This window comes from Acomys minous (assembly GCF_964271855.1).
Source record: "Acomys minous genome assembly, chromosome: 3".
Classification (NCBI taxonomy): domain Eukaryota; kingdom Metazoa; phylum Chordata; class Mammalia; order Rodentia; family Muridae; genus Acomys; species Acomys minous.
The window spans coordinates 16,942,227-17,077,152 of NC_140485.1; the positions used below are offsets into that span (position 1 = coordinate 16,942,227).

Sequence of the window (134,926 nt, forward strand, 5' to 3'; positions counted from 1 at the left end):
CCTTGTGCTCTGTTCCCTTCATAGCTCACCTTAACTGTTTGCTCACTTAGCAGCTCAAGTGCTTGTACACAGGAGGACTGACTGTGTGGTGGGCTCTGTTTGAAGAATGGACACGCAGAAGTGCAGAAGTCAAGACATCTGCCCTGGGGGGGACAGACAGGTTCTGTGAGGGAGACATAGAAAACCTTGCAGCGGTCAGTATGATTTCGTTCTAAATGCTAAGTGTAGAGAGCTCACCTCTGTTTACCTGGGGACTTGGAAAGTTTCCAAGAGAGGCTAAGGTGAGATGTAATAAAACAGAATGCTCCAGAGAAGTGAGGGCCATCAAGATGACTTAGGGCAAAAGTGTTCTCTTATAAAAGCATCTTTTGTTTGCCTGAAGTAGTTGTCCTCAAGGAGGCTTACTGCCTCTGCTAACCTAGGCCTAGTACTGGAAGATTCTAGCTTTCTGTACAATCCTATCTAGGCCTAGGATGTTTTCAGCCGCTGAGACTTATTGCTGAATAAGCTCACCCTTTCTAGTTCTTTTAGAACTCTGACTGGGTGGTTCAGCCCAGCTGCTCTGACTCAAATTCTGGCCTAGAGCTCATCTCTGTGCTCCACCTGCCTCGGCCTCCTAAATTTCGAGATTTTTCTTCTGTTTTGTTTTTAAGATTTATTATTTATTAAGTAAACAGGGTTTTTGTTTTTTTGTTTTTTTGGTTTTTGCCTGAATGTAAACCTGCATGCCAGAAGAGGGGGCCAGATCTCATTATAGATGGTTGTGAGCCACCATGTGGTTCCTGGGAATTGAACTCAGGACCTTTGGAAGAGCAGGCAATGCTCTTAACTTCTGAGCCATCTCTCCAGCCCTTTTGTTTTGTTTTTGGTTGTTTGGTTTTTTTGAGACAGGGTTTCTCTGTGTAGCCTTGACTATCCTGGACTCACTTTGTAGACCAGGCTGGCTTCGAACTCACAGTGATCCACCTGCCTCTGCCTCCCGAGTGCTGAGATTAAAGGCATGTGCCACCACCACCCGACTGCATTACAAGATTAAAGGAGTGTATCACTGTGCTTGGTTAAAAAGAGTTTTGAGGGCTGGAGAGATGGCTCAGAGGTTAAGAACACTGTCTCCTCTTCCAAGGGTCCTGAGTTCAATTCCCAGCAACCACATAGTGGCTCACAACCATCTGTGATGAGATCTGGTGCCCTCTTCTGGTGGGCAGGTATATGTGCAGGCAGAACACTGTATAAATAATAAATAAATAAATCTTTAAAAAAAAAAGAGTTTTGAGCTGAGCATGGTGACACATGCCTTTAATCCCAGCACTCGGGAGGCAGAGGCAGGTGGATTTCTGTGAGTTCGAGGCCAGCCTGGTCTACAAAGCAAGTCCAGTAGAGGCAGGGCTCTGTGTAACAGAGAAACCCTGTCTTCAGAAACAAACAAAACAAAAGGATTTTGACGATGGGACCTAGATGCACTTTCTTTGCTCCCAACACCTCTCTCTAAGCTGACTGATTCCATCTGGATTCTCTCGGTTTCTCACTGAATTGCTCTGCTTTACCTCAAACTAACTCCAGCAATCCCTTCTAATCCTCTGGCTCCTCATTCTCTGGCTCCTTCTGACTTCACCTGTGCCTACCTTGTTCTCTCTCTCTCTCTCTCTCTCTCTCTCTCTCTCTCTCTCTCTCTCTCTCTGCAACCTCTTTCTGTAAAACTCTCCTGATAAAACTGCCTCTGAATTCCACGAACTGAGTCGCCGTGAGCTCAACTCCACTGCACTGCTTCTCTATTTCCTGACTCAACTGAGCTGCCTGAACAGAACTGACTAGAACTCAGAGATCCTCATGCCCTATGTTTCCCGAGTGCTGGGATTAAAGGCATGTACTTGCCCTATACCAGGGTAGCCTTGAGCTCAGAGATCTGCTTGCCTCTGTCTCCTGGGATTAAAGGCATGTCTGTATTCCAGACAAATCACACAGACCTAGAAGCTGTTTGGATGTGATCTCTTGCCAGAGCAGCCATGCTCTGATTTAAAATTCTACGTCCTTTGACCTGTATGAGTAAACCCATCATGTGTGCCTCCCCACACAATAATTTTTAAAAACTAAAAAAAAAAGGGAGTTCCAGTGGGCCAGACATCAAAAACACACAAACAAACAGCAAATTTTTATTTACTTTTGTGTGTGAATGTGTGAGAAAAGGTCTCTCTATGTTCTAGAACTCACTCGGTGGCCCAGGTTGGCCTCAAGCTTATAGACATTCACTTGCTTCAGTCTCCTGAGTGCTGGGATTAAAGGACTGTGCCACCATGCTTAGCTAAAAGGGGTTTTTGAAGACCGGACCCAGATGCACTTTCTTCGCTCCCAACACTGGTGTTAGACAGGGCCAGAGAAATATAAGACTGGGAAAGAAATCCATAGAAACATGGTGAAGTAGGCGAAGCAGCAAGAAACGCAGCTGCAAAGCCAAATGAGGACGAGCTTCCTGACGGGACGCAGCGCCCGCTGTGCCAAATGCCTCCAGAAAGTTCCAGTAAAGATCCCTAGATTGTGTAATTTGGGGAACGTGGCTAATTTGTTTGGGCAGCTTCAGAGGAGAACCAGGGACAGGAGCCAGCTTGCCAGTGGGTAATGAAGGGAGGGAAGTGCACAGGGCAGCACTTTCTAGAAGCTGGGCCGAGTAAGGAATTTACCACAGGAACTTGGGGTATAATACTTGGGCTAGGAGCTGGGCGGGGTGGCTCACGCCTTTAATCCCAGCACTTGGGAGGCAGAGGCAGGCTGATCTCTGTGAGTTCGAGGCCAGCCTGGTCTGCAAAGTTGAGTCCAGGACAGCCAAGGCTACATAGATAAATCCTGTGAAACTCTGTCTCAAAAAAACTTAAAAAAAAAAGAAAAAAGAAAGAAAGAAAGAAACAAAGTGGTCTGTGCTGACATGTAGAGGGTCTCAGAAGGATGTTGGTCTCTGAGAGCCTTCCCTGGCAGGTTAGTTAAAGGGACATTCAGGGGAAAGTGGCTTTGTAGGTAAGAGCTTGTGTATTCATTCAAATAACTGCGCACATCTCTTTATTAGAAAACAAGAGATGCTTAGGTTGGGGACTGGGAGTCATTTGCAGATAAAAGGGTCTTTTGTGAAGAACAAATAAAGGAACCAGGACTGTGAGATTGGGGTAATCGGCGAGCCACGTGTCTTGTGCTATCACTCAGATCTTTGTGGCTGACTCTGAGCCCTTGTGGACACCACCAGGAAGGAGAGGAGATGTGGAAGAAACTAAAGGGCGCTGGGCTAGGCTTTACGTTCTCTGACACATCAATCCTGTGCCCATTCGTGAGTGCTAGCACGCGGAAAGATTCTCAGAAGTAAACCGGGCATGGTGGCGCACGCCTTTAGTCCCAGCACTCGGGAGGCAGAGGCAGGTGGACCACTGTGAGTTCGAGGCCAGCCTGGTCTACAAAGTGAGTCCAGCACAGGCAAGGCTACACAGAGAGACCCTGTCTCAAAAAAACAAAAACAAAAAAAAAAAATAAATAACTCAGAAGTGAAGTTCTCAGACTTTGCTAGACAGACATTGCCAAATCAGTCTTTTTTGTTGTTGTTTAGTTTTATTTGTTTTTTGTTTTTTGAGACAGGAGTTCTCTTGTAGTCCTGGTTGTCCTGGACTTGCTTTGTAGACCAGGCTGGCTTTGAACTTACAGCAATCCACTTGCCTCTGCCTCCCGAGTGCTGGGACTAAAGGAGAGCGCCACCATGTCTGGCTGCCAAATCATATTCTAATAAGTGAGTCCATTTCCCTTTTCCTCCACCAGTAATGGTGCAATTAATCTCTGTCCATCTGGTAGGTGGAAATATTAATGACTAAATTTTTGTTCCTTGTTGGGGGGGAGAACCACCAGTCCTCAAGGGTCAACCGCTGCCTCTCCAGGTCTGCTTTTCTCTGATTGTCCTCAGGGCGGATCCTTATCTGCTCAGGCAACTTCCTACCTCTTTGGCTCTTCCCTCTGATCTACTTCCTTATCTTCTTCCTGTGTGGATAATTGGCTCTTCCATGCAGATTTCTCATTCACAATCCTAGTTGCTATGGGTACCCTGAGGACACTGCCTTTTGACTTCTGGCACACAAAACTGTGACCTCCTGATGGGTAGGCAGTGGTGAGATGTCATTATTTCATGGTCCACAATGATACAAATGTAGTCTTTTTTTTTTTTTTTTTGCCTTAAAACAGAATGAAGGAGCTGGATGTGGTGGCGCATGTCATTAATCCCAGCACTTGAGAGGCAGACGTAGGCAGATTGCTGTGAGTTCGAGGCCAGCCTGGCCTGCAAAGTGAGTCGAGGACTGCCAAGGCTGCACAGAGAAACCCTGTCTCAAACAAAACAAAACCAACAAACAAAAACAAACAGCAAAACAATAAAAAGAGAGTGTAGAGCATGTGGTTATCAGAGGCTAAGTGATGAGGGGATTAAGACTACAGACTTGAAAATGCTCTTAATAGCCAGCAGGGCGGTGATGGTTCATGCCTTTAATCTCGGCACTCGGGAGGCAGAGGCAGGCGGATCGCTGTGAGTTCGAGGCCAGCCTGGTCTACAAAGTGAGTCCAGGACAGCCAAGGCTACATAGAGAAACCCTGTCTTGAAAAACCAAAAAAAAAAAAAATAAAATAAAAAATAAAAAAAAAAAAGAAAAGAAAAGAAAGAAAATGCCCTAAAATGAAGTAGTAGCAACAGTCTTATCACTGAACTGTAGTTATAGACAGAGGATTTCATGGCATATGAATTATACATCAACTTAAGAAAGCCTGGGGATAGGCAGGGAGAGGGATCCACAGGATGCTTCTGGGGCCACAGTTCCACTGGCTACTCCTCAACCCAGAGACACGGGTACCCTAGGCTCAGGCCCCTAAGTTTTACAATTACAGGCTTGTTTTTCAACTGTTTACTTTTGTTTGTTTGTTAATTGAAATACTGCTGCAATGAGTAACACTTAACGTGGAAAGAAAATAAAACAAAAAAGAAAGGAAGGAAGAAAGAAAAGGGGAAAGGCACTAGGTGTGGTGGTCCTCTTCATTGAGAAAGCAGAGGCAGTTAGCTAGGATTTTGTGATTTGGAGGCCAGCCTGGTCTGCATAGCTCCTATTAAACCAGTCACAGTAATGAAGTGAGACCTCATCTGGGAAAAAGAAAAGACAAAAATAAGGAAGCAGGCTGGGTGGTAGAGGCATACACCTTTAATCCCAGCACTAGGGAGGCAGACACAAGTGCATCTCTGAGTTCAAAGCTAGCCTGGTCTACAAACTAAGTCTAGGACAGCCAGAGCTGAAATAGAGAAACCCTGTCTCAAAAAAAAAAAAAACAAAAACCAAAAAACCAAAAGACCAGAAGCAGTCACTTTAGGCAGCTCTCACAGGGCTGCCCCAGGCTGCAGAGTGGAGCTCTACGGACAGGAAACCGAGGTGAGTGGTGAGTTCTTGGTCTTTTGCAAGCACTTGTCCTGCATTAGGTGAAGGGACCTTGGGTCCTTTTTCCTATCACTCGCTCTGATCTCTTCAAAATTAACAACATCTTCCCTGAGTTGTCCTGCAGAGACAACTCAAAGTCAGAGTTATGGCCCAGATGGGGGCTTAGCAAATGGGGGATCAACTTTTTGCTTTCGTATAAGCTAAGAATTTTTTTAATGGGTGAACCCAAAACTAAGTAAAATCTTACCAAAATTCTCTCCTCTGGAGTTCAGGCTGTATTTCAGCAGTAGAGCACTTGGCTAACACAGTGAACCTAGGTTCCACACCCTGCCTCCCCAAATGAAAAGAACATACAGATTATACTTAATTATTTTTATTTTATTTTATTTTATTTTGAGTTTCATTAAAACAAAACAAAACAAAACAAAGCAAAACAAAACAAACCCCAGCTGGGTGGTGGTGGCACATGCCGTTAGTCCCAGTACTCTGGAAGCAGAGGCAGGCAGATCTCTGTGAGTTTGAGGACAGTCTGGTCTACAAAGCGAGTGTAGGACAGTCAAGGTTAGACAGAGAAACCCTGTCTCTACAAACCAACCAACCAACCAAACAAACAAAAAAAGAAAAAAGAAAGAAAGAAAGAAAACCCCAAAGCAAACCAAAAACTATGGGTATTTGTTTTTGGCCCTTGATGTACAAAATACAAAGCATTTTACTCTTTTCCAGAAACAGTTTGTTTTATCTAAACACCAGAGAAATGTTAGAAATAATATTGAAAAATATGTATGAAGAAGATAGACTACCTACAAGCTACAGTTGCTTCTTAAAAAAACAATATAGCTTGTGTATGGGGGAAATTTCAATCAAATTAACCAGGTCATAAAACACTCTTGATAGCCGGGCGTGGTGGCTACACAGAGAAACCCTGTCTCGAAAAAGAACAAAACAATACAAATACTCTTGATAGAAACTGTAGATTTGAGTTAGGGGAGTTAATGAAGTTGGAGGACACTGTTTTTCTTATAACTTGTGTGTGTGTGTGTGTGTGTGTGTGTGTGTGTGTGTGTGTGTGTGTGTGTTTTGAGACAGTGTTTTTCTGTGACTCCCTGGCTGTCCTGGACTCACTTTGCAAACCAGGCTGGCCTCAAAGTCACAGAGATCCACCTGCCTCCGCCTCCCTGAGTGGTGGGATTAAACGGATGCGGCCACCACTGCCTGCCTACTTGTTTGTAACTCTTCTAATGAGAAGGGAAAATAAAAGGGAAGGGATGCGAATAGGAAAAATGCTCACGTCACTTTTGAATTAATGGTGATAAAAATGCTTACATGTAACAATGACGTTGAACACCTGCGTGTTGCTACACTGAATAAATATTTCCTATGCATTACAACGTTTAGTTCTCATTAGAGCCAGGAATGGCTGAAGTCAGGGTGGCCCTAGATTTCAGCTCCAGTCTCCTAGCGGTAAAATGTAGTACTTTGTCCAGAAGGGGGGAAAAAAAAGTAGATTAGAAAGTCAAGGGTCTTGAATGTTATGCTTTGGAAGAGACTGGCTTCTGTTTATTTGTGCTGGGTCATTATTTAGACTAAGGGGCCCTGATGGATTCTCAGAAGGGATGTCAAATGGTCAGCTGTGTTTTGAGATGATAACAAAGATGGTTTTGGGAGGCAACTCTTAAGAGGTTGAAGAGCAAGTGAGAGTCTGTATCCGCTGTTGCAAAACACTTCCCCTGTTCAAGTTGCCTGCAGGTAACTGACTGGACACAGAGTCAAAGGCAACTTCAGATTTTTTTTTTCCATGACAAAATGAGAACCCAGATAGAAAAATGCATTTGTGAAAGAATCACACGTCTAGTAACAGGGATGGCTCATGATCATCCGGCTCCAAGACATCTCTTCCCAGAATACTAAAAGTCTCAGATGCTCAAGTCTCCACAGCCTATGTCACGCTGTCTGTCTGCCTGTAGCCTACCGAAACCTCTGTAGTCTATTGTAACTCCTAACGCAATGCAAATGCCATGTAAATAATTGTGTACCGTGCAGAAGGGAACGACAAAAGGAAAAGTCTGTATATGTTCAGTACAGTTGTGCCCTAAAATCATCACTTTATTGTTCTGGCCCTATCATCTCAGTTATCACTCCGATGCTTGGGAAGTTTTGATCCACGGTTGTTGGACTCTGTACATGTAGACCCTGTGGGGTACAAACAGTTTACAGTTTCTGGAGAACGGTCAGGAAGTTGTCTGGTGATAGCTCAGAAATGTGTGTCTAAAAGTCGAGAAATGACTGGCCTGGAAAGAGAGGTTATAGAAGAAGAGGACTGGGGTGGGAGGTAGGGGGTGGGGAAAGCAGGGGATGTGTGTGAAGGCTAGGGAGAAAAAGGGAATCAAGGGAACCAACCCCTCTAGAGCCCCAAGCCTGAGCAATCCTTCCAGCACTAGTTTGGGTGGAGGGGAAGTGTGGGACAGTTAGAAAGGCTGCGTGGAAAAAAAAAAAAAAGGCTGCGTGGCTTTATCACATAAAAAACGTTTCCAGGAGGGGTCAGTCAATGGAATGTTACTAAGCCAGAAAAAAAAAAAAAAAGGACTGTAAACAGGCAAAAGGATTTGGCACTTAGAAGGTCACAGATGACGTCTGAGAAAGCGGGAGACTGATGGCCCTTAAAGTGCTTGCTGAGTGCTGAGGGTGGGGGAGGAAGAGAGGCAGGAAGACGGGCAGCAGGGAGAAACCCGGAGTGAGGTGGTGGTTTAGGACAGAGGAAAAAACTGTAAATGGAGAGTTAGGAAGAGGAAGACAATAGGAAAGTGGGGAAAAAAATGAAATAAAAATCAGAAAAGTGACGGGCTTGGTGGCGCACACCTTTAATCCCAGCACTCAGGAGGCAGAGGCAGGTGGATCGCTGTGAGTTCCAGGCCAGCCTGGTCTACAAAGTGAGTCCAGGACAGCCAAGGCTGTACAGAGAAACCCTATCTCCAAAAACCTACACCCCCCCCCCCAAAAAAATCGGAAAAGGGATAGATCGAAAAGATCAGGGGTTCTTGATCTTGGAACAGCCTTTCTATTCCAGACGGTTCCACAGTTTGCTAATCAGAACACAACTATTATGTTTTAAGGGTGGCTGGAGACTCTGGCATAGAAAGAGGTTTAAGACAGTACCTGTGTGTTTCTCTGGTGCTGGTCATGGAATCACATCATATTTTCTCCATCTTCAGTGAAGACGGAACACCTACTTGGTCTTCCAGGGTATATAAGGTTTTACATTCGATTTAGTGCTTTTCAGTTTTTTTGAGACAGGGGTTTAAGTAGCGCAGGCTAACTTCAAGTTCACGTTCTTCCTACCTCTGTCTACAAAATGCTGGGGTTACAGGTATGCACCACCAAGCCTCGATGGTTTTATTTTAGTGTGAGAAGATTTAGAGAATTACACATTAATTCTCAAAGACCCAGCTATGTGCATTAGCCTACTTTATTAAATGTCTGTCCTTGCTGGTTAAGGTGTGCCCCTATTGATTAGTGTGATGCCCAACCTTCAGACTGCCAAACATAAACAATTTAGGAATCACATCTGCTTTTTTTTTCTTTTTTTTCAGGTGAGGTCAGATGTGGTCCACCATTCCTCATGATTCATAGGAGTTGCTTGGGGACATGAGGGATTACACCAGGACAGTGGTTTCAAGATGGACGATAGAAGAGCTAATTATTAGGGTTTATTTGTTTGTTTGTTTTGGTGGAGGTAAAGACATAGTTTCTGCAGTACAAGTTAGTATCTTAGACCACCGCCCAACCATCAACGGGAAACTTAGTGGAAACGCAAATTCTGAAGCCACACTTCAAACCCCCCAGTTTCAGCACCTCTGGGGGTGGTACCCAGTCAGTGAGTCTTTACGGCCCTCTGGGCAAGACTGCCCGGCCCAAGCGTTCTAGGTTTATTGACATATGGCCTTTCGACTCTACAGCCTAAGCGCCCATCCAGCAGGCATCCCCTGGGGGCACTTGAGAAATGCAGAACCGCAGGCAGCCCCAAGACCTGTTCTGTCAGAACGTACGCCCCAGAGAAATCAAGCCTAGTTGGTGTCTTCTCCCTCGTCAGCATAAGCAAGGAGAATCTCTTCCCCCCCGCCCCCCCACAGTGAGTTCGGAAGCCTGACAGCCCAATTGGATAAGCCGCGAAATTGCTTTAAAGCACGTAACCCACTGGGCCGGGTGCACTGTACCCCGCTCGCTGTCACCCCGCAGCTACTGCAGGGCTCGGGGTCCCGCAGGGTAAGAAAAGAGGCTCTGGAGGGGGCAGACCCGGCGAGCATCGAGCCTACCAGGCGGGACCCCCCCACCCCCCACCAGCAGGTGTGTGGGGAAGGGGCTGCGGCTCGGTGCTCCGGGGCGCGCGGGCGGAGCCGGGGGTCGGGCGGGGAGGGGCCGGCGCGCGGGGCGGGCGGCTGCGCGGCTCCCGCCCCCGGCCCGCCCCTCCGCGGCGCCATTTTGCAGGCGGCTGCCGCGGGGACCTGAGGCGGCAGCAGGCACTGCGGCGCGAGCGGTGCGATCGGCGGCAGGACGCGAGCCCAGCGAGCTGCAGGCAGGTGAGAGCCGGGCCGCCGCGCCCCACGCCTCACGCCCCACGCCGGGCCAGCGGCCGCACCTGCCGGCGGCCCCCGGCTGCCCTCCGCGCCCACGAGGCCGACCCGCGCGGCCCCCGCGCGCTGTCACCCACCCGCGGCGCGGCCTGCGCCCCCCACGCCGGCTCGCTCGGCCCGGTGCCCCGGCTGCCGCGTCAGGCCCTGCGTCCACGGCGCTCGCTTGTCGTCTCGCCCGGTGCCCCCCGGGACGGCTGCCGTGGGCTCGGGGGTGCTGCGTGGCTTGCTGTGCGCCCCTCTTCAGGTGGCGCGCCCCGCATCCCCGCGCCTGGGGATTCAGGGTCAGTCGGAGGGGCGGAGGGGGATGGTGGTGCGGTTTCCAGTCTGGCTTCCTTTCCTCTTTGCGGAGGCGACACCGAGTAATTTTAGATGCCGCTGCTCCAACCTCGCGACCTTCCCCGCTGGCCTGCCCCCCAGGGGTCCCGGGTCGCCCTGTTGCCTTCGCTCTTGACCGAGAAATTGACATTGGAGTGTGATAACTTGAAGGTGAAGAATTGTCGCCATCGTTTGGCCCGGAGATGTCCCCATTAGATGGGTAGCCTGTAGGAACTCGGCCTGCGTTCAGGATAAGGGGCTTTAAGCGGGTCTGATGGGAAACTCCTGATTGTCAGCGCAAAGGGTAAGTGAGGGCAAGTGCAGTGGGGAAGAAAGTTGCCTTTTTGAGGATTTCCTGGGGCTGGGGCATTTGCAATGGTTCTTAGTCTGATTTTTTTTTTTTCAATCCCTGGGAGACGAGACGGGGAAGATGCTGTTCCTTCTGACGTTTGGGTCCTCTAGAAGAAGGCAGCCAGGGATGTGTGAGGCTCTGAGTCCTGAGACAGCCAGGCTTGAGCTGTCATTAGCTGGCCATGTGACTTCCCTCGGGCAGTTTCCTCCTTTCTAAAAGGCTAGGTGGCTGGAACCTTTCAGCTTTGTATTTGAGTCCTGTTGGGCTCAGGCCTCACCTGTCCCATTTCCCTGCATCTGCCTTTCATCTTAGTATGTGACTTTGCTGGCCTGCCCCTTTAAGGCGGTTGACTCAGGTGAGGTTTATGAGAGAGAGAGAGGTCTTTACCTTTACCTACCTTAACTTAGAAGCTCACGATTCTGTATTGGGTTATAGTTGACCTTAGCTGGGTCTCTATGTTTACTTAGCTCATCCAAAAGTTCAGAGCATTGGGGACGCTGTGCACAGGGCTAGCTTTCATGACATATCTGGTAGTTAAAAGGAGACCCTGAGGTGTAAGGTTTCTGCTTTCTAGCCAGGGTCCTTTGCTTAACTGCTTGCTAACTGGTTCTTTTTATACTAGGGCATTTCCAACCCTCTTTTTCTTATTTTGGGAAATAATTTTTGTAAGCAAGTAGGTGTTTGCCTGGCAGTGGTGGCACATGCCTTTGATCCCAGCACTCTGGAGACAGAGGCATGTGGATCTCTTGAGTTCAAGGCCAGCCTGGTCTACAGAGTGAGTTCCTGGACAGCCAGGGCTACAGAGAGGAGCCTTGTCTTGAAAAACCATAAGGGGAGGGGAAAAAAAAGGAAGGAAAGAAAAAGAAAGAGAAAACAGAAAGAAAGAAAGTGGGTGTTTGAGGAAGTTTTTGTAGCGGCAATTTTTTCTTTTTTCTTTTTTCTTTTGGTCCTGGCTGACCTGATACTTGCTTCAGGCTGGCCTCAAACTCAATGGGAACTTTTAAGTCCCAGATTAAAGTTGTGACCCCTCCCTCTTGTCCCATACAGTTTTCTGGTTCTTAGTTTTCTCAGTGTGGCACATTATGCTGAGATTAAACCTCTACGGAAAAAACCGATTAAGCTGCTGTGTGGTGTAAATGTAATCTTAACAACTCAGCCCAGCTGGGGAGATGGGACGCTGACAAATTCAAGTCAGCTTGGGAGGAAGGGTAAGACCTGGCCCTGTGAAGCAACGCAGTGCATTTATTTATTTATTGTCAAGATCTTGCTATGTAGCCTTGGCTGGCATGGAACTCTTAGAGATTGCCACGACCCAGTGCAGAGACTAAAGGTGTGTTCCACTATGTCCAGTGAAAAAGTTAAAGCAAACAAACAAACAAAAAACCTCACGGAAGTGCTTAACCTAGAGGGCTGGAAAGATGGCTCAGCAGGTAAGATCACTGGCTGCTTTTTTTTTTCCCCTCCTATACAGAATCTGGGTTTAATCCCCAGCATATCCACATGGTGTTTCGAAATCATCTTTAATTCCAGCGCCAGGGGATCTAGTGCCCTCTTCTGGTCTCTCTGGTGTGAACTCTGCACACACGTGCACAGACACACACACTCAAGGATACCACCCACATAGATTCAAAAAAGTGCTGGAACCAATATGACGGTCAGTGTGAGCTGAACAAGGAGGGCACCAGTGGACGTGCGAGAGCAGATGGGGAAAAGCCCACAAGGCCTCAGCCCTACACAGTGCACTGTAGGTGACTGAGGACAGCTGGGAGTGATGGGGAAAAGCCCACAAGGCCTCAGCCCTACACAGTGCACTGTAGGTGACTGAGGACAGCTGGGAGTGATGGGGAAAAGCCCACAAGGCCTCAGCCCTACACAGTGCACTGTAGGTGACTGAGGACAGCTGGGAGTGATGGGGAAAAGCCCACAAGGCCTCAGCCCTACACAGTGCACTGTAGGTGACTGAGGACAGCTGGGAGTGATGGGGAAAAGCCCACAAGGCCTCAGCCCTACACAGTGCACTGTAGGTGACCGAGGACAGCTGGGAGTGGGAGAGGTGGTCCTCCCCAGAGAAGAATATACCAATTGGTTGTCAAGTGCCAAATGGTCAGTCCTGCAAACACACACAAGTAACTAGACAGGTTATATGTAGGAATATATATGTCTATACATGTATGCAATAACAAGTAGTGAGAAGAAAGGTCATGATTTGAAGGAGATCAAGGAGGGGGAATGGGAGGGTTTGGAGGGGAAGAAAGAGAAAAGAGCATTATATGCTCAAAAAGCTAAATAAATAAATTAATTAAATTAAATACTTGATTAGAGTGTTTTTATGCTATACTGCTTGCCTGCCTCTTTTTTTTTTTTTCCTTCTTCTCAAGACAGGGTTTCTCTGTGTAGCCCTGGCTTTCCTGGACTCACTCTGTAGCCCAGGCTGGCCTTGAACTCACAGAGATCTGCCTGCCTCTCCAGTGCTGGGATTAAAGGCATGTGCCACCACGCTCGGCCTGCCTGCCTCATTTGTATAGCAGTCTAGTAGACCTGACATTTTAGGAATAAGTGGAGGCGGTGGTGCATGCCTTTTATCCCAGCACTCTGGAGGCAGAAGCAGGCAGATCTCGGAGTTGGAAGCCATCCTGGTTTACATGGTAAGTTCTAGGACAGCCAAGGCTACACCGAGAAAATCTGCCTTAAAAGAACCAAGGGGAAAATTTTTTAGATATAAGCTTTTTGTCCCAAGGGTAAGTGTGTAGCCTGTCCCCAGTCCGTTCACCCTTACTTCCATTAATTAGGTGCCAGCTGTTACTGAACAAACCATTCTTGAATTAAACCAAGGCATTTGCACTTGAGGTCTAAGTTTTAGTTTGTTGGTTATGGGAAGTACTGAGCTGTTCCTTTTCATTTTGGTTAAGAAAATTGTCACCACTAGTAATTTGTCTTTATATTGCACGATGAGCCTAAAAGTACAAGCTTTGAAAACCTTATTTTGCCAGAGTAAATAAAATCAGGTTTTCTTTCTTTTCTTTTTTTGGTTTTTCAGAACAGGGCTTCTCTGTGTAATGGCCCTGGCTTCTTGGACTCTGTCTGTAGACCAGGCTGGCCTCTCCTTCTGCCTCTGCCTCCCGAGTGCTGGGGTTAAAGGCGTGAGTCACCACGCCCTGCCTTACCCCAGAGTTCTTTTTTCCCTCATTCATTCCCCCCCCTCATTTTTTGTTTTTGTTTTTGTTTGTTTGAGGCAGGATTTCTCTTTGTAGCCCTGGTTGTCCTGGACCTACTTTAAGACCAGGCTAGCCTCGAACTCACAGAGATCCACTTGCCTCTGCCACTGCCTCCAAAATGCTGGGATTAAAGGCGTGCGTCACCACGCCCGGCTCCCTCATTCATTCTTTTATACTTTTCTGCGTGTGTGTGTGTGTGTGTGTGTGGTGGAGGCTGGCTTTCATTTAGTTCTGTCATTCTTGCTGCGTTGCTGCCTCCAGGTGTAAAGGAGCCCATTGTGCAGTCTTTGGTATCTTGTCATTCTCTTCCTGGCGTTGCTATTTCTATCTTGTCCCAGGTTCTAGGTTGCTGGCTACTTCATAATTAAGATCTCCTGGGCTTTTTCACTGTTATCTTGACGCCGAATCTCGCTGTGTTGTCCTGGCTGGCCTCAAAGTCCTGGGCTGCACGAACTCTCCGGTTAAAGGTTCCCTTTACCTGATCCTCCGGCCCTGGAGTTCGGGGCATTTACATTTAATACGTTGTTTGAGTGCCTACTTTTCCCGGGGGCAATAAATAATCTTAGCGGTCAAATGCTGCAGGAAGGTTTTTCTGTCCACATGGAGAGCTCAGCGGTTTCGTGGTACTTTGGTTCTGAGGGTGGCGCTCTCCTGTGGGGGAGGCAGAAGATAGGATTTCAAAGACTCCTACAAAGCCTGGGGAATCGGGCAGCGTGGGGATGGGAGCAGAGAGGACAAGGCCAGTTGAGTGAGTCTGCTCACTCTGCTGTAACAGAATGCCTCCGTTTGGAAGGGTTGAGCTTCTCACAGTTCTGGAGACCAGGAAGTCCAAGGTCAGGGCTTTGGCTAACTGAGAGCTTTCTGTCTGGCTCATAGGCAGCCGCTTTCTCACTGAGTGCTTAATCACATGACCTTTTCTCAATGTCTTCTCTCTCTTCCTCCCACTGCAGCGGGAAGAATTGAACCCAAGGCCTGCCTACTGTACCGCTATGTTTCGTGCCAGCCTTTTCTTATGATCTTACTAGATCTCCCTTATGATAAGACCTCATTTAACCTTAATTAATCAACTAAAGGTTTTCTTTCTGAGTTTAAGCACACTGCAAGGATTAGGGCCTTGCTTGGTATGTGCATTTAAATGGGAGAGTGAAGCAGGTTTGCTCCACAGCACAGAGTATGGATGAGTTTACCTTTTAAATTTCCTTTTTTTGTTTTTGTTTTTAATGACAAGATATAGTCTTGCCTGGACTCCCTTTGTAGACCAGACTGGCCTCAAACTCAGAGCAATCTGCTTGCCTCTGCCCTCCAACCTCGCCCCAAGGCCACCAGCCTGGCTTTTTAAAAAAAAATTTATTTATTATTTATACAGTATTTTACTGGCATGTACACCTGCTTGCCACAAGAAGGCACTAGATCTCATTACACATGGCCATGAGCCACCATGTGGTTGCTGGGAACTGAACTTGGGACCTTTGGAAGAGCAGATGGTGCTCTTAACCTCTCTCCAGCCCTTATCTTTAACTTTCATGCTAGGGACTGTTTTCAATTAGCAATAATTGCACCTTGGATAAACCTCATTGGCTACAATCCTGCCACTGCGCAAAGCTCATGCTAGGGACTGAACCTGTGGCTTTGGCGTGTAGCAGGTGTTCTGTTACAGAGCTACATTCCTAGCCCTGATTCCACTCGTAACAAGGGCGCTTAGCCTTGCCATTGCTGTTTGAGAGTGGGTGTGGGTAGGGTAGCTCTGAGGTGGCAGGTAGGCCAAAGCATGGTGAATTACTGTGGGGAGACAGTGGGAAGTGATTGGATTCAAAGTAGGGCCAGAGAGACAGGAGGAAGAAAGGAGGAAGGAGAGGAGAGGTGGACGAGTGTCTGTCATGGAGGAAGACAGAAAGACAGGCTTCTGGGCTGACAGCTGGAACAAGAGTGGCCATCGGCTGGGGGGGCAAGTGCAGGGTGTGTGAGGCTGTGTACCAACCCATCACACCCAAGTCGAGTATAAGGCCTGTGGGATTTCCTCCTGTCTGCAAATGTAAACCTTTTTGGTATCTTCTCAGTGCTCTTAACTAATTCTTTCTCTTAGTTGAGGCAGTGTCTAGCCTTCCTGGGAAGTTCACTCCTCGAAGGAGAGTAGCAACTTTTTCTAGCGCCTATTCTGGAAAGCTCCCTGAATCCCTAGGTTCCTCTCAGACCGTCTTGTGTCTAGACCTCTGTCTAGTTCTCCAGGGCATCTCACTAAATACCTGGTGAGGGTCATGCTTCACCGGGCCATTTCCTCTGTGTGCATGCATGCGCACACCTGTCAGTGTCTGTGTGTACACAGGTGTGAGCCGGAGGACAACCTTGAGTAGTATTCCTCAGGTACTGTACACATTTATTTATTTTTCTTTTTTAAAAAATATTTATTTATTATTATGCATAGAGTGCTGAACGGGCATCAGATCACATTGTAGATGGTTGTGAGCCACCGTGCAGTTGCTGGGAATCGAACTCATGACCTCTGGAAGAGTAATCAGTGCTCTTAACCGCTGAGCCATCTTTCCAGCCCTTATTTTTCTTTTCTTCTTTTAAATTTTGAGACAGAATTTCTCTGTGTAGTTCTTGCTGTCCTGGACTCGCTTTGTAGACCAGGCTGGCCTTGAACTCACGGAGATCTGACTGCCTCTGCCTCCTTGAGTGCTGGAATTAAAGACATGCCTCACCAAGCCTGGCTTATTTATTATTTATTTATTTATTTTGTTTGGTTTTTTGTTTTGGCATATATCTGTGCATGCAGTGTTCTCTGAGGCCAGAAGAGGGCATCTGGTTCCCCGAGACTGGACTTGCTGCTGACTGAGAGCTGCCCTGTACCCAGGGCATTGAACCTGGGACCTCTGAAAGGGCAGCCAGTCAGTCCTCTTAACCACTGAGCCATCTTTCCACCACTTAGAAAGTGTGCTTTGATGCCTGAAGGTGGAACAGCGGTGTAAGCTGGTGTGTTTATTCCCCAGGGTTGGGGGTGTAGGCACTGTTTTCACCTAAGGTGCTGCTGACCACTTCTGTTCTTAGAGGCATCCCTGCCGTTGGGGCTAGTGGGTAGGGACCATGTGAGGGCTGAGAATTGAACCTTAGTTTTCTGGATGAGCAGCCCATGCCCTTAACTACTTGGCCATCTCTTCAGCCTCTACTTATTTTTTACTGAGACAAGGTCTCACTGGCCTGGTTCGCTAGGTTGACTGGCCATCCAGTCAGGAATCCACCTGTTTGCACTTTACCAACTGCTCTCTCCTTAGCCTAGCCATTTAAAAAAAAAATACGTGTGTGAATCTTACATAATTGAGTCCTCCCATCTTTGCAGTTGAAAGTGAACGCAGCTAAATAAGATTAACTTCTCTATAGATACCTGTGTAAATGATAAAGGGGACCCTAGAAGGGTGAGAGAGCTAGTCCATGAAGTGGGGGCCAATGGGATGGTGCTTGTGCTAATAGGTGCGGATGATATTCTGGGCATTTGAGGTCAGTATTGCTGGTGTGAAAATCCAGGGTGAATCTGGTCTGTGTTTAGTTCGTATCTCTAAGGTAACTACTAGGTTAGAATTCTCAGATGGCCTCTGGAACTCTGGGCACTTAATGATAGAACTCCATTTCCAGCTCTTGTTCTTGGTGGTTTGAAGAGGGCAGAGACGCAGGTAGCTAGTTGTGTGCTGGGTGCTCTGCTGGGCACTAGTTTGTTCCATTTTACAGCGGGGAATGCCTAGGATTGGAGGTTTCAGCCCCTTGTTCATAGACATAGTGCCGCTGAGTATCAGAGTCAGGACTTGACTCCAGGCCAGTCACTTGCCACTTAAGACTGTGATCCGGCTGGGATGCTTGTCAGGGACTTGAGATTGGAGGTGGGGTTTGACTTGGGGTGGTGGTGATGGGGGGGTCAGCACTGATGGAGGGATCATGGTGAGCAAAGGGGGGAAGGCGAAGAGGACTGAAGCACACAGTCAGTACAACTGAGAGCAGCTAAGGGTGTGATAGAGGAAGTCAAAGGCCTTTGATACCCTCCTGGTGGAAGGCCACCAGAGGAGGCCTGGAATGGTGTCTGCTATCTTGTTTAGATGTACATTCTAGAAAACTCCAGGGTGAGTGGCCTGGGAAGAGGCTGGGGTAGGATCTTCTCTGGCTTCTTTAGTTCTGGGGTTCTGCTGCTGCCTGTTGTGCACCCCAGCTTGGACTCCTTTTAGCATAGGAGTTATCTGTGGCACTTCACTGTCACCATGTCACTCCTGCTTTCTCTTTTAAACTGGCTTCTCTTTGCTCAAATAAATAATACATGATTTATTGACTTAATTAAAATTGACTTACGTATTTTTTTCCTTTCTTGTTTTGTTTTACTTAAAAAAATTATTTTTACATATGAGTGCTCTCTGCATTCACACCTGCAGGCCAGAAGAGGGCATCAGATCTCCTTACAGATGGTTTTGAGCCACCATGTTTTTTCCAGGAATTGAACTCATGGCCTCTGGAAAGGCAGACAGTGTTCTTAACCGCTGAGCTATCCCTCTATAGCTTGTTTTATTTTTTGAGGTAGAGTTTCTCTGTGTAGCCTTGGCTGTCCTGAAATTCACTCTGTAAACCGTGCTGGCCTCGAACTCACAGGGATCCATCTGCCTCTGCCTCCCGAGTGCTGGGGTTAAAGGTGTGCACTACCATTGCCACGGCTTGTTTATTGTCTTTTATTTAAAACTTTATTTTTCACATTTAATTTTATCTGTATGGGGATTTTCCCTATATGCATGTATACTGCATGCGTGGTGTCCCTGTGGAGACCAGGAGAGGGTGGCAGATCCCCTGCAGCTGGAGTTGTCGTTGAGAACTGCCATGTGGGTGCTGGGGATTGAACCTGGAGCCTTTTGAAGAGAAGCTAGAGCTCTTAACTATGACACATCTCTCTAGCCCCATATTTAAAAAATATTTTTGCTGGAAAGGATGGCCCACGTCTGTAATCCCAGTACTTGGGAGGCTTGGATCATCTTAGGTCATCTAGGATATATGGGTTCAAAGCCAGCTTGAATTACACAGTTCTTTTTTTTTTTTTTTTTTTTTTTTTTTTGGTTTTTTGAGACAAGGTCTCTCTATGTTAGCCTTGGCTGTCCTGGACTCACTTTGTAGACCCTGCTGGCCTCGAACTCACAGCGATCCGCCTGCCTCTGCCTCCCCAGTGCTGGGATTACAGGCGTGCGCCACCACGCCCGGCGAATTACACAGTTCTTACCTTAAAAAAACCAAAAAACAAAAAAACTCAACAAAAACAAACAAGCAAAAAACCCAGCAGAACAGGTGCCTCCACTGCTTCGCTCTGGAGCTGTGACCCCACCCCTGCCAACCCCAGGCAGGGTAGAAGCTTTAAAAATGTTTTTTTTCTTTTTCTTTTCTTTTTTCTTGTTTTAAACAATAAGAGGTTGTGTGTCAGTTCTCTACTACTGTATGGGTCTTCAGGTCAGTGAGATGGGCTGCAAGTGACTTAGCCACTGAGCCCCCTTCTAAAAAAAAAATCATTTATATATTCTTTTATACAGTATTCTGCCTGCATGTGTGCCTGTAGGCCAGAAGAGAGCACCAGATCTCATTATAGATGTTTGGGAGCCACCATGTGGTTAGGAATTGAACTCAGGACCTGTGGAAGAACAGCCAGGGCTTGGCTTTTAACCTCTGAGCCATCTCTCCTGCCCCATTCCTCAGTGTTTCTTGGAAACCTGGCATGCCCGGTCCTGGGTCCTGTCACTGTGTCAGTTCTCTTCCCTGCCCATTTGAGGACGACCTTGCCTTTCTTGCCAGGAGGAATTGGATGAGTTACATTTTTTTCTTTCAGGTCCATCCTAGGATTTCCTAGTTTTTAGTCTATGCCATCACATTGGATACCTTTTGTGTCAGTCTTTGAAACTGTTCACTTCCTCAGAAGTTTTATGGGTTTTATTCCCCCCCCATTTAAAAAAAAGAGAAAAGAATGTTATCTCCACGTGAAGATGGACTGAATCCACCACCTGCTGCTGACTTAAGCTCTCTGTTGTCTCTGAAGCCTCCTGCGTTTCTGGGATGCCCACCCTGTGGCCTGCTTTCCAGTCACTGGCCAGCATGTGACTTCCCCACTGCCTCCACCTCGGGTCCACGGTGTGCTCTTGCAGGGCTGCGAGCTGGTTGAGTAGAAAGCTCTTCTAAGCCCTTTGCTTTCTGCCTAGGAGGTGAACAGGGAATCTGTTACTATATTACTCATGACAAGACTCACTTAGGTTGATGTACCAAATGTCTTCAACTCCTTTTTAAAATGTCACATATGAAATCCTACATGTTTATTGCTTTCGGTGTCCATCAACTCCTAAAATACATTTTCCAGATTTCGTTTTGACTGGCCCACTTTCCAACAAGATGTCTGTATCACCCTGTGTCTTATACGAAAGTCTTACATGAGCTCTGCTTGCTGGAGTTGTGTTAAGATTTATTTCTGGGGTCTGTATTATGTTCTGTTTATCATATATATATATATATATCTCCTTATGCCAACATTGGGGGTGTCCTTATACCACCCTGTCTGAATTACCATAACGTTCTGTTCAGTTTTGAAACTGGAAAAAAGCCACCCCTGGTTTTGTTCTCTTGCTATTCTTGGACCTGTTAATTTTTATGGGAGTTTCAGGATCAGTCAGTCAGCTTTTGCCAAAAGGCAGATGGGATTTTGATAGTGATCGAATGGAGCTGGTAGATCAGATTTGGTAGTAGTATCAAGAATTACTTTAAGGGGCTAGAGAGATGGCTCAGAGGTTAAGAGCACTGCACCTCTTTCAGAGGTCCTGAGTTCAATTCCCAGCAACCACGTGGTGGCTCACAACCATCTGATATGATGCCTTCTTCTGGCCTGCAGGTGTATATGCAGATAGAATATTCATACATAAAAATAAATAAAATATTTTAAATGCTAAAAAAGAAAAATTTAAATATGCTAAACAAACAAAAATAAATAGAAAACTAAAAAAATGCTGACTTTAGGTCATCGATTTATTCTTGCTCCCTCAATCACCCTTATGGGTCATTCATTATTTATATTTTTAAAAAAGATGGTTGAACCCAGTAGTTTCACCTTGAAAGCAAACTGAAATCACCTGGGAGACCTTGAGAAACCATGCCTGATCTCACCCCAGAAGCTGGGATATAGTTTCAGCGCTCAGTAGAGTGCTGGACTCTTAAAGGTTTTTTCCCAGGCAGTTTTATTGTGCAGCCAGTGTTGAGAAGCAGTACTCAGACACTTATCACTTTCAAAGCCCTGACAGTTCGGATTGGAGGGAAGCAGGTCACTAACTGCAGAGCCTCTGTCTCTTTGCATGGCTCTGATGGCTGCTTTGTTTGCCATTTCTTTGTTTTTCTTTTTTCTTTTTTTCTTTTTCTTTTTTTGCCATTTCTTAATGTGGTATGGCCCCAACATTGAGTGGTTTTGCAAATTGACTTCTTCTGGGTATGTTGTCCTTGTTGGTCTGTGTAGAGAGCAGAGATAGAGTAGTCCCTAGAGGTTGTCATTTCTCAGAAGTCGGACTTTCTTTCCTCCCCCACCCCCCCACAGGGTTTCTCTGTGTAGCCTTGGCTGTCCTGGACGCTTCTTTGTAGACCAGGCTGACCTTGAACTCACAGAGATCTGCCTGCCTCTGCCTCCCAAGTGCTGAGATTAAAGGCGTGCACCACCATCTAAAATCTGACTTTCTTAAAAGGCGGCCCCCCAATTTTGTAATCAGAAATGGATTGAAGAAAACATGCTGGCAATTCACAGCCGTATTTAGGAATGCCCTATAGAGAACACTGCCGCTGTTGGTAAGAGAAGTGAGACTGCATCCTGCTCTGCAAGAATTCAGTGCGAGGCTTTTGGTGAGTAGCTAGCTCACTGCTTTTACTCACTGAATACCCATGGTTGCATGTTACACGTGAAAGTAAAATTTCTGTGCATGTGTATAAATGCACACATTATGTACCGCTCTCAATCAGATGGGCTTTGAAAACTTCTGTAGACCAGTGAGATGAGACAGCACAATGAGTAAAGATGCTTGCCACCAAGCTGATGTCCTGGGCTCCTTCTCCATGGCTCACAGGGTAGAGGGAGAAATGGTTCCCTTACCTCCACAGGTATGCCGAGCTGTGGGGGCTTTAGAGATGTGACTGAAACACTAAATACGCCTTTAAAACTTGATCTTTAACAACTTAGTTGTTTGGAATGCATCACATTTTACATGACAATTCCTTCTGTTGAGTCTTAAGCTCCCCACCCCCCAACCCACACTTTTGTCTTCCTGTGGTGAGTAGATACAATGGAGATTAGCTTTTTATGTAAATCTAGGTACATTTTTCTGGTTATTTAAATTTTTGAGCCCAGCATGGTGGCTCAGGCCTTTAATCCCAGAATCTGGGAGGCAGAGGCAGGCGGATAACTGTGAGTTGGAGGCCACCCTGGTCTACAAAGTGAGTCCAGGACAGCCAAAGCGACACAGAGAAACCCTGTCTCAGAAAACAACAACAAAACAAAACAAAACAAAACAAAAAAAAAGCTTTAAACTTTTGAAAGGGGCATCATTTTTATTATTATTTGTACATGTATTTATATGTGTAGTGTGTGTATAAATGTTGCCATGTGTGTGAGTGTCTGTGGTTGGATGTGTTCTCAGTTGATCTCTCCTTCATTTACTGAGGCAGGGTCTCTTGCCAGAACTTGTAGGATTAGGAAGTCTTAATACCAGCTTGCCATGGGGATGTACCCTGTGCTGGGTTACACTGCATCACATGCCTGCTATGCTGGGAACCGAGCCCAGGTCCTGTGTAATAGTAAGAAGTGCTCCAGAACAGAGCCAGTGTTTCCCCAGGCCCTAATGCACTTGTTTTCTTTCTTTTTTTTTAAAAAAAGATTTATTTATTGCATATGAGTGCTTTATCTGCAGAAGAGGGCATCAGATAACATTATAGATGGTTGTGAGCCAACATGTGGTTGCTAGGAATTGAACTCAGGACCTCTGAAAGAGCAGGTGGTGCCCTTAACCACTGAGCCATTTCTCCAGCCCCACACTTGTTTTTTTTTGAGACAGTGTTTCCCTGTGTAGCCTTGGCTGTCCTGGACTTGCTTTGTAGACCAGGCTGGCCTCGAACCCACAGAGATCGGCCTGGTTCCACATCCTGAGTGCTGGGATTAAAGGTGTGCAACCCCACCGCCTGGCTTTGACGCACTTTTAATGATTTTGTTTAGGGTTTATATTTTGTTTGGCTTACATTTCCAAGTTTCCTTAGTCTGTTTTTCCTGGTGGTTTATAATAGTTCTTTTATATTACTATTTTAATAAAAATCTAGTTTCTATATCTTTTTGTAATCCTATGAAGCATTGAGAAGTAATTTTTCCCTCGAGGCAGGGTGTTAAAAGTGGGCGGCGGAGGTTAGAGGTGAACGGCAGAGCTGTGCAGAGGGATGGAATCACGCCGCGCAACAGATCCAGTTAAGAGGTTTAATAAGGGGATACAGAAACTGTCTTCAGAGACACGTGGAGAGGGGAGAGGGGAGAGAGAGAGAGAGAGAGAGAGAGAGAGAGAGAGAGAGAGAGAGAGAGAGAGAGAGAGGTAGAGGTAGAAAAGTAGAGAGAGGCAGAGAGGTAAAGAAGTAGTGAGAGAGAGAGCCACGTGGAGTGTGTCTTTTATATGGCGCAGGGCAGGGCCACACCCCTGTGGCAGGTAAGCAGTGACATCACAGGTAGGCAGACTGAAGCAGAATCCTAACACAGGGTTTCTCCTGGTGGTCCTAGAATTCTTTGTAGACCAGGTTGGCCTTGAACTCTCAGAGCTCTGTCTACCTCTGCCTCCCAAGTGCTGGGATTAAAGGCGTGTGCCACCACTCCAGCAAGAAATAAATTTTTATTGAAGAACATTTTTCTTGGGTTTAGTTTCCAAATTAGAAATACTGTCTTGGGCTGGGGAGATGGCTTTGAAGAGCACTGACTGCTCTTCCAGAAGTTATGAGTTCAATTCCCAGCAACCACATGGTGGCTCACAACCATCCATATAATGAGATCTGGTGCCCTCATCTGGCCTGCTGGTACATATGCAAGAAGAATACTGTATAAATAATAAACAAATGCAGAGGTAGACGGAGCTCTGAGTTCAAGGCCAACCTGGTCTACAAAGCAAGTCCAGGACAGCCAAGGCTAACAGAGAGACCCTTTCTCGAGAGAGAGAGAGAGAGAGAGAGAGAGAGAGAGAGAGAGAGAGAGAGAGAGAGAGAGAGAGAGAGAGATATTACCGTGCTCTTAACTACCGATCCACGATTCCAGCCTCTTGTCCCCCAATTTTTTTCAGTGTTATTTTCAGTGAAAGAAAGGTGGACTAGAGGCTGTGTTGTCGCCCCCACAGAGCAGGAGAACATGCTATGTGTGATTTCCTGATTTGCGTTCATGTTGTCAGTTTGGGTACTTGGATGTTGGGTCCCTCAGGCCTTAAGGCTTAAGGTCATATACGTGTGTCTGGGGTTGACATTAGAGTGCTTTTTCTGCCCCTGGTTGGCCCAGGAGAATGACAAAATAAGCTTTAAGGCTGTGCTCACTGTGCTTAGATAAAGGCCCCAGAAGACTCTGCAGTCTTTCGGCTGAGTTTGAGCTGAGCCTCCTTTCGCATTCCTGTTCTGGACTCATGTCTTTAATAGGATTAGGGCTCCTTGGTCTTTCTGACTCTGAGGTCCTGTTTGTGGCTTTCAGGTATTCCGCAGGACACAGTGTCCTGTTGAGGGCCTGCCTGTTAGTGCACCTTGGCACTTCTCACAACTGAGAAAGGAGACAGACAGGTCTGCTTCTGTTTCCTGAGCAGCTGGTGAGCTGGTGCCAGGAGGCTGTGAGTCCAGCCCCTCAGTGTCCTCCTCTGCCCCGTTGTGTGGGTGGGGCTGCAGCGTTTCCAAGTGCTCCTCCATTGGTTGCCCTTTCACTTGCCCTGGTGTGGCAGAACCGTTTTCAGGTCGTTGGTTTTGGGCAGTGACCTGAGTCACTGTAATGTGCTTATCACTTAATTGTGATCACTCCAAGACATTTTGGGAACGGCTTTACGAAGTTTTGGTTGGGGCAGGTACAATGGCCTTTTCAGTGTGATTGAGGGTTGACTGATCACATGGAAGGGAAATCAGAGTCACTGTGCTACCAAGTTTGACTTTGGTAATTGCCATTTGAACTTTGCCATTTTGCTAAGGATATAAATTGTATTTTTAGTACTTTAATCTTTATAACTAGGATGGTGAGTCCTCAATTTTCTCTATCTTCATTTTTTTATAGATAAGAATATATATATTTAAAATATTTATTTTATTTATTGCCTATGAGTGCTTTATCTGCAGAAGAGGGTATCAGATTACATTATAAGTGGTTGTGAGCCACCATGTGGTTGCTGGGAATTGAACTCAGGACCTCTGGAAGAGCAGGCGGCGCTCTTAACTACTGAGCCATCTTTCCAGCCCTAGATGAGAATATATTATCCTGTGTGTAATATGAGATTAAACATGTTGTCCTGGTTTCTAGATTTATGTTAACTTGACATATGTTAGCCTGATCTACAAAGCAAGTCCAGGACAGCCAAGGCTACACAGAGAAACCCATCTCAAAAACCCAAAAAATGAAAAATAAGATGCAGCTGTAAGGCATTTGTCTTAGTTGGGGCTTTATTGCTTTGAAGAGACACCATGACCAAGGCTATTATTTTTCTTTCTTTCTTTCTTTCTTTCTTTCTTTCTTTCTTTCTTTCTTTCTTTCTTTCTTTCTATCTTTCTAAGAGGGAGATGGGTGGCACTAGCCATGACCACCTCTTTTTAAAAATATTTTAAAATTAATATATTTATTTATTTATTTATTTATTTATTTTTTTGGAGACAGGGTTTCTCTGTGTTATCTTGGCTATCCAGAACTCGCCTTGTAGACCAGGCTGGCCTCGAACTGACAATAATCCACCCACCTCTGCCTCTCAAGTGCTGCAATTAAAGGCGTGCACCACTATGCCAGACAATTTATTTTTAATGTATATGAGTGTTTTATCTGCATGTACACCTGAATGCCAGAAGAGGGCATCAGATCACATAGATGGTTGTGAGCCACCATGTGGTTGCTGGGAATTGAACTCAGAACCTCTGGAAGAGCAGCCAGTGCTCTTAATCACTGAACCATTTCTCCAGCCTGACCAAGGCAACTTTTTTTTTTTTTTTTTTTTTTTTTTTGGTTTTTCGAGACAGGGTCTCTCTGTGTAGCCTTGGCTGTCCTGGACTCGCTTTGTAGACCAGGCTGGCCTCGCACTCACAGCGATCCGCCTGCCTCTGCCTCCCGAGTGCTGGGATTAAAGGCATGTGCCACCACGCCCGGCTTTTTTTGGATTTTTGAGACAGGGTTTCTTTGTGTAGCCTTGGCTGTCCTGGACTCACTCTGTAGACCAGACTGGCCTTGAACTCACAACGATCCGCCTGCCTCTGCCTCCCGAGTGCTGGGATTAAAGGTGTGCGCCACCACGCCCGGCCAAGGCAACTCTTATAAAAAAGAAATCATTTAATTGGGGATGGCTTACCGATTCTGATTTTCAGTCCATTATCATCATGTCAGGAGGCCTGGCAGCCTGCGGGCAGACATGGTGCTGGAGGAGCAGAGAGCTCTACATCTTGATCAAAGGCAGCCAGGAGGAGGAGGAGGCTCTGATTCTACACTCATCATAAGGAGGAGCCCTCACAGCTTACTCCCACGAAGCCACACCTCCTCCAAATAGTGTCACTCCCTGTGGCCAAGCATTCAAAACACATGAATCTACGGGGGCCGAACCTATTCAGACCACCACAGCATTTTCTTAATTAGTGACCGATGATGCCCAGCCCATGATAGGTGGTGCTGTTCCTGTTGCGGCGAACCTGGGTTCTATAAGAACTGGGAGCACCGTCAGCTCCCTGGGCTACACCTGAGTTTACTGTATGTACATTAGATCAGAGAGGAGTTGAACCAAAGAGCAACCAGTGCTCTTAACCACTAAGCCATGACCGCAGCCCCTAGAGTCAAACTTGCATTTGAATTGCCACATTAACTCTGATCAATAAAGTCTCGTTTTCTTTGGAAAAAAAAAAAGAAAGAAAAAAAGGAAAAGAAAGAAAGAAGGTGGAGCAAAGCCATGGAAGCAAGCTAGGTAGCAGTACTCTTCCATGGCCTCTGCATCAGCTCCTGCCTTTAGGTCCCAGCCCTGCTTGAGTTCCTGTCCTGACTTCTTTCAGTGATGGACTGTGATGTGGAAGTGTAAGATAATATAAACCCTCTCCTCCCTGACTTGCTTTTGGTCATGGTATTCCATCATAGCAATAGTAACTAAGTACAGACATACGTGCAGGCAAACACTCATACACATTAAACAAAAATTTCAAGATTTCTCTTAAAAAAAAAAATCTTAGCCAGGTATAGTGGTGCACGCCTGTAATCCCAGCACTCTGGGAGATAGATGCAGGTGGATCTCTGTGGGTTCAAGCCCATCCTGGTCTATAAAGTCCCATCCAGGACAGCCAAGGCTATACATGAGAAATCCTGCCCTGCGTGGGCCCCCCCCCCCAATCAAACTGGTAAATTTCAGCCTGGGCTTTTGGGTGGGGCTCTTAAGGCTCTGCTCCTAGTTGAAGAACTCTAGAAAATTGATAGCTGCTAAAAGAAAGACCATTTAGGGATAAGTTGGGAGGGAGAGGGTTGGTGTGTATGGATAACACCAAAATACATTGTATAAAGCATACACATATTTATTTATTTATTTAGGTTTTCCGAGACAGAGTTTCTCTGGGTAGCCTTGGCTCTCCTGAACTCACTTGATTTGTAGACCAGTCTGTCCTGGAACTCACAGAGATTCACCTGCCTCTGCCTCCTGGGATTAAAGGCTTGGGACACCACACTTAAAACTAATGATTCTTAACACCTGCAGTCTAACACCTTGAGAGTCTCTTAGTTTGTTAGGACAGTAGCCTACTCTACAGGGCTTGCCTTGTGCATGCGTGCTCATGCGCATGTGTGCCAGTCTGTATGTGTGTGTGTGTTTTAAGATTAATATTTTACTTAACGTGTAAGAACAAGTTGGATCCCCTGGAACTGGAGTTACATACGCTTGTAAACTGCTGTGAGCTGAACCAGGACTCCTGCAGGAGTAGCCAGTGCTTTTAACCGTGGAGCCAACTCTCTCACCCATAACTAGTCTTTTCATTACTTAATTAAAAAAATTCAGGGGGCAGGGCCTTGTGTAGTTTAAGGTGAGTTTTAAACATATGACTCTTCTGCCTCAGTGTTTTGTGTGTTGGAGTATATTTGGTGTTTGTCTCTACACTCAACTCCGAATGCACAGGTGTGAACATGGGTATACTCTGCTGTGAATTCCCTGTTACTAACAGATAGATGGACTCACCCCCACGTAAGCAGATGGATACCATATTGGCTGTGTGGTATTTATGGTAAAAAAAAAATTGTCATAACTTATTTAGACAACTCTTAAATTTTGGTCATTGTTCTATGATTAAAGTGAATAAAATTATACCCATTTAGTTACTTTTCTAAAATAATTTTGTGGGTATATATTTTTAAAAAGTTTTTACTTAATCATATGTGTGTGTACCTGCATGCATGTATGCATATGTGTGTGAATATGTGCCCACGAGTGAAGATGCTTGTGCAAGTTAGAAGCACTGGATCCCCCTGGAGCTGGAGGTACAGGCAGTTTTGAGTCACCTGACATGAGTTTTTTGTTTGCTGTTTTTACAGATAGAGCTATCAGGGCTGGAGAGGCGGCTCAGAGGTTAAGATGACTCTTCCAAAGGTCCTGAGTTCAATCCTAGCAACCACATGACGGCTCACACCCATCTAGAAGTGAGATCTGTTGCCCTCTTCTGGCATGCATGTGTATGTGCAGGCGGAGCACTGAATACATAATAAATAAATGAAAATCTTAAAAAATAGAAGCTGAAGCTCAGAGCTTCATTATAAAAAATAAAAATAAAAAAGATACAGCTATCAAACACTTAAAATTTATTTGAATTGAGAATGTTGACCAGTCTTCTGATGTTCAGAGTAGAGGTCTTCCTAAGCATGAAGGTGATGGAAAGATTGAAAAAAGACTGACTTCAGAAATACTTTGTTTGTTTGTTTATGTTTTTCGAGACAGGGTTTCTCTGTGTAGTCTTGGCTGTCCTGGATTAACTTTTGTAGACCAGGCTGGCCTCGAACTCACAGAGATCCACCTGCCTCTGCCTCCCAAGTGCTGGCATTAAGGGCGTGGCAGTGCACGCCTGGCTCAGAAATACTTTAAATGGGAACGGGAAGATACAAGTGAGGGGGTAACAATTTGGGATGTAATCTGAACAAATAATTTAAATTAAAAGAAGAAATACATTAAATGACCTTTACATCAAGTGTTAAAAAAAGAGCAACACGACAAAGGCTTATTGTCCGTGAATTATGAGGCGCTCTCATGAGCGAGTGAGAGGAGCTCCAGTACTCACTGAGCAGTCGAGGAAAAGGGGAAACGCACCCATGAGCCTTTAAAGAATGTGGGCCAACAGAGTCAATACTGGAGCCAGATATTCTCAGCTTCTCTTTAGACAAAGAAATGGTAGCTGAGTTAGCTAACTCGGTTTTCCTCTCTGGGCTCAGTTTCGTAGTTTCCCATTTCTTAGTGGGAAGGTTGGGAAGCGGCAGCCAGTCACTTTGTTTAGCAGGTACCTGCTTTGGGGCGGTTATTTATTTTCTTTTGTCATTTTCTTCATTCACTTAGTTACTTGTTCAGGTTTTTAAAGCAAACAACTACAGCAGAAAGACCTTTCCTGTTGTGAGGTGTGTATCTTCTAGCCCTTGGAAGCACGGAGAGTTAATAATGCGTTGCTGCATTTGCACAGCTCTCAGAGGCAGTTTTAATCCGCATTAAGTACGTTTTGATTCTTCTTCTTTAGATCGTGACGCGGTGCTTTCTCAGCTGATTACTCTTTCACAGTTGAACTGACTCCTCTGTCTGGCAGCTGAGGTGCTGCTGACGTGGACGTGGTGTTCCTGACCTCTACTCTTCCTGCTTCTGACCAATACATGTCTCTTCTTAGGGAAATGATAGTGAGAGTTAGAAATTGATGTTAAGCCTGGTAAAATACCAAGATGATAGTGCTGTATGATTTCTCCCCCACATTTTTTGGTGACTTTTTAAACATGTATTTTCTGTGTGAAATCAAAGATTGGTAACTGCAGGTAACAGGCTGAATATCCTTATCTAGAATGGTTTGGACCACAAAGTTTTTTTTTGTTTTTTTATTTTTAAAATTTTTTTTGGTTGTTTTTGTTTTGTTTTTCGAGACAGGGTTTCTCTGTGTAGCCCTGGTTGTCTTGGACTCACTTGTAGACCTCGAACTCAGAGTGATCCACCTGCCTCTGCCTCCCAAGTGCTGGGATTAAAGGCATGCGCCACCACGCCCAGCTGACCACAAGTTTTTAAAACTGAATTTGTATAATGAAAGATTTTAGGAATAAGACCCAACTCTAAATATGAAATTATGTTTTCTATACTCCTTGTACATACAGTCTGAAGGTAACTTTATACAATACTTTAAAATGGTTTTATGAATTAAACAAAGTTTCATGATGTGGAGTTGTACACTTTTGCTATCAGATTTAGGATTTTTGGTTAGAGATGCTTATTCTTTCGGCTCCTTTATAACCCTGCTGTGAAGGAGCAGGGATGCACAGGCCTCTCGGGGAGCATGAGCTGGGCGACCCCGTGCGCATCGACGTCCTCTGCTCTGCTCCAGGCTCCACTTAGGTCTGCGGCCTGTGGCCTTGTGATGGAGGGGGTTTTCTTGTTCAGAGTAGCAATGGGAGAGGGCGGTGAGCTGAAGGGTGCTCACTCATTGTCCCGGCCTTGTCTGCTTGTGGTGCAGAAGCGCTTACCACCTCTTCCTCCTCCTCCTCCTCCTCCTCCTCCTCCTCCCTCTCCTCCTCCCTCTCTTCCTCCCCTTCCTCCTTTCTCTTCCTCCCCCTCCTTCTCCTCCTCTTCTTTTTCTTCTGCTTTTTGAGACATGGTTTCTCAAGACAGGGTTTCTCTGTGTAGCCTTAGCTGTCCTGGACTCCTTTGTAGACCAGACTGGCCTTGAACTTACAGAGAGCTGCCTGCCTCTGCCTCCCAAGTGCTGTGATTAAAGGTGTGAGCCACCATTGCCCCACCCTTATTTTATTTTTTTAAACTAATACTTTTACCTTTCTTTCTTTCTTTCTTTCTTTTGTTTGTTTGGAGGGGGCGCGGGGAGACAGAATTTCAAGTAGTCCTGGCTGACCTTGAACTCCTAATTTCCAGCTTCCACTTCTCAAGTATGGGGAATATAACCCTACATCAGGAGAAGCATGCACATGTTAAAATCATTCAGATTTTTCAGAATTGCATAAATTAGGAAGGTCCCACAGTCTTATGTTCCTCCTCCCACTTCAAAGCAGCCCGAGGTATATCCCCATCAGTGCATACAAATACATGTATGTAATTAATATTTCTCAATAAAAGTAAGACCATAGTATAGATATTGTACAACCTGAATTTTTCAAAGAACAAACATTTATTTTTTCCCTTTATTTTGTTTTATTTTATTTTTTTGTGTTTTTCAGACAGGGTTTCTCTGTATAACAGCTCTGGCTGTCCTGGAACTCTCTCTGTAGTCCAGGCTGGCCTCGAACTCATGGGGATCCGCCTGCCCCTGCCTCCCAAGTTCTGGTATTAAAGGTGTGCGCCACCACTGCTTGGCAATACATTTATTTTTAAGCGTAAGTAAGCCATTTTAAAGGACTTTCTTTTTTCTTTCTTTTCTTTTTTTTAAAGATTTATTTATTATTTATGTATACAGTGCTCTGTCTGCATGCACACCTGCCTGCCAGAAGAGGGCACCTGATCCCATTACAGATGGTTGTGAGCCACCATGTGGTTGCTGGGAATTGAACTCAGGACATTTGGAAGAGCAGTCAGTGGTCTTAACCTCTGAGCCATCTCTCCAGCCCAGGACTAGATTTTTTCATATTCTATCCATTATACTTTTTAATTTTACTTTTAAAAGTCTGTGTGAGTTATGCTTGTGGAGGTCAGAAGAGGGCGCCAGTTACAAGCCATTGGCAGCTGCTTCACAAGGGCTCCTGGCAGCAAGCACTTAATCAAGGAGGCACCATGCCCTGTCCCCTGTTTCCCCCCATTACACCTCTTGACTCATCTTCAGTGCTGGTTGCTACATTGTGTCTCTTACATTTTTTTTGGCCTTGCATTGCTTTAGAAAAGGAAACAGATTTCTTCATTCATATTCTAATAATTAAAAATTTTTTCTTTTTATTCACCCAAAGACTAGTGTTTCTGAAATTGGTGGGAGGGGTGAAGCAGGATCATTATTGAAGGTCAGACTGGTGTTCTCTGCTTATTTACCTCTAGTCCACTGGTGAATGCTGATGCTAACCTAAGTCACCCCAGAGCAGCTGGTGAGAGTGGAGACTTTGAGCGTGAGAGTTTGCCAATTGGCCTGCCCAAACTATTGGCCAAACTGTTGGCTGTCTCAAGCATCTTTCTTCACTCTGGTGGGCCAGGCGTATGGCTAGGTCTGTGCTGGCTGTGCCTGAGGCGGCCACTGAGTCTGCCTCTGGGTTTTTGTTGTAAATGTGTGTATAGGTGGTTATTACTTTTCTGTTGCTGTGATAAAATACCACGACCAAAAGCAACCTATAGAAGGCTTAGAGTTCCAGAGCGAGAGTCCGAAGTTATGGCAGAGGCATGGCAGTGGGTGGTGAGAGCAAGAAGCTGAGAGATCACATCTCCACTCACACAGGAAGCAGAGAGCAGATTGGAGGTGGGCTGGGGCTATAAACTCAAAGCCTGTCCCCAGTCATGTGCCCTAAAAATTCCATAACCTTCCAGGACAGTGCCACCAGCTGAGGACATGAACCTGTGAGTGACAGTCCTCCTTCAAACCATGTATCCCCTTAATGATTATAAAGGAGTCTGGATAGCAGCCCATCCTTTAGCTTTAGAAGCAGGTGTGATCGTTTTGAGAAGCCCCTGGCCCCAGTGTGTTACTAAAACTTGAGTGTGGTTGTATTTGGGCAACGTGGAACAGTGGTAAATACAGGGCCTTTGCTGTCTTGATGGGCTCTCACTTTTACTTTTATTGTGCTGCTCTAAGACCTGGCAGGAAAGAAACCCCCTTTACTTGAGCTATGTTCTACACCACCCCCCAGCCCCCCCAGATAGGGTTTCTCTGTGTAGCCTTGGCTGTCCTGGACTCACTTTGTAGATCAGGCTGGCCTCGAACTCACAGCAATCCACCTGCCTCTGCCTCCAGAGTGCTGGGATTAAAGGTGTGTGCCACCACGCCCGGCTGAGCTGTGTTCTTATATGCAGATACTTAGGATGAAGTTTAGCATATAAACCAGCACAGTAAGTAACCACCATAACTAAAAACGAAGTACAGCAATATAATGTACCCTGTAAGCTTGCTAGCAGTACTTTAGAAAATATTTAGCATGCTTGTGTTTCCAATCAAAGCCTGGTGTTAAGGGCATGAAGTTTAAACCCATGAAGAAAGTCCATCTTAGAACAAATTGACTTTATAGGTAGTCTTCTTAAGTACTAGCTTTGAAAATAATATGTGTGCTGGGCAGTGGAGGCAGAGGCATGCAGAACTCTGAGTTAGGGGCCAGCATTACTTACACAGTGAGTTCCATGGTAGCTAGAAACATAGACCCTGTCTTAAAAAAAAGGAAAAAGAAAAAAAGAAACAAAAGAGAAAATATTTTGTGCAAGAAAAAGAGAGTTCTGTTTTGTTGGTACTGGGGTTTGAACATGTTAGGTAAATATTCTTAACAATTGAACAACATCCCTGGCTCTTTTTTATTTGTTTGTTTATTCATTTATTTAGACACGGGAGTAAGTTAAGCTGCCAAGACTAACCAACTAGCCTTGAGCTTACTATGTATCCCAGACTGGCCTGAAACTCACTCTGTAATCTAGGCAGGCCTTGAACTTGTGAGCCTCCTGCCTCAGTCTTCCAAGTAGTTGTGGTTCCAGGCTTGGACCACCACAGGTTGCTTTAAGGTGCAGAGTGTGACTGAGCTTGGTTTGTACTGGAGCCTTGAAGGTGTTCCCTAACAGAGAAGCCACGGGATAATGACTTTTAGAATTGGGCATGGGTGGCTGAGAAACTGACTCCATTCCTGCAGAATCTCCTGCTAGGTTAAAGATGGCCTTTGAATTTAGTTCACCACTTTCTTTTCTTCAGCTAGGATTTGATTCTCCTACCTAGGTCTTACCAGGCAGCTTTGATCTTGGAGCTCAGCTGCCAGTAACAGTAACAGCTAACAGTCAGGTCTGCACAGTGGCATGGATGTTTCTTCATAGAGCTCTGCTGAGAGCCCCATTGTCCCTAGAGCCCGTCTGTGCTTGAGCTTAAGTTAGGGAGAGCCTGAGAGTGATGAGTTGTTGGGTGAGGCTAACGCTTTAGGGGAGAAATTGGGGTTTTTAGCAGTCAATAAACTGGTGGCCTATATGCAAATGGCATTTTAAAAAGGGTAAAGGGAAACCCCATGTTTAGATGAGTTGGTTTGTTGTGATTGGCCTGTTAATTAGGGAAGCCAAAGGGGACTTTTGATTGCTGGATTCAAGTACCTTGGTAGCTGGACCTTGGTGGTCAGCCTCAGGAGGAGGAAGTGGCCAAATAAGGGAATAGACCTTAAGCCAGGCTGGTGATGCATGCCTGTGATCCCAGCACTCTGGGAGTCAGAGGCAGCCAGAGTTCGAGGCCAGCCTGGTCCATAAAGCAAGTCCAAGACAGCCAGGGCTACACAGAGAAACCCTGTCTCTTGAAAAACAAAACAAAACAAAAGAAAAGTGACAGACCTTGGTGGCTGGCTTTGGAAATGTAATCTAACAGTTTAGTAAGGAAGAGGGAGTGGGGGAAGGGACAGGACCTGCCAGCGCCATGTTTACCATGCTGGGGCCTGCTAGAGCCCATCAGTAAGTAGATTAGAAAATAAACGTGTACAGTCTTGACCCTTACAGTAATTACAAGGTAGGAGGTAAATATTTGTTTTGGTTTTTTGCTTTTGGTTCTCCTTATCATTAGCAAAGCTTTGCTGAGTGTGCTGCTATTGGCTGTCCTAGGGTCACCATGGCAGCAGAGTGTTCTCACCCCTTTCCAGCACTCTGCAGTTTCATTACTGGATTAAGGCACTTACATATCACTAAGAAACATTATTCCTTCCTCCTTTTCTACTTCACTTATCCCAAAGCTTGATGGGCAATATAATAATGGTTTTGGTCTTTGTTTGTTTCAGTACAGGGAATTGGACCCATGGCCTTCTACATGCTTTACCACCAAACTATGCCCACAGCATGAGCCCCCTCCCTTTTAACCAAAAAAAAAAAAAAAAAAAAAAGAGACAAGGTCTCTCTTACCAAGCTAGTTAGGCTGGCCTTAATTTCTGTAGCCCAGGCAGCCCAGTCCTGTCTCATTTTACCAAGTGTCTGGGCTTACAGACCTGCACCATAGTCCGAGCCCTAGTCTGGCTTTTACTTGGCTTTTGCGAATGACACTGCAACAGCATTTCTTTCTTTCTTTCTTTTGTTTGTTTTTCTTGTTTTGTTTTTCGAGACAGGGTTTCTGTGTATAGTCTTGGCTGTCCTGGACTAGCTTTTTCAGCCAGCCTGGAGCAACAGCATTTCTTATGGGAGAGAATAACCTAGTGGTAAGATTGTTGGACATAGTACACAAAACTTTTAAGTTTTAAAAGTTTGTTATATATCGGCAAAATTGTCCTATAGAAAAGTTATAAGACAGAAATTCCTATTGATACTTTCTCTTGTCTTATCAAAATGATATGTATTGTGTATTGCATGAAATACTGTGTCATGTTTATTTTTATTTAGGCTTAATTTATATATGGTAAAATCCTTTAAATGTGAGTTATAAGACCTGTCATAATGCACAGAGGACACATATGTAACCGATGGGCAGTTTGATCTTTCTGTGGGTCCCCTAGTAAGTTGAGTGGGTGTTGTCTATGGCATGGACTCTGCTGCAGTGGATGAAGAGGTACTCAGTTTTGAGGTGACTGGATGTGCTGGGCTAGGCGGGCTCTTCTTTTCTGAGAACAAGGGGAGGGAGTGTAGGGGGGAAAGGGCGGGAGGGAGGTACTGGAAGGAGAGGAGGGAGGGGGCTATGATAGGGATGTAAAATTAATATATAAATTAAAAATAGATTAAAAAAATAAATGCATAGAGGTGTGGCAAATACCTTCAATCTCAGGCACAGGCAGGTAGATTACTATGAGTTTGAGGCTAATTTAGAGTAACTTCCAGGCTAGCCTTTAATCCCAACACTCGGGAGGCAGAGGCAGGTCGATCGCTGTGAGTTTGAGGCCAGCCTGGTCTACAAAGTGAGTCCAGGACAGCCAAGGCTACACAGAGAAACCCTGTCTAAAAAAAAACAAAACCAAACCAAAACAGAAAAACCCAATCAATCAATAAATATAGAGTAACTGCTTTATGTTTATTTACTCTGTATATGCAGGAGTCATCTCTGTTTCACCATGTGGGTCCCAAGGATCCAACCCATGTAGTCAGGCTCAGTGGCAAGCACCTCTTCCCACTAAGCCATCCCGCCAGCCCAGACATTTACTTTAAAAAAAAAAAAAGCTTTATTTTTATTTATAGTAAAAGACATCCATGCTTACTATTATAGTAAACCCAAGGCTGGAGAGATGGTTCAGCAGTTAAGAGCATTAGCTGCTCTTCCAGCGGACCTGTGTTTGATTCCCAACACCCATGTGGCAGCTCACAACTGAGTGTAACTCCAGTACCAGGGATCCGACATCCTCCTCTGCCCTCTGCAGGCACGTGGTGCACAAATACAGATAAAACAATCATATTTATATAATATTTATATAAACTAAAAAGAACCCCCCTCCCAAATTAGGGAGGCATATCCTTGACCATCGCTATGAGCATTTTTTTTGTGTGTTTCTCTCTATCCCTTTTGCTTTCTCCGTGCACTGAGGTTCTCCACGGAGGCCATTGTCATTGAAGTGCATGTTCCTAAAAATAGCATGCATTGATGCTGGAGGCAAAGGGAAGGGGCCATCTGAGGACAGTTTGAAAAGAAATGTTCCCCAGCTCTAGGGTCTGAGTCACCATGTACCCCCATGCTGCCTTTTAGGGATCCTCTCTATTCTCTGTGTAGCCCTGGCTGGCTTGGACTGGCTTTGTAGACCAGGCTGGCCTCAAACTCACAGTAATCCACCTGCCTCTGCCTCCTGAGCGCTGGGATTAAAGGCGTCCACCACTACGCCCGGCGGATCCTCTTTATTGTTTCATTGATCTTTTCTAATATTTGGTTGTTTCTAATGGGCATTTATCAAATGTATCACCAGGAGCAGCTTGTCTATATCATCCCTAGGATTTTCTTTGTCTAATACATTTCCTTATTTTTTTTTCTAGACAAGGTTTCTCTGTGTCACCGTGGCTGTCCTAGACTTGCTTTGCAGACCACACTGGCCTCGAACTCACAGCGATCTGCCTGCCTCTGCCTCGTGATTGCTGAGATTGCAGGCATACACTACTATGTTTGGCTTTCTTTTCCTTTTAAAGATTTATTTATTTTATGTATATGAGTGTTTTGCCTCTGTGTATGTCAGTGTCCCATGTAAGTATCTTGGTGCCAGTGTAGGTCAGAGGAGGACCTGGAGTCACAGCTTATTGTGTCCTGCCATGTGGAAGCTCGGAACCAAATTTGTGTATCTAGAAGAGCAACAAGTGCGCTTAACCACTGAGCCGTTTCTTTGGTACATCTTCCTTCCTTCCTTTCTTCCTTCCATTTTGCTTTCTTGACGTTTTTATTATTATTATTAAAGATTTATTTATTTATTATTTATATAGTATTCTGTCTGCATGTGAGCCAGCAGCCTAGAAGAAGGCATCATGCCACATTTTAGATGGTTGTGAGCCACCATGTGGTTGCTGGGAATTGCACTTGGGTTTGGAAGGTTTTCCAGAAGCAGTTCACATCTGATACCAAGGGATAGCCAGCCATACTTTGTATGTTGTTTTTTTGTTTGCTTGTTTGGTCTTACCACATCAGTCTGAAACTCACTATGTAGACCAGGCTGGCTATGAACTCAGAGATCTGCCTGCCTCTCTCTCAAGCTCTAGGATTAAGGGCCTGAGCTACCATACCATGGCCTTGTAGCCCTTTGATCTTCCTTCTTGAGATGATTGTGCAGTGAACTCGGAAACTCAGGATTTCCGAAACTGGGTCCACTCACTTACAGATGGCTCTCAAGGCTTCTGACCCTGTGAAGGATTATTTTCCCCCACGTTGCTCTGTATGCTGTGGCTAGACAGGGGGTTTCCCTGCCAACCCACTGCACTTCCATGAGAGCTTCCATAAGACTGGCTCCACCGCTGCAGACTGTTCAGTTATATGGGAAACTGCTTCTCACCTCAGTGCATAGATGACGGCCACAGTTTGAAAGCTGAAGGACTCATCTCATTCCATTTGCTGTAAGACTGTCAATACCAAACCTGAGGTGCCAAGCTCTTCTTAAACTGACTTCATTTTGTGACCGAGAGCAAGCAGGTGACAACACGGTACCTGGCTTCATGATTAAGGAGCATTGTAGAAGGAGCTAGGACTACAGAGATGCAGAGGATGTGGGTATCTGGTCCATCAGCAGTTTTCAGCAGTGAGGAGGAGCTCTTGTTCTGTTGGTGTCTGTTCCCAAGACCTTTCTATGTTTGGAATTTTGTTTTGGGTTTGCAGTCTGTGTGCTGCTGACGTCGCTCTTTTACTTTGTGACTATCAAGCATGTTATGTAAAAATGTTACACTGTTTATAGCTTGATTCTTAGCAACAAGACAATTAAATATTTACCAACGAAATTGGGTAGTTTCAGGAGCCTGTGTAAATACTGATGGTGACTTGCATAAGGAGAAAAAAAAGGTGGCTGGTTGTGTAATGGTATCATGAAGGAGACCACAGGCAGGTTAGGACTCCTGTCTTTTGTCTGTCTCTCTTTTCTTTTCTTTCGTGTTTGTGTGTGTGTGTGTGTATGTATCTGTGTAGCCCTGGCTGTCCTGGAACTCTCTTTGTAAACGAGGCTGGCCTCAAACTCACAGCGATCCACCTGCCTCTGCCTCCCGAGATATGGGATTAAAAGTGTGTGCCACCACGCCTGGCTGCGATAAATGTTTTAAAATCAGCAAGTTGATGCTGGATCAGATATCCTGCATATCATATATTTACATTATAAGTCATAACAGTAGCAAAATTACAGTTATGAAATAGCAATGAAATAATATGGGGTCACCATAACTGAGGAACTGTAGTAAAGGGTCACAGCAAGGCTCAGCTGCTATTCTTCTTGGGAAATGCTGTGGCCCTGGATAATTCTTGGTCACACTATGGATCTTTTATTTATTGCACATGTGCATGGGTTGCGTGCACATGTGACTGTGCGTACATATGCATGTACTCGCATATACCTCACGAGCCTAGGTTCTCAGGCATGCTGGGGAGGCCCTTTACCACCAACTTATGCCCAACTCTTTCTCTTTTTCCTTTTGTTTTGTTTTACTTCTCTGTGTAGCCTTGGCTGTCCCAGAACTCACTCTGCAGACCAGGCTGGCCTTGAACTCACAAAGATCTGCCTGCTTCTGCCTCTGAGTGCCGGGGTTAAAGGCATGTGCCACCACCACCTGGCTTGCATGCTTTTTCTTGTTTGGTGTCTGGTTCTTTTATTTTCCTGTGGGCTGCAAGGTGGGCACATATCTGTCTTATGATCAGAAATGTATTTTGTTTACTCATAAGCTTCATCAGCGGGCCAGTCCTCTTGTTCATTTATTCACTAACATGCCCATGTGTGTGGCTTGTGTGCAGGTGCCCACGGAGGCCAGATGAGGATGTTCAGATCCTCATGGAGCTGGAGTTACAAGCAGCAGTGAGCCACGTGATGTGGGTGCTGGGAAGCACGCTCAGCCCTCTGCTCTGAACGACCAGCAGTCTCTCCAGCCCCAATTTACTTTTGTTGTTGTTGTTTGTTTGTTTTGGTTTGGTTTTGCATTTTTTTGGCTGTTGAATTCAACAGGAGATACACTAGGTAATAAGGTCACATTCTCTCTCTTTTTTTTTTTTTGAGAGTCCTACATTTTAATCTGCAGGCAGCAGGAGAGTGTATAAGGTCACATTCTCAATCACACATTTAGAAGTTCTGAATTTAATTAGATCTCAATTTTTATTTTTTTTTTAAATATGGTTTTCCTTCCTCCACAGCTTGTAAAACATTCCATTAGAGTCTGGCACCTGACTTTCAACCCTGACCTCCACTTTCTAGTTCCATTAAGTCATCAGGACTCCCCCGACTTCTTGCCCTCCCACCTAAGGTAGCACCTGTGTACATCACCGCACACTATTCCTGTGTGTGTGTGGAGTAGTTTGGGTTTTAATATGTCCAAATAACGAAACAGAAACTTCCTTTTCACAGTCTGCCCCCACACCCTTAAAAACAAAAACAAACAAAAACAAACAAACAAACCCAAACCACACACACACTCGTTAGCACTACATGGTCCCTGCAGTCAGCAGGAAGAGAGCCAAGAGAAGGGGAGCTCCTCTCCCCCAGCCCATGCGCATGGCCGGAACTGGCTGTGTCTCACTTCATGACGTGCCGCAAAGTGTTGCCTGGGCTTCTAAGCCCAGAAACTATTTGAGTTATTAATGAAATGAGAGACAAGGGGTCACCAGTTAATAAAACAGAAGTTGCGCCGTGAGTCAGCATCAGAAGTAAGTTTATATAAAATAATTTATTTTAATTCTGTTGTTCTATATGTTGAAAATTTCCAAAACAGATTTTCTTTTCAGTGCTGGAGGGTAGGGCGGGGGTCAGTCCTAGGCCCTGCACACTCTACTACTGAACTGTGTGGCTCCAGATCTGGAAAATTTTGTTTCTGTTTTTTGTTTTTAAAAACCTTGACCAGCACCAGTTAATTATTATAGCACTAGAGGGTGCTGTCAGGCCATGTGTTCGCTTTGCTTCTGATTCTTACAGCGTCTCCCCTCATTTATTAAGTGGTCAGCTATGTTCTTTCTGCTCATCTGCTAACCCTAAATCTCTGGCGCTCTCCGGTTAACAAGGGCAGAGCAGGGAAATGTCAAGATGTAACAAACCAAGCTGACCTTTTTTTTTTTTTAATTTACATTTTTAATTGACATACGAAATAACATTTTGCTCATATTTGTTTTTGGTTAGATCCTTGCACCCTAAGAGCTCCTCTGTGTCATCTCCCTGTTTGTACCCTCTGCCCCAATAGTCCCCCTTCGATTTTCACATCACAAGCAGACTTTTACCTTTCCATCCTCTTCCTTAAAACGTCTGTTTCCCTCTCATGGGCCTCCTATTAGTTTCTTGGCCTGTACACACACTTAAAAAGTTACTTATGTTTAAATTTAGAAGCAATGTACTAAGGAGAGATGGCCTTATTTGTCTTACCTCACTTGATATGTTCTCTAGTTTAATTCTTAAAGAAAAAACAAAAAAGACATTACATTAATAAAATTAATAAAATCAGATTTTTTTCAAGTATGCAGTTATTTCTTTTTTTTTAAATGCATGTGTGTATGTGTGTGTATGTATGTATGTATGTATGTATATACATACATGTGGAGGCGAGAGGACAGCATTGGGTGCCATCCCCGGAATGCTATTTCCTTTGAGACAGGGTCTCTCACTGGCCTGTAGCTCACCAGGTGGGCTAAGCCAGCCAACCAAATCCTCAGGATCTTCCTCTCTCTGCCTTCCCAGGGCTGGCGTCATAACTGAACCACCATGCCCGGTCCATTACCTTTGAAATGGGTTCTGAGGACCCATCTTGGGTTTCATGGTCAGAGTTAGCCCTCTACTAACAAAGCCATTTCCCCCCCTAGCCTGGGTCGTTACTGCCCCCACTCCAACAGGGTCTCTCAGTGTAGCCCTGGTTGTCCTGGAACTAGCTCTGTAAGTAGATCCACCTGCCCTTTCCAGACTGCCAGATTTAAAAGGTATATGCCATCATGCCTGGCTAAGTGCTAGTGATTTCTGATGAATTAAGTTCTTTATTGTATTTGCCCAAGTTTAGTTTTTAAAATTTTTTTTGTGTTGAATTTAACCCATACATAGTTACTAAGAACGGAGCTGCTCACTTGCCTCTTCCTACACCAAGACGTGAGTAGAGGGTTTTTTGTTTTGTTTTTTTTTGTTTGTTTGTTTTTCAAGACAAGAGTTTCTCTATGTAGCATTGGCTGTCCTGGACTTGCTTTGTAGACCTGGCTGGCCTTGAACTCACAGAGAATCACCTGCCTCTGCCTCCCAGAGTGCTGGGATTACAGGCGTGCGCCACCACACCCGGCTATGAGTAGAGTCTTAAATGAGTAGAGATTAACAAGTGCACTTCTGGATGCATAGCTTTTCCCTCTGCTAAGCTACAGTGTGGGTGCAGCATGTGGGAAATCTTTCGATGGAAGTTCTGTGAATTTATGCTAGTTAGTCTCCGGATGAATTTTGGTTCCTTTGATATCTTTTAGCTTTCCTCCAATATCATTCTAGTGTTGCTGTTTTTTAAATTTATGTTTTAAAACAGTTAAAAAAATAATTATGTGTGTTGGGGGATTATGCATTTAATTTAAATTCAGGTGCCCATAAAGATCAAAAGAGGGTGTCAGATACCCTGAAACTAGACTTGGAGGTGGCTGGGAAGCAAGCCTACCTGGGTGCTGGGAACTGAAACAGGTGCCCTGCAAGAACGCTGTATGCTTTTAATCACTGAGCTATCTTTCCAGCCTGTTTATTTGTTAAATATATATTTATTTTTATTTTTATGTAGGTGTCTGTGTGAGTATATGGTGGGTTCCTGTGGAGGCTAGAAGAGGGTGTCAGATCCCTTGGAGATAGAGTTACAAGTGGTGGTGAGCCTTCGCATGGGTGCTGGGAGCCAGATCCCGGTCCTTTGTAAGCAACAAGCATTTTTTGTTTGTTTTTCTAAGACATGGTTTTTCTCTGTAGCCTTGGCTGTCCTGTATGCACTCTGTAGACCAGGCTGGCCTCAAACTCCAAAATGTACCTGTTTGTGCTTCCCAGTGCTGGGGTTAAAGGCGCACCCCTTCATTGTCCAGCTGCAACAATTCTTAGTTCCTGAGGCTTCATATTGTTAAATTGTTAGCCAGTTTCTCTATAGTTATCGTCTCTTTTGAACTTGTCTTAGTCTTTCTATTGCTATGATAAAACACAGTGACAAAGCCGCTTGGGGAGGAAGGAGCTTCACTGAGTGAAGCCAGGTTAGGAACTCAGACTGGGAAGGAGCCTGGAGGCAGGAGCTGATGCGGAAGGATGCTGCTTACCGACTTATCCATGGTGAATTGCTCAGCTTGCCTTCTTACAGCATCCGGGACCACCTGGCCAGCGATGGCCCCACCCACAGTAGGTGGAGCTTTCCCATATCAATCATTAATCAAGAAACTGTGAATTCTCTTCAGATTTGCGTACAGTCTTACAGAGGAATTTTCTCAATTAAGATTTCCTCTTCCGGGCTGGGGAGATGGCTCAGAGGTTAAGATCACTGACTGCTCTTTTGGGTGTCCTGAGTTCAATTCCCAGCAACCACGTGGTGGCTCACAACCATCTATAATGTGGTCTAATGCCTTCTTCTGTCATGCAGGCCTACATGCAGGCAGAGCACTATATACATAATAAATAAATAGATCTTTAAAAAAAAATTTCCTCTTCCTAGATATGTTTAGGTTTGTTGACTAGATGAACTACTTATAAGTAGGTAATGAGATACGTAGAAGCTACTTTTGGGGGCATCACATATGTTTACTGTAACATGACACACAGTCATTTTCCACAAATGCTCCCTGATCTCTGGTGATGAAGCTCTATTTTTTATTGTGCACCGTTCCCCCTGTTATATTAACTGCATTTCCTACATTGGGTAGACTCTTCTGCGTGCTGCAAGGCAAGGGAACTCCCTCATATATTGTCTTCCCACCTCTTACAGGTGGATACATAAAGTTAAGCATAGACCATTTGGCCTGCGTTTAATAATGTTATGACTTTTACTTCATTGAAAGAATGTCTTAAATATAAAGACTAAGATCTTACGAGTTTGATATTTTGGCAATGTAAAGTAATTCTCGCGTTTAACACTTGTTCTGTTTTGATACAGAGTCTCTAGTATGTAGCCCTGGCTGTACTGGGACTCACTATGTAGAGCAGGCTGATCTTGAACTCACAAACATCTGCCTGCCTCTGTGTGCGCTACCATGGCCACTTTTTTTTTCACTTCTCAGTACTTGCTGTGAATTGAACCTGGGTTCCTTATGCACTAAGCAAATGTTAAGACCTATGCAACACTTTGATTTATGTTTTTTTTATGTTTGTGGCGGTCAGAGGACAGATTATAGGAGTTGCATCTTGCCCTCTACAGGTGGGTTTTGGGGATAGAACTAGGGTTGTGGGGTTTGTGGCAAGAGTCTTTACCCACTGAGGCATCTCACTGGACCTATCATTTTTTTTTTCTTTTAAAATTTGTCTGTGTGAATGTTTTGCCTGCGTGTATGTATATGCACCATGTATATACTTGGTACCCTTGGAGCTCAGAAGGCATGGGTTCCCCTGAAACTGGAGTTAGGGACGATTGTGAGCTACCAGATGGGTTCTGGAAACCAAATCTAGGTCTTCTGTAAGAGAAACAAGCACTGCTGAGCTGTCTCCGTAGCCCCCCTCATCATTTATTTTATTTTTATTTATTTTATGTGTGTGGGTGTTTTGCCTGCATGTATGTATATGCACCACATGCATGTCTGGTACCCGTGGAGGTCAGCAGTGGGTATTGGATCCTCTGGAACTTATATTGCAGATGGTTGTGAGCCGCCATGTTGGTGCTGAGAACTAAACACTGGTTTTCTGCAAAAGCAGCAAGAGCTCTTGACCCCTGAACCATATCCCCAGCCCTATCATGTTGTATTTAAAAAAATACTCTGCCTGCAAGAGGGATTTTGGCATCTTCTTCGTCCCTGGGTTTATCTGTTTTACATCGTAAAAAATAAAATATCTGGAGTTAAGAGTAAAGAAGAGTGGTTGTAGCTTACGGTTCTGGAGGTCCAAGAGTGTGGCGCCAATGGACAGAGGCACAAATGGAGCTCATTCCCAAGCACATAGGTTGGCTTTGCTTTTAACACTTTACTTCTTTTTTTGTAATAGCTTATTCTCTAGAGGGAGTAGCTCACTGCCTGGGACCAGCGTTAATCTGAAGGTAGTGTCCTCATGACCTAACTATTGCCCAGCAAGCTCATCTCTTGAAGGTTCTATTGCCTCAGCACTGCCACTTTGAGACTTCTTGTATTTGAGCCCTTTAAGACAGATAGTATCCAAACCCGAGAACTCCCTGTCTTCAGTTTTCATTGGTGTAACTAGAAGGCGGTGGTTTAAGTAAGAATGGTCCTCATAGGCTTATATATTTGAGTATATTGTCATCAGGGAGTGGCACTACTCGACGTGGATTAGGAGGTATGGCCTCATTGGAGTACGTGTGTCACTGGGGCGGGCTTTGGAGTTTCAAGTGCTCACGCCAGGCCCACGGCCTCTCTCTGATGCCTGCGGATTTGGAAGTAGAACTCTGAACTACTTCTCCAGCACATGTCTGCCTGTGTACTGCCATGCTGCCCACCATGACGATGATGGACTAAAGCTCTGAACTGTAAGCCAGCCCCAGTTAAATGCTGTCCTTCATAGGAGCTGCTGTGGTCATGATGTCTCTCCAGAGCAATAGAACACTAAGACAGAAGTTGTTTTGTTCTGTTTATTTATTTTTTTACAACATGATGCATTTATTTAGAGAATAATTTGACATTCATTGTTTCATAACTGGGCTTATGAAGTCTGGGACTTAGGTCTGTCTGCCCCAGTTTGGTTTGGTTATGTTGTTAGTGAGCCTGTGCATAGTGGCCCCTCTGCCCTCTCCCTCTCATGGGGTTGGAATACAGCCTCACGCTTCCTTACTCTAGCCTTCTGTTTTGCCTTTTGTACACAGAGGTCACCTTACCTGGTCAGACAGTTCTAACCTTTTCTGAAGCTCGTCTTCACGCTTTGTTGTTTTGTGGCATTTCATGTTGTCATGAAATCTTGGGGCTATGTCGTGTGTCAAGGCCAGTTAACATAGTTACACTGCACTTAATAAAGGAGGCTGCTTCTGAGATGCATTCCTAGGTAACTTGGTTGCATGTCTATCATAAAATGCACAGCCCTAGGTTACCACTTACTAGATACCCTGGCTGTCTGGCAGAACTACCATTGTGTATGAGGTCTTTCTCTGACCAAATGTATGTGGGGATAAAACTCAACTCGGAAGCAGACATTTTGTCCCTGGATTGTCTGACTTTCAGCATTCTGGTTGTCATGAGCCTGTTGTGCACATGCAGTGCCTCACTTGGCCTTTTCTCATTCTCAGAACAGCTTAGGCAGTACCTTTTAAACATTATGTCTAAAGTTTGTTCCACTTGTCCCATTTTCGTTTCTTCTAGATTTATCTAGTTTTATGCTTAGAAGTGTTTTTCCTGCATGTGTGTGCTCATCACATACGTGCAATAATCACAAAGGCCAAAGGAGGCCATTGGATCCCTCAGAACTAGCGTTACAGATGGTTGTGAGCCACTGTGGGTGCTGGGAACTGAACGCTGGTCCACTGCTCTTGACCATGGAGCCGCCTCTCGAGCCCTTTCCCTTTTTTGTTTTTGGAAATTTCTCTCGGTCCCTGCAGCACTTCTGGCATCTCCAGAGCATTTTGACTAGGGCTCGGCTCCCTGAGTATACTGAGCCTCAGGTGGGTGACCATGTGGGGATCTGTTCTGGGCCTTTGGGACAGTGTTCTTCCATCTTGAGCCTTGACAGTTCTCCAGCCTTCTCCTGTTGCCAAATGTCTTCTCCTCTGGTCTCATGGCCTCTTTTCCCTCTTCACACTGCTGGTTTCTTCAAGGTTGTGTGAAAAAATGGCACTCTCAGCTGCTTTCTCCTGGTTCTTCTGTCTTTACCTGAGGGCCGGCTCTTCTCAGGTGCAGTGCTGATGGCAGGACCTTCCCTGCTCTCCAGAGCCTCGTGCTTGCTGTCCTCTGGGGATGTGCAGTCTGCTGTAAGAGATGGAGACAGATGCTTGGATATCCCAGAAGTGGACCTGCCCCACTTCTGTGCCGGCCCTGGGATGGAGACAGGACTAGAAAGGGCAGTGGCTGCCTTTGTGGCCTTTTCTTCCTCTTCAGGGACTGTATGTAGTTGGACCCCGTCTGCCAGACCCCAGGGACTCGGGCTGTGCTGTTTGTCATCAGTACTCGATTTTGTTGACTTTGCTAACTGTTTAATGATGGGGTCCTGCTTTGACATCACTGCAGTTCTTTGGGTTTTGCAATCTGATGTCTTTGGGCTCCTGACTGGGGAAAAGGAAAACTGCCAGCGAGTAAAATTAATCCCCCTTTTCACTGAGCTGGCAGCAACATGGGCAGACTTGCTCATCTGAACTGTTTGAAAAGATAGGTTTTAATTTCCCTTCTTTGTTTGGGTTTGAGAAATACAATCCCAGCAGCTGCTGGGTTTCTATAAAAGAATATCCAGATTGCTCTGAAGAAGCCTGCTGCAAGACTGGGGCTTGCAGTAACCGTTCGTAGCCAGGCGGTGGCTGTTGTGTAATGCAAAAATCGTTTCTGATGAGGTGCGGTTAGTTATACAATTTTGGCCAGCTCGTGTGGGTTATAAGAGCTGAAATTACTTCAGCACCTGAAAGCAGCTCCTGCTGCACCCCAGGCCAGTCACAGGACCGCACAGGCGTGGTGGGTCGTGCACGGATTGTGGACTGTGAGGCTTCATTGAAGATGTGACTATTGCTTGGTACAAGAGCTCTGCTTGGGGGTGAGTTCTGAGGCTTACTGGACCATGTATCTGAACTGTCTCAGTGTGCGTTTGTGACCATGTGTGCCTATGTGTGACTGTATCTGTGGCCATATTCTCTTCTCTTTTCTTTTCCTCTCTCTTAAACACACACACACACACACACACACACGCACGCACGCACTCACGCATGTGCACTGTGTGTGTGTGTGTTGGGGGGGAGAGGGGGGGGAGAGAGAGAGGGGGAGAGAGAGAGAGAGAGAGAGAGAGAGAGAGAGAGAGAGAGAGAGAGAGAGTATTGTTAGGCATTACTTAAATATTGGCGCCTGAACATTAGCATTTCTGCAGTGTGCCCCTTGCCACACACACCTGGCTGTCTGCAGCAGTGAAGTGTCAATGACTTCCAGAAGCATTTACTTCCTTCCCCATCGTAAGTTTAGGGTTCTTGTCTGTCTTCCTTTTTACAGCACAGCCTTTTGCTTTGGAGAAAAACAAGTAAGTATATAAACAGAAAGGAATATAAATAACAAATTTCATAAGGAGCTGGGCCTCTTTATAAATGGAACATATTGATTTTTAAAAATTCTTTTGGCTTTTTATATTTTAAGAATATTTGGTTTATTATTAATGTAGGATTTTGTAATGTTGCTATGGCTGGCCTTGAATTTAAGTCCTCTTGCCCTCGGGTTCCCAAAGCTTGGGCTTAGAATTGTGTGCCATTGGGGAAAAAGAGACAGGGTTTCTCTGTGTAGCCCTGGCTGTCCTGGATTATTTTTTTGTAGACCAGGCTAGCCTTGAACTGACATTGATCCTCGTACATCTGCCTCCCTGAGTACTGAGAATAAAGGTGTGTGTTATCATGCCCAGAAGGAAAAATATTTTAAAAGGAATTTCTTAGGAGGAACATTATCCCTTGCAAGGGGGAAAAAGGGCAACATGGTCACAGGCTCCCATTTACAGAAAACTAGAGAAAGCCTTGCTTTTTCTGTAACATCGGAGTTGGTTTTAACCTGGAGAAGGGCTGTAGTCCCTGCTTAGGTAATTGCAGTACAGTTCAGGCAAACCCATGCATGACGTTGATCCCTGAGGTAAATACCTTACTTACCCTGTCTAGGGAGACTCTGCTGGTAAGAGGGAGACTTGGTGAAATGCAGTCTGGGCGGGTGCGCAGAAAAAAATGATGTGGCAAAGATTTGCAGATGGAGGGGGAAGCAGTTGATCAAGAGAACTTAACAGGCAAAAGTCCAGCAAAAGCAGGCAGGCATGTGAATAACTAGGGTATAAATAAGTGAAGGGGGCTCACCCGGAGAATGAGAAGGAGATTTGGCTTTGGTGTCTGAGGCACAAGGAAAAGATGGGAGCATTCCAAAGGGGGTTGGTGTGGTGGGGGCAGTAGTTCAGAGAGAGCTGGGGAGGAGAGGGACAGTGCCGGAAATGCTCCTCTCAGCAGGGGGGCAGGAGTGGAAGGTGACCCAGAGTTAGTTCACTCATGGCCTCCTCCTTAGAGAGGGCAATGGTGCTGCAAAGAGGGTGGAGCAGGGAACCCAGCACAAGAGGGCAGGGTAGCAGGAACAGCATCTCCAGGAACTTATTGTAACTTCCAAGGCCTCTTTCATATTAGAAAAAGGGGCGGCATCAAGCCACACAGGGCACTGGAGACCTGGAAAAAGAGAACGCTATCTACATTTTTTTTCCTTTTTCTTTTTTTCCTTTTTTCTTTTTGGATTCTCCAGACAAGGTTTCTCTGTGTAGCCTTGGCTGTCCTGGAACTCTCTTTGTAGCCCCGCCTGCCTGCCTCTGCCTCCCGAGTGTTGGGATTAAAGGCGTGTGCTGCTAAGCCCGGCGTAGTTATCTGTATTCTTGACAGTAAGTCAGGAACTTGGGGGTTTTGTTGGTTTGGTCCAAAATGGCCACCAATCTTCAGAGCTTTGTTCTTTTTCATTTTAAAAATGATTTTATTTTTATCTTAAAATTGTGTGTACATGAAAGTAATTCCTGTGGAGACCAAATGAGGGACCTTTGCCCTGAGTTACAGGTAGTTATGAGTTTCTCCACATGGATGCTGGGAAACCAACTCCGCCTTTGCTGGCTAATTTTATGTCAACCTGACACAAGCCTCAACTGAGAAAATACCTCCGTAAGACTGGACTGCAGGCAAGCTTGTAGGACACTTTTTAAGTCGCTGATTGATCAGGGAGGCCCTAGCCCATTGTGCCTGAGCCCACCCTTGGGCAGGTAGTCCTGGCTTTTATAAAAAAGTAGGCTGAAAAAAGAAGAAAGAAAGAAAGAGAGAGAGAGAAAGGAAGAAACAAGCAAAAAGGAGGCTGAGCAAGCAAGCCATGGAGAGCAAGACAGTAAGCAGCACCCCTGCATGGCCTCTGCATCAGCCCTCTCCTCCAACTTCCTACCCTGTTTGAGTTCTGGTCTTGACTTCATTTGGTGATGAGCATCAACATGGAAGCCAAATAAACCCTTTTCTCCCCAGCTTGCTTTTGGGCATGGTGTCTCATCACAGCAATAGTGATCCTAACTAGGACGAGCCCTCTAGAGGAGAAGACCATGCAGAGCTTGTTCTGTAGGGAGCCTGCACGGGAGCACCGTGCCTGCTGTGTTCGCAGGGTCCTTGGCTAGCCCACTTGTGCTCTTGGTAAGAACACACCAACCTCTGCCTCAGGTGCTCAACTTTGGAATAAAGATTTTATTTTTTATTTTTATTTTTTATATTTTATTTAATTTTAATTTTATGTCTGTTGGTGTGGGAGTGTCAAATCTTGGGGTTACAGACAGTTGTGAGCTGCCATGTGGGTGTTGGGAATGGAACCCGGGTACTTTGGAAGAGCAGGCAGTGCTCTTAACCACCGAGCCATTTCTCCAGCCCACCTACCAGAGTTGTTTTTTTTGTTTTTGTTTTTGTTTTTTTGTTTTTTTGAGACAGGGTTTCTCTGTGATAGCCTTGGCTGTCCTGGACTCACTTTGTAGACCAGGCTGGCCTCGAACTCACAGCAATCCGCCTGCCTCTGCCTCCCGAGTGCTGGGATTAAAGACGTGCGCCACCACGCCCGGCTTCCTACCAGGGTTTTTAAGACAGTTAAAGAAAGTCATATTTGCACCTGGAATGTCTATTATACATTCATTTTAATCTTATTGTTAAAATTTTGCATAATACTTGCTTTTCAGTGGATTGAGTGCTCACCACACAAACATGAGGACCCGAGTCTGATGCCCATGTGGAAAGCCGACCACAGTGGTGCATGCTTACAATACTACTGCTGGTGGGGTGGGGGCAGGTGGTCCTGAGGCTTTTTGCTCAGGACTCAGGAGCCTCCAGGCCAGTTAGAGACCTTGTTTCAAAAAACAAGGAAGGCATTTCCTGAGTAACAACACCGGGATTGTCCTCTGGCCTCCACACGCACTTGTGTGCACACGCTCTGTGCACAGCCACACAGTTAGCTTTCCATGGTCTTCTCTGATGATTGGTGGTTAGCCTGTTGTGTTTTGCTGGTTTGTTTGCAGGTGCTAGAGAAGAAGTTCAGGGCTTGTACATGCAAAGAGCCTGTTCCTCCACTGCTGAGCTACACCCGGGCCCTCCCTCTTTTCTCCTCTCATGCTCCAGCCACAGATTTCCCTGAATAAACCAGGAGAACAGCACCTATGTGCTGTTTCGCTCCACGTGACGAGAATGCCCTTTTAAAAAAAAAAGTTGTTTCTCTAAAAACTGTGAGTGCCTTTTATGCACTTGTCACCGCGTCCCTAGCCTGCCTGCTGGGAAAGCTGGACTGATGCCAAGGGCCATGGAACTGTGGAAAAGGAAGAGGCAACTCAGGAGTGCATCTGAGGAGGCAGCCCCTTCAGTTCACACCTGGCAACTAGAGATGCCCGAGGGGATGTAGGTGGCAACCGGAGCTGGGGAGGAGGATCTGGGATTAGGAGGCAAAAGCTGGTTTATCAGTCAGAGTTCTTACCGCTTAGTGTTTGAGGAAGCAGTTAGAGAGGGAGAGGGAGAGGGAGAGGGATGGGGGGGGGGCGAGATTACTGGTAGACTTTGCATTTACAAGCAAACAAAACAAAACACTGTGCTGCCATTTTGCTGTACAGACTACCTCTTCCTCCAGCTGAGCATAAGTGAATGCCTTGACTTCCCCTAGAGTGACCATCGCCTCTGTGGCACCCCGCCTTGGGGGGGCGGGGTGTGTGGCTTCCTGAGTGACTGTTCCTGCTGAGGTGCTGCAGACAGAACCTAGTTTCAGAAGTGGAACTTGCCAGGAAATCTGGATCCCCCGTGAGAATCCAGGCTTCATCTGCTTCTCTTGAAATGCTCTTTTCATAGCACAGCACAGCAGCTAAGTGTGCTAGCTGTTCTTCCAGAGGGCTGCAGTTTAATCAGCTATAACCAATGCTAACTCCAGTTCCTGAGGGTCTAATGTCCTCTCTGGCCTCCGTGGGCACCAGACACATTAAAAAAAAAAAAAAAAGTAAAATGAGCCTTGTTTGTTTGTTTGTTTTTTGTTTTTTGAGACTGGGTTTCTCTGTGTATCCCCGGCCATCTTGAACTGGCTTTGTAGACTAGGCTGGCCTCAAACTCACAGAGATCTACCTGCCTCTGTCCCCTGAGTGCTGGGTTTAAAGGCTTTGCCACCACACCTGGATTAACAGTTCTTCCTCCTCTGCCAAGCTGCTGGTGGTTGTCATCCTATTTATTTTTGAGCTTGCCTGCGGTAGACAGAGGTTTTCACAGGACAGTTGCTCTTGTGTAATGAGCTTCTTTCACTTAGATAAGGCTGTACATTACTGTTCTCTTATTTTCTTTTTTCTGTGAACAATTTTCCATGTGAATCAAGGTTTCTATGCAGTTTAATTTTTTTTTCTTAGCTGGATGCCATAGTGCATGCCTGTAATCCCGGCACTCAGGAGGCAGAGACAGGTAGATCACTGTGAGTTCGAGGCCAGCCTGGTCTACAAAGTGAGTCAAGGACAGCCAAGGCTACACAGAGAAACCCTGTCTCAAAAAACAAAAACAGAAACATTTTTCTTTAATTTACTTTATGTATGAGTGTTTTGCCTGAATTTATGTCTGTGTACCATGCATATTGCTGGTGCCTGAGGAAGCCGGAAGAGAGTATCAGATCCCTTGAAACTGGAGTTAAGGAAAGTTGTAATCTGCCATATGACTGCTAGGAGTGGATCCCATTTTTTCTGTAAGAGCTGCAAGTCCTCTTAACTGCTGAGCCTTCTATCCAGCTTTGACACAGTCTTTTGGTTTTTTGAGATGGGATTTCTCAGTGTAGCCTTGACTATCCTGGACTTGCTTTGTAAACCAGGCTGGCTGGCCTTGAAGTCACAGTGATCCACCTGCCTCTGCCTCCCGAGTGCTGGGATTAAAGTCGTGCGTCACCACCACCCGGCCCGACACAGTCTTTAAATAGTGCTATGGTTTGTTTTTTATGAGTGGGGCATAATGTAACTACTAAGTTTTGTCTTAGACTACACTGCTGAAGGTAGCATATCCCCAAGACATGTTAAATGGCATGTGCAAAGCCCTACGACCTATCGAGCGTGAGCATGGATGGTTATAACTTTTCTTACTATCCACAACCCAACTCACCTTCTCACCAACTCCTTTCTCACTGGGAATGCGTGAGTATCTGTTTTTCACCATGCTGCCATCGAGTGTTACAGTGGACAACATAGGCAAAGGAGGCTCTGCTTTTCATTTGGCTTTGAGCAGGGCTCAGGCACTTACTGTGCTGCTTGTGTTTGGGGGCTGAGAGCTGGAAGCATCTCCTGCCCATTTGTACATGGAGGGTTATGGTTTCTTTTCACTTGTACGATTGATTTAGAAATGTCTATTGCACTTTGCCCCTTAATTTTATTTTTTTTCCTATACAGAAATCTAAAGAACTTTAGATTATAACATCTACAAGTCTTTTTTAAAAATTAATCTTTAATGATAAGCCAAGAAAAAAAAATCCCCTAGTCCTAATATGTAATCACGTAATAGACTTTTTAAAATCTTAGGTCTTTCCTTGGTTTTGTGAGTAGTCAATCAGCTGTTGTGGCCTGGATTACATCCACACCTACCCTGCACCTTGATGTGCACCATAGCACATGTTCATAGTCTGTTTATACCTTTGTCTGTTTGTCTGGTTTTTTTTGAGACAAGGTTTCTCTGTGTAGCCCTGGCTGTCTTTGAACTCACTCTGTAGACCAGGTTGGCCTCAGAATTCACAGAGACCCATCCGCCACTGCCCTCTGAGTGCTGGGATTAAAGGCATGTACCACCACTGCCCAGCCATACCTTTTTAAAAACTGTTCTTCCCCTCCTTCCCTGCCTCTGGAGTTATTTATTTATTTATTTATTTATTTATTTATTTATTTATTTATTTATTATGTATGCAGTGTTCTGGCTGCATGTAATGCCTGTAAGCCATAAGAGGGCACCGGATCTCACTATAGATGGTTGTGAGCCACCATGTGGGTGCTGGGAATTGAACTCAGGACCTCTGGAAGAGCAGACAGTGCCCTTAACCCCTGAGCCATCTATCCAGCTCCATACATTCCTTTTTTAAATGCATCCCTGTTTAGAGTTTCAGCTAAGACAATACCTTCTTTTTTTTTTTGAGACAGAATTTTCCTGTGTAGCTCAGGCTGGCCTCAAACTGAAGCTTCCCCTGCCTCCACCTCCTGTGTGCTGGGGTTAGAGGCTTGTGCCACCATGTCCAAGGCTGTTTATAGCTGTTCTTACTCATTCTTTCAGGATTTTTTAGGGGCATTAACATTAAATTTTTATCAGCTTTGCTTATTGGAAAATGAATATCCTTGCAGTAGCTCCAGGAACATTCTGTTTCAGTGGTTACTAAAATTCCTTTCATGGAAAATCAAATAAAATTACGATCACAGATCAGAAATAATTGCTACTTATATAATGAGAGATACACGATGTGTCTGGTGCATGTGGCCACTTGACAAATAGAAGATGGCTATCATCGCTCTCATTGTCGTCATTGTCCCTCAGCTACTCCTTCCCCTCTGTCCAGTGGTCATGGGCCAGACAGCGAGTAGCCTGGCTCGTTCTCTGTCCTTTTGCAAGGAGCAGGAAGAAGAGCTCTGGTGTTATTAATTAGTAAACTTCCCCTTGTGCTAGAGTTTCTGGGAGACTTTCTTTTTTACATTAACATAACACACACACACACTTTAAGATTGTTATTACTTGTGTGTACACAAGTGAGCCTGTAAGAGTGTATATGTACCACTTGTGTGTAAACACCCTCAGAGGGTGGAAGAGGGCGTTAGAGTTCCTAGAATTAGAGTTACAGACCGTTCTGAGCCAACATGTGAGTGCGGGGACTGAACCCACGTCCTTGGCAAGAGCAGCTTGTAACTGCTAAGCTATCTCTCTAGCACCTGCAACTTTTAAGATATAGTTTTCCAATATATATTATAATTATTATTTATAATATTATTATATTATTTATATGTATTAACAATGATAATTATCTATGTAGCCCTGGCTGTCTCAGAATTTAGACCAGGCTGGCCACCAACTCACAGAGAACTGCATAACTCCGTCTCTATGTACACTGCCAAACCCAGCCTTTATTTTTTATTTTTAATTATGTGTATGTGTGCATGAATGTGGGTTTGTGTGCTTGAGTGCAATGCTTGCAAAGGTCAGAAGAGGGCGTTGGAGTCTCTTTAACTGGACTCACGAGAATAGTAGGTACTCTTAACCTAACAGCTCAGCCATCTCTCTGGTCGTGTGTTATCACAAATTTGAACAAGTCCCTAAACTTCCTTTCGTCCTTGTCTCTTCCCTTTCACCTCTTGCGTTTTGCCCCCAGACCTTGGCATTTCCCAGGCGAAGGCACTTCCTGTGTGGGTGAAGGCACTTCCTGTGTGGGTGAAGGCACTGATCTCCTGTTGGTCCACAGTTTCTGACCTTGCAGGCCATCTTCGAGAGCCTTGCAGACACAGTCTTTTGGGACTTCATTGTCTGCCCTTGTTCTCCAAAGCCTTCCTCAGGGTGTAGCTGTGTACTAGACGGTGTTGGTTAGTCCTACAGCCTCCTCCTAACCAGCTCTCTCCCACTTGTGACTAAATGCAAATATTGTCCTTGGAGTGTAGCATCAGCCCTGTTGAGAACTGCTGTTTTAAGGAGATGGGCTTAGATAAGGATGTTAAATGAGTAGCAACTTCAGGAAGGTTCGATGGGCATCTTGGATTCTCTATGTTCAGGAATGCACTTTGGGGCCTGGGAGGTAGCTCAGTGGTTAAAAGCACTGGCTCCTCTCCCAGCACCTACACGGAGGCTAGCAAACATTTGTAACTCTGGTCCCAGGGGATCTGATACCTTCTTCTGGCACCATGCGTGTATAGTGCACAGACATACATGAAGGCAGAACACCCAATTGTGTGTTTTTTTGTTTTGTTTTGTTTTGTTTTGAGACAGGGTCTGTCTCTCTGTATTAGCCTTGGCTGTCCTGGACTCACTTTGTAGACCAGGCTGGCCTCAAACTCACAGGGATCTGCCTGCCTCTGCCTCCCACCTCTGCCTCCCGACTGCTGGGATTAAAGGCGTGTGCCATCACAGCCAGTCACCCATACGCTATTAAAAGTAATTAAAATGTAAGAATGTAGTGTAGAGTGTTGGCTGCTGTGTGCCTTGTTCTTCCTTTCTGCTTTCCCGTCTGCTGTATTTTCTCATCCACCCCCACCCAACCCAACTGTAATAGAGAAACTTTTGAAAAGAAAGTTTTGTACCTGCTTTTTACACACCCTCTAGTTTGGTTACAGGTCCTTCTTGGAGGGAAGAGCTGACATCACTGTGATAATCAGAACACTGTGCATGCTCTGCCCTTCCACTCCTGCCTGCGTGCTTTACTCTTTATAAAAAGCCAGGCATAGCTGGGCATGTTTTATTGTACATGTGCCAGTCCTTGTATCCTTTGTGCTTTCTCCTCTTTGAAGACAAGTTTTCCAAATGTTAGTTAATCCAGGCTGGATTAGCTGTTTTGTCCAGGTTATGTTCCGTGGTTTGAAATGGTTTTACTTTTTTTTTTTCCTCTTTTGAAACTTGTTTGCATAATTGTTGCAGGATCTTCCTGCTTTTGAATTTTTCTCGGCTTTATTTTAGTTTGGAATATTTGGGTGTTTCTTTATTGAATACTGCTATCTCTTAGATTCCTTAGGCTTGTCATATCCACCTTGGATTGAGTAGCTGTGATCTCTCTCTTCCCACTTCTTATGTTACCTCCACTCTGGGGGAGGTAGAGGGAGGGGGAGGTTTTGGGTTTCCTTTTTAAACTATATTATCTGTTCCAGCTTGCATGTTTTTGACTCCTTTTTCTGGTATTCTAATCAGTGCTGTTGTTTCCTTGCTTGAATTCTGCACAGCCAATATCCAAGGGTATTTTTATCTTTCATTGGATGTTCAATGCTTTCTGCCTTCCATAGGACATAGGTAGGGAGTCCAATTTTGATAAACTGGCTATATCTGCGTTGTCTTAAGTGTTAATTAGAATTCACTTCTGTATTGGCAAAAGCCACTTGTTAAGTGCCAGTTGACAAGTGATACCAGCTGGACAGACCAGGTGGAGAACATTTTCATCACTGCAGAATGTTCTATAAGGTAGTCCAGGATTCATGCACATCGGAGGAATACCTTAAGCTGGTTTTTATCTTCCTAGTATTCTAATGGGGGTGGGGGTCGGGGTGGTTCGAGACAGGGTTTCTCTGTGTATGTAGCCTTGACTGTCCTGGGCTTTATAGACCAGGTTGTCCTCGAACACACAGCAATCCACTTGCCTCTGCCTCCCAAGTGCTGGGATTAAAGGCGTGTGCCACCTCCACCCAGCCTTATTCTAATATATTGCCATACTATTTCTGTGCTTCTCTTTTCGGCGCCCAGTGGTGGTTGACTGTAGCTGAAGAGGGTGGGGTCTTGAAAAGCATTGGTGGGGTCTTTTCAGCTGTTTGGGTGCATGTGGCCATGGACTGTTTCTGTGCAGGGAGTCTGATGACTCTGGGTCCCATGTCTGTTTTCTCTGACTCTCCTGCACCATCTTTTGTAGGTGATAAGAGATGACAGAAGTCTCCTTCTGAGAATCCAGTGTTCCAGGTGCTGAAGAGCTGCCTCTGGTGTTGCGCCGCCGGCTTGGACAAGCCTTCTCTGTAACCACTCCGAGCCAACAGCTGTGTAGGTTGCTCAACCTTCCTTAATGATGGGTATCGGCAAGAACACCACATCCAAATCAGTGGAGGCTGGGGGGTCCACGGAAGGCAAATATGAAGAGGAAGCGAAGCACCCCAATTTCTTTACTCTCCCGGTAAGAGGATCTCCTACTTTTTAGTTCCTTTCTCGAGTAGTTGTAGGACAGATTTTAACAACGTGTGTTTTCAGCGAACATCGTGGCGTTGAATATCAACTGTCTCCAGTGATGTCTGTGAGCCAACCCGGTATGGGCTGTACTCTCAGCCAGCCTCAGGGACCTGCTCGGGTTAACCAAGGAAGGAAGCACACACTATTGTGAATGTTTTAAAACCATTTCAATGCTTACTGCATTTTGGAGAGAGTCTTCATTTTTTACCTCCGTACTGCTAGGAAGTAACATGTAGTCCAGCTTCTCAAATTGTAGGTGGGAGGGAGGGATGGCATACATTCCAGGAGATGTAGTTCAGACCTCACACACCATCAGCTGCCCTGAAGCTGGCTGATACAGCAAAACCTCTGTTTTTTTGTTCCATACAGTGTAATTTGAACATATTCACCCTTCTGCCTCCCATCCCTTCCTACCCAACTCTGAGACTCCTTCTGTGGTCTGTTTGCCCACTGAGTCCAGTTTGTGTAGGCCAGCTTGTCTTGGGAGTCGAGACTATCCTGCTGTGTGGTCGACTCCCCGGGCTCACGTCTCTGCAGCTGTCAAATGAGAACAGCTCCTCAGCCAGCACTGGGCTTTCTTGCTCATCTTGCCCATTCTATGCTGGGGTTTTCGTCTTAATCCTCTGTTCTTACAGTCTGTACAGCCCTCGGCCTCATTCTGGTGGCCACGTTGAAACAAACCCCTCTGGAGTAGCTGATACCACGGCATAAGTTCACAGGCCTTGGGGATCATGGCTTCCGCACCTCTCAGCTCTGCAGATCCTGGCTTCTGCACCTCTCAGCCCTGGGAATCATGGCTTCTGCACCTCTCAGCCCTGGGAATCATGGCTTCTGCACCTCTCAGCCCTGGGGATCATGGCTTCCGCACCTCTCAGCCCTGGAGAGCATGGCTTCCGCACCTCTCAGCCCTGGTCTCCTCTGGGTGCCCCTGCAGCTGCACTGGGCTCTATCCCACCTGGTCTTTTAAGGGAACTTATGACATGGCTGCCCCTGGCCCATAGTGAAACTGTATAGATTGTGTCCCAGCCCTCACATAGAGCGGTGGGCGGCAGTTAGGATGCCCTTGGGTTAGGCATTTTCACCTCTCTCCAAAGTGAGGCTTACAAGCACTGGCATAGAGCAGCCTACTGTGGTTCCGTGGTCTGTTTCCTCCAAATCTCTCATTTTGGAATTTAATCCCTGTTAGGAAATATGAAGAGATGTTACCAGGTGGGACTTTTAAGAAGAGGCTAAAGCTCTGCCCTTTTAAGTGGATAATCTGTGTGTGAATGCAATTAATAGATTAATGAGTGGGTTGGCTGCAAAAGCAAGCTTAGCTAGGTCTCTGGTGCATTCCCTATCTCTCATGAGCTGTTCTCCACAGCTCCCAGACTCTATAGGCAAAACAGTTGTCACTAGACACAGCCCCTTGAAACTGGGGTCAGAACCACAACCAGCTATTTTTTTTTCTTGTTTTTCTAAATCTGACTTTATGTGTATGTATGGTTTGCCCGAGTGTATCTCTGTGTACCACATGCATGCAGAGCCTGGATTCCCTGCGACAGGAGTTATAGTGGGTTTTGAGCTACCATATGGATGCTGGGAATTGAACTTACATTTTGTGTTTCTTATCTCAGTGATGTGGGACCAATATGCCCAAATGCCCAACCCTATCCCTGCAGGTCACTCCTGATCTAGCTGCACTTACTGCCCATGTCTAGCTCAGTGTCAGCTCTGCACAAAGCTGCTTTACCCTATGAGCCACGTTAATAGTGCAGATCAAAACCCAAACCCTACAGTTTAAAAAGCATTCCAAGACCATGCAGAAGGTCACAAAGTGAAAATGTTACACCACCAGCGCCTTTTATCTTTGTTCCCTGGACATACCCCCCCTCAGTACTTCTGAAGAATTGACTTTAGCATATGATTTTTTTTTTTCTCTCCCTTTTTGAGTCCTCTGCCCTAGCACTGGCCTGTGACTGGGGTGCGGCCCGTTGTACTAACCTCAAAGCCCCCATTTACTGCAGTGCATCTGTCTGTGCCCTCATGCTGTTAATCCTACATCTGCCCACCTCAGCTCCTGATGCTGCCTTTGACTTTAGCCTACCTCCCCACCTTCTGCTATAGCCCAAGTAGCTGGGCTTGGCCTCCCCTCCTGCTCCCCCAAAGCCTCCTAAGTTAAGCTAGAATTCCCTAGCCTGCCACCCAGTACCCACTCTAGATGGGCCTCCTGTAGAGTATCAGGATTGAGTCTTGTTTTCCTGGGACGTATCTGCACTTTTGTTTAGTCCAAGGAGTGCTTGTTGTGTGTATATGAACCGAGAGAATTAGGAGAGCGGTTAGAATTGTGAACGCTTGCCAAAATCTGTTGTTTTCGGTACCATGTAAAAACTTTCAGATGTATGGAGGCTGGCTCTACTGATGCTACTCTCCTGTAATCCCAGCACTCAGGATGCCAAGGCTAGAGACGGTCAGCAGTGTGAGGCTAGCCTGGGCTACATTTTGAGAGCCTGTCTCAAAAAATTTTTCTGAGATACAGTTCATATAACATAATATTTGAAATAAAGATGTCATAGACGTATCATACAGTCAGTGTGTTGTATAACTGTGTCCTCCACCCAGTTCCAAAACACCCTTGTTCCCCAAGAAGCAGGGTGCTTTGTGTTGTGGTAGGAAGGCCCGCTTGCCTGTGTCTTCTCCCTGGCGTCTCAGTGGGCTGAGTGTTGCTGTGGTGCAGTATGGAATGCTGGAGCTTCAAGTGCAGACTTGCATTTGGCTGGGAACATGGATCTTGCTGCAGGCAGTACAGGCAAACCGTGTCACAAACCCAGTTGTTTATGTAAGAAGCTGTAGGGTGATTTAGAATTTTGTCTGTCTGTTTTGTGCTTGTTTTGTTTTTTGGTATAGTAGGGTCTTGCTCTGGTCCAGGTTGGCCCCAGACCCACAATCCTCCTGCCTCAGCCTTCTGAGAGCTAGGATTAGAGATGTACCTGGATAAAAATAGGTTTTAGAAGCAGACCTTTGCTCAAGGTAATGTAAGAAAATTCTGCCCCGTTAGAGTGTGCTCATTGAGATCTCTGGCAGACTTTAAACTTAGATGTGGCTCTACATGCTTTCAAATAAGAAATTTAATTTTTTGATGGTTCAGTTTTCCCAGCTACAGAAGTAAGTGGCTTGGAAATCTCTCTGGAATTCCTCAGTCCAAGGAACTTTATGCTCATATGTTGCGTCGCTCTTTATTCTTTTTAATGACTCCCTCTTGGAGAAAGAACTTGTATTCATTATAAAACTACCAAAGTACATGAAAGGAAAAGGAAAGTAAAATGCCCCCTTGATTAGCACCAACCACTGGTAATATATGGGGATGTGTTGTTAATTGTCTTCTGTTTTAAAAAACCAGTGTGCAGATGGGACACGGGCACATACTGACTATACCAGATCAGCATAGCCAGGTAGTGTGAGGAGCAAAAATTAAAGGTTGCTGTCCTTGGCCCAAGCATAGGGCCACTGGGGAGGCCATTACCATTATTATAGTTTTTTTTTTTTAAATAATATTGCTTGGACTTTTTGTCAGTATGTGAATTTCCCAGTTTCCTGTCTTCCCTCCTTCTCCCTTCCCCTCATCCTCCCTGTCTTTAGACAGCCTCCTGCTATGTAGCCCAGACTAGTTTTAAACTCAGCAATATGCTTATTTTTATTTACATATTCTTTGAGAATTTTATGCAAGTATACAATGTACTATGTTTGTATTCAACGTCCTGACCATGTCTTAACTTCTCCCAGAACCTTCCTATACTTCCAACTTTACCCCATCCTCCTCTTCATATTGCAGAGTCCAGTTAGTGCTGTCAGGTATATGTGCACGAGTGTAGAGCAGTGGCTCTCAACCTTCCTAATGCAGAAATCCTTTCATTAAGTTCCGCAGGCTGTGGGAACCCCCAACTATACAGTTATTCTGTTGCTACTTCATAACTGTAACTTTGCTACTGTGAGAAATCATAATATAAATATCCAATCTGAAAGATATCTGTTATGCAACCCATGTCAACTTCCCAAGGGTTCTCATCCACAGGTTGAGAACCTCTGGTATAGAGCATTCACCTGGGCAGCCTGCAAGAGACTGTACCCCTAAAGAAAGTTGACTCTTCCTGTCTCATCAGCCATCAACTTCCAGTTTTTCTCACCTAGGAGTAGGACCTTGTGAACCCCTGTTTCATTTGTCTTGTACAGGCCTCTCTCTCCCCTTCCTCTGTTGATTTGGGGTGCTTTTTTATGAGTTGTCAGTCTCTCTCTCTGTATTACACTGTACAGTTGTTCTCTTTGGCCATCATCACTGTTTTCTTTTTTTGTGTGTATTTATTTCAGAGTGTTGGAATTTAAACTGCGTATTTGTCTTTTGCTAATTTATGCTTTGTTTTTGTGGTTGTGGTTTGTGAGATAGGGTCTCATCCTTAGATCCCATGGAACTGGAATTATTTATATAGGGTGGTTGTAAGCGCCCATGTGGATGCTGGGAATTGAACCTTGGTCCTCTGCAAGAGCAGCCAGTGCTTTTAACCACGGACCCATCCCTCTAATTCCTATATATGGAATTTTTATTACAATTATATACTTCTAAGCAATATAATTTGTGTTCCCCCCTCCCTAAACAAGATCTCACTATGTATTTCTGATTGGCCTGGTACTTACTATTAGACCTGTCAAAATCAGAGATCCCCCTGCCTCTGTCTCCTGGTTTGTTTTGTTTATTTTGTTTTTATTTTTTAATTTTTATTATTATTATTATTATTATTTTCGAGACAAGGTTTCTCTGTGTAGCCCTGGCTGTCCTGGACTTGTTTTGTAGACCAGGCTGGCCTCGAACTCACAGCGATCCACCTGCCTCTGCCTCCCAGTGCTGGGGTTAAAGGCGTGCGCCATCATACTTTTTTGTTTGTTTGTTTTAAATAAAGTATTTGGAGATCCCCCTGCCTCTGTCTCCTGTTTTTTATAAACATTCTGAAGCCAGCTGCAATGGCACCATCCCATGGTGCCAGCACTTGGGGCCTGAAGCAGGAGTGTCATGGGCTTCAGGACGGTGTAGGTATAGAGCACAGCCTTGTCCCCCCAAACAGACAAGTAGTGTTGCTGTTACCGCTTAGTTAAGTTGTGTGTGATTTTCCTTGATGTTACAGATTCCATGTAAGAATCACTCTCCTTGTACTAGAAAGATTGGGTTAGCAGTTAAGAGCATTCCAGGGCTGGAGGGATGACTCAGAGGTTAAGAGCACTGGCTGCTCTTCCAGAGGTCCTGAGTTCAATTCCCGGCAACCACGTGGTGGCTCACAACCATCTATAATGAGATCTGATGCCCTCTTCTGGCATGACCTCGTCCATACAGATAGAGCACTCATACATAAAATAAATACATAAAAAAGATAAAAAGAGTTCTTGCTTCTTAGAGGCCTGGGTTCAGTTCCCAGGACTCAAGCTGGCTTAGGTAGCTCATAACTGCCTGCAACTTGAGCTTCAGGGGATCTAATGCCTTCTTTTGCCCTTCCCAGGCACCCACAAACTTATATACACACGAGGTCCATTTTCTTTGTAGTGTATGGATATAACTAGGTTATGATTAGTTATTGTTATACTTACACAGTGCTTACTGTCTTGGGGTTAAAGCCTCTTCCACCCCACCCAAGTATTAGAAGAGACCCCAGGAATGGAACCATTTAGTTAAGGAATCAAAGTGTATTGTTTCTTGTTTCTAACCAAGTAAATAATGTTGATCCTCACCAAAGAACACATAGCATCGGCTAGACCTCCTTTGACTACATCCAAAATGGGCCCGTCCTCCCGCTGCCTCGTGACTTAGGTAGCTACACACAGCAGGCTGTCTAGTTACAGTCCTCTGACTGAACACTTCCTTTCTAGAGCAGACAGGCAGTTGCCTTGGTGGTTCCTGAGGAAGTGATCTCAACCAAAGCAGCTTAGACAACACCACCACTCAGGAGCAACACTGGCTTACCAGTCACCTTCTTGCCCTGAATGGAGTTGGGATCCTATGGCTAGGGATTGATTTCTTTGGAATGTTCCATTTCTATCTTCCCTGGTAGGCTCGGGCTCACGCAGCTCTACCTTATGAGGCATCTTCTGGGAAGCTCCACACTAACCCCATTTAAAATAGCCTGTACCCATCAGAGTTTCATTTAAGAAAACAAACTTTGCTCCTGTGATATCTAAAATGCAGTTCAGGGCTCTCAGAATAATTATGGGAGGCCTTTTCGAAAAACCACGTTTCTCTGTGGCAGAGTGGCAAGTGCTGAAACAGTCTCTCAGTGTAGCCTTTCTCCTCAGGTGGTGATCAATGGTGGGGCCACGTCCAGTGGAGAGCAAGACAATGAAGACACTGAGCTCATGGCAATCTACACCACAGAGAATGGCATCGCAGAGAAGGTAGCCACGGGCCCCTTCCTACTCTGACGCTGTGTTTCTGGAGGGCCAAGGGGGTCTTTGCTTTGGGCCTGGGGGTGGGGGTTGTCTGTATGTTTGTTTTGTAATGGAAGAGTCATAATTACTAGGTTTTTAATTGCCTTAGTAGCAATTAAGGTTCAAAGCTCTTAAGAGTCATTATATGGGTATTTGTAAAAAGCCTTAGCTAGATACCTGAGAACAGTGGCCAAGAGCTTGAAGACCGAAAGTCAAGTCTGATTACAGAGGTGACTCAGACTCTAAGGAAATTATCATGACTCTCTGGTATCTAAATAAAAATTAAAGTACAAGGTAAGTGTACCTAAGGTGGATATCTGAACTACCAATATGGTATTCAAAAGCATGTATATATATATATATATATATATATATATATATATATATATATATATATGTGTGTGTGTGTGTGTGTGTGTGTGTGTGTGTGTGTGTGTGTGTGTGTGTGTATGTAAGTATGCATGTGTGTATATATGTGATTATAGGCATGCATTTGTATATACATATACACATGTATATGATATATATATATACACACACATGTATATGTAAAGTTATTGCTATTATGCTTTGTCATTATTTGTTTTTTAAACAAAATTTGAGTGACCATGTTTGTATACTTTTCTATTTTGCATCACTATAATGAAATGAAGAAAAGAGAGTTCTATTCTGGCTTCAAAGGTCTGGAAGTAGAAGATGGGCAGCCTCAGTGGGCATTACCTGATTGATAGCTCCTCATGGCACATAAGAGCAAGTGCTCACATCCTGATCCAGAAAGCAAAAAGGGACAGGGCCAAGTAGCTTTCACAGAGCACTGCAAGAACACAGACCTTTGTGTCTGATTTTTTTTTTTAAGGCATTTGCTTGTAGTCCTCTGCTCCAGCTTCCAGAGCGATACATGTCCATGAGTTAGCTCCATTGCTCATGCACACCCCCATCCCTCATCTCTCTCCCCTCTCCCCTCTTCCCCCTCTCTCTCTGTCTCTCTCTCTCTCTCTCTGTCTCTCTCTCTCTCTCTCTCTCTCCCCTTCTCTTTCTCCTCTCTGTCTCTGTCTCCCACCGCCCCCCCCCCCCTTCTCTCTCTGTATGATTGTGGAGCCAGAAGAGGCAAAGATGAGGTCTATCTCATTTTTGGTTTATTTTGGGTTTTGGATTTTCAAGGCAGGGTTCCTCTGTGCAGCTCTGGCCATCCTGGTACTCAGTCTGTAGACTGGCCTCGGAACTGAGGTCTATCTCTTAAAGGACCATGCTGTCTTTGGATGTTGCTACCCTTGAAGAAGCCTTTAACACATTGATCTTCAGAGGGTCATTAGGTAAACTATAGCATATACTAAAGAAGAGGTTTCTTTTTCTATTAGGTTTTACTACTTTGTGCAAGGTATGTGACAGTGCTGAATTTACCTTGTGTGGTGAGCCCGGTTTGTTCTTAGTCCTGTCACTAGACAAGTGTTTCAGGAGTTGCCTTTGGGTCCCATCATTTCTTTTTTTTTTTTTTTTTTTTTTTTTTTTGTTTTTTTTTTTTTTTTTTGGTTTTTTGAGACAGGGTCTCTCTGTGTGGCCTTGGATGTCCTGGACTTGCTTTTTAGACCAGGCTGGCCTCGAACTCACAGCGATCCGCCTGCCTCTGCCTCCCGAGTGCTGGGATTAAAGGCGTGCGCCACCACGCCCGGCTTTTTTGGTTTTTTTTTTTTTTTTTTTTTTTTTTTGGGGGGTCCCATCATTTCTTAATGATTTATCGACTCCATTCAATTCTCATCCTTCATTATAGAGAGAAGCTGCAGATTAAAGTCCTGGTTGGAAAAAGACAAATAGCAGACTTAGAGAGACACTACGCACAGACTTGCAGCCACCTTTCTCCCAGTGCAGGCAGGTGGTGTTGTAATTCTCCTGCAGCAATGTCTGATGATAGCTCCCATGAAACGCTGCCAGCTAGGGAGGCTCACTTGAGCTTTGGCATGGAAAGTTTTATCAGGAACCAGCCTCTTAGGAATGGCTGGCCATGGTAGCTTCTCAGAGAACACGCTGATAACAGGTAACCTAAGGACCCTGCAGTAAATCACATTGTTGTGTAAACTGTTACCTTACCCAAGGCTTTAGAGGGGAAAAAATATTATTCTTAAATCCCAAGAACAAAAGCAAAGCACCTAGGAGATGGTGTCAGGTAAGGCCAGACCTTCTTTTGAAAGCGTGACGCTTGAGTGGCCTGGGCCCCCTGAGCCTTTCCTCGTGTCTTACATGCACATTACACTTTGTCACTGCTACTCTTTCAGCTTTCTAAAGACACATTGCCATTGTAGTATCTTCAACAGTGTCAGCCTGCCAACATCTGCTGCTGCTGGGACCGAGGCAAGTGTTGGTAACATTTGTGCCTAGTGTCAGCTTCATTAGATTGTACCTTTAAACTGTAGACAGTGAGGCAGAGTGCTAGCACATCTGTGGAAAGGGATTCAACCCCAAGACAATGGTCCCCCTTTCAAGTAAAACTAGGTTAGGAGCGCATGGAGTCAGCAGCTCAAACGAGGGCCTGATCCATCAGACATGGGCTCCAGGGTCACAATATTATCTCTATCCTTTTTTTTTTTTTTTTGGTGAAACACTTTTATTTTGTTTTCTATTATTTTGATTGCTAGGTACAAAGTAATTTTAAAAAATATATTGTGTATTACTATGATAAAATACCGTGACCAAGGTTTATTTGAAGCTTATGGTTCCATGACCATCATGGCAGGGAGCATGGCAGTAGGCAGGCAGCTGAGCGCTCAACTCTAGAACCACACAGAGAAAGGAGAGATGCCTGTTCCTAGTGACATACTTCCTCCAGCAAAGCCTTGCCTCTTAATCCTCCACAAACAGCCACTACCTGGGGACCAGGTGTTCAAGTGTCCCAGATTATGGGGGCATCCCATTCCAACCACCTCAGACTTGCAACTCAGATTCTAAGAAATGCGGTTGTTTGCAGAGTCTTAGAAACCAGAGCAGTTTTAAGACTCCATGTAAAGAAAGGCAGGGCTTTATGAGCTGATGTCAAGGCTGACTAAATGGCTGGGCTGATTTAGTTGTCTTGTTGATCTTGGCCTTCAGAAGCAGGCAGTACTTAACATTTTAAAAATCTTTTTTGTCGGGGCTGGAGAGATGGCTCAGTGGTTAAGAGCGCCATCTTCTCTTCCAAAGGTCCTGAGTTCAATTCCCAGCAACCACATGGTGGCTCATAATAATCTGTAATGTGATATGGTGCCCTCTTCTGGCTTGTAGGAGTATATGCAAGCAGAGCACTGTATGCACGATAATAAATAAATAAATCTTTAAATAAAAATAAAAACATTTTAAAAAAATGTTTGTCACATAAAGTATTAGAAATGTAGAAATATTTTATTGTCTTTTTCTTTTTAAATAAATAAAGCCAAAATCAAAATTTGAGTCATTAGGCTTGGGTAGAAGTTTTGGTCAGGATTGGTGCTCTTGGGACGAGCTGATGTCATAGAAGATGGAGCCCTTATTCTGAGCGTTATCTCAGCTGACAGAATGGCTACACCAGCAGAAGGTGGTTCTGGGCAGTAGAGGAGGCTGGGCTAAGTTGAACAGCGCCAGCGTCATTCTGGGCAGTGACTGAGCCTCTCTTTTCTCCTCTCGACTCCAGAGCTCTCTTGCAGAGACGCTGGACAGCACTGGGAGCCTGGACCCCCAGAGATCGGATATGATCTACACTATAGAAGATGTCCCTCCCTGGTACTTGTGCATATTCCTGGGCTTGCAGGTATGGTGGCTCTTCTCGGTGTGTGGCAACTGGGCTAATGCTTGTACTATCTACCAGCTAGGTTTTCAAGATAGTCTATTTTTATTTTTAAATGTTATTTTATTACTTTTAATTCTGTGTATTATGTGTGGTTTGCACGTGACTGCCGGAGGCTATGACGGCCATAGGTGCTGGATTCCATTGCCTGATGAGGGTTTGGGGAATCAAACTCCAGTTTTCTGTGAGAATAATATATGTTCTTAAACTGCTAAGCCATCTCTCTATTCTCCAAGTTTCAAAAGAAGAAAAGATCTGGGAAGTAAATATTCAGGGGACAAAGAAGTGAGGCAATATGAAGGAGAAAAGGTTACCATCTTTTCCTTGCTATAGGGAAGGCAGAGTAGAAGAAGGAAGGAACAGAAAACAGTAATTAGCTTTGACCTCCACCCCCTGACCTTTGCAATCCACAGTCATGGCAAGTGTCTGTTGGCCAGGACATAAGGGAAGGGAAATTTGCTGCCTCCTAGTCTTAGTCTGCTGTGGCTTCCAGCAGGATGGGGAGGCTGGCAATAGACAGGTCTACTGTAGATTTGGTGCTGATGCTTGGTACCCATGTCCAGCTTACAGGATTAAAGTGGCTTTTTGAGAAAAGGGGCAGGCGGGGGACTCACTTCTCAGTACCTGGCTTCTGACTGCTATGTTGAGTTTGAATCCTGTTTTGAAGTCTGAACTTCCACACTTCCTTGCTCAAGTTTGTGTGATCAATTCCCCTAAGGTTTTTTCGAGTGCTGGGAAAGTCAGTCTTGCTTGCTTGCTTCCTTGGAGCTGTCCTGTGCCTGGCCCCCACTGGTGCCTGGTTGAGTTTTCCTCCCCACGCAGCAACAGGAGGGCTGAGTGGGCTTGGTGAATAACAGCTCGGGTCAGGTGCCCTGGACCTAGGACCTAAGGGGCACACCTTTCAGATCTTTCTATTATAGATGTTTCTGGAATAGTCAGATGGGAGTAGCAACTCTTTTCGCCTCCTACTCTTAACAATACACAGTCCATTGTGCACTCTATGAGAAGTTGTCAACAGAACACACCTGTGCATTTGAGCTGCAGTCAGTGTGCTTCTCTGCCTTGGGCTGAAAGGGAAGCTGTGGGGGAACAAAATGAGGAAGTTTACAGAACAGGAAGAAAGAACTAGGAAGTTGGGGGGAAGGGGGAATGAGTTGTGTATGCTGGGCTGTCTATCTTCAAGAGCTACGGCAGTGAGGAAGGGTAGCATGGAGTTCCTGCCTAGGGATTCCTGCAGCCACTGCGCCCTTGAACTCTGCCATAACTGCAACAGGTTAATATTTGTCCGCTGGTGCCAGATCACATAACAAGGTAGAAAATGCCTTCTGCTATGAAATCACCGTGACCTGAGCTGGCTAAAGACAAATGAAAAGGCCACACAGACTAGTATCCTAGGAATGCAGGTGTAAAACATGAGTGTGTCAGCCGGGTTCGGTGCATTCCGTTCTCTGTATAACAGGAGCTATCTGGAGCAGGAGGATTATGAGTCTGCGATCAGCTTGGGCCCTATAGCTAGTTTTGGTACACCCCGGATTCCAGAGTGAGCCTGACACTATAGATCGTGAGCAAAACAAGGTCTTACCAAATCCAGCCCTAGGGATGCCTGACTAGGGTCTCTGTCAAGACTGCAAGAACGGATCAGCACAATGCAGTTAGCAGGTTAGAGAAGCGTTAGTGAGAACAAGTAGCTATCTCTGGTCAGAAATACCTGAACTTCTATTGAACTTCTTGTGTACTGATGTGAATTCATGCCAGTGATGTCTTGCAAATGGGCAGTAGGGAAAGGAAAGTGACAAACTATGGCTGGACACATGATTAGAATGTATAAGTTTGCTTAACCAGAGATTCTTTATATGGTCTGCATGTCTTAAACACACCCGGGCAACAACTGTAGGGGCAAATCGAGCAAAAGCAAGGGCAGGTTTACCTTTCTCCTTGTCTCTCCTTGAGCAGCACTACCTGACGTGTTTCAGTGGCACAATCGCAGTGCCGTTTTTGCTGGCTGATGCCATGTGCGTGGGGGATGACCAGTGGGCCACCAGCCAGCTCATCGGGACCATTTTCTTCTGCGTGGGAATCACTACACTGCTGCAGACAACATTTGGATGCAGGTGAGATGGGAGTACTGTGGGATGCTCACACCCCAGCAAGGCTCTGAGCTGGGCCCTTTGCTTAGGGCTACTGGACAGATCAGTTGGTGTTACAGCGTATCCTAGTGGCCACTGGTCTCCAGTCCATCTTTACAAGGTGTTCCCTGGCCCCATGTTTCTTCTCTTCATGAAGGGAGCTGCCCCATTGTATAAGCTAGAGAAATAGCCTTTTTGTTCCTGTTGCTGGCTGGCAAGGCACTGCTGGTCTTTAGCATGCCTTCCAGTCCTCTTCTATAATTCAGACCCGGTCTCTTTGACTAAGTTTGCATTTGGCCTCTTGCACTGTGACTCTGCTCTCTGTGCACTCTCCAGCCCCTGCCATCTTTCTACCATTCCCCTCCTTGGGCTGTCCGGGCTGCATTGTTCCTAGTGTACTTACATTGTCCCCTGCATTTCCCAGGTTTCCAGCTGAGCCCCTGAGACCTGCCCTCCTGCCTGTCCCAGTGGCCCACCCACACAGCACACCTGCACATCCTCCATCCTCCCCGCCCCTGCCCCTGAGAGTCCTGAAATCCTCTGTTCTCCCCTGAATTTCTCCACATGTCTTATGTTCTTTGAATTCATTCTTCCTGATGTGGCTTGCTGTTCTGTCTTTGCCCCGCTTTCTCATGCTGCCTTTTTAGGTGCTAGCATTCTGCCTTGGTTACCTTTGCATCCATAGTGCCAGTAACTGGTTGTGGAGCTGAGCCTGGACATACAGGAAGCAAACGGTCCTAGCTCTTCCTATAGGCTGGCCTTTTCCTCTTTTCCATATTCAGCCCTGTTCACAGCACAGCCTCCTACGTGCCTGGGCTCTGCTGATTATCCTCAGAGTAAAGTCTGTGGATCTCTCTCTATCCATTGGAGATGGAGCAACTGGAGCTTGCTTTTCCATGCTAGGAAGTAGAGCAAGAGAGACAGTGAAGGACCAGCAGGCTGCTGTGACTTGTATCCTGATGTGCCAGAACACTCGGGGCTCTCAAAGGCTAACCTCAGCGGGGCACAGTGAACGGCGCGGGCGTCTGGTTGCAGTGTAGCTGGAGTGGGAAGGCAAATGGCAGTTCCCTTGTGGGTCCGCTAGTGAAGAGAAGCTGTTGCACTGGAGGCCGCGGGGCTGGCATGCTGTTGGCTCTTAGAGCCTGTTAGATGGTCTGCAGCCACGGTACTGAGCAGGGGAGTTAGGGCTGTTCTTATCAGGGGCCCAGAGGAGAGGAGCAGGGCTGTCATTGCTGTGCTGGGGAAGGAGATGAACCCAGGCCGTTCTCAAAGCGTTCAAGCCGGGCAGTTGAGTGTGGCAGCAGTGACATGGGTGGAGCAGCTTGTTTTGGCTTTAGTTGTATACAGGGCGTGGTACTCTGGGCAATGGGTTTCCTAAACAGCTGACTTAACCCATAGTTGTTAGAGTTGCTTGACATGGAGAGATGATAGCTCTTCCTTATGGCTTTATCTGCCTTTGTATGTTGCATCCCCATGTCCTGCAAAGGCCCAGCCAGGTGACTGCTGAACCTGGTGGGCAGACTTGCATAAGAGACATAGCAAGTGGACATCAAAGACTTCAGGCAAGGACTTTTGGTCTTGAGGGCACACTTTTTAAAAGCCCTTTGTTCAGGCATCAGTCCGTGGAGAACGGTGTTGGTCAGTGCAGTTCACCTCTCCTGTCCTCTGAAAGAACAGTCAGTCAAGAAAGAATTACGATACTGCCACTGCCTACTTAGCGTGGGCATGCGGTGTCTGTGCAGTGTGCTCCTGAGACATTACGTGCCCGGTAGGTCATGAGTAACAAGTCCATTTTTTGCTCTGTGTGGCCACATGCTTGGTTATCAGGAGGCCAGTATCCCATCCAAGAACCAGGCAATGAGTGCACGCTGTCTTAGAGAGTGGGTGCTAGTATCCGCTGGGCCCGGGATGTGGGATTCTGTGGCTGTTGAGGCTTGGATGGTATCCACACTTGACTTTTGAAAAGAGGAAAAGTACTGCCAGCCCCACAGATATCTAGTGACTTATAGGTGTAGAAGATGCAAGTGATTCCAGGTTGCAAGCACATGTTGTGCATGTATGATGATATTCATACCCCAGAACATTGTACAGGGCCATGAGGAAGGCAGGGACATCATGCCTAGGACTTGTGTGTGTGGGTGTAGTAGTGGTAGAGATAGGTCCCAGAGACTCGTGGTGTTTTGGCCCAGGAGGATGAGGGAGTATCTTTCACCTTGGCAGAGGTAGAAGCAAATGATGTACTTACAACCCTGCACTGATGACTTGTTCCTTGAACACCTTAGCTTACAGCATGTGACCAAAGAAAAGTAGTGGCCACACCTCAGCCTCAGGCAGCTGTCTCCTTGGGAGGGTGAGGAGACACTGACCTCACTGTCCTTAGATGATAGTTTTTGTCTTGGTCTTAGTCACCTAGTGTGCTTTAGCAGATTTGGGGTGGTTGCAGAGTGTAACTAAGATGGGCATTCGTTTGGTCCTGTTAGATAGTAATGTGGACCATTACCAGGTGCTGAGAATCATTATCTCAATAGGCATAAAATGTCCTGGTTAAAACAGGATCAACTAAAGCAGTCACACAAAGAAGATGCAAGAGTGGACAGTCAGGAGGAAGATGGGGATGGAGCCCAGAGCTGGGTTGATCCCTCACCATGTCTAGAGGATTGTGGGCAGTCTGTGCTTTGGTTTACAAGTCATTTTTTAGGCTTCCCCTCTCCGAAGTGGTTTTTATTTTTTTTTATTTTTTTATGTTAAGCTTTTGTGGTTTCTTGACAGATTCTCAGAATTTCCCAACTCTGTGGTGGTTATCTGTATTGTGTCATAAGTTCTGGGTTATGTGTGTTTTCCTACTGTTTGTTCCACCTCTGCTTACATCACTCGGCAGCTAAGGCATACGGCCCCGCCTCTGACAGGTGGGCCTTTTATTCTGAGGAAGCTAGAGGGCAGGGTAGGAGGGATGGTCTGTGCTTAGGCCCCTTTCCCTTCCTTATTATTGAAAAATGGAATTCTGGACACCTGTAATCCCAGCTCTTGGGAGGCAGAGGCAGGTGGATCACTTTGAGTGTGAAACCAGCCTGGTTTAGATAGAGATTCTAAGGCAGCCATTGCTGCATAGTGAGGCCCCAAAGAAAGAAATCCAAAATTAATTTTTGAGAAACAGAGATGATGAAACACATGGTTCCCTTCACAGACATGAGGCTGAGCCACCTTCCTTGGGGTGTGTGCTGTCCCTGGTGACGCCCCTTCTGGTGCCGGCTGTAGGTCCTCCTTCCCTGCTTTGCTGCTTGAGAGTGTCTTTCTTGTCTTTGGGGGCCACCGTCTTTTCCAGGGGGGCTTCACTTGATGGACTTCAGTGGCTGTTTTGTTCCCTAGAACATCTGTCTGTTGGGTGAGGTGATTTTTCAGAGTGCCTCTCCCTCCCTCTCCCTCTCTGTACTGGCTTTTCCCTTGTTCTTGCTGTCATCATCTTCATTGCTTGGCTCCTTTGATGGAGACTGAACAGTTCTCGATCTGGTTATTTGTTTGCCAGTTTTAGTTATCCCTGAGCTTGTTCTGAAAGCTGGTACCAAACCTTTTAAAATCTCCCTCCCATCGAGTTAGTGTTATTCAGCGTCTTTCTAACCCAGAGCCAGCCAGCCTGCAGTAGTTGGAGGCCCTCACTTCTGCACAGACACCCTTAGTCAGTGTGGAGGAAGGTTGTCGGAAACCCTGTGCCTCTCTGCCTCACCGATTTTTCTCACAGATGTGGCAAGAGAACCCCACTGCTTTTAGAGGGCCCCTCAAGCCTACTCCAAGAACCTCACTCACTGTTATCCTTAATAATACAAGAGTGCAAGTACGGGTTACCAAAGGGGCTCCTTGAGGTCAGGCACAACCTGCCTGGGCACATAGCAGATTCTGTTGCTGAGAGCCACTGACACTGGTTTAAGTGTCTGGTTTCTGATTGGCCACTACCCATAGGAGAATATCTCCTGCCTTCTGCTTTATTGGCTTCTGTGGCCATGGGTGTGTCTGGGGTGTGTGTGTACACATGTGTTTAGGGTGGGGGACTTGCTCACTCACTAAAGACAGTACACTTCCCAGGTCTTACATCTGGAGGCTTTGAACCCGTATTATTGGAGCGCATAGTGGTTAGTCTAGGGATGTTGAAAAATGCCCCACTTTTCTCCCTTCCTGATGAGTTCTTGTGTTTGTTTTTGGTTTTTTTTGTGACCCAGTTGAAAATAAAGTTGCAGATAGCATGATGCTCTACCTTAAACTGTCCTAAGGGTAGTGGTCTCTGAGTAACCACAGTGCCACTTAGCAACTCGAGAAAATAATCACCCTATCATATCCTGTAATATGCAGCCCACATTTAATTTCCCCAGTTGTCCCTAAAATATGTGTTATAGCTGTTCCCCAAGCCTTTCCAAGCTGTGGTCCAATTAAGCTCATTATGGTGCTTTTGCTTGCGATGTCTCTTATCTTCCTATATCATCTTCTCTGTAGAATCTAGGCCAGGCGTCTCACTGACTCATGATCCCAGTTTGTCCTGTTGTGTCCTCATGGTGCTGTTTACTTTGCTACACTGTCTCTTATTTATTGTGAACTGGAAGATGGGGCCAGAGACATGGATGATTCTGGGTGAATGTTTCACCAAAATTACCAAGTTGGTGATATCAGGCCCTTTGTATTCTGCCATGCCAAGCAGCACATAATGGCTGGTTGTAGAGTTTTCCTACGAATAGAAAGTTTACTGCCCACTTCACCAAGAAAGCATTTTAAATACTACAGTGAAATGAGATGCCAGTGCAAACCTGGAGAGAGAAATGACCTTGAAAGACCTCATTTCTAGTCAGACCCATTGGGGCTGCAGACTTAGTGGCCTGGATCCCTTTGTGCCCCTTACCAGCCATGAGGCTTAGGGCAGGCTGCCTAGCTTCTCAAAGACCATTCCCTCAGCTGTAAAATAAGAGTAAGCCTCATGTTAGTGAGGCTCATGTGCAGTAGTGCCTGCCCCTGCCAGTGCTGTGAGCTGCCATCATTACCTGGACTCTGCATGGGGGGATGGAATGTTCCTGATGGGTCAGGAGTGTGTGTGTGCACCCTGGCCACACACACAGAACCTTGACTTGGAGGGGACAGAAGACATCAGAAAATAGCTGCAGTCATTTGACCCAGATCCCCCTGAGGCCTGAGGCACTCCTATCTCAGTAGCATGTTCACTGTGGCAGGGATGTTGGCCATGATGCTACCTGAGATTACTCTTTATCAAGGTGTCAGGGATTAAGAGACTGCCTGACTCTTTGCTATATGTGGGTTTAATAAATTTTGTTGTTTTATTTTTCAAGGCAGGGTTTCTCTGTGTAGCACTGGCTGTCCTGGAATTAGCTCTGTAGACCACCTGGCCTCGAACTCACAGAGATCACTTGTCTCTGCTTCCAGTGCTGGGATTAAAGGCCTTGTGCCACAACACTGCCTGGCTCTCCGCTCCTTTTTTCCCCTTTTCTTGACTGTTAGATCCTGTTAGCCTGGCATACTTATTCTCCATGCCACAGATTGTCCATTCTCTTCCTCATCCTCCATACACCTCACCTCTGTGCTGGTGACTGACAAGAGTACAAGGAAGAAGGTTCTCACCAAATGTTGCAAAGGAAGGAAGCCCCAAAGAATTGATCAGAATGCTTTTTAAAAAGTCCTTTTGCCAGGTGTCATGGTACATACCTTTAAGGCAGATAGATCTCTATGAGGTTGAATTCAGTGTGATCTACATGGTGAGTTGCAGGCCAGACAAGGCTACACAGTGAGATCCTCTCTCAATAAATAGCCATTAACTAATAAGTAATAATTAACATCTAATTGTATTAACATACAGTAAAATTCACCTTTGTAAGATGTGCAGCCAGGTGAGTTTTCCCATGTGTCCAGTCAACCAGCCACCATGGCAGTCAATAGATAGGGAGCCATGCCGCACCGTCCTGCGGCTCCATGTTATGCTAACAAACTCTTAACCAGGGATGGTTGATACTTTTGTGTTTGAAAAGGAGATTATCCAAAGGAAAAGGAGTGACCTGGTATGGTAAAAATGTCCCAGAGACACTGGTTGGACTGGGGTACTGTCCTCCCCGATTCTCTCCCACCTATGGACTCTCACTTTTGGTTGCTGTACGTAGGGCCTGGAAACAGTGACACCTCAGCAACAGCGAGCCCACTTAGTGTCCAGATCGTGGCTGCTCACTACCATTCTTTATATAATGGACTAGTGTTCTGCGAGCAAGTGGCTGACTTAGAGTGGGGACTCGAAGGACAGGTTGAGCCTGGAACGTCTCACACCTGAAAGTTAATATGTGTTCAAAGAACGATAGAACACCGGGGGGGGGGGGGGGGGGGCCTTCAAAGGGAACGGAACCAACCTAAGCAGTCATCTGGGCAGGTGTGGGCAGTGTAATTATTAAAAACGTGCATAGTAGTAAGTTATAAAACTTTGAATAAAAAAGACTTCACGTGCCCGCAGAGATGTTCAGGAAAGAGAAAGGGAAGATGGAAACACAGCAGACAAACAGGGAAACTCTTCTTTACAAAGGATGCCAGTTATAAACATAGATGGAAAGCCAGGAGGCTAGCCTGGACTACAAAGCATGATTGTGATTCAAAATGTTAATTAAATTATTGATTGATTGGTTACCAGAGAATCATAATATCTAACCCTCATGCTAGAATTTAAAGTTAGTGGTAATATCACACAATCTTAAGAGTTACTGTAGAGGAATTCAGTGCAGCAACACATCTGCTCTGGCAAGGGATCACATCCAAAGACCTCCTAGCTCTTTGTGACTGATCTGGCTGGAATACAGGCACACCCTTAGGATACTTCTTTAATCCCAAACAATGAAGGTAAGGTTAGTTTATAGAAAGAAGCAGCCATGTTTGAAAGTGATTTCTAATTGAGGGGCAATGTGTTGAATGAGAGAAAGATTTGACAGAATGAGTCAGAGATAGGATACACCCAACTCCCTCCAGAGAACAGAACAGGAGAGAGGAAAGAGAAGCTACTTAAGAGCAGTACGCTCTTTTACCACCACCCCAACCCCCCACCCCCACCCCGAATTAGTTTGAAGTCAATTCTGAACAATTCAGCCAGAAGCCAAGAGTTTGAATCAGTCAGCTTGGAGAGGAGTTTTCACCAGAACAGCTGAGTTGAACCAGCCAGTGAGAGTTCAGAAAGAGCTAGAAAGGCTTGGGAATGACTCATCTCATCCCTTCATCTGAGGAAATAAAAACAACATTTACTAGTCACCTCAAAGATGATCTGTCATTCCTGGGAGACCTTCCCTATGTTGAGAGGAGACTCACCCACTTAAATAAGCACCTTCCCCTAGTGGGACAGTGTGACTGATGGGTTCCAGTGTGAGTCAGTGCAAGTAGTTACTGAGTGGCCTACTTGCTAGGATGCTTAGCATGTGGTGTGCTTGGATTGTAACTACTTCTGCCTGAGTGCTAGATTACATTATTGTTTTATTATTTTTCTTGTGAGATACAGATGGTTCTAACTGCTAACTGTTGCCTGCTCAAGTGTTTGGGTAAAGTATTTTCTATGTCATCTGTTTCCCACCAGCTGATTGATTGATAAGCAAATAACAACAAGGTGTTGTTAATTTATAAAAAGTTTTCTTTGGCACATTGTTTTGCTTTTCTTCTAAGGCATCTACCAAGGTGATTGGTTGATTCAGTGATGGAACCCGAGTCTTTTAGGATTATTCTTTTTTAAGTGTCCTGAAAGGTTCTGCATCAGTTTGGTTGTTGCATGTGCTGAGGAAGCGTGTACTACACTGCTGTGATGTACTCGGTCAAAGCAAACACATGTGTGCCTTCGTGGTGCTTCTGCAGGACACAGGGCCTTGACTGTCAAAAACCATCTCTGATGGTGTTATGGGGGAGTGGACTTCATTCTCCTTCCATAGTGATTGCAGACTTCCTGAGATGTGTGCACATTTCCTCTCTGCTCTATTCTCAACCTAAATGGTGTCCTTCTCGGTTTCTCATTGTAAACCAATATGTTAGGAAGAAAGCGTGACTCCTTAATTCTAATCTACCAAATGCCTTTCGGAGCATGTTTATAAACAGCTCCTTAAACTTTTACTATTGATCCTGGGACTAAGATTGTGTCTTCCTGTCAGGGAGTTGGCCCTTCAGGACAAGATGAGCAGACCAGTGTAGAACAGAGCTACCCTTAGAGGCTAAATGGCTAAATGGCTAGCAGGCCCTGGCCCTAGCCAGCTAGTCACCTGAGTCAACACGAGAGGGCCACACCTAGAGCTGTGCCACAGCCTCTTCAAGTCCAGGAATAGCTCCCAGGTGACAGTCACCTGTCCCATTTCCCTCGAGGTTACCCTTTCAGAGTCAATCCCCTGAGCCTTTCACTTTCTGCCTGCAGGTGCCACTGGGCCCCTTTCATCTTCACCCCATCCCTCTGTGGGCCTCCGTTGAGGTTAAGTGTGTTCTTGGAGGCGGCGGAGCCTGTGCTCGTCTGATCCACCACATCTGTTGTATCCTGTGGTCCCCATTTTGCACCTCTTTGCTCTTTGCCTGGGTTCCTCATAGTCCCTCAGCATGGGGCTCAGTGCGTCTCAGTTTCTACGACAAGCTTACATGACAAGTGACAGAGCTCCACAGCGCCTCACGCTATGCACATGGGTAGTCTTCCTAGGCAGCTGTGGTTATTGTCCCCTTCACACAGCAGAAGCGCCTCCAGACCCAGGAAGCGTTTCACTGTGTCTGCTTTTAGTTGTGCTTGTGTCAGGTTGGCACTGAAGCCTTTTGTCATCAGGTGACCAAATCATCAATCTCTTCACCCAGTGCTTCTCAACCTTTTTAATACTGTGGCTCTTTAACACAGTTCCTCAAGCTCTGGTGACCCCAACCATAAAAGTATTTAATTGCTACTTCATAACTATAATTATGCTACTATTATCAATCATAATGTAAAAATATATTTCCCTTGGTCTTAGGTGACCCCTGTAAAAGGGCTATTCAGCTTACACACAAAGGGGTTGGGACCCACAGGTTGAGAACTGCTGATCTAGCAGGGGTTTGGGGGCTTAAGGGGGTATGACAGGCTCAGCAGTACCTTGAAGTCACACCCCAAATGGAGATTTGGGGCTGGCAAGATGGCTCAGCAGAACAGAGCTCTATATACCGGCCTTGAGGACCCAGGTTCAGTTCCTGTCCCCATGTTTGGTGGCTCACAATCACCTGTAACTCCAGCTCCGGGGGATCTCGTGCTCTGTTCTGGCATACATATACACAGACACATAATAAAATTAAAGTACTTTTTAAAAGATGCTGAATTGGTCCCACGACACCAGAATTGGAAGCCATGCTCTGGACACAGACAGAACGCTGACTGACCTCGTGATGTTCTTGTGTCAGGTTCAGTCTTTTCCCTGAGATACTCTACCGACCAAACTAAGGATGCTCATGTGCTTTTGTGGCATTTCCTGAGAGCCTCGTTGTGTTTCTGGTTTGAAATGGTGAGGCCGTGAGGCCAGCGTGATCAGCTCTTACAGCCATCCTTGGAGACTTTATTCTAGTGTCACCTGCTCAGGCCCCTGGAGTCCCAGTCACTGGGCAAGGCTCTCTGTAGCATCACTCTTAGGGCCTTTTATCTTAAATAAAATCTCACCTTGTGTGCCAAGATAGGCTCATAATGAGGTTTGATGCAAGAGTGGAACTCAGAGTTAGCCTGGACTTCTGTCACTTCCCAGGAATAGCAGATGGGTATGATGAGCAGCTGGGTCTGGCACACACCTTGAACCCCAGCACTCAGGAGAGAGGCAGCCCGATCTCAGAGTTTAAGGCCATCCTGCTTTCCATAGTGCATTTCCGACCAGCCAGGACTGTATCAGAAGGACAGCCTCCCCCCCCCCAAGAATATGAATATAGATATGTATACACATATATTCAATTTAATATTCATATTATGCAACCCTAGGATGCCTTGCTTGAAGTCTGAAACTGTGGTAAAATAGGTGTTATTTGGACTGTTCAAGAAGACATCCACTCTTAATGTATATTGACATCCTTTTATTCTTATAATATATTCTTAAAGTTTTGTATGATGGATTTCCATAAGTCAGTGGCTGTTTTCCCTTTGATGTACATTTCCGTTAAAGGGGACCATCACATTTAGTGGCACTGTGCTCCAGGCCCCATTAGCCTGGCAATTATAAACCACATGGTCAGTGGGGGGTCTGCTCTGTGAGTGGTTGGTAGCAAGGTTGTACTGTGAGGCCCGTCTCCGTCTTTCAGTCCATGGCCTACCTGCTCGTACTAAGGTCACCGTGGTTAAAACGGCTAGGAGAGCACTTTTGACAACAGCATGTGTCAAAAAAGGGCATACAGGGTTCTGGGCTTGCCCAGCAGCCAGCTGTTCTTTGACCAAGGTTACTTCTATTTCTTTGTGGTCTTCATCTCTGGCACAGAACTTATCAGGAGGTTTTTGGGTCCCTACCTTCTGAGCCAGGGCACTGCCAAGGCTGGCTGGGGCATCTAAGGATGTGTGTCTGGCCTCACAGTCCTGTAGGCAGCAGGAGAAGGATTTATATTTTACTCTCAAATACCATGAAAAATAGCGATTAAGTTCTTATGCTAACCCTCTATATTTCTAGTCAAAATAACAAAATCTTTGTGATTTGATTAGTTGTATTCAATTTGAGAATGTGAGCAGGAGATGTAATGGGGAGTTTACCAGGTTTCTGAGCCCTTTAGCCGGGCTTGGTGGCGCACACCTTTAATCCCGGCACCCGGGAGGCAAAGGCAGGTAGATATCTGTGAGTTCGAGGCCAGCCTGGTCTGCAGAGTGAGTCCAGGACAGCCAAGGCTACACAGAGAAACCCTGCCTCGAAAACCTAAACAAACAAACAAATAAATAAATAAATAAATAAATAAATGTGTTGGAATACTTTAAATATTTTACCTATTAATCAGAACATTTATTATATATACTCTCATATTGTAACTTACAACTTTCTTTCTGGATACATATAGATCATTAATAATTTTAATATGCTCATGATTTGGGCAGATTTTAGCTCACAGAATGATGCAATGTAATGATGCATAAGACTTTGAAGTGGAGAAGGTGGGCTGTACACTGATGTCTGTTTGGGAGCCTATGAGCTCATCAGGAAAGAGGGAAGCTCAGATTCCCCAGTAATCAACCCACAGCGGGGAGAGGGCGAAGCAGTAGGAGCTGGTGTTGGGGTGTCAGCACTGACCACAGGGGTTCCCTGGAACTGCCTGAGACCAGAGCAGCAGGAGGAGGGGGGATTGGAGAAACTAGTGGCCCCAGCTATGAGCCGCAGGAGATTTTTACATAGATTCTTTTCAGGTGTGCCTGTGTTTACTCATGTGCTGCGGGTCTATGGAAAGACTGTTAAGCTGTCAAATAGTGGACTACCTCGGTAGTTCCCGATGCTGTGATCATGGTTTTGGTCTCGTTTCTTTTAGGTTACCCCTGTTTCAGGCCAGTGCTTTTGCATTTTTGGCCCCTGCTCGAGCCATCCTGTCTTTAGATAAATGGAAATGTAACACCACAGGTAATTGCAGTTATTTCCACATATGTCATTGGGGTCCTTTACGCAGGTGGAAAGGGGGCCTGCACACCCTGCCAATAACAGTGTTACTTCCTGTATTGAGCATAGACTGTACTGGCCCGTAAGCAGCTTAGACCACTCCAGTCTGGACCGTGCCTGTTTCTCTCTTTACATCTCCTCTTCATCCCTAGTCCTAGGGCAAGCAAGGGCCAGAAATGACCTAGTTTCTGTTTGCCAATGAAACTGATAAACAAGGGGATGGGATGGAAAAATATTTGTGCTATTTTCCTGCCTCTCTCTTCCAGTGGATTTTATGGCCTACCATAATCACTCTCTCGCTGCCTTAGCATCCCTTCTCTGCAACATCTTTGCTTTTTAAGGATCTGGCTACTGTGGTTGTCTGCAAGTGACTCTCATTCCCCTTCCTTAGTGATTACAAAGATCCTCACGGAACCTCATACACTCAAGGAGATGAGGAAATCAGACCCGTTGTACTCAGAATAGTTAACAGTCTGAGATTCTAGGAGCCAAGCTTTCCTGATTTCCTCGCCTTCCCTGCTCCTAGGCGTTACTTTGTGACCATTGATTTTGACTTAGGAACTGGAAAAGGCCCTGCCGTATCTAGGTTTTAAAAACCTCAGCCAAGCAGCCTCGTTGTTGGGCATTCCAGGTAGCTGCTTGCAAAGAGTGGTTTCTGTGAGGCTGGCCCTGGCTGGTAGGCACCACCTCAGTCAGCCTTCCACACTGAGAAGCTCTGTCAACGAGTACGTTTGCTTACTTAGTATTGGGCGTCTGTCTCCAAGCATAAGCCCTACTGTCACAGGCTGAGTTTTAGGAATTGACACTTAAAACAATAAGAAATTATTAATGGTTATAATAATTTTGTGCTAATAAACATTAGTTTCACTCCAAGAAAAACTCTTTCCCTTTTGTTTTCAAGAGATCACAGTTGCCAATGGAACGGCAGAGCAGTTGGAGCACATCTGGCACCCCCGGATCCAAGAGGTAAAGGTTGAGCAGTGGCCACCCGTGACTTCTTGTGCATCTCTGCTGTCGATTTGTGTCCACGAAACTGCAGCTCCTTTTCCTGAGTCCCTTTTATTTTTAACTACTGGAGTTGCTTATTTCTCTTGTGTGTCAAGCTTCATGCTTGCTCGTCTCCCCCAGGGTGACAGCTGAGGCTTGTGCCCGTGTCCCCCAGTGTGATGTCTGAGGCTTGTGCCCATGTCCCCCAGTGTGATGTCTGAGGCTTGTGCCCGTGTCCCCCAGTGTGACAGCTGAGGCTTGTGCCTGTGTCCCCCAGTGTGACAGCTGAGGCTTTTGCCCGTGTCCCTCCAATATGATGTCTGAGGCTTGTGCCCGTGTCCCCCAGTGTGACAGCTGAGGCTTGTGCCCGTGTCCCCCAGTATGACAGCTGAGTCTTGTGCCCGTGTCCTCCAGTGTGACAGCTGAGACTTGTGCTCATGTCCTCCAGTGTGACATCTGAGGCTTGTGCCCATGTCCCTCAGTGTGACATCTGAAACTTGTACCCGTGTCCCTCAGTGTGATGGATGAGGCTTGTGCCCATGTCCTCCAATATGATGGCTGAGTCTTGTGCCCATGTCCTCCAGTGTGACAGCTGAGGCTTGTGCCCGTGTCCCCCAGTATGACAGCTGAGACTTGTGCCTGTGTCCCTCCAATATGATGTCTGAGGCTTGTGTCTGTGTCCCCCAGTGTGACATCTGAGGGTTGTTCGCTGTCAGCTGGCTGTCAGCAGTTGAGGTTGGCTGCTTTGAGTCTGCATGTTGTCATCTGTCTTGTTGCTGTGCTGGAATGCTGAAAACAGCTTGAATGGAGAAAGCTCAGTATGGAAGGCTTTTCTGTCTGACTTGGTTGGGAGGTCATGGAGCAGTTGTTCAGCTCATGGCAGCCAGGAAGAGGGCACGGGGTACAAGATGGGACCAGGCAGGATAGTTTCCAAGGACACATCTCAGAGTCCACTTCCTCCATTTTGGTCCCCTCTCTTAATAATGTCCTCATATTATGGGCCATCCATTGAGTATTTGATTTTCCTGGCAGTGCCATGATAGATACACCCAGAGGTGAGCTTTAGTAACAGGGGCATCTCAGTACAACCAAGTTAAGAGTTACACATACCTGCTTGTTGAAAGAACTAAATATAATTTTTTGGGCGAAAGTACATTTGAGCAGAGCTGATAGAAGCTGTCCCCTGGTACAGAAAACCAGCTGATGACTACGTATATATTCATAATGTCACCACGAATTCTTTAGACTTAATACAAATGTCATTTTATGTGATGAAGACATTCTTGTAGAATTTTTGTCAGCAACTTTGTCTTTTGAATGTCTTCTGGGGGCTTTTAAGGATGACTGTAATGAAATGTCCTGCAGGGCTGGATTGAAAATGTGCTCGTCCGAGAGCTGACAGATCTGTCCATCTCGCCTTGCAGAGGAGGAGGCAGGCAGATTTGTCTTCAGGACCCATTTCTACAGTTAACCTTACAGTAGTGATGGCATATTAGTTAGCCAGTCCTCAGTCACCTCCCCAGAAACCTTCTTTATAGGCCCTGGGGACTGTCCCAGCTGGCATGCTGTTCCATGACATGACTTGTTGCCTTGCAAGTAAAACTCTGAGTGTTTGACATGGCTCTCAAGCTCTGCCCTTTCCTGTTTCAGATCCAGGGGGCTATCATCATGTCCTCACTGATAGAAGTGGTCATCGGCTTCCTTGGCCTGCCTGGGGCTCTGCTGAGGTATATTGGACCCCTGACCATCACACCCACTGTGGCCCTCATTGGCCTCTCTGGATTCCAAGCAGCAGGAGAGAGAGCAGGGAAGCACTGGGGCATCGCCATGCTGTAAGTGTTCTGAGACAACTCAGGGGTGGGACAGCCCTGTGGGATGCTGGGAACAGGCACACTAATTTCTGCGGAGATAAGAATGGTCTAACACTTTAAATTGTATTCATTTGAGGGCCAGTAAAGTGATTATTGTAGATCACGCTTGAGGCGTGGTGGCAGCCAGACTATTCGTAGGCAGACAGCCATGATTGTGAAGGAGGGAGGGCAGCTGTCGGATTTGCTCATGGTGGTCCATGGTCATGCCGAGCTTCGTGCCAGGGAGCAGTGCCGGGAAGCTACATTGTTTAGATGAGGCTGGCAGTGGAGAGATGTTGTGGAGGGACCTTTGGCCTCTTACCTGATCTCAACAGGGTGTTCACATGGTGAGGCCACAGTTTCTCACTTGCCTGCCTGGCCAGTGTTGGTCCTTCTTTCTGTGTGGAACAAGTGCATTGAAGATGTAAATCAATATTGTATATTAATGAAGACAGATGGGACTTATAACAAATTTATAAGACTGAGAATTCACATTCTTTTTTTACATATGTAGAACAGATGTAAGGATTTTATCATAGGCAAATGCTTCCAAAGGTCTGTAAGTTTACCAAGTAATAAAAATTTTAAAGCAAAAAAAAAATTAAAGCAAACAATATTTTCATTTTTTTGTTTTGTTTTGGGAAATATTCCATATATAGTAACAGACAACATTTATTTGGTTTTTTTTTTAATTTGTTTATTTTATTGTGCCTCTGCTTTGTTTAATGCTCAGAAGGTTGAGGCAAGTGTTCTGCGCATCTAACAACTGAAGAAACAAGCACAGGGAGGCAGTGTGACTTGCCAGAGTCACACAGCTCGTCAGTGGCCAAGATGATTTTCAAAGTTCACGTAGTCTAGGTAGAACTTGGCTTATACTCATTCCTGCCTCTGTGCTGTACAAGGTACATGAAAATATCCATGAATTTTAATTATTTTCTCACCTCACCAAAGGTCAGTCAAAACACTTTCCATACACGCATGTGTGTGTAGATGCTGTTAAGGGATTTTAACTCAGTGAAAAACAGTAAGGACTAGAAAGGTGACATTGTGTTTATAAAAACATTAAAATTCGCCGGACGAGTCAGACGGTGGGGGCACACACCTTTAATCCCAGCACTTGGGCAGAGGAAGGCAGATCGCTGTGAGTTTGAGGCCAGCCTGGTCTACAAAGTGAGTCCAGGACAGCCAAGGCTACACAGAGAGACCCTGTCTCAAAACAAAAACAAACAAACAAACAAGCAAAACCAAAAGGGCTGGAGAGATGGCTCAGTGGTTAAGAGCACTGCCTGCTCTTCCAAAGGACCTGGGTTCAATTCCTAGCACCCACATGGCAGCTCACAACTGTCTGTAATTCCAAGAGCTGAAACCCCTGCACCAAGGCACATAAATTAAAACTTAAATAAAATATTTAAAAAAAAATCACCAGGCGTGGTGGCACACACCTTTAGCCCCAGCACTTGAGAGGCAGAAGCAGGAGGATCACTGTGAGTTTGAGGCCAGCCTGGTCTACAAAGCAAGTCCAGGACAGCCAAGGCTACATAGAGAAACCCTGTCTTGAAAAACAAAAAACAAACAAAAAACATTAAAATTAAGACTAATAACAAAAATATTAGGGGGAAAACACATTGAAGCTTTAAGAACATAAAAATTTATATAAATAACTCCTAGTTATCAAAGAAATTAGAGCAGTTGCTGATGACTTAGCAGGTGACAGTAGTGCCATTACTAACCAGGAAGTGCTCAGAGTTGTCCTGGAGAATTCATAAGCTTTATGTGCATGCCAAGTGAAAAGTAGTGGAGCCTCCTCTCTTGCAAATCATGTGACCAAAGTGGGGGTGCATTAATGAAAGCAGAGAAAAAAAATAGAATACTCAAAGCTGTCTGTCGGAACGAAGAACCCTGCAGACCTACTTCTGCAAGGCTGAGAGGAGCAGAGTGTGTGCACACGTGGAGGGCTGACTGTAGACCAGAGAGATTTAGAACAAAAACAATGAAATTCTTCCAAAATATAAATGGCGAGAATGGACTCCTAGTGCCCCATGCTTTCCCCTGGCAAATTCTTTTAGGAGCCCCAAAGCATCCATAGGCATCTTCTAGGTGAGAGGCATCCGCATGAGCTTGTAACCACCCTATAAACTCTGGCTAATTCTCCCATATCCCTCCTCACGTGCTGCTCCACAGGATGTCGGCTCTTAGATGGGACACACCCCAAACCATTCCCTCTTCTTGCCTTTCTCCTTTTAGTAAGTGGCACAGCCACTCTCCCAGTTTGTTATGCTACGCCCCTCCCCCATTTCCCACACGCAAACCACGCTAGATCTACATGTTCAGGGTGGTGTGGCTGTACACATCCACACGCAGCCCACATGAGATCGGCACCTTCAGGGTGCTATGGCTGTAGTGAGTGTTCATCTTGAATAAATAAGTAGTTTCTAATACTTTTTTTTTTTTTAATAAACTTCTCTGTCCCAGAGGAACTGAGGTGACGGGCCCCGTGAGCCCTTTCAACCTTGATCTAGGCTGTCAGACTTTGATGGGTTACCAGTTCATCCGAGCGCCCCTGCAGGCAGCCTATGCTCAGCCAAGCTTTGCACTGTACCTCATTAGGAGTGCAACAAGGAAGTGAATTAGTAACTCTTAGCTAGTAATTCTAGCTCAGCAATTGGAATAATTAAGCTTAGCTTTGAGGACACACTCTTCTGTCAGCTTTACCTTAGGTGGCAAGTGAAAAAAGTCATTCCAGATAGAGGACCAGACACCTTGTTAGGTGACTAGGCACATTCCTCTTGTTCCTTATTGTCTTCGTGATACAATCCACCTGGGAGGATGAGAAGTGGCCTCCCCCTGGCCACACCCACTCCCGGTGTCAGAGTCCTGCTGCTGGAAGCTCTCTAGTCAACCCAGACAGTCTTGCTCCTAGGACAGGTGTAGAAGGAGACGTAGTTAAACCTTAGGCTACAGGTTAAGTCGGTCTACCCACGAGACCCTGCATGGCTGGCTTTAGTGCCTGTGGAAAGAGCATGCTCACAAGCTGCCCCATGAGAAGCTGTGCACTTTCTTTTCCTTTCTTTCTTTCTTTCTTTCTTTCTTTCTTTCTTTCTTTCTTTCTTTCTAAAACGTTATTTTTGGTCTTTCAAGATTGGTTTTCTCTATGTAAGAGTCCCAGCTGTCCTGGAACTCAGTCTGTAGACCAGGCTGGCCTCAGACTCACAGAGATTCGCCTTCCTCTGCCTCCCAAATATTGGGATTAAAGGTGTGCCTCATTACCACTGCCTGGCCTGTGCACTTTTTTTGAATACTGTTTTCATCTAACTCAATATGAATAAATCAGAAAATAAAGGAAAGTGGGGAAAAAATAGTCCCCACTCATTTCAAAATGTCGAACTGATCCCTGGTGGCATTTGTATCATGTCCTTTACCCCCTTTGGTGTGTGTGCACACTTCCTCCTGTTGGTATGCACAATAGTCTGGGTTGCTTTGAGCTGACTCTAGTTGTAAATGGTATTGTTCTACCTGGCATTATTTTCCTTCCACATAGTAAGCTTTCCCATCCTTTGGGTTTTCTTACTGTAGTCAGTATCAAGAAAGGCTAGGCCAGCTGCCTAGCATTTCCAAATTGTAGTGAGAAGGGCTCGTGTAAATGTAGGTGAGTGGACGGAACAGGTGTGATCAATTAAAACTTCAGCTGTAACAGCCTTTAATTTTGTGAATTTCTCTTCTCAGGACAATTTTCCTAGTGTTACTCTTCTCACAATATGCCAGAAATGTTAAATTTCCTCTCCCAATTTACAAATCCAAGAAAGGATGGACTGCATACAAGTTACAACTTTTCAAAATGTTTCCCGTGAGTAGCTGACCACCCCACCCTCAACCCTACCACAACATGCCTTGTTCACATGTTAGATGTCGGCTAAAGGACGGCTATGGGGGTCCCCTCCTACATCCCTGTGATGGTGACGCTGGGGGACATACTACCCAGGCAGCACAGCCTTAAAGACTAGATGCCTGTAAGGTTGCAGTTCCAAGATTAGGTCTAATTACTCTGCAGTGCCACAGAAGGACTCTTGTCAGTGGCTTTGAGATGTCACTCCGTGTGGTCTCTGCAGGCATATTACCCATTCTTCTTTTTTATTTTTTTACTATTATTTTTATTATTTTTTATTATTTTTTTACCCATTCTTCTTTTACTAGCTAAACTTTGAAGTGAATTTACCTGCATAAACCTCTTAGTGCAGTTCCACTGTAGCAGTTGTACATGGTGCTGATGATGGTGGGCTTGGGGTGATGGTTACACAGTAGGAAGGGATGTATGACCCAACCAAGATTCTGCCCTTGACCATTCCAGATAATCCTGGCTATCCTTGTGTCCTGGCTGCTGTGCTTCATCTTCACGGTGACTGATGTCTTCCCCTCCAACAGCACCGACTATGGCTACTATGCACGCACAGATGCCAGGAAGGGTGTGCTTCTGGTAGCCCCATGGTTTAAGGTTCCATACCCATGTAAGTACCGGGAGGGCCCAACTGAGAGGGGTTGGAAGTAGGCAGAAGGTTCTACATTATGAAAAGCCTTTTTGGATTTTTTTTTTCCCTAATCGTTTATGTGTATGTGTGTGAGTGAAGGCACAGGTTGCAGGTCAGAAGACAATCTCACACGTGGCTCTCACCTTCCCCCTGTTAGAAATAGGGTCTTTTGTTGCTGGCCCCCAGGCTGGCTGTGCTGTGAGCTGCAGGCGTTCTACAGAAGCACTGGTGTTAACAGATTTGCACTGCTCTGTGGGCTCTGGGGGTTTTGGCCATGTCTTCATGATTTGCATGACAAGCGCCTTACCCCTGAGACTTCTGAGCCCTGGAGCCTGAGCACTGTAATGGCCACTTTGCTTGATAGGGAATTAGACTGTGGAAATCGAAGCTCTTGTCCCCAGAGGTCAGTTCATCCACACGGTTCCTGACTAATTCCCCTCTCAGGTTAACTACTTGGCCTCCTGAGCCCTATTAGGCCCTGAAGTCCTGGGCAGGTGCTCTGGCCAGAATGTGAGCTGTCATGGCAAGGATTTAAGGGCCACTGCTGAGAAAGAGCTGGAGATTAGCTACAGGCTGCCCCTGCCTAGCAGAGGTTATGTAACTGGTTTCCTTTGGTCACAGCTGCAGAGGTAAACTGATACTTGCAGGCAGCCGGAAGATGGAGCTTAGCCTTCCTTGTTGGGTAACTCGGGGGCAGAGTGTGGATCTCCACCTGGAGACCACCTGAGTCACATGCAGCGTCTCCAGATCCCAGCCTGAAACACACTCACTCACATGACAGTGGTGGTAACGCTCTTTCGACGTCCTGGGGTTCTCATAGAGTTGGATCATGAGCTTAACCAGATTGATCCAGTTACCCCACTGAGCTGTCTTATTTTCTTATTTTACGATGAAAAACCTAAAAAGTAAGAAAAGCCAAGAATATTAGGTTTGAGTCAAGCATGTCTTCTCCAAGCATGCTGAGCGGTGATGATGTTGGCAGCTCTCCCTTTATTCTCTTTCCTTTACAAAAGCTTTAACAGGCTTAGCCTTCTAAAATAACATTCTCATCACATGGCGTCTCAGTGTGTACTTATATATACCTATCCCGTTTCTAGAAAAATGTGCTCAGTTCATAAACACACCTATAATCCAAGATAAAGTGAGACTGAAGGTCACTTTATAAGGCATCATGGGAGGAGAGCAGAGAAGGAGTCTCAGCACAGCCATATGATCTGCCCATGTGTATGGCTTCCCAGGCGACAGCCAGTGAGACTGCAGGCAGCTAGCTGTTCCTGTGAGGCCGTCACAGGCCCATGCACAAGTTATCACTCAAAGACAGGCTGCGTGGCATCATCACGAGAGTGACTGAGCTCCTAGCGTTCTCTCAGGACAAGCCTTCAGCTGCCAAGAGCTAGTGAACTCTCACTTGGTTCCTCTGAGTGGAAAGCCACCTCCAGTCCTGTGCACTTGCCAGCAATTTGGATCAATCTAGAGAGGAAGTTTTCAAATATTGGCAGCCATGCTCCCCGCCTTCAATATGGGAAGGATTTTCTAGATAATATTCAGATAGCTAGATAATATAGCAGAGGTCTGTTAATATGCAGACTCTCTGTCCAAGATGTCAGCAATGCCAAGTTTGAAAATCTGTTGTAACACACTGAAAAAGTTATACTTAAGCCAGGCACAGCATGTCGCTATAGAATACCAGCACTGGGAGGCCGAGGCAAAAGATTATGAATTTGAGACCACAAACAAACTCAAAATTAATTAGCAAACTGAAAGTTCTAGTTAGAAGAAAAGATACGGTAATGACTTTAAGGCAGAAGTAAAAAAGAAAAAAAAAGGTGTGTGTGTGTGTGTGTGTGTGTGTGTTTACGTACAGAATGAAAACAGACAAATGGATTAAAAGTTTAAGAAGGAGCTGGAGAGATGGCTCAGTGGTTAAGAGCTCTTCCAGAGGCCTTGGTTTCTTTTCCCAGTACCCACTTGGTGTTTCACAAACCATCTGTAACTGCAGTTGCAATGGATCTGGTGCCTTCTTCTGGGAGCTTGTGGGCACCTCACATGCATGGTGTCTAATCATACCTGCAGGTAAAACACTGGCATACATAAAATAAAAATAAATCGTTAGGGCTGGAGAAATGGCTCAGAGGTTAAGAGCACTGGCTACTCTTCCAGAGGGCCTGAGTTCAATTCCTAGCAACCATATGGTGGCTCACAACCATCTATAATGAGATCTGATACCCTCTTCTGGTGTCTAAGCACACATGCAGGCAGAACACTGTGCACATAATAAATAAATAAATAAATAAATAAATCTTTAAGAAAATAAAATAAATCTTTAGAAACCTGAAAATATTTCAAATTTAAATGCTGATATAAAAGATATTTAGAAATCAAACTTTAAGACTTCAGGTAAAAGAGAAAATAAAATAATAATAGTAATATAGAGACTGAGAAAAATTTAAAACATACTTCATGAAAATGGTACAGGTTAAGTATTTCCTGGTCCCAAAATAATTGGGACCCTGGGTGTCTTAAAACTCAGGTGTTTTGGATTGGGTGTGTACATACTGTACCCAGTACGATGAGGGTGGGTGTAAGCCGACCTGACACACAACTGCATTTATTTAATTTTTAATGTATATGAGTGTTTTTCTGCAAGTATATCTGTGCATTATTTTCCTTCCTGGGCCAGAAGATATTGTACCTTCTGGAAATGGAGTTATAAATGGCTGTGAGCTGCCATGTGGGTGCTTGGAATCAAACCCAGTGCTCTTAACCTGAGCCGTCTCTCCTGCCCCATGTAATCTATCACAGAAAGTTAGGTTTGGACTAGTGATGTCATGTTAGTTCCAAAAAATACCAGACTTTGGAACATTTCATATTTTTCAGTTAGGAATGTTCAACTGGAAATGGCAGGATATAATAGGAATCTTCCCTCTGGACACTGTAACAGCAGAAAGCTTATTTTAAAACTCTCCAAAGAAGGTCCTCGAACTAACCCTCAGATTAAGTGCAGGCCACCAGCGTGGCTCCTAGGCAGGGCCACTTCGGCCCTCTGGTTCTAGCTGTGTTCTTACTTTGAATGCCATCTCTCTCTTCCTAAACCCTGTCTTCATTTGAACTTGAGCCATCACACTGTCCCTGGTCGTCTCAGAGTGCTCAGAGCCATGAGGTTGCTTCCTGCCCCAGAACCTGTGTTTCCAATTTTACCACAGTGGCGTCTGGGTTATTAATCCTAATGGTTCAAGGAAGAAGGGCAAGTGACTTTGTAACGGAGTCCATGTGTACTGGTAATAAAGATAGATATAGATACACTTTTTTAAAAAAGGAAATGCTTAATAAGATTTAAGCAAATACAGATACTCAAATGAAATTACAATAGAAGCTTTTGTTTGTTTTCTAAAATAAAAGTTAACCTTTCCTAGCATTGTTGATAGTTTACTCTGACAGCAAACAGACAGGGTTGGATTATGCTGTATTTGACTGCTAGACAAGAGCAGCTGTGGCTTCTCACTTGATGCCACTATTTTGTACCATGGTTTCTACAGCCGTGTTATGAATCTCTGGGACAAATGTCTATTCCAAGCCAGAAATGTAATCCCAGCCCTGTAATCCCTGCATTCTGGGGAAGGTGAGGCAGGAGACTTGCCTGTACAGTATATACCAGGCTATCTAGACACACTTTCCAAAACAAACAAACAAACAAACAAACAAACCAGGCTATCTAGACACACTTTCCAAAACAAACAAACAAACAAACAAGCAAACAACAACAACAAAGCAAAACAAGTTTCTGTTCTACTGTAGCAGGCAGTGTTAAGCTATACTTCAGTGGCCGCTAGGAGTGGTGACTTTGAGGAAGAGAATCACCCACCTCTTCCAGCCAAGCAATTGCTTTCTTCTTCTTTTTTGTTTTGTTTGTTTGTTTGTTTGTTTGTTTTTGAGACACAGTTTCTCTGTGTAACAGCCTTGGCTGTCCTGAAACACTCTTTGTAAACCAGGCTGGCCTTGAACTCAGAGAGCCGCCTGCCTCTGCCTCCCGAGTGCTGGTATTAAAGGCATGCACCACCACACCTGGTGCAACTGCTCTCTGAAATGAAGGTGAGGTCAACCCTCGCCAAGGCCCCAACTCAGTAACCTTCCCAGACATCTAATGTGCTAATTAAGAATGAAAAGCAAACAGCTCCCAGGAGCTTCCGAATCCGGTAGAGAGCTTGCTGAGTTCCCTGCGGTCCTTGCCACCTTTACCTGTCCCTTGAGGTTAGTGAACACATCTTTCATGGTTGTCTTCCTTCCTCAGTTCAGTGGGGGATGCCCACCGTCTCTGCAGCCGGTGTCATCGGCATGCTCAGTGCCGTCGTAGCCAGCATCATCGAGTCCATTGGTGACTACTACGCCTGTGCCAGGCTCTCCTGTGCCCCACCACCTCCTGTCCATGCAATAAACAGGTATGTCCCACAAAGACCCACTGAGAGCCTTGATGACAGCAGCCAAATCATAATTGGCCAACTCACTCCTTGGTGTCCTGGTTGTCTCATCTGTGGCACAGAGCAGCATCCTGCCTTTCCTTCCTCTCAGTCCCTCCAACTGAGCAGAAAGGTGGATGCATCTCTTGTTAGTGCAAAGCCGTCTTACACATGAAGCTCAGCAAAACGTTCCACACGGTGCCTTTATTCTTTGCCTGGTTTTGATATGTGTCTACTACTTTAATTTTCTGTTGTCTTGTCTTCCTAAATGTACCTCCCCACCCTCCCCCCCATTTCCCACCCCAAGAACTCAATTGTAGATTGATTGTAGTGAGACAATATCTTTATGGTTTACAGGATTATTTCTGAGTTGAAGAAATTTTGTTTTTCTCCCATTCAGTCCTGGCTGCCATTGTCAGACAGCTGGCAAGATTTATTTATTTATTTATTTTTTGCATTAGACAGTAACCGAAACCACTGTAGGTGTGTCTGTAAGTGGATTTCAGTTGCCCTTCAGGGCAGTCTATTCACAGTCATGATCCACAGAACTAGACAAGACCAGGGAGAGGTGGAAAGCTGTGGGGTTTGCACGCACTCAGCTTCTGGATGTCATTAGGGAATTGATCCTGAGGAAGACACGGAGAAAGGAGCACAGGTCACTCCTCCACTGCTGCTGCCCCTCCAACATGAGGCAACATGACTTAGCATGCCGTGTACGTGGATTCTGTAAGGCTTTCCACAGTCATTACACAAGATAAGACTATTTGTTTTAAATTAAAAAAAAAAAAAAGATTCAGTAGTTACAAGCTTATAAAGCATTTCTTCCTAATAAAAATATCTTAATAGCGAAGAATTAATGTGTTTTACTTCAAAGCTAATACTTCTTTTAGATTTAGTTGTTTTTTTAATTTTATTTGAAATTATTTTAGGGTACTTGTGTCTAATGGGCAGTGTGGAGCTAGCCCTCTTGGAGTTGCTGAGCACACGGGGACTTGTCCTCAGCTGGTCAGAGAAGGGGCCTGAGATTCTTCGCTTACTGACTAGCAGCCCCACCCCCCACAAGGGGCATCGCTCTGAGAGCTGCTTTCAGTGCTTCCCCCTGAATGACTACTTCTCTTTCTCCCATTTTTTTTCTCTTAGGGGTATTTTCGTGGAGGGTCTTTCCTGTGTTCTCGATGGCATATTTGGTACTGGGAATGGCTCGACCTCCTCCAGTCCTAATATTGGAGTTTTGGGAATTACAAAGGTATAAATGTTTTCCTAATTAAATGGCTAATCATCTGTCCATTTCACTGATGCGTCTGACCGACACCCTTCCAGTATGATTCTCTTCCTTCCCCATCGCCTTTTTTTCTTGGATGAGTTTGGAGTGTCTGTTAGGAGATGTCTCCTCCTCACTTGACCCCCTGGGGATGAGGCATGTGATGTCGTTGTGGCTTTCTGCAGCCTCCAGACTTTGATTAAGCATCTGTGTCCTAGGCCTCTGCTCTAGGAATTCAACAGAGCATTTTGGATGAGAGATGATATGTGCCACCACAGAAAGCCATTGTCATATTAAATAACAGGACAGAATCCCTTTTCAGTGAAATCTGTGGAGTCACAGTGAAGTAGAGCTTGCAGCTGAGTTCTACCGGCCTGACCCTCCTAAGCACGCCATCTGCGCCTGGATACTGACATGTAAACCTACAGCTGCTCCACCCTAAACCCAGCTTCTATATGAACGAGTCTGCTCTAGACCTGTTGGCTTTATTACCTGCAATTAAACTTGTGTCCCAGTTGCCTTCAGCCAAACCGTGCTGCATGCCAGGATGTTGAGGAGTGCTAGTAGGCCCAGAAGCCACTGGATGTTGTGTAACTAAAGACTGTTAAGACTGGTTCTCCTTTTTTTATGGGCTGCATGAGTCATAGGCCTCTCTACCTGAGAAGCCAATCCGGAAGTCTTCTAGACCTGTTTGACCCCCAGCTCCATGCAGGATTCTATAACCAGATAAAAAGAAACCCAGTACTAAGTTTGATTCATCCTAATTACAAATCTGGGTGAGAAGGAACAGTGTCCAATGCCAGAAGCACACCCGACTTGTCAGTCTTCCCCTTAAGAGGCAGGGCTGGCGTGAGCATAACTTGAGGCATGCCATGGCACCATCTGCTGCCTATTGCTCTCAGCACATGGCATGAAGGCAGAGTTTATGGGTACTTCCTTCTGGGCCATAGGTGGAGTCCAGGGCTGCCTGCAAAATACAGCCTGGTAGCGAAAGGAAGGGGCTGATGAACCCAGAGTATGTATTAACCAGCCACCCTGAGCCTCTGGGCAAATAACTAGTTCCAAAAAGACTGGTTGTAAACTTTCTGAGAGGACTCTTGTTTAACAAGCACTTTCCTGTACACTTACAGATAGCACGGAACAGCTAAAGTCACTGAAGGAAGCAAGTCCCCTTTATAGGATGACCACAGTGGCTCAGGGGATGGTTGATTCTTGAATGGGACCAGCTTTTCCGAAGGGGCAGCCCAGCATCATTTATTTATTTGTAGTTGTATAGGAGGAGAATGTACATACAAGTGCAGTTCCCACAAGGTCAGAAAATAGCATCAGATCCTTTGGTGCTGAACTATAGGCAGTTGTAAGCTCTAGTGAGCTCTTAACCACTAAGCTGTCTCTTCAACCCATCAGCACTAATGAACGAGCTCCCTTATGTTGCTCTGGATCCCTTTGTTCCCATCCTTTGGAGCCATTTCTCCAGGCAAAAGCTATATCCTTTCAGGGCACTCGCTGTCAAGTCGCTAGTCTACGTCTGCCTTAGAGCAGGGAATAGGGCTTGGAGCAGAGTTGTCTGTCACCCTAGCCCTGTGGCCAGCTAGGAAGACTCCCTGCTTGGAGCAAGGGGGTATGAGCTCTGCAATGTTAGTCCTTCATCCCGCTGAATGACTGGACAGACTGCCCTTAAGAGTAGAGCACAGTTCCTAAGGCCTTCAGGTCAGGTCTAGATTCATGCCGTCTACCATGGCAGTCAGGAGCCACATGTAGCTGTGTACACTTACCCAGTCACATTGACCATACTTCAAGGCCCAGTCGTTGCATATGGCTCAGTGGCTGGCAGAAAACACTTCCACTGAGGCAATCTCCTACACAGGCAGGGCTAAACAATTGAACTAGACTTGGTGTGAAAGGAGGATGGTCTGCCGCATGCCCCACCCCACCCCACGCCCCCCTCGCTCTCTGCCTGTATTTTCTGGCAACTCTGCACTTTGCAGCTTGTATCCAGTTCCTGCATTCCTTGGACTTTGAATTAATCTTCTCACCAGAGATGAGTTCCTAACCCTGTCTCTGCTAAATGTGGTCCACTTGTCCCACAGACATGAGGGGGGATGGGCTGCCTTGGTCCCATCACCTTTTCTCAACATGGTCACAGCAGATTACCTCCTTGGTCTGTGTGCTCTGGTCCATAAAGGTAGCTTGCAAGGTGTTAGAATTTATCTCTTGATACCAGCTTAGCATAGTTTTCTGGCATGTTCCAACTACCAGCTATGTTACAGGTACTTTCAGAGTACAGTGGGCAAGCAAACTAGCAGCCATGCCTCAGGGCTTTGCATTCTTGGGCCTCTTCACTATACCGCCCTTTATGGCAAAACACCACGAGGGGGGAGGTGCGTCCACAAATTGTAGGCTGCTATTTATCTGATGTTGTGGAGGTGGAATGGAGTCATAAGGACTTCTGGTGGATTGTATGGTAGAAAATAATATGAAAAAAGTGGGAGAGGAGCAAGAACAGTAAGTATAATTGTTACGGCCATGACTCCAGCCCAGGATGTCATGTCAGCCAATGGCCCTGAAAGGCCATACTCAACAAAAGGATAACTACAAGCAGGGCATGGATAAACAGAGTCTTATTTGTAGCTCCTTGTCACTGGGGTCACCTGATCGTAGTTGAAACAGCGAACTGAGGTGGTGGAGAGCATGTGGAGCAAGGAAATGGGGGTCCTGTGTTGTTTCTAGCAATTAGGTGTTGAGGGCTAGTTCCTGTTAACTGTGAGTTAAAGTAATCTCGGTTCTGCCCTAGACACTGTCCCATTTGCCTGGGGCCCTGGGAATCTGGGTTGGAGAATGGCAGGTAAGCCTGTGTCTGCAACTGGTGTGTCCACAGGTTGGCAGCCGCCGAGTGATCCAGTATGGTGCAGCACTCATGCTGGGCTTGGGAATGATTGGCAAGTTCAGTGCCCTCTTCGCATCGCTCCCGGACCCTGTGCTCGGAGCCCTCTTCTGCACACTCTTTGGTGAGAGTCCACTTCCTTGGTAGCAGGTTTATCATTGCTTACTGTTCTTCACATTGGCTGATTCTTCTTAAAATCATACTGGTTATTTTTGCTCTGTGCCCACAGGCTTTTCTTTATAGGCTTCAGGCTTCAGAATACCCTGGATTCAGTGCATTTTGTACAATAGAAACTCAACACTCAAAACTTGGACTGTAAAAATACACACAAAACATACTTGTCTGAAGCACTTAGCTCTGAACACAGCACTAAACTACACAGACGCAGAATGAAAGCAGTATTTCAACTCCAAAACAGTCAAAGGTGTAAAAGACACATTAACTAGCTTTGTTTGTTTGTTTTGTTTTTCGAGACAGGGTTTCTCTGTGTAGTCTTGGCTGTCCTAGACTCACTTTGTAGACCAGGCTGGCTTCAAACTCATCAAGACCCACCTGCCTCTGCCTCCCAAGTGCTGGGATCACAGGCGTGTGCCACAGTGCTTGATTCAAATTGGCTAATTCTTAATGGGGATCCTGCTGATCTAGTCATTAAGATCTAAAACTGATTTTCCACTTTAAATTATGAAAGGTGACTCTTCAGAAGCATAAAGATTTGTATTAGTGTCCAAGCTAAATTATGTTAAAGATAGAAGCAATAACTAAGAAAATTATATGAAAGTTAAGATGAAATCTAGTTTCTCTAGTGAGAATTTATAATTGACTTAACTCAGATATGTTTCCCCTATAAATGAACCCTTTCAACCTGACCACTTTCACAGTGGACTTCGGATTTGGTCAGCACCTTTCAGATACTGTCAGTGTGGACAGGCAGCAGATTTCTCATGTGTGTTTTAATCAAATGCTTAGATAGAAAGTGAGAGATGGATCAGCAGTTAGAACACTGCTGTTCTAAGAGGACCTGGGTTCAATTCCCAGCCCCCCCCCCCCACAATTCCAGAGCATCGTGGTCTCTGTGGGCACCAGGAACACACTTGGTGCACAGACATAAATGCTAGCAAAATAATTCTATAAAGTTAAAAAAAAAAAACTTAACCACTGTCTACTTGATTTAAAGAAAGTGTAGTGTAGCCAGGCATGGTGGTGCATGCCTGTAATCCCAGCACTCTGGGAGGCTGAGGCAGGTGGATCTCTGGGAGTTCAAGGACAGCCTGGTCTACAAAGTGAATCCAGGATAGCTGAGGCTACACAGAGAAACCCTGTCTCCCCAAGCAACAATAAGAAAAGACTGTAGTGTGATGCTTATGTATGATGTTATTCGGGTCAGATACGGTGTCATTGTCCAGCCCTGAACCAACCACCTCCCCCCACCACTGCACTGGGCTCCAGGTTGGTTTCTGGGGCACAGGGAAAGGCCACCTGGGAACCCATCCTCAGCCTCCAGGACAGCCTCTCAGTGTGTTGTCGGTGAACTCAGTGCAGCTGTTCTGATGCTTTTCTCTGCAGGGATGATCACAGCTGTCGGCCTCTCCAACCTGCAGTTCATTGACTTGAACTCTTCCCGGAACCTGTTTGTGCTTGGATTTTCCATCTTCTTTGGGCTTGTTCTTCCAAGTTACCTCAGACAAAACCCTCTGGTCACAGGTATGAGAAACAGGTCTTGAATCTTGGGTAGAGTAGTTGGGATTTCAGCCGTACAGTCACAGATAGCTCTTGAGGTGGGAAGGGACCTTGGAACTCGTGTGTGTGATGCCTTTCTTCTAAATCTTACTCTGATTATTTCTCTGGGAGCCACTGGGGCCTCCCACACATGAGCATGCACCTCCATACTTGCCTTGGGGGTACCTTTAAGTTGATGGGCATTTGCTATGGGTGCTATGGTTTCACTTTTTTGTGTTTTTGTTTTTTTTTTTAAAGATAGGGTTTCTCTATGTAGCCCTGGCTATCCTGGAACTCACTGTGTAGACCAGGCTGGCTTTGAACTTATAGAGTTCAAGGGTGATGGAGGGAGGGCACTGCCTTTGCCTCCCTTTTCTGGTATTAAAGGCATGCACCACCACCACCCAGCTTGAATTTTTTTCCACTTTTTTGTTTTATGAATGCAAATGTTTTTCCTGCATGTGCAATGTACATGTTCGTCATGCAGTGCCAGAAGAGGGCATCAGCTCTCTCTGGAATGGGAGAAACAGAGGACTGTGAAGCACCATGTAGGTGCTCTACAGACCTGCTTCTACAAGAGCAACAGGCAACTTTACCCAATGACTCGGCATCTCACCAGCCCCAGGTCTCTCCATTGGCCCTGTAAAACTTTTGATTTCTCAGATTCATGCTGTATTAAGTTGTATAATATCTTAGAACTCAACTTCACAGACTTTGAAATGAGTTTTTCTGTTTTTAATTTGAGAATATCTATGTAGAATCTAGAAAGATAGCTCATTAGTTATGAGCTCCTTTTTAAAATATCTTTTTTTTTTTTTTTTACATTTTTATCATTTTATGTGTATGACTGCTTTGCCTGCATTAGTGCACCATGTGTGTGCCTTGTGCCTGAGAAGGTCAGATGAGGACTCTGGATACCCTGGGACTTGGACTTACAGAGAGTTGTGAGCTACATGTGCATTCTGGGAATTGAACCTAGGTCGTCTTTAAGAGCAACAGGTGTTCCTAACCATTGAGCCAACTCTCCATCCAGCCTTGGGTGTGAGCTCTTGTTGCTCGTATAGAGGACCTGGGTCCAGTTCCCAGCACCCATGTGAAAGCTCACAACTTGTTGAACTCCAGTTCAAATCTGAAGTTGTCATATGATTTCTGCATGCATTCCATGCAAATTGTGCAAACATACATGAAGGCAGGCGCACACACACAAAATAAACAAATCTTTGAATAAAGAATACCTATTTATGTTAGTAAAAATTCTGCTGCCATGCAGCATAAACAAAGGAGGAACCTTCTTAAATATCTGTCATTACTGATACATGATTTTGACAATTGAATAATTCAGGACCATTTGTTCAGCTTTTTCCTACATAGGTTTTTATGTGTCCAGATTGGCATTGAACTCATTTAGTAGGCAAGGCTGACTGTAAACCCTAATCCTTCTGCCTTCACCTCCCAAGTTCTGGGGTGACAGGCATGTACTACCATACCTGACTCAAAATAACTAGTCAGGCAACCTAAATTGAGGCCAGCCTACTGTACATAGCTAACTTAAGGATAACCAGAAAGACCCTGTCTCAAAAAAACAAACATCAATACAAAAAGAAAACCATTTTTAAAATGGCACAAACAGCTAGGGTTGGTGGCTCGTTAGTAATCCCAGCACTCTGGAGGCTGACGTAGTGTGCATGAGTTTGATACTAGCCCTAGGAACATAGTGAGTTCCTGGCCAGCTTGAGCTATAAAATAAGTTTTGTCATCCCCTCTCACAAATAATGTTATTATTTTATTATTTACCTTGTAATTTTTTTCTTTTTGGTTTTTGTTTTTTGATCCAGGGTTTCTCTGTGTAGCCTTAGCTGTCCTGAATTGAAATCACTTGCTTTTGGGGTATCTGTTGTTAATTTCTCCCAAAAAATCACTACAAGCCCTCTGCCAATGTTCACTGTTGGCCCATAATGAGGCAATCTCAGGATTAGTAAAAGGTACCACCCTCTCAGCTGGATCTATTCCAGGTAACTGGCCAAGTCTCATTTTTCCTTTTACAATCAATTCAGAAACTTTTTCTATGTAGGTTTTTAATTTTTTACTTTGTTTCTGTGGTAAAAATATCCATTCTAAGATACAATCTTCCCTTTGCATAAGAATTCCTGTGGGACAATGAGTAGAAGGTTTGAAATAAATTACTTAGTTCTTGGGTAGTTAAACTAGTTGTAGACCACAGCCAGTTAATGTCTCCCAGCAATTTTTGAAAATCATTAAGAGTTCTTAATTAATCTCTGCTGATTTGTACCTTCTGTGGTCTAATTTTCTGTGGGCCTATTTTGTATCTTAGATAAGCAACAGAATCCCCTCTTTGTATTTTTTCTGTAATCCCCAGCAAGGCAATGTTCTATTTATTTTATAAAAAAATCTGTTCTAATATACTTATGTCTGAACCAGCCAATAAGATATCATCCATATAATAGTAAGTTATGGATTGAGGAAGTTTCTTGCAAATTATCTCCAATGGCTGTTGTATAAAATATTGATACAAGGTAGGATTGTTTAACATTCCTTATGGTAAAACTTTCCAATGATATCTATTTATTGGACAGCTTCTATTAAAAGTAGGTATTGAGAAGGCAAATCTCTATCATGTTTCTATAAAGAAATCATGAAAAAGCAATCTTTTAGATCAATCACTATAATAGGCCATTCCTTAGGTAACAAAGAAGGCAGTGGGATTCCGGATTGTAAAAGTCCCACTGGCTGAATAATTTTATTAATTGCTCTGAGATCTGTTAACATCCTCCATTTTCCAGATTTCTTTCTGATGACAAATACAGGAGAATTCCAAGGGCTGTTGGACTCTTCCATGTGTTGAGCCTCCAGCTGTTCTTGGACTAGCTTTTCTAGTGCCTGTAATTTTTCTTTCGTCATAGGCCATTGTTCAATCCAAGTAGTTTGGTCAGTCAACCATTTTAGTGGCAAGGCGGTAGGTGTTTTATCAACAGTGGTTTCCCAGTATAATTTAGAAGAGTCAGCCCTTGTTGTATCTTATTGGACAGCTTGGACAGGCTGTAACTGTAGTTTATAATCCCTTTTTATAGTTTTAATTTTTTTTTTAAAATCAGGCATATCACCTGTTTTCTGGCTTGTTTCTGAAAGTGGAGGGATGTTAACTTGGGTTTTCCATTGGTGTAAAAGATCTCTTCCTCCCCACCCCCCCAAAAAAGATCTCTTTCCCATAAGTTTATGGCTATATCAGCCACATATGGCCTTAGTTTTCCTGTTTGCCCTCCTGGCCCTGTACATTTAAGCCATCTGACACTTTGTCTTATTTGAGGTAATGTTCCAGTCCCTAGGAACTGTATAGATACCTTTTGAAGTGGCCAAATTGGATGCCAGGAATCTTGGGAAATTGTAGTGACATCTGCGTCAGTATCTAGTAAACCCTCAATCTCAATGCCATTTAATTGTAATTTTAACTTTGGTCTCTTATCATTAATAGTAGTTTGCCAAAATACTTGTTTTTTAGTATCTTAAGTATTTTTTGTTGTTGTTTTTATTTTTATTTTTTATTAATTTATTCTTGTTACATCTCAATGGTTATCCCATCCCTTGGATCCTCCCATTCTTCCCTCCCTCCCATTTTCCCCTTATTCCCCTCCCCTATGACTGTTCCCGAGGGGGATTACCTCACCCTGTATATGCTCATAGGGTATCAAGTCTCTTCTTGGTAACCTGCTGTCCTTCCTCTGAGTGCCACCAGGTCTCCCCCTCCAGGGGACATGGTCAAAGGTGAGGCACCAGAGTACGTGAGAAAGTCATATCCCACTCTCCACTCTACTGTGGAGAATGTTCTGCCCATTGGCTAGATCTGGGTAGGGGTTTAAAGTTTACCATCTGTATTGTCCTTGGCTGGTGCCTTAGTTTGAGCAAGACCCCTGGGCCCAAATCTGCCTATCATAATGTTCTACTTGTAGGTTTCTAGGACCCTCTGGATCCTTCTACTTTGCTATCTTCAGTATTTTTTATTTTATCTCTAGGGGCATTTTTATCTCCATTAAATGGGTTTTCTAAGTCTTCAGTAGCCCTATATGTTTTATCAGATTTTGAATTCTCTTGTTGTCTTTTAGAATCATCTTTTAGAAAATGAATGGCTCATGTTCTTTTTTGTTGGGCCTTGAGCTTAGCCCCTTAGTCAGTTTTCCGAAATTAGGGAATTTCCTTGGGCATCCCTGGATGACCTACATTCATGAGCCACATGACCATTCCTTCCATCTTCTACATTTTACAGGAAATCTTTTCCCTGAATTATTACCATTGTAGAATAATTTATCTTTAGGAATGGCTTGTTCATTAGGTTTTAATTTTTACAGTCACAGCAGTGAGCAGTTTGTGTTTTGATGTCTCCTGTAGTTTTTTTGTCCAATTATAACTGAATCATGAGTATTTACTTCTATGTCTGAAGTAATTTTAATCCATTCATGAAGAGGTGCAGATCTTGCCCTCCAGGGCCTAATAGCCTTTTTACATTCAGCATTAGCATTTTCAAAAGCTAGAGATGAAAGTAGAATTTCTTTAGCATTTGGATCTGCTATGGTTCTATTCAGAGATTTAGTTATTCTCTGTAAGAAGTCAGTGAAAGTTTCAGTTGAACCTTGGTTATTATTGTAAATTATTCCATTTGTTCTTGTTGTTCAACCTTGTCCCAAGCATTCATGGTTATTGTTCTAAGATATTATCATCAAAGGCCACTGTACTACTAATTCGGATTATGGACCTTCACCTAACAACTGATCCTTGACAATAGCAATGCCTCTAGTCCTATTGCGCTGCTCCATAAGTGCAGCCTCATCTTTCTACCATGCCAGCCATTGTAATTGGGGACCTGGCTCTAACATGGCTGTCGTTAAATCTCTCCAATCTTTTGGAATTATGCTATTCTGTGTGGCCAAATTATTAAGTATTCATCTAACATAAGGTGAGTGTAAACCACAACTGCTTATTGCCTCCTTAAACCCTTTTAATTCTTGTGCCTCTATAGATTGCCAATCAAAACCCTGATAACCCTGTGGATTTTCCACATCTCCTGGTAGTTCCCTTATAAAGACTGGGAAAATACTTTTTCATTTTTTAACAAATAATGACTGCCTTGTAGTCTTGTTACAAAGTTGTGTTGTATGTTCTGGCCTTTTTTCTTCAGTTTCTATCTCAGTATTATTATTATTAGTTATAAGTCTTTCTAACTTATCTTGTAAGGTTTGTTTCCAAATTTCATATTTTGTTTTGTATCCCATACCTAGTATTTTCCTCAGTCCAATCTATACATTTTTGTAATTTTTTTCTCTAAAGCCTTTTCTTTTGAAGAATTATAGAAAGCTAGAATGATAAAAGTAAAAATAGTCATCATAATCAGTAGCAGGATTTCTCTCTCATTTGTATCACAACATCATTTAAAAGAGCATTTAACAAGGCCCAAAAACTTTGTGCTATTGTGTCTCTCATCTTTAAACCACCAAGTTATAACAAAGTCCTTATTTTATTATTTGGGTTTTCTCTTTGGGAGCTATTCCTCCCACCAAACTATAACAAAGTATCTTTTTTTTTTTTAAGGGTGTTGATAACACTAAATACATTGGGTGCTAATCGGTTACAGTAAATTTTATTGGTTTGGCCTAAAAAGCCAATAACTGACACAGGAAGACTTTAAAGCTGCAAGCACTATGGCTGGGCAGAATCTAAACTGATACAAATCTACTCATAAACCAACATAAACAACCTTATGCCTCGTAACATACTTATATCCCAAGTACTTACCACTATGATCCTTGGAGACTTCTCTCTCCTTCCCCAACAACTGTCAACTATCTTCCTTTCCCTCTCAACTGTCAAACTTGGCTCCATCCCCTCTCCAGGAAGTCCCATCTTCCACTTCCTGTCCTTCTGCCCAGCTTATTGGCTAAACAGGGCTTTATTGACAGTTGTCATATCCACTTAAGACATTCCTCCACACTGGACTCTGTAGACCAAGCTGGCCTCAAGCTCTGCCTCTGCCTCCCAAGTACTGGGATTAAAAGCATATGCCACCACTGCACGGCTCACCTTGTAGTTTTGTTGTTGTTGTTGTTGTTTTTTTTCAGCATTATAACAGTCATGTATTTAAAATATTTAATTTTATTTTGGAAATATGGGTGTTTTGTCTGTGAGTATGTCTGCATCATATGTGGGTTGTAACTGTGGAGGTCAGGAGAAGACATTGGATCCCTGGGGACTGGAGTTAGAAATGCTTGTGGGCTACCATGTGGGTGCTGGGAACTGAACCTGGGTCCTCGGGAAGAGCAGCCAGTGCTCTTAACTGGGGAGCCATCTACCAAGCTCCACAACGGCCATTTTTAACTCTGAATCTTTTATAAGTCTATAGACCACACCTCCATAGTTTATTACAGTGTTAGTGTCACTTTATTTGGTTCCTCTACTGTGCTCCCTTGTTAATACCATGGAATTATTGGAAGTTTGCATCGTTACAGGTAAGAGTATGTACATGTGTACAACTGAGCGTTTTATATGTTCAAGTCCTGCGTTGACTTTCAGAGGCGTCCAGTCCACTGCCCCTTTCTGAGTCAAGGACAGACCTGTCCTGGCTACAGTGATGACCCTTAACGGTAGTTCTGTTCCGTGTCCAGGTATAACAGGAATTGACCAAGTGCTGAACGTTCTTCTCACAACTGCCATGTTTGTAGGGGGCTGTGTGGCTTTTATTTTGGACAACACCATCCCAGGTATGTGCTGTATGGTAGCTTCCTAGATGCATAAGCAGCTCTGGGGGAAGAGCAAGGCCTCGGTGTAGCCCAGGGCTTGAGCTCCATCACCCCACCCCCACCCCCCTTTGCCATTCAGAAGTGAGAACCACAAATAGCACTCAGTGACATTTGCCTGTGAGCAGTAGCTGAGACAAGAGGATCCCTCAAGCCCAGGAAGCCAACTCGGGTAACATAGTGAGGCCTTGACTTGGGGGTTGGGGTAGGAAGCTGTCTCTGGTAAAAACTTTTCTAAAGTGGTTGAGCTGCCATACCATCCAAATGACTGCTGGGAGATAGTACAGCATCCTGTGTGTGCCGCGTAGGTACACTCTTCTCAGCCTGCTGAGCCTGGTGCTCTGCACTTGTACAGTCTCTTAGAGATGGTTGCTATGCTTGTGTTAGATGCTACCTTCAAGGACAGCCAACACAGTCCTCTTGTCTGGTGAGCTTGCCATGAATGGGTTTCCCAGCAAGTGAATGAGACATTGTAGCGGTGAATTGTTTTAAAGGGAAATCTTAAACTTTCAATCCCAAGAACAAGACCAGTACACCTCCCATCCCCCACATCAAACTGGAGCAAAACAGTAAAAGCTTAGGTGAACCCAGTGGCTCTTTGATGAAGGCATCGCATGTTTTACATTGACATTTTAGAGAGGTAGTTTTTTTTTTTTTGTCTTTTTTGTTGTTGTTGTTGTTTTGTTTTTTAATGAAATTTCATAATAGATCTTGAAGAGTGTGTGGTGAGATGAATAGACAGTCATTTAGGAACCTGGGTCAATAATTAAGTATTCTTCTTGCCTTCCTCTGTGTGTGTGGAGCAGGTACCCCAGAGGAAAGAGGAATCAAGAAATGGAAGAAGGGTGTGAGCAAAGGGAACAAGTCTCTCGATGGCATGGAGTCCTACAACTTGCCCTTCGGCATGAACATTATTAAAAAATACAGATGCTTCAGCTACCTGCCTATCAGCCCAACCTTTGCAGGCTACACATGGAAAGGCGTTGGCAAGAGTGAGCACAGCCGGAGTTCAGACAAAGACTCCCAGGCCACAGTATAGCCTTTGCTGCACCCTGTGGCCTGGCCACAGTGAGGCATGCATCTGTAGTTCCTTGCTGAGTAACAAGAAGATACGTGTGTGTATATCTACGTTGGCATCCTGTACCTCAGAGCTAAGACAGGTTGCATATCACTCTTCTGTTGTGGGTGGTGATTGTGTCCAATACGGTGTCTCGCTTGTCTCCTTATTGGTCCCTTACCCTATTTGTGTCCATTGCTGGCCATGGTCACTGAACTTGGAATCACAGTCCTGCCATTGGAGTGGGCATTTGGAGTCTATAGTAATCTTGCTTTCAGTCCCCTTCTGCCTTCCAGTGCTCTCTTTCCTATAAGCTGCTTCAAGGTCCAGGGGTTTCTACTTCTTAAACACTATGTCCCACTCTTTTCACTTGACCTCAACATGAGCCCTGCAGAGACCTCCTCTGGCCAAGAGGCCACCAGTGTCCTTACTTTGTCATATTTGCCTGGTCAGTGTGAGTCTGTTGTCCTTGATAACCAGGAGCCTATTGACCTGGTGAAAATAGTGACATGGCTGCCCTGTAACCAGGTGTGAGCATGTAGAAGGTGTGCATAGCTATGAGTAGGGGATTTACAGGGAATGGGAAGGCCCTAAGTCATTGAGTTCCTCGACTACTCGTCCTCCTGGCCACCCTGACCCCACCCACAGTTCAAAGTGATCTGTTTTACTGGCTGAGACACCCTATTTGGCATTTTCACTGCTGGCTGGTAATGACGGGTATAGAGTGCCCACGGATAAGTCTGTGGGCGTCTTGGCTCTGCTGTCCTGTTCGTGTGTTTTAATCCTATTTAACGTTATTGACTATAGCGGATTTTTGAAATCAGTGTTTTTCCATGTGAGCTTCTAACCTTGCATCCTGTTCCTTGTCCTCTTTAAGAAAAGAACCAGCGTCTGTAAAGCTGTGGGTACCATCAGGGAAGCTTCCTGTATCGGCTGTTGAAGGCCAGTGACCGTTGTTGTGGGTGTGTTTTGTACTGCTCTATACCATGAAAGTGTAAATACTGTAATGTCTAATCTATTTATCACAACTGACTACTGGACCAGGGCCCGGACATTGGGTCAAGTTACATGTGAATTTGTTTGGGGAAGAAGGGCAGCCGGGACAGTAACACAGTGTCACCACATGGGACGTGCCATTATCTGGCTAACGTCATTCCTTCCTTCTGCTGCAAGTCATGGCTGACAAGTCTGGCTTCATAAGACTTGGTGTGAGTTGTCAGGCCACATGTCCACTGGATCTTGCTTCTCGCAGAAGGGAACCTTTGGCCCCTTAGCCAAATAGCCTGTGTAATTCGTTGCAGAAGACAGTAAGAAAAGCAGCTTCTAGGTGCCCTCTGTTAAGAGTTCTAACTTGGAACACAGATGCTTGCTGACATGTGATGTGTACTGAATTTGGCATTGGTTTTCAAGCCAAGGGAAAGGCTTAAGACATGAAATTGTACCTCTTACGTGGCTGTGGACCTGGCTGAACTGTGGGTAGCAGTGGGCATTCCTGTCTCCCTTAGCAAGGTGTGACTCAGTAACATGCCCACAGTATGTGTTTCTGTGCCCCAGCCCCGAGGCTGGGTCAGGGTCACTATGTTGCCAGGTCTTTGTGTCTCTGCAGTCCTCATGACCCATAAGAGTTTTGGGTTTCAATAATATCTGAGAGCCACCACATTGTTTTGCCAAAATCTTACTCCAGATTAAGTACAAAACTTGGTTTCGAAGTGCATTTTGTATTCAGAACCATTAGTGCTTTGGTGAGTAGTAGCTTTTTGTCCCTCCTTAGCAAGCCCGGGTGGCTGACAGCTCTCAGCTCTGCATTCACTCTGTTGCCTCCATTTGCATCTCAGATGTGCAGTGTTGTGGGCCTGCAGTGAGCCGGAGTCCACACAGAAGCATGAGAACTGCCGGACTCCAGGCCTGGGGTCCTGCTAGCCATGCCTGTCCTGCTGAGTGCACCCGAGTCTCGGCTGTGTTTTGCTCTGAGGCTTCCTTCCGCTGTTCGTCTGGGGCATGGGCTCAGCAAGTACCTATATGGCCAACGAAGTGCTGTGCCAACACCTCCCATTGGAAGCAGGCCTTCCCCTTCTTGCTTCATCAGCGCCAACTCTTGATTTTCTTAGCAGGAAGGGGACAGGAGGTGGGAGGAAAGAGACAGCCTAACCAGGTGCCTCTGTCAAGTTGGGTATTTGGTGACTGTCACCTTGTCACCATTACTAAGGTTTGTCCACGCCTCATGTAGTTTCCCCATACACTTGGGGAACATGTATTTATATGCCAGAAGGGGAGATTTTAGGGAGACATGTTGTGGTGTGTTGGTCCATTTTGTGTCTAGTTTGTTGGCCTGCATTGCTGGGACTGGGAGCTCTGTTGTTTACCAGTGGACTGTTAGAAAGTATTTCTGATGTGAGCATCCTGCAGGGCATTCCATCTCTAGTTCTCACAGTGAGTGCCTGTCCCCTCTCTCACCTGAGAGCAAGCATTTGTGTCAGCCACAGAAAGCAGAAGTATTAGGGACAGGAAGGTTCCTTGTGAGGGACTCAGGTTAGAAACTAACGGGAAATGGCACCAGACTTTGAAAGTGGTTTTCATTCTCATTTCTGAGCTAAACTTAGGTTAGAACGTTTATGCTCAGAATCTTTCTTAAGAGGGTTTTCAGTGTTACCAGGATTGATCCAGGCAAAAGAAAGTGGCTTTACCAGGACAGCCGGAGTAGAGTATTGTGGGTCCCTACCAGTGTCCCGTTTTCACAGTAACAAATTCACATGCAGGATTTACTTTATACTGTAGAATACTGACTTTCATGATGACAACTTGATTTATGCATGAATATCACAGTATTTCCATATAGTAAAATAACATTTCTGCCCAGGATAATAGTCACAGTTTTCCAGGGAGGGAATGATATAATTTTCATGACAATGTCATGTGCTGATAGAATTTCTCCATTGATGAACCTCTAGTATGTGTGTATACTTTATTTACCCATGTATATTTTATGATCATGATCTAAGCTGTTGGTTCTTTCATTCATATCCCTTCTAAGACACTGATATTAGCAACTTAGACTTAAAGTTGGTGAGGTTACTCTTCAGTCATACTAGTGTCACAGAGGCGGGTCCCCAGTTTAGAACCCACCTGGCTGGACAAGAGGCACCATCCTGCAGTTGCCTGCTTAGAATAGACATTTGGCTGCCAGCACCAGGCTTGGCATGGCGTGGAGTGAGGGGCCTCATTTCCTAGCTGTTGCTGGACACCAGCTGTGCATACCCAAGCATGCCCAATGCATATTGGGTGAGTACACAGCTTTCACGGGGAGCGCTGGCCTCCAGGGAACTGTCTCTTGGACCAGGGTTTCACATATTGTACTTTGTTCTCCTTCTCTTTACAATTTGGACATAGAATAAGACATCGTCCACTTTTCATTTTTCCTACAGTCAGAGCCCCAGTAGTGCTAGAAGGTCCCTTATGTGCCAGCATTCAGCTTTCATCCATGGCGCCCCAAAGCATAGTAGTGCTGGGGGTCCCTTTTCAGCAGCCTCACAGACCTCCCCATCCTTCCAGGATGTTGACTGCCTTGTCACCACTCTGATACCCAGCATTCTCAGGTTGCTGTATGTTTCCCAGTGTTTAGAACACTCATAACCAATGTTGCTGTCTGATGCCGTCTGACAGTCCAGTGAATCCTTTTCTGTCTGTTCCTAACAACTTTCATTTGACACATTAATAAATTTCTGACTGTCCTTAAAACAGTAGAGATGCCTCTATTTTATTTGAGTTTTGTGACTGACTTTGCCTATATATCTTTCTGGGGTTTTGTTTGTTTTTAATTTTTATTTTACATACTTGAGGGTATTTGGGGTGGGGTTGTTTTTTGAGATGTGTAATTCTTTTATGGAGTTTTTAAAAAGAATTTTCATATTGTTTTTCTAACATGGCTTCATTAAACGTTTAAGTATTTTAAAAATATGTAATATTTGGACCAGATGTTGTGAATAATAGTAGAGATAAAGCTATTTTATTCTGTATTTTTAAAACTGTTCCGTACAAATAAAAGCTCTCCTGGATGTAGTTCTGCTGTCCTGTGCCTCTTTCTTTGTCTGGAATTCAATGAAAACTCAAGTATATTAAGGTTCTTAAAGCAAGACCAATGGAATTGAAATTATACACATACACACATATATATGAATTTATTATATATAATAGTTCATTACATATAAACTATATACATGTGTGAATTTATTAAGTTAGCTTACATTAATAACAGCTGAGTCACATCCAAGAAGCTGAGAGCCAGGTAGTTGCTCTGTCCTTGAGGATGGGTGTCTCAGGCTTGCAGTGGCTACAGCAGTTTCTCTTTCCACAAGATGCAGTCCCTCAGCAATCCTGGAGGGATGCTGGTGCTTAGTCTGTGACATCAGTGAGGAAGTAGCAGCAGCAGCAGCAGCATCCACACCAGGAAGCCAAGTTGTGAGTGGCAGAAAAAGGCCAAGCACTGCTTCTTGTGCAGCAGGCCCCATTCAGTAGGTGGTGTGCTGGGGAGGAGGCCAAGGGCAGGTCTTGAGGTGCTGGACATACTTTTCAAATCTGAGCAAACTTACAATGACCCAGTCTCCATCCTTGATTCTTCCCTGACAGTCTAGGACAGAGTGACATTGTAGCTTCTTTGTGGGCTGTGCAGCCTGCTGCCACCATTCTCAGTGTCCAAAAAGTGATAGCTGAGATTGCTGGGGTTATCCTCTGCCTCTGAGCGCACATGGAATCATCAACAACAAAAACAACCTAGAAGCTTCCAGAAAGAATTAGCAGATCTAAAACCAAAACAGCGAGGATCCAATGGACTTCAGTATTTTCCTTGGTGAACTCTTTCCTCTCCTCCCCCTCCCCCCTTTACCCCATTTCCCTCTCCCTTACTTTCTTCTCCCTGTGCCACCTCAGCTTTTAGAGATGTAGTCTCTTTGGACACAGAGTGACATTAAACTTATAATCCTTCTGGCTTCATCTCCCAAGTGTGAAGATGACAGGTGTGTACCACTATGTGAGGCAAGAAGATTTAACATACACAGGAAGAGAAGAAAACCTCAGAAGTATTGTATGTGATAACTGAGGGGGTGGGCCAGCAATAGGAAGCATGGTGAGTCAATAAAAAGCAATCACCAAACGGAGGGTGTGTGTGTGTGTGTGTGTGTGTGTGTGTGTGTGTGTGTGTGTATGTATGTATGTATGTATGTATGTATGTATGTATATGTCCCCAGTGATACCTGGGAGAGAAAAGAGAAGACTTAGAAACAGGCCCAAATGGACCAGTAGTTACAAATAACCAAACTGCCAGTCAAATGATTATTTAACTATGTAACAACACAATCTTAGCACATGTTCATAGGCACTGATGGTCAAAGACATGGTCTGTGATGGTTAGAGGCCGAAACAGTGTATTATGAGATTGATAGTGTCTTGGCAGTCTATATAAATAAAAAAATTGGATCATTTTTGTTGAATCTAGAAACAACTGGGCTTGTGTCTTGTATACATTTCATTTTGTTGTTTTCTTTCTTTTTTTTTTTAAGATGCTTTATGTAAAAACCAACATGGTTAACAATCTTTTTTATTAATTTATTCATATTACATCTCAATTGTTAGCCCTTCCCTTGTATCCTCCTATTCCTCCCTCCCTCCCACTTCCCCCTTGTCCCCTCCCCTATGTCTGTGATTGAGGGAGACCTCCTCTCCCTATATATGCTCTTAGAGTATTGAGTCTCTTCTTGGTAACTTGCTATCCTTCCTCTGAGTGCCACCAGGCCTCCCCATCCAAGGAATGTGGTCAGAAAAGGGGCGCCAGAGTTCGTGTGAGAGTCAGATCTCACTCTCCACTCAGCGGTGGAGAATATCCTGTTCATCGGCTAGGTCTGGGTAGGGGTTCGAAGTTTACTGCCTATATTCTCCTTAGCTGGTGCCTTAGTTTGAGGAGGACCCCAGGACCCAGATCTGCCTGTCATAAAGTTCTTCTTGTAGGTTTCCAGGACCCTCTGGGTCCTTCTGTTTCCCCATTCTTCCATGCTACTCTCACCTAAAGACTCAATAGGATGTTCTCTCCTCTGACCCACTTTCCTGGTAAGTAAAGTTTTTCATGGGATGTACCCCTTGGACTAGTGTCTCGATATAAGTGAGTATATACTGTAAGAACCAGGCTGCTGTAGGTTGGGTTGGAGGAGGACTAAGCATAAATGACTTCTACTGTAGAAACATGGAGAAGCACTGCTTACAGCATGGTCCGGGCTTACATTAGGATGTGCAAAGCTATAAGTAAAAAGTTGAGCTGAAAGTTACCCTGGGCAATTGCTCATCCCTTGTATTATCGAAACTGTCTCTGAAGAGGGAGACGGCCAGGGTCACACCTTTCTTCTGGGCAGCTGAAGCCTTTGGGGACGGCCTCTTTCTGACTGCAAGTACAAGGGAGGCCCGAGGGTGTCTAGTGCTAGGGTTGGCAGTAGATTTGGTTGATCGTTTTCTCCCAAGCTCGTCTCATGAGCTGATAAGAGAGCCCTTTAGACTTTTGGATTCCCCCTGTTACCTCACTTCCTTCTGTTTGGTTCCAACTCCCCAAACCCTTGTTTATTCATCAGTAGCTAATCACAGACTCCCTTGTGTTTGTGTGATGAGAGGTACTTCAGATTCTTAGGGAAGTAAGGTATGGGTTACTTTCAAACTCTCTATCTCCAAATTAACTCCTTTATGCTCATATACAAGTTGTATACTTGTTTTTCAAAAAGAAATTTAAAAAATCTCAGCTTTGCTCTTTCTTTCTGAGTAATAAAGTGGCAGAAAGTATAAATTATAAATATTTGATAATATCCCATTAAGGAGGGAAAAGCCCCCATGTGCCTTGCATAGGACCAACATAAGGCTAACTCCAGTTGTACTTGGCATTAAGATGAAAGTTTGTAGCCAAAATCTTTTCCAGCTGACGTCACTGACTTAGTGGTACAGGCGTGCCATTCCAGCTACAGAGCTGGAATCAAGAGGGTCAAAATTTCAAAGTCTGCTTTGAAACAGAACCCCTTTAAAAGGCCAGATGAGATAATTTAATGAGATTCCTGTCTCAAAACAGTACAAAAAGGGTTGGGGACACAGCTCTGTGGTAGGGTCCTTGCCTACGAAAGTCCTGGGTTTAATCCCAAATGCCATACAGAAAAGAAAAAAGATCCAAAGCTATCCTTGTACGCACTTGTTCCTGTATTAGTTACTTCTCATTGCTACGAGAAAACACCTGACAGGAGTACACGTAAGGGAAGGAGGGCTTATCTTAGCTCAGTGTTTGAAGGGATTCCTTCCTCTGTGGTACAGAAAGCCTCCAGGTGGGAAGCAAATCGTGGACAGGAAGTAGAGCCGGCCTATAAAGCTCCAAGGCCCACTCCTGGTGACCTCCAGTGAGGCAACATCTCCAGAAGGCTCTCCAGCTTTCGCAAACATGAGGCTGTTGCCGGGTGTCACACACTCAGACCACAGCACCCGCTTTTGCCTGATAACTGGCCTTGATGAATGCAATCTTCTAGACTATACCATCCTCGCAAGGGAAGAAGCACACTCAAACTAGAGGAATGGTTCTCTGGTGCTTTGATTTGGTCCTTAGTCCCAAGCTTGTCCACAAGTGTATGGCGATCACCTTGGCACTCCCCTTCTCTCACCACACATATTCCAAGATGGGCCTTGCCTTAACGTCTGAGGACACCCTCCTAGCTAGAACAACAACTCCTATTAAAGCCCCCAACTTCAACCCCCACTCCCCTAAGACACTGTGAGCCTCAAACTCCCAACTTCCTGCTGTACCTATGAGGAAACTGGCAACCAAGATGCCTGTAGGCTGTGTGAGCTCTGTGGCTAGACTCCCAGACCACTCTTTTCCCAGCAGCCTTTGCCTATTCCTCCATGGTGTTAGTTTTGAGACTCCCCAGCCTTGCCTGTGGTTGTGCGGCATGTAACCAGACTCTGGTCCTGAAGTATGAGCAATCTTTGAGATACAGCTTCTGATTTTCTTCAATGGGAGATGCTTACACCAATCTCTGTCTTTGCCCCATTGATGAAAAGCAGAGGCAGTAGGCAACAGGGGGAGCCCATCCAAAGAAAGACCTCACCAGAGAGGCAGAACATGCTTCTGGTGGTCTTGGTGTGAGAGAGAAATCGTAGAAGCCTTGCTAGTATCTGTTGGAGGAGCTGAAATTATGCCCTAAGTATAGGGAAATTTAAAATTATAAAGGATCTAAAATAGTACTGGGCGTAGTGGCACATACCTTTAATCCCAGCACTCAGGAGGCAGAGGCAGGCGGATCTCTGTGAGTTCAAGGCCAGCCTTGTTTACAAAGAGAGTTCCAGGATAGCCAGGGCTACACAGAGAAACCCTGTCTAGAAACAACAATAACAACAACAAAAGGACCTAAAATTACACTGATGACTCATAGAGTTTGGCGGGATGACTGAGCAGCTAAGGTGCTTTTCTCAGTTAACTTAGGTTCTAGTCCACTGTGTGCTTTACAGCAGGAAATGACACTGGGTTGTAGAAAGGATTTGAGGTGTTAAGACTGACCAGATTCAGGGCTGGAGTGATGGGTCAGAAGATAAGACGATGGGGTTTGAGTCCCAGCACCTACATGACAGATCCCAATCTGTCCCAGGGCGTCTGAAGCCTCTTCTGGCCTCCTTGGGCACCAGGCAGGCATATTGGTATACAGATATACACATAAAAATAAATTAAAAAGTTAAAAAAAAAAAAGACTCGACTAGATTCTACTTGTCTTCAGTTCCTTTCCAGGTCTGGGAGGCCCATATTTTTATACAGCCACAATTGTTATACACGTTTTCTATGAATTGGTGAGGCTGGAACTCAGACCTGGGTGTACCAGTCTAGAACTGTTGGGCCCATTTCTACTTCATCTGCATTTTCTAAGCCAAGTGGCTAGAACTGTGAGACAGATGCCCAGACTTTGAGCAGCACTTGGGCTATCTGTGGGACATATTGACAACCTCCTCCACAGATGAGACTTAGATGTCTGCACACGTGGAAAAGCCGCAGTGGGTCAGGTGGGGCCACTCTCGGTTCCAGATGTATCCCAGAGGAACAAAGGGAGAGAAGGAGAGATTTTAGCATCTTTTCTTATCGACGTTTTGAGACATTTCATGCAGTATATGCTTAGTGTGATGAATGCATCAATACAAAGACAGAGAGGTGAAATTATCCCACTGTACCAAGCAGTCACCCATTGCTGACAGTACCCAGCACAGAACTGTATGTATGGAAGTGTTATGCTTGTGAGCACATACCCAGCAACTTGGCCTTTCCCTGGCACGGTCACCCCACCAATGGGAAGATAAAGACCCTCTGTGTGTATGTATTGAGGCACAATGCAAATAAGATGTTACCGACATTGACTTGATTTGGTTGGGCTTTGTTTGTTTGTTTGTTCTGCTGTATTTTTGCTTATTTTATGTGTATGGGTGTTTTGTGTAGTATGTGCATGCTTTGTGTCCATAGGCCAGAAGAGGGAGTGTTGGATCCCTGGAACTGGTTGTGGGTGCTGGGAATTGGACCTGCGTCCTTTGGAACAGCCAGTGGAACAGCTATGCCATCTCTCCAGCAACTGGTTTTATTTTGAAGTGGGGTCCCATATAGCCCAGGCTGCCCTGGAACTTGATATGTAGCAGCTTCTGGTTCTCCTGCCTCCTCCCTACAAGTGGGTTCAAGTGTGACACCCCAATCCAAGCCACACTGATTTTTTTCTTAGTGCAGCTTTCCTCTATCTTTTCTGTCTGTGCTCTCTGCTTTGATTTCTCTCTTTCTCTGAGTTATGGCTGCCAAGTAATCTGTGTTAACAGTTTTCTTTGTATCATTGAAATGTTTCTGCATGTTCATTTAACCAGGAAACATCTTTCTAGCTGTGCTACATTTCTATCCACACATACCCTGTGCTTATATAGCTACTCAGGGTTGGTCAGGGGTTTTGTTTGTTTGTTTGTTTGTTTGTTTGTTTGTTTGTTTTTGAGACAAAGTTTCTATGTTTAACAGCCTAGACCAGGCTGGCCTCGAACTCACAGTGATCCGCCTGCCTCTGCCTCCCAAGTGCTGGGATTAATGGCATGCGCCACCACTGCCCAGCTATGCTTCTGCATCTTGCATGGTTTTCTCTGCAGCGTGTTGTGGAAATCCTTATAGTGAAGTTGGCATGACTTGAGTTCACGTTTTCGTGGTGGTTTTATAATATATTTGCTATAGATTCTTTACTATTCTATGTTATGAATATGCTATGCTATTCTTTACTCAAAGTTGTGTGGTGTTTGTATTTGGTCTTTGGTCACATAACGACAATAAACTCTATGGATTGAGAGTGTTTCTCTCTCTCTCTCTCTCTCTCTCTCTCTCTCTCTCTCTCAAACATTTTCCAGAAATTTACTTACTTTGTTGGTTATTTCCTGGCATGAAATAGCAATAGATTCATAATTTGAAGGATTGCAGTACGAAGTAACTTAGATATATACAAAAGTTCTTTTAAAACTTACCTGGCTAACTCTGCTGCTGTGTCCACAGCAAGTGAGGCTCCTGGTTTAGTGGAGACCCTACTTTCATCCCAGGGCTCGATGGGTACAAGTCAAATGATAACCTTGGAGCACCCAAAATGTATGTGTCAAATTAGGGAAAAGAAATTCAAAAGCATTTCCCCTTGGAGGAGTTTAACAAAGAGCTAGTCCAAATTTAAATTCTCTACTCTCTGCAATCTGTCATTTCCTGTCTGACTGTAGTGTGAGTCTGAGTCCTTGTCTGCCTGAATGCTGTCTTGTGACTTAGTCTCCGTGTCTGTCTGTTCTATGTGTTTGTCCCTAACAAAGGGCTTTTGCTCCATAGTTTTTGAACAACACAGAAAGCATCACACTGGGAAGGAACAAAGGATGAAGTCACTGACTCTAGCTGATCCTCGTAAGGCACAAATGCAAGCAATCAAGTGGTACCCATGTGTTGTCTTCAACATTTATGGCATCTTATTCAGCATTTATTTCTCTTATATGGTTGCTTTCAACCTGTTCACTGTTTCTAGTACTTATTACCATAACACACACACACACACACACATACACACACACACACACACACACACACACACACTACATTAGGTCAAAGGCGTGTAAAAGAATATAACTTGAGAGTTCAGCTATTCATTTGCTTGGGTTATAAAAGCTGATCTCACGGAAACCTCAGGCAAAGAAGGTTGATTGTTACGTTGTTCTCTTAAGGGTGGGTCAAACAAACAGGCTGAGTGCACAGTAAGTTCCAAGGCTTAAGTCTTCAGTGACCTCAAGGTGTATTATTAACCCTGGCTGTGAGGTCCAATGAAGGTTCAATAGTACAATATCTGTGTATTACACAAACATTACACCACCCCATGGGTAGTCTACAATCTTATCATTGATTTTTACTATGTAAGTCATTTAAAAAATATTTTAGTTTTGTTTTATGTGTACAGGTATTTTGTGCATGTATGTATGTATGTGTAGCATGTAGTGGGCCTGGTGCCTAGAAGAGGGAGTCAGATCTCTTGGAACTGGAGTTACAGGCCATGTGTGTGTGCTGGGAACTGAACCTGGGCCTTCTGCAAGAGTGCCCAGTGCTCTTAACAGCTGAGCCATTTCTCCACTGTATTCAGCACTTTAATTAACAGTGGTTATTGATATTTAACCCTATGTTCTTTCAGCACTAAACATTTTTATTGTGTGGGTTTGAGTTTTAATTTATAGTAATGAATTAAGTACCCTGTGATAGTTTCTGGTTTTGAACCAGATTTTTTTGTTTTGTCTTTCGAGACTGAGTTTCTCTGTATAGCTCTGACTGGCCTAGAACTCGCTCTGTAGAACAGGCTGGCCTTGAACTCACAGAGATCCATCTGCTTCTGCCTCTTTGAGTGCTGAGATTAAAGGCATGTGCCACCACTGCTTGCTCCAAACAGATTTTTATCATTAAAATACCGTGAACGCATCAGTGTCTTGGTCTTAGCACATGGTTGTGTCTATTTGCTAACACTCAGTAAAGAATTTCACAGCTGTATTCCTAAGTGCAGCTGTTTATAATCTCCTGGTTTCATTTTCTGTGTTCTGTGTGAGTACTCAAATTGGCGCAGCTTCACAAATCAGTTAGGAAGCCTTTAGTCACTTAACCTCTGATCCAGAATAAGGATCAATCATCGGAGTTTCCTCCGAGAGGCTCCCTCGGCCCCAGGGGCCCATGCTGAAGTGGTAACTGGTTTGATCTGGTGCAGGCAACCAGATCTGCGTGTAGTTCATGAGTGCAGTGATCTTGTCACGTTCAGAAGACACCATTTAGCTACAGCCCTTCGTGGCCTCTGGCTCTTAGTCTTTCCACCCAGTCTTCTTCAGTGTTCTCTGAGCCTTGAGGTTCAGTCTTGTGGCTCAACACTCCGTGGCTACTTGCTGTCTGCGTTTTGTCTAGCTGTGCGTCTCTCTGTTAGTCACTGTCCACTGCTCAGAAGCCTTGCCTCTGATGAGGACTGAGAACTGCACAAATCCACAGGCACAGAGATGCCTATGTAGACGGCATTTAGATGCTCTGTCATGTAGCGAAACAACAGTGACTAGTTCACCACCGGGCCCGGTGAGCTCCCCCCAGACATGGACTCTTGGCCAGATTTGCAGTGCCAGGCTTAAGTTTCCTCCTTTGAAGCTGGCGTTAAATTCAACCAGCAGGTGGGCGCCAAAGCACTAATGATACAGACATTAGAGGATTTAAGTATGTAGATCCCAACATGAAAAATAGAAGGTACATATACTTATCGTGTAGAGGAGTGGGTGAAAAGAAATGGAAGCGCAGCCCCCCGGTTATCTAGCCTCAGAGGCACTGGGAGGTTTGTGGGAAGAGCCTTCATCATGCTAAACACCCAGAATCAAAGGCCCGTGCTCAACTTAAGCTACACTCAGCTCGCAGCTCCCTGCTCCTTGGGAACTCCTGCTGTGTCCACCCATCTAAGCCACACATTTCCCAGAATTCCCTTCCCTACACAGATTCAGGCCCAGGCTGACCACGAGAGAAGTGTGTGCGTGTGTCCTAGAGAGAAGCGTAAGACGGCAGCTTCCAAACAAAGCTGCAGTTGCGTTTGGAAAGATGGGCAGCTGTGCCCTAACCTGCTGCATGGCATCACCGCTGTGTGGCCAAGCTGCAGCCCACCCTCCTCTTCCAGAGCTCTGTGCGGCTCTGAGACCCGGGCGCTGATGTCTTCTGCAGGCCACGCCCTGATGTGTGGAAAGAAGACACAGGTGCCAGTGTTTCCTGATGTTGACTTTTTAGGGCCAAGTTGGTCTTTGTTTTCCCCACTTGGGGCCCACCTTTTATAAATGTGTAGCCCTAGCTGTCCTGGGCTTACTACTGCACACAGAGACAGCAGCCTTCCCTTCCCTACAGTTATTCCTCAATTCCTGGCAGGGTTTCCTGAGCTCTCTCTGGTCTTCATGTTTCCCGGGGGCTGGGGATATGGCTTGGTTGATAAAGTGCTTTGCCACACAAGCAGAAGGACCTAAGTTCAGCTACCCAGTGCCTATAGGGACAGCTGGGCACAGCAGCACACACCTGTAATCCCAGGGCCGGAAAGGGCTCCCTGGGACTTGACGGACAGCCAGTCCAGCTGAGTCAGTGAGCTCCAGGCTGGAGAGACAGACCCTATCTCAAAAGAGACGGTAGAAAGTGACTGAAGAGTCTGCCTATGAGCACACACGTGCGTGCATATGTACACACACACACACACACCTATTAACACACACGTAACTTGTACGTACACAAAGGGTATTACTATAGCAGCTTCTCTTCAAGGCTATGCCGTCTACCTTCACAGTAAATTCAATGTATCCCATTCATAATGAAGGCAATCTCAAACTCCTCACTGTGGCCTGATGTCATCGTCATTGTCATTGTCATCGTCATCCTTCTCCTCCCTCTCCTCCCCCTCCTCCTCCTCCCGTGCCCTTATCTCCTGACCCGACCCTCTCCTGGCATTCCTGGATGCTGGCCTATCTCTCCTGCAGAACATGGCCAACAGACTGGACACTGGCAATTACATTTGCTGTGGAGAGCCACTTAGCTGCCTCAGAAGTCTTCTTCCCTGGCAACTGGAGTCCGGGGAGGAATTGGTTAAGCTTGTTAGAAGGGCTGGACAGCTCAGGCCTGTTCTCAATCAGGGCACAGTAGGAAGGCTTTGGGAAAGTCTCCATGGCGAAGTGATTAGGTCGAGCGTGGGAGAGAACACGCTGATAGTTCATCTCTGTGTACCGAGGAGGGTTGGAGGGCCAGGACAGGGAGGAGAACAATCAAGGTCTCACAGCGTCGAAACCTTGAGAGTTGGCTTTGCAGCTGCAGAGATCAGGCCAGCTCTGGCAGAGGGTCAGCATCTCAGGCTTGGCCGGAAGGGACCCGTGGACTAGCCTGCTGGCCGTACTGTCCTGCCCACCCCTGTTTGGCTTCTTCCTGAGGTTTCTTGGCCCAGGAAGCATGCCTTTCCTCCAGGCAACTCCCCCGAGCTGGCTCCTCTCCGCTCCTCCACATGAGCGGGACGTGGCGTCGGTTCCCTGGCCAGCCCGCAGTCTAAAGCACATTCACACACAGTTTTGCTGAAACACGATGCGAAACAGGCGGCTCCACTCACTTGGGTTCTGACTCTTGGCCGTGTAAGTGGAACATAAAACATCTCCTTCCCACACTTTGCTCCAGGCACATAGGATCGCATGCTGCTTTCCCACTGAGCTAAGGTCTTCATGGCTTTGAACGTGCTACTCTTGCCTCAGCCCAGAATGTTCCTCCTCATCTTAGGAACTCTTGCCAACCCTTAAGCCCGGAACCAGATGTCAGCAGTTCCACAAAGGTTGCCCCTTATATACCTTGTTGCCTTTTCTTTCTAGACACTTGCATGTAGTACCTGTTACGAAAAATGGTAGAGAGTACCATCTTCGACTTGAGGAATACGTGTTCATCTTATGATACCTCAACAGAGGCTGGAGCCTGGTTCTGGCCTTTTTGTTTCTCCTTTGTTTGTGAGAGAGTTCCATGTAGTCAGGCTGGCCTTAAACTTACTATGTAGCTGAGGCTGACCTTGAACTCCTGATCTTCCTGCCTGGTTCTGAGTTCATTGCGATGCCCAAGTGAAGCTTCCTACCTGTCCCACGGACTCTAATCAGGAAAGTCCTGGCACATTTATGTTGTTCTATCACTTGAGTTTCCATATTAAATATTCTGGTGTGCTGCACACAAAGCTTTAAAAAAAAAAAACAAGTCAGTTTATTCTCGCCATTGGAATCCTGTGCAGCTGATAACAAAAGCCATGAAGATCGAGTCTAGGCACTCCTAGTCACTTAAGTTAGTTCGGCAGTGCCTCTGTTTGCCACCCCTCAAGTCCTCATTTCTGTTTTAATGGCGTTGGTGGAACTATGACACATGTTGGCCATCACGTGAGAAGGGACTTCTGGTCTTGGGTGGGTGGCTTGCTTGCTTAGATACAGCATCCTTCCCCCACACTTTCTACCAAGATATCTAAGTTTCCATGGGACCCCCAGAGTGACCCAGATATTATCTTTCTAGGTTTCCCTCATCCCATTTGGAGGATCCCTGTGGGTTGGCTCCCAGTTTTCTCTCGTCTGGGCTTATCTATGGGGTAAGTTTACCTGCTCCTCCCGCACTCCCTAAAGCTTCTGGAGCTGCCTGGCTCCACTGCGGCTGAGGATGCCCAAGGCAGCGCCGTGCTTCAGGTCTCTTACTAGTGGTAAGGAGGCTTCTTTCCATGAGAGCTCTCACCGGCCGGAACACGAGGGATCTCACTGCGCAAGGACTCCCTTCTGAAAAGACCTTAGAGAGAAGGAAACCGGCCACCTTCTCGGGATCCCACTGACGTGCTTTGCTCTACCATGTGCAATGACCACGCCGGTTTGCTTCCGCTTTCTCCTCGTCTTCACTTACTTGCAGTTGGCTGTTACTATTATTCATTCTATTGCACCATTTCTCTGTAAGGACAGTGTGAGAGTTCCAGAGGAGAGGAATCTTTATTCAAGGCAGTTTAGCACACCACAGTTAATCCAACTCTACTGAACCCCTGAGCCACAGAGACAGGGCTGCTGCCCCTGCTGACGTTCCTTAGTGGCCTCTTGTGTTACCTCCAAACTGACTGCTAGCTCCAGGAGCTGGGCCACTTACTCTACACAGACTTTTTTACTCCTCTCTTATGCCAAGTTCCTCGGTGGCATTTTGGCTTGTCGGTACAATGGCTTGTAATGTCCATATTTTGTTCTTGGGAGCATAAATCTAACAGCTGTTTTAACAGGAGTACAGCCGTGCTCACTGTGGGTTCTGGTCAGCTTCTTCATCTCTTTAGCCCGCTTTGCCTCTGAGTATTGTTTTCTTGCCTGAGACATTATGGGAGGCCTGGAAGAACAGGAACAGTTCACTGTTCTCTCCTCTGAGTGTTGCTGTGCTAAAGTATCTAAAAAGGCTGATTTAAAAAAATTTTTAAAGCAATTTATTTATTTACTATGTATACAAAGTTCTGCCTGCATGTGCACCTGCCCGCTGGAAGAGGGCATCAGAACTCATTATGGATGGTTTGTGAGCCACCATGTGATTGCTGGGAATTGAACTCAGGACCTCTGGAAGAACAGTCAGTGCTCTTAAGCTCTGAGCCATCTCTCCAGCCCTGTGAAGCTGCAGCCAGGCCAAGCTTCTTATAAGGTAGTTGTCGCTGTGACAGAAAACTGACCGATACCGTGCCTCCCTCAACATACCTTCTGCTGAGAAACTGAACAGAAAACCTACATCTGCTTCCTCAGAACAGAGTATATTATTTTTTATCTACAAAGCAGCTTTTGCCTTAGGAAAGTTTTATTTTTTAACTTCATATTTGGATGCCAATGATGCATTTGCTGGATTTTTGTTTGTTTGTTTTGTTTTTCAAGACAGGGTTTCTCTGTGTAGCCTTGGCTGTCCTGGACTCCCTTTGTAGACCAGGTTGGCCTCGAACTCACAGAGATCCACTTGCCTCTGCCTCCCAAGTGCTGGGAATCACAGACACGCGCCCCCGCATCTGGCAACTGGATTTCTTTTGCTTTGCTCTGCACCTCCCTCTTCTTGCCTTTTGCAGTCATTGCTGTTCTCCTGTCTTCATGTTCAGTGTGGTGAGCCCACTGCTCATGGCGGTCGGAGCTCCGGGGCTCACTGCTCATGGCGGTCGGAGCTCCGGGCCTCACTGCTCATGGCCGTCGGAGCTCCGGGGCTCACTGCTCATGGCGGTCGGAGCTCCGGGGCTCCCTGCTCATGGCCGTCGGAGCTCCGGGGTTCACTGCTCATGGCTGTCGGAGCTCCGGGGTTCACTGCTCATGGTCCTCACTGGATCATCACTAGGGCTTTGCTCTTTGGTTGGCTCCTTACGTCTGTGAAGGTCTCAGTTCTCTCTCGTACTGTCCCCTGAGTGTTGGCAGTTGACAGTTCTCCTTTCCCCTGTATTTATACATACACAGAATCTCACTTGTTATATACTCTATGTACATATAACTTTTATTTGAATTATTGGATATGGTAGGTTTTGTTATATTATTTAGTTAATAGAAAAAAAAATCCTTGGTCATCATTTTTTCACTTAAGACTAAGTTATTTTCAAGTGCTAGCAAGGAGTCTCTCAATGGTTCATGGGAAAATCCTGAATAAGCAGGGGTGTGAGGTATGTGTGTATGTGTATGGGATATGTGTGTGCATGTATGTGGGGAGTGTGTGTGTGTGTGTGTGTGTGTGTGTAGTACAGTGGTGGTGGTAGTGGTGTGTGTGTGGTGTGTATGTGTGTGGTATGTATTGTGCATTTGTGTGTGGGTGTGTGTATGTGGTGTATGGTGTGTGTGCATATGTTTGTGTGTATGTGTATGTATGTGTGTGTAGGGTGTGTGTGTGTGTGTGTGTGTGTGTGTGTGTGTGTGTGTACATGCATGTGAAGGGGTGTAGTAGGATGTGAGAGTTTGAGCTTTCCTACACCCAACTCAAAAGGCAAAGCACAGACCTCACAAACTCTCCCTCCTCCCGTGGCTTTGCTCTCTGCCTACGCATTTCTTAAACTCAGCACTCATCTCTCTGCCACTTTCCTTGTAATATATGGGGCTCGAAAAGAGTTCTTCTCGCATAGCCAAGATGCCCAAGTGTGTATGTCATCTGCTAATTCTCCAGCGCGTTAGCTCACTGTGGGGATATACATTTACTGTCTGTCTGCTTGTTTGTTTGTTTGTTTGTTTAATACTGTAATGCCTTAAAGATTCTGGCTCGTGGGCTGGAGAGATGGCTTAGCGGTTAAGAGCACTGGCTGCTCTTCCAGAGGTCCTGGGCTCAATTCCTAGAAACCACATGGTGGCTCACAACCATTAATAAAGTGATCTGATACCCTCTTCTGTCATGTAGGCATACATGCAGACAGAGCACTCATATACATTAAACACACAAACAAATATTTAAAAAATATTCTGTCTCTTGAGGGCTGAGAACAATTCTGGCATGTCAAGTGTCCATTACGTGTTTGTCGGCCAAGTCAACAAATGACGGAGGCTCTTACATCATAAGTCAAACCTCAGATAGGGTGAGGGCTAGGAGGGGACGAGAAGCTGCTGCCAGCCTTACAGCTTGGTCTGGGCTTTTTTCCCAGGTCCCAAGCCCTGCTGGGGAGACTGAGGATGGGATAAACCTGACTCCACCCAACCCTGGGACCTACGCCAGCATCAGCCTCGGCTCAGGTTCATCGCCTGGTTTTCGGTGTCAGTTGACACTAGCAGTCTAGGTGAGGGTCAGCGGGCATCATCTCTGTGCTGGGCCTGGCTGCTCAGGAGGAAGAAACTGGACGTGCCAAGAGACCGGACTTTTGGCTGGGATCTTGAATGAGTCACTTACCCACTTGGTGCAGGACTGGGACCACCTGCTAAGACTGTGTGCGAACTGAACCGGCTGCTGCTTGTAACGCTTGGGGGTCGGAACGGCCCTTATACACACACATGCTGTACCACCCGCATAGTGCCCTCGCTGACTCCACCCTGAGTGCCCCACACTCCGCCAAATGCATTTCTTCCTTTGTTAGACGTGCGTGTGCCGAGCACTCGATGGCGGGGGAGGACAAGGACTGCAGACAGCCTGGTTCCCACCCTGGCAGGAAGCTCCTCGTAGATGTGTCTGGAAACCAGTGCTGTGAGGTCACCGAGGAAGCAGGGCCAGGGGTGCTGGTTGTGGTGAGGAAAGGTGGCAGAAGCACTCCCCAGGACGGATGGCACTTGAGCCAAGTTTTGAAGGTTAAGAAGCACCCCCAACCTCCGCCATGTGTGCATGTGACTGTAGGAGCTGGAGAGGTGGCTCAGCAGTTAAGAGCATGGCTGCTCTTCCAGAGGACCCAGGTTCAATTCCCAGCACCCACATGACAGCTCAGAACCACCTGTAACTCCAGGCTTAGGGGATCCAATGTCCTCTTTTTGGCATCCGTGGGCATGAGGTATGCATGTGGTGCACAGATATATGTACAGGCAAAATGCTCATACATAACATTTAAAAATAAGCAAAAAATTAAAAAGAAATATGTGTATGAAAACCTCTTAGAGTATATGTTTAAAGTCAGAGGCCAAAGGGCAGTAGGCACTTACAGGGATTACACCACTGGCAAAGCCTTCCCGGACCACGCTCAACAGTGCCATGGGAGAAGCAGTTCAGCAGAGGGTGGTAAGGGAATTGTGTGGGAAGACAGTACCTGGGAGAACATGTGGAGTATGAGAAAGCATGAATCTAAGAGCCCACCATCTGGGACCTCTCAAGGATGCTCAGGGCTCTGGTGCAGGAGAAGAGGGACCTAGAGCCTGGTCGCAAACCCGGGCAAAAGGGCAAACCATATGAGGACCCCGTGCCTGCCTATCATCCTAATACTCAGGAGGATCAGGAATGCAAGTCCAGCCTCAGCTACATAGCAACTTTGAGGCCAGCCTACGCTACATGAGACCCTGGTTCAAAAAATCAGAACAGCAAACAAACAAACTCCTCCAAGATTCAATATCATTTCCCCTTCTGCTCATTGCTCATCCTCCTGAGAACACTGGCCCATCTAATGTCCAGGCTTCCTCCTGTGTGCTGGCCACGCTGATGGCACCTGCAGAGTGAGCTGGCGGCAGATATAGGATCTTTAATCCTACATAGATACTGGGGCAAAGGTTACTGTTGGGCATACACTGGAGAGAAGATGGAGAGAAAGCAATGTAAAAGAAGCAAGGAGGAAACAAGAGGGGTCCAGGGAGGCAAGGTCCTGTAAGGCAGAGCCCACTGGGGAGGCAAGGTCCTGTAAGACAAAGCCCACTGGGTAGGCAAGGTCCTGTAAGACAGAGCCCACTGGGTAGGCAAGGTCCTGTAAGACAGAGCCCACTGGGGAGTCAGGGTTGTGTAAAACAGAGCCCACTGGGTAGGCAAGGTCCTGTAAGACAGAGCCCACTGGGGAGTCAGGGTTGTGTAAAACAGAGCCCACTGGGTAGGCAAGGTCCTGTAAGACAGAGCCCACTGGGGAGTCAGGGTTGTGTAAAACAGAGCCCACTGGGTAGGCAAGGTCCTATAAGACAGAGCCCACTGGAGCTTGCTGCTCTTCCTCGGCTCTTTAGGATCACGATAGGGTGACCTGGGTTGACTCACACAAGTCTTTATCAGCAAATGGTGAGGTGACTTGATTTCTCTAAGTCTCTGTTCTGAGCCCACTAATATACATTGTTGTACAAGATGCTTCTTGGCTCTTGGCTCTGTGACACTTGCTTTTCCTGTCTTTTGCCTGCTTAGTACAGCGGCCTGCACACTGCTGATGTCTTACAATTAACAATGAAACAATTGTGAGTGCTTATTCTGTATGTATGGACTCACAGCAAAGAAGATTGTTCCGAGTAGAAGCGAAGCTTCAATGGGATGTAACCTTTGAGTCAAAGAAGTTTAAAGTGACTTCTAGAAAAATCCTATGGAGTGGTCCCTCTACTTTGAAACGGTTCAGGTACTGTGTATATGCTAAGCATGTTGTTTAGCAGGATGCCTTGTAAGTTTCATCTTGAGGCTCATTTCCTGTGAAAAGAGACTTTTTTTTTTTTTGTATGTACAATTCCAGGTCATCTACCCAGGATCCTTTGCTTTTTTTTTTTTTTTCCTTCTTATCTGATCCATTTGCCTTTCAAGTGAGGAGGGAACGTTTGGTACGGCGGGTCCTGGGTCCGCTCAGAGGGGCTGTGCCAGAATTCCGAGCTGCCCTGCTTGCCCATCTTCAGGGATGATCACAGATACTGAGCCATATAAATATTTTAGACATGATGGAAACTTCTCCCCTGTGCATGAAGTGGATTCTTAGTTAAGATAACCCTTCTCCATGAAAGGTACACTGGGAGAGTTCGCTGACAAAATCTTTACTTCTCAGATTTCTCTGGGTCTCTCCAGCTTGTGGGGGGGAACATGTGGGGTCACATTAACAGCTGCACATCTAAATTTTGCCAGCTCATTCAGACTTGAGCCATGTGGAAATACCACTGTGCTTTGTAGGCGGGGCTCTGGAGAGTGGGCACAGGGAAGGCAGGGTGAGAGAGCCCCAAAGGTCCCTTGGGCAAGTTCATAAACAAAACGAGGGATCTGAGCCTTCATCCTTGCAAGGCCAGCACTTTACATAGGGAACTGTCGTCCTAGCTCCTGAGTCGGCATCTTACCTCACTTCCTGTTTGCTATAACAGAGTACCTGAGACTGGGTAATTTGTAAAGAAAAAAGGTTTCTTTGTCCCGAGGTTTGAGGTTGTGTGGCTACATCCAGCTGACCCATAGTAGAAGGATGGTGATGATGATAAGTAGGTCATTCAAAGGAAACGGCTCAGGGCACCTTGTGTGTTCGTTACTTTTCATCCTTGTGACCCAGATACCTGACACAAGTAGCTTAACAGAAGGGTGAACTGAGCCAAGAAAACATGGCGGCGGCCGTGTGTGACAGAGGAAACTGCAGCTCCTGTAGGGCAGGAAGCGGATGGAGAAGCAGACAGGGCCCCCTAACCTTCAAAAGCACCCCCTCCTCGACCTACTTCCTGCAGCCAGTCTCTACCTTAGAACTTCCTCAAAACACTACCCCCAGCCATAAGATCAAAGGTTCAAAAATATGAGCCTGTGGGCGGCACTTTAAATTAAAACGCTAACCCCTGCTTAATAAGAGGCACTGTGAAAGTCGGGGGGGGGGGGCCCACCGAGAGCAAGAGCTCACCGGTGAAAAACACGAGCCGGGTTTGCAGGCGCTGCAGCCAGCTTCAGAGGGCAGAGGATGTCTGGAGGGGAGTCAAAGGTGGCCACTGCACCGTCCTCCTTGTCTTCCAAGGAAATGGCCCGTTGTCCCTTAGGTGTTACTCAGCACCTGAGTCCACCAGGCTCCGCGGGGCCTCAGACCATGAAACTCCTCTGTCAGCTAAGGCTCTGTGTCTGGGCTCAACTTCTCTTGTTCCTTTCTTAGCATGAGACTAACCTCCCAGAGGGGCCATTTTCATTTTCATCTCTCAAGTAGATTTCCAGCCAGCTTCCCCCGCTGGAGTTCCAGGGATGTTCAGAAGGGTCCTCAGAAGAGACCTTGCTTTGACTTCCTTATTTCTCTGCAATTCCTTGTATCGCCTTGGAGGTTTTACTTTCAGTATAGAAGGGCGTGGGTGGCAAATTCTGTTTGATGCAGTCATTTAAACAATGCCTCTGGTGGCTATAGGTTAAAATTCTCTTGGCGCTTGCTCTCCCTTCATTTCCGGCTTGCTCCAAGATGGGTCCTGGGAGAGTGCTCCTCCTCCTCCTCCTCCTCCTCCTCCTCTTCTTCTTCTTCTTCTTCTTTTGGTTAACAGCACTAGAAGCTCCCCCTCCCCTCAAGGCCCCCAGAGGTCCTGCTTTGACAGATATCTTGAAAACAGAATGCCAAGGGGCTGTAGATCCAACCCTGAGGGGGTCTGTTGACAATTGCTGCTTATATCTGTAACACTCCCTACCCCCACCCCTCCAGGGCTCAATGTCACTGACTTGCTCTTGGCTCTTGGTTACTGAGAGACCGTCCTGACTTCCTGCCATCCCAGCCCAGTCTCTAAAGCTCACTTGGCCCTCTCTGGATGAGGAGGCCTGTGTGTGCTCTGTCATGTTTTCTGGGCCCTCCATGCACAGTGACTTGTCATGCTGTGACAGGGAAACATGGCCCACACTGGGACGTCTTCTGTTCAGGTAAAGTAAGATGTCTGGCTATGCCTTGAGATAGCGGTCCAGAAGGATCCAGAGGATGGAAAATCAGAGGAGTTTTTTAAGAGACTTGGGATTCATGCAGGTGTTGAGGGCAGCTGTCCTCAGGTGTCCTACAGTGGCTGCTGTGTGCTTCTGTGACTTAGGTTGCATAGCTCTGGTGATAGGATTTGTAGTAAAGTTTAAAAAGGCAGAGAAGCTTAAGATGTTTTAAAACAGTGAGATGATTTACTTATTTTCTTCATCTTAAAGAATCTCCTCTGAATGAAGTTATAGGTAGTCTTACGAGGTGTTTCGCTTAGCCTTAGGGGTGAGGCCAGTGCAAAGGATAACAACTGAGGCCACAGGCACTCCGTCCCTCATTGGGAATGTCCTTGGGAAGGCAAACAGCAGCTCTAGCAGCCCTTTTGATTTATTAGCTGAGTTTCTGACTCACAGCCAGATTCCAAGGGAAGCAGCTTGGTCCCCTCCCATGGCCTCTTGGTTTCTCACCTCTCCACCCTGCCACTATCATCACAGGGGCAGCAGCCTCAGTTCCCTTTCTCCTTGAGGCCAATGAAGGCCACACACTTCAGGAGGTCTGAGGAGGTAAGTTAGCCTGGAAACAATACTTAAATGGTCAGATTTTATTAAACTGCCCAGTTCCCCAGTCTTAGAGCAGACAGCTCTGAGGTATATTCACAGTTTCCTGGAAGGCAGCCTGAGGCCTTGAGCCCTAGATGCCCACACCAGTCACTTGTCTATTCATGCACTTGGGCAACTCCTCCTTTGTCTTTTCCCTTATCTTCCCGCCCTCATTCTTGCTTTCTGGGATCTAAGTAAGTGACCTGCACCCACCTCTAGCCTGTGCCTCACAAGTTAGCTTTCCCAGATTTTTGCATATCTGTGGCACGCCCCCCCCCAACCCCGGCTTTATTTCCAGGCATACATCTCTCCAGATGCTAGAGTGGGCCAAAGGAAAGTAGAAAATTATTTTCTTTCTGTGGGTGCTCTACATTTCTTCCTGTGCTTTGCTAATGAGAGTCAGAGGGTCTCCCCAACCCACTAGGGATGCCACTAATCCGGAGCCATCCTCCTGTGGAGGCTTTTGGTCACGTGTAGCTATTGAATGGGCTTCTGTTCTTTTTGCTGTTGTTCTCTTTCTTTCTTTCTTTCTTTCTTTCTTTCTTTCTTTCTTTTTTCAGACCGGCCTTGAACGCTTAGATCTGCCTGCCTCTGCCTCCTGAGTGCTGGCTTTAAAGAAATGTGCCACCACTCTGGCTTGTGTTCTTAAGGAACTGAATTTTATTTACTCAAAACTCAAACTAAAATGTAGATATTGCATCTGGGAGGTGGTGGCCCACACCTTTAATCCCAGCATTCGGGAGGCAGAGGCAGGTGGATCTCTGTGAGTTTAAGGCCAGCCTGGTCTACAGAGTGAGTTCAAGATGGCCAAGGCTACACAGAGAAACCTTGCCTCAAAAAAACAAAAACAAACAAACAAATTAGATAATGCTTCTCTATGCAATTACTTAGTAAGTTTGAGGTCTATTTGACCCACTTAGGGATGTGAGTCTAGTTTTCCAACTAGAACTTTAAAAATATGTAACTATAAATTGAGAATTTTTCTTCTTTAATTTTTTTGAGGTTATATAATTATACCATTTCCTCCATACTAATCCTCACACATAATTTCTTACTCTCAAATTGTGGCCTCTTTTTTATTAATTGTTGTTACATGCATCAGATTGATTTTTTTTTTCCAAGACAGGGTTTCTCTGTGTTGCACTGGCTGTCCTGGACTCCCTTTGTAGACCAGGCTGGCCTCGAACTCACATTGATTCTCCTGCCTTTGCCTCCTGAGTGCTGGGATTAAAGGTGTATGCCACCACGCCTACCTAGATTGAATTTTTAAAAATGAAAATGCAGCATCTGAATTATGTATAAACATGCATCTATTTCATCCTTAGTATAAGGATCAAATGTAAAATACTTTATATTTTCTTGAATAATTTCTTTATATTATCCTGTATTTTTTTGAGACAGGTCCTCATTATGTAGCCCTGGCTGTCTTGGAACTCAATATGTCAAGTAGGCTGGCCTTGAACTCACAGAGATTCTGTCTCTGCCTCCCAGGTGCTGGGATTAAAGGCCTGGGCCACCATGATCAGCTTAATCTTGTATATTGATTACATGTTAAAATTATGTTTTGGACATACCAGGCTAAACAGAAATATTATAAACCTTAATTTTACCTAATTTGCTTTACTCTGCCTCCTCTACCATCACCACCTCCAAGACAAAAGTTTCACTGTACCCTGGGCTGGCCTTGAGTTCACTGTTCTCTTGCCTTAGTCTTCCAAATGCTGGGACTATAGGTGAGTGCAACCATGCCTGGCTTTCTGCCAATTACTTTTAACATAGCTACTAGAAAATTTTAAACTCATACCACACCTCTCGTGAGCAACCCAGGCCTACCGCCCCAGTATTTGATACCATTTTTACTGGTCAGTTTCTTTTAGACAACACTTCTCTGCGGCCTCCCTAGGCAGTGAGCCTCCCCTGTCCGTGCATGTGGAAGTCTTCGATGTTGAAAGGTAAAAGTCAATGTGTTTCCTATTGAGAAACAGCCTGGACACATCATCTCTGTTTTCTCTGAAAGGACAAGGGCCTATTCTTCTCTCCTGCAGCTTCAAAATGGGGAAAGGAAAACAGACCATTAGAAAGGTGTTTCCCAGCGACTCAGATCACCACTCACTATGTTTACTGGTTTGTTTTTTTTTAAAGGTCTCACAGGACGACCTTAAATTCACAGTGTTCATGTCTCAGCCTCCCGAGCACAGGGATTACAGGTGTTTGCTACCAGGCCTGGCAGATTTGGATTTAACAGGGCCGAGAATTGGTATTTCTGGCAATAGGAGTGTACCCCAATCCGGTAGGAAGCCAGATGATTGGTTATAAGATGGCCATTTGACTCAATATGAGCCAGTAAGCAGCTCTCCTGAGAGGCTGGGGTAGAAACTGGGGGGTTCTAGAAGTACCTCATAGCCTTCTTGAACAGCAAAGCCAGAGCCCTGCTGTTAGGAATCAAGGCTGCCCATTTGTCCTGTTTCTGAGGTCATGGAAGACCAGGTTAGAAAAGAAGAAAGAATCCTCGGAGAAGGCTTCCTGGAGATTTATTGAGCTTTCCCTGCAGTTCTAACCTGAGAGGCACTCATATCCTCAGAGCACGTTTTTCCTGAGGTCCTGGTCCTTGCCACGGAAAGCAGCTTACCTAATATATATAGTAGTTGCTCCAGAGAGAGAAATTAGTGGACCAGGTTTGTGTTTATAGCTCAAGGGGAAAGAACTCGATGCATTTATCTCCTCCCCCCCCACACCCCCGCCCCGCGCCTTTTTCACAGTAGAAAAAGCTGATCAGTAGCGGTCTTGTTCAGTATTGTGGGATGTTTCCAGCACCACCCCACAGCTGTGCTTTGGGCTCAGCAAATTTGTGCCTGGTCTGGGAACGGATCGCCGTTTATAACATTGTTTCTATGGGAGACACATTCCAAGATCTAAACAATGAGTTTAGTAGAGAATATCTGGCTTCCAGGCAGGCGGGATGCACTAGTTGGCACTTTGGAGCTTGGTCGCCCTTTCTTTAACTGTTAGGTTCCCTTCCCTTTTGATTTTGGGACCGACTGCAAGGTGGGGGCGGGGGGGGGTTGTATAGGCAAAGATCTATGGTGAGAGGTTACTGAATCCACAGCTGGGTGCTCCGTCTTCTGCATTCGACTTTCCTCGGAGGTTTAAGGATGGAGAAGAGGAGGAGGTGAGGGGTGGACAAAGAAACTTGACTTCCTTCACATTGCTGTCACGTTTGCTGGCCTGCGAAGTCG

The 134,926-nt window shown here is 45.4% G+C and overlaps 1 protein-coding gene across 3 annotated transcripts; it reads left to right on the forward strand.

Annotated features, from left to right (window-relative positions):
* Window positions 1–9,885: 9,885 nt before the first annotated feature.
* Window positions 9,886–111,847, forward strand: SLC23A2 (solute carrier family 23 member 2). 3 transcript variants are annotated; one of them, XM_084776865.1, is made up of 16 exons: window positions 9,886–10,012; window positions 57,986–58,240; window positions 64,606–64,704; window positions 68,375–68,491; window positions 70,481–70,638; window positions 82,135–82,223; window positions 83,161–83,225; window positions 84,897–85,078; window positions 88,820–88,940; window positions 89,442–89,598; window positions 93,908–94,055; window positions 95,214–95,319; window positions 98,213–98,342; window positions 99,782–99,919; window positions 106,603–106,698; window positions 107,541–111,847. In XM_084776865.1, the coding sequence occupies exons 2-16, from the start codon at window positions 58,133–58,135 to the stop codon at window positions 107,771–107,773; spliced, it is 1,947 nt and encodes a 648-aa protein (XP_084632991.1). In that variant the 5' UTR covers window positions 9,886–10,012; window positions 57,986–58,132; the 3' UTR covers window positions 107,774–111,847. The 3 variants fall into 3 exon arrangements, with proteins under 3 accessions (XP_084632991.1, XP_084632993.1, XP_084632992.1); XM_084776867.1 differs by lacking the exon at window positions 9,886–10,012 and adding an exon at window positions 10,356–10,685; XM_084776866.1 differs by lacking the exon at window positions 9,886–10,012 and adding an exon at window positions 47,790–47,939.
* The last annotated feature ends 23,079 nt before the right edge of the window (window positions 111,848–134,926 follow it).

Bases quoted from the DNA above. Each gene is read 5' to 3' on its own strand.
- SLC23A2 (XM_084776865.1), top strand. From the start codon at position 58,133: ATGATGGGTATCGGCAAGAACACCACATCCAAATCAGTGGAGGCTGGG. The intron at 68,492-70,480 runs GTATGGTGGCTC...CTCCTTGAGCAG, and splicing joins GCATATTCCTGGGCTTGCAG to CACTACCTGACGTGTTTCAG. The intron at 82,224-83,160 runs GTAATTGCAGTT...TTTGTTTTCAAG, and splicing joins ATGGAAATGTAACACCACAG to AGATCACAGTTGCCAATGGA.